Below are 128,187 nucleotides of genomic sequence, written 5' to 3'. Positions count from 1 at the left end.
GAAAGATTAGGCTTGTCAAATAAAGGGTGGTTGTAAAGAACTATGTGTGTGTGTGTAAGAAGAGATGTTCACAGAGCCATTAATCACCTAAGAAATAGTACAACTGAATACATTTGTTCTATGTATTGTTTTTTAACAGTCAATATCAGCTCTTTCTTACCTCTAAATTGTACATTTTTAGACAGTTGTTGTAATATTGGCGCAAAGGTTTCAGTCCTGTTTCAGGACGTCAGAGCTAGTTAACGGCTAAAGTGAAGAGATGCGTTTTTAGCTTTGTTTTGAAAATATTTAACAAGCTACTTCTCTGATATCTGTCGGTCGTGTGTTGCAGAGCTTTGGGGAGTAATGGACAAAGGCTGTATCCCTGATTTTCTTTCAGCTGTTGCTGGAAACCTCCGATAAACCAGCAGCAGATGATCGAAGTGTTCTTGAAGGCAAATAATAAACGAGGGAGTTAGCAATGTAGCTTGGTCCTAGTTCATTAAGGGCTTTGGAGGACCTTAAAATCAATTCTGAACGTTGCAGGAAGTCAGTGCAGAGCAGCTGAAACTGGAATAATGTGCTCTCTCCTCTTGGTTCTGGTTAATAGCCGAGCTGCAGAGTTTTAAGTGATCTGAAGTCTCTCTGTGTTTTCTTTGTCAGGAGATCAGTAAATAATGTGTTACAGGAATCAAATCAGTTTTTCAGCATCTCTTTGATTTAGAAATGGTGGTTAGTTGTGATAGAATGTGTGACTACTGTGGTCACGGGTTCATACGTTCTCTAACAAAACATATTAAAGCAAATTACCAAATGAGGTCTGCGGTCTAATTTAAGCCAGTTCAGGGCTCCTTGAAGTGAAAAAGTTTGAGAACTGCTGTGATAAAGTATAGATTCAGAGAGATGCTGTACATGCCTGTCACTTCCACTTCAGTGTGTGTGTCTGTAGCAGAGATACCACTGGGAGCAGGAGTGATGTGACCTTTGAACTGTCAGGCAGGAATGTGGTTGCTCCCGCTGAGGAATCCAGAAAATGCAAGACTGCAAAAGAGGTCTGCCAGCTGCCAACATAACAGATACACAGTGTTAGGAGGAGGCGCCTGACAGCGCAGCACAGAAGTTTAACAGCAACTCGCTGTTCAAAAACTGTCTTCATAGCAAACATCGCACATCTGATAGTAATATTTGACATTGTGTGCCATTTGTGGTGTGCTTTTAAGATGTTTTTGTATAATAGAGGTCTTTGAAACAAAAAGTTTATTATTATTATGAGGAAATATTATAATGTTTAACATATTAGTTGCTGTACCTTGCTTGGCCACTAGTAGAAATTGGCTGACCCTGCCATAATTATAATAATAATATATGCCATCAAATTCTAAAATGAATAATTTGTGCACAAAGTTGAATAACTCCTATAACTATATATACATGTCACTGGGACATGTGTGCAGCTAGCAGCTAAGGCTAGCTTTCAAAAGGTAATAAATATGAAGCACTGAAACAGCAGCGAGCCGCGTGTCATCAAAAAATGGTGATGGAGGCTTATTAAGCCTGATAGTTTAATGCTATTCATCTAAAGGGAGCTAACACTCACTGACCAGACCAACCACAATACTATAACTTGAGCTATTTGAAGACTGCTGTAATAATTTGGGAACACTAATTAATTTTTTTAGGGAACTAATTACTTAGGGAAAAAAAAGCTATCCCATGTTTAACCCAAACAACTAATTTTAACAGAAAAATATCCATCCATCCATCATCTATACACCACTTAATCCTCTGCAGGGTCACAGGGGGGCTGGAGCCTATCCCAGCCGTCTCGGTCGAAGGCAGTGGACACCCTGGGCAGGTCGCCAGCCTATCACAGGGCTACACATTGAGACAGACAAACCAAGCACACCAAGCAACTATGGACAATTTAGAATCATCAATTAACCTCAGCATGTACTTGGACTGTGGGAGGAAACCGGAGAAAACCCACGCTGCACAGGGAGAACATGCAAACTGCACACAGAAAGATCCCAGACGTCTTTACCGGGACGTGAACTGGGGATCTTCAGACTGCATTAGTTTTAGTTTGTGCATTAGTTTAGCTGGAGGTACCTAATAAACCACACAGCAGTTCACAGGAATCATGCAGCACATAGCTGGTTCCCAATTAATCCACAGTTTTTCCTTTAAAAAAAACATTTTGTAATTAAAAACCTAAAAAATGGTCAGAAGCATTTAAGCTGAGTTAGTTTGGGTTTGTGCAGTTCTAATGATCCCTCTGTATCCTCATGCTGCCTTGCTGGCTTCTTTCACTGCAGGCATTTGAAGTCACTTCTATTTCTGGTTGGCCAGGCTTACACACACCTGTCGAGTCTTCATGCACCACCAGCAGTGAGTGTAAATAAATAAAAACAATTCTGCACAACAGTGGGTATACACACATTTGTATGCACCACCATGTTTGTCCGTGTCTCTGCCTGAGGGTTTGTTTGTATACCTGCACCTCTGTGATGTTGCTTTGACTTGTCGTGGTCCAGACTCGGTGTTAGCTGACGGTGTTTTGCTTTATTGGGGTCTGAACGTTTGTTGTGGATTAGAAGAATTAACAAGTGATGGAAATGATCTGAGGTTGGTTGGCCAGGTTTAAATGAGTCCTCAGTTTTCTCTGGCTTTAAAATTCAGACTACAGGGTGGGTCGTTTAACCCCACCCTTCAGCATTTCTGGGCAGGCCTGAGCGCAACTCACTCAGCGATTGATTCAGTTAACATTTCAACCATTTAAGTTAACCTTTAGGGTCTGTTTCAGAGGACCGTCCCATAACAAATAAAACCATCCACCCCCTTCGTGTCCAAGCGTCTAAAGTTAGGCCAGCCCTCTCTTCAAGGCATCCCCAGCAACCACTGTAATTCAATCTCGGGGTGTTAGTGTGTGCCCTCAACCGCATCAGCATATGGAAAGTAGGTCTTTACTTAAGTAATCATGAGGCGTCTGTGCAGCCTCCTCGCGGGGACTCTGTTTTCATCACGCTCTGATGCCTGTTAAATGTTTAGACTTGCAGTGGCAGCTTCACCCTGAGACCAGGGTGACCTGTGACCTTTGAGGAATGGACAAGCCTGGAACCAAAAACAGAGGCCTTTTGTGCAGGTCAAAGGGAAAACATCTGCTGGGCTGAAGGCACAGAGAGAAGAGGGGGGATTAACTCTCAGGGACTCATCATCTGGTCTGTTCAGCCACCTCTGATGAGAGGTGCCTGATGGGAACATGCAGAAAGCCACTGTACGTCACATCATTAAGAATCAAATCCTCCGTATTTTACCTATTAATGCCCCAGCTGCCTCGAGGCCCAGCAGGAAGAAATTGATTTAAAAAAAAGCGGATAAATACAATGCGAGGGAGAATTTTGTTTTGATATGAATGCTGCAGGCGCTCTTATCACATCACCACAGGAGCCACTGGTCACAGCTCTCCTTTCATTTTTAAATTAAATTTGAGCCTGAATAAATCATCTGAGAGGATTGCACATCACAGTGCCTGTTGAGAAAATTCATCTGAACAATCCTGGCTTTGATATCATCATGCGTTGTCGTGATAAATGAGTGTCTGCATTTTTTAACCTGCAGTGGTGCAGTATCGCTGAAATTTGGCTGGTGGGATGTTGCCCACTCTCGATGTGAGCGTGGAGGACAAAAGAAAGCATTTCCACTCTCTTTCCCCACTTAACACAAACTCAGCAAGCGCAGTTATTTAACACCACGTTGTTTGTTTGTCTGCTCGGTGTGGTGGTCGACTCAGGTATTTACCACCTCCCCTCTGTCCCCTCAGTGTCTCTCAGTAACAGAGACCTCTTTCTTCAGGCCGGTCACTTGATATAGCACACGGCTGTGATATGGGTAACCAGACCCTTCAGAGCAAGTTACTAATTAGCCAAACATGTCTGGAGGGAAAGCTGGTAATGTGATTCTAGTCGTCATTCTGGGTTATCATTTGGGAAGCTTGGTGAGATGTAAGGGCAGGTAAAACAGCATGGCAGGTGGGTGGAGAGAGAAGTGCTGGAGTAAAAAGAAAACAGAGACATTGGATTGTTTTCCAAATACTTGTTCTCATTAAGTGATTCTTAGACATTTTTGGTAACACACTTATTGAGTAGTTGCCAGGCAACCTGCAGAGACTCCACTGCCTGGTTGCAGAAAACCACTTAGGCTAAGATCGCCCTTAAATTTTCATCTTAGGATGCCTCAGAGAAAAAATTAGTTGCATAAAATCACCATAAGGCTTCCCTAAGGATTTTGTAAGGAAAAAACCTTTGATCTGTAACTGTTTGCCCTCAAGTATTCCCATAACCATTGCTATAGAAGGCCCTCAGTATCACTCTCCTCAACGTGAAATAGTTTTTGGAACATGAGACAGTAGCTGAATTTATGGTAATTAAAGAGGAGGAGGAGATGCCAAGCTTCATTGTTCGACACAGGGAACACCCACTGAACACTGAGTGATGAATTAGAGAGTATAGACTTCATAAAGCTAATGTTATAATAACTTCATCTCATGTTAAGACATTAAGATATTAAGATAAGATACTTTATTGATCCCACACCAGGGAAATTATGTTGTTACAGACAGCAGTAATAGTAAGAATAAAGAAGGAGATGTAGAAAAAACAAATGGAAATAAAAAAAACACAAAATAAAAAACTATATTTCTGTACATTATATACAAAAAGTTGCCTTTAGAAGGATGGCTCAGTTTCTCAGTGGAGGGTTTTTGGATGTATGTTGGAGCTGCTGTAACCAGCTGCCACTCCTGCGCCGCATCTACATGTATTAGTCAAACTGTGTCCAAATCGGCCTCTAACAATGCTCATTCCAGCCAGTTTGTAGGGGTAGATTACATCTGTCATACTTGGAGACAAATTGTTAGTAAATTGTGCATTCAGGAGCATTGATTGTATGTGAGACTCAGTCCATCAAATACTAAATACAGATCATCAGATCAGTAACAGTAAAATCTGTGAATAAATAAAATACAGCTTTTTAACACGATGTATCCTGTACAGATGTTTGTCTCGTCCTCATCTATGTCCACATTTCACTGCTTTACTCAAGGACCATTTACTTCTGAAATCTGCTGCTCATTCGTTCATTGCCCACATTTATTGATAAACCAGCCAGGGAGGCGAATTCCAGCTGCAGTTATATTGATTCCCCACTAAGTGGCAGTGTTCCATGGCAATACTGTGTATGTGTCCTTAATGTTGCCTTGAGTCTGTCCTCTCACTGTGCCATCAGTCCAAATACCATTCCACCATTATCAGTATTATTACTGAAAACATGCCAGTCTTGTTTCAAATAGGACCATTGTGATTATTGACCAGCTGCATGTAAAGTGAGTGTTTCAGTAACCTGGTAACAGCAGACAACGTAGACACCACTTACTTGTCTTCCTCTAATAAAACAAAGTTTCTTGTTTATGTATACAAGTATGTATGTATAACAATTCAAAAACTTTTGTTTTTAAGTTTAAAGTTTGTATGTAGGCCTGTTGAGCCACCAAGGATTAATAGTGTCAATGAGAAATTCATCTCAGTGTTACCTCAGTGGAGGCTGGGTGGGTGCGTGTTGTGTTCATATTGAGGAAACATGATCATAATGGAGTGTGAGGTTCACTCGAGTGACTCTGGAGTCAGGTCTTCGAGTTTCTAAGAGAATAACAAACACACTCCAGTATCTTCTTTTAGCCTCCCCATCTGACAGCTTTGCAAAACCAGTTGGTTCAATTCTAAACATTTTGATTGTCAGTGAATTCTTGAAGGAACTGTCAGCGTCGGGGACATCTAGTTCATCAACAAAGAGCACAAAACCAGGGCAAGACAATCTCAACAGACTCTGGCATCTGACGGGAAACCATCCCTGTAAACACTTCAGCGTGCTTTGTGTCTACAGAACACTTCATATCTGACATACTGCCAACACAATGGAGCTCTGTTCCCTCACTGCCTGACCCAGTATGGGATGTCATCTGTGACACCCAGAGGCCCCTCCAAAAACTGGACCCCCTGATAAAACATGTAACCTCATCTACAGGAGCCACAGCTACAAGCCTTCAGTAGCTGGGTAGAGAGTGGGAGTGGTGCAGCTTTGGCTCATTCACCCACAAGCTGCTGCCAAATTAGGCTGTTTTACACCCACTTGAGCAGCTTTAAAAACAGCTCTTATAATAAATAAAATTATACAATTCTGATAAACACTTTTCAAGAGATCTTACCTTAATTTCTACCAAAGCTTCTGCTACTACTACTATTATTATTGCTATTATTGTTATTATTATTATTATTATTATTATTATTATTATCTCCATTCGCCTTTCATTTAACTGAGACATAGATATCTCATGATATCAAATATGACAGAACCTCAGCACATGAAATCTGTGTGCGTGGCTATGAGCAGTGAGCATGTGTTTTTGCCATTTGAGTGAACTGACCATTTAACACCATTTTCAAAAGAGTGTTTTAGTGTTTGAGCTCTCACAGTGTTAGGAGCAAGGAGCAGCAGGGCACAGTCGGTGCCATTCAGAATTAGGGTGCTGCTCACAGGATGCACTTATATCCTTTCTATACTGGACGTGTCCGCTGCAGACACACGCACCATCAAGCCTTTGACCGCACTCCCACTTGCTTTTGGAAGTAGCTCAACTACAGTGTTGTGCAAGTTTGTTGAGTTAATGAATGCCGGCTGTAGATTTACATTTTATTAGATTTTTTTATTATCAAGCCAGGAAGACGAAACACAGACGAAACCAACAAGAGGAAGACAAGAACCGTAAGAACATTAGAACATTAACATCATTACAATGGGATCACATTAGGTCTCGTGTGTTGTGTTGGTTTGATGTTGGTGTATGCGTGTTTGTGCGTGGACGTGTGTGTATGTGTGTGTTCTGAGCAGTCGCTCTATGGATCAGATGGATGAATGTAAAAGAAAAAAACAAAGGGAAAGATTTTAAAAAAGAGAAAAAATATTAAATTGGGGGAAAAAATAGAAATAGAAATGAATATTATAATAACAGAGATTTAAAAAAAAATGCACTGATGCTACTCCTAGTTTTTGCTGCTTGCAGTGCGGCTACTACTAATTACTACTAGAAATAATAGTAAGTGAGATGGAGGCCTCCCATCCACTAGTAGGGAGGCACCGTCAGGGACTCCAGAACAGGTTGGCAGGGTCAGTCCTGTAGCATCAACACAGGCTGTTGTTTCCTTCTATAAGCTTCACATTTAGCACACAGACATGACAGTGGTATCAAGAGTCTCATCTAACTTTCAGCAAGAAAGCAAAATTTATTTTATAAAATTTAAAATTTACCTGTTTCATAAAATTTTGAATAATAGAGGATTTGTAAATGTGTGCGTACAGTGAAGGTCTTTAACAGAAAGACCTCCTGTGTAAGTGATACAAGTCATGATATATAAATTATGCAACAAGCCTCTCTTACTGATTTAAGAGTGCTGCCCCCCCCCCCCCCCCAAAAAAAACAACCCCTTCCATACCCAGTGTTTAGAAGTAAAAATAAAAACAAGCCACTTCAGCCTAAATTAAATCAACACTGTGACTGTTTATGTCTCGCATTTGTCTCTGATATCCTGCGTTTGTTGGCGCCTACAAGTTGCTGCAGGTTTGGCCATCAACAGTTCCTCTATGAATTACTGCTTCCTGTCAAGATGAGGCCTGGCACGTCAACAACGCCCGGCAGGAAAAAGTTGTGACTGTTACTGTCAGCCTCTTGTATTTCATTTTAAATTGAGTTTCTGTGTGTGTCCTATGAGAGAGTAGGCTTACCCACGTCATCATGTTGGACTGAGACCTGAGGCATCAAAGGGTGCCTGAAGGATAGCGTCAGAAGAACGACATGAGCCATTGTCCTCCGGTGCACAGCACCGGAAAACACTGTTCATGATCCCATAAAAGTGTTTTTACCATGTTAATGGAGAAGCCGCACACACACCGGTCCTGTGATGTCTTTATGGCCTATAGGTTTCAACAGAAAACAAGTGTTAACAATATGAATGACACGTAATCAATAACACCAAACTGAGACTAAAAGCTTCATACTAGTTTGTGAAACACTAAATGCTCATTAAGTTAGATTTTATGGTGACAAAATGACAGCAATTCCAAAAAATCTAAAATGTTGTGAGTGGAAGCACAAACATTTGTGTGTGTGTGCGTGTGTGTGCGTGTGTGTGTGCGTGTGTGTGTGTGTGTGTGTGTGGCTCATACTGTACATGCATGCGCACTGACCGTGTGCGTGTGTGTGTGTGTGTGTTGGCAGCTGATGGAGTGGGGGGGGTGGCCTATGGAGGGAGGGGACTTAGACCTGGACATCATGGGAAGTGTGTGTGTGTGGGTGTGTGTGTGGCCAGAGGAGTTTATAAATTCCTGCCCGTGTTTACACCTCACCCACAATCTGATCAATTCTCATGCTATCAACACCACCCAGAGGAAACATCTGGCTCACGTCTGGTCGTGTTAGAGAAAGGGGGCACTGGCTTTACAAGAAATGGATTGTGAAATCCAGCGGCTGCTCTGAAACAATTCAGTTTTACTTGTTCGTTTGGCTCGCAGAGCGAGGAGGAGGAACGTGTCTGTTCTCTGATTTTGAGATGAACCCCGTTTGAACTCGGCTGGCCGCTCGTTGTTACCCTCAAGCCTCGGACTGTACAACATACTGCTTCTCTCAGACCCTCCTTTGGCCATCAGCACCTATGTACAGCAGTGGCTACTTGCAGGTCTCCAAACACAGCCCGCAGGCCCAAAAGAAGATGCAGTACCACTCAAAGGGCAAGAGCTGTGGCTACTACATGCGCATTGTCTTCTTCTTCTCTTCGCTCATTCAGTCTCTTATCATAGTCAGCCTGGTGCTCTTTCTGATATACGGTAAGAAGCAGGACTCAGCGTCCATGTCGCGCGTCCAGGACCTGGAGGAGAGCTTCAGCCGACTCTCCATAGAGAACGTGGCCCTGAGGCACCAGAGGAAGAACCTGACCACCTTACTCAACTCCACCCTGACTGAAAAGGCCCGCAACGACTGGGACCTGGTCAGGCTGCGCTACTTCACCAACATCTCAGCCCTCCTTATCCAAGATATGGACAAGAGGCTGGTGAGAGACTGAGCTAAGCCTTTGTATTATATCTAACATGCAAGGTCCTGTCTTTTGTGTGGCCGAATGTTTTCATGTTTAATTTAACTGTTGTATATCCTTTGGAATGGAACTTTAACCCTTTCAACAACAGTTGTTGGTGTAAATGAAGTCACAAATTAAAGGCAATACCTATCAATATCAACAACAACGTTGTAATCCAATTTAGCCTCAGCAGATTAAAAGTTGTTAAAGTTTGTGGTTCAATTATCTAATAAATATTATCTATTGAGCTTTATATATATTATTATGAGTCAAAGTTCCACTTGAGACCCACGTGTAAATGATTAATTGCTTTTCCTGTTTGTCTGCATTTCATAACTGGTTTAGAACAACTGACTAAAACACACTTTTCTTTTAATACAATATGAACAGCAACAGTGCAGTGCCGAGCTGTTCTTTTGCAAGGCCATGCCTACAGCTGGCCAATGCCCATCATGTAAGTATATTATTTCTGCAGTGCAAACCCAAAAATAAATCCAATGATGAAGTGAAACATTTGAGTTACTAATCCTCACCTGCAAGTCTAAGAGAAAGATTTATTCACCTACTTCTTTTCTCTTTTGCCTTTATAATTTAGTTCAACCAGGTATTTGCAACTGTGGGCTGTTGGGTGAACAGCTGAAAGCCAGGCTTGAGCTTGTTGAGTCCAACTTCACGCAAACGACACAGAGGATGAGGATGGAAATGGACCAGATTGCCAAAGAGAGGGACAACCTTAACTTGGAGGCCATCCGACTGAGGAGGGACAAATCCACACATGAAAAGACAGTGGAGTTCTATAGGCAGAAATGCAAAGATGACTTTGCCCAATCCTTGAGTGGTGTGTCCGATGTCACCAAGGCTTTCTTACAGAAGGTCGAGTCCCTCTTCTCTACACACATCGCCTTCCAGCTCACCTGTCCGAAACAGAGGGAACACCTGGAGCAGATCCGCACCAATTGCACCAGCCTGTCCAGAGAGGTGGAGGACAAGTTCCAGAATTATTTAAACAGTGTTGGAGAACAGGTGTCAGGTATTCAGGGTGAGAACAGCCGTTTGAAGGCAGAGAACTGGCGACTGTCTGAGGACTACCGCTGGTGCAGCCAGAACCGCACGAGCCTGATCCAGCAGCACAGGCAGAACTTAGACAAGCTTCAGCAGAAACATGATGAGGACAAGGAGAAACTCCTGATGGACAAGATGAGGCTGAATGGAGAGATAGAAGTCCTGGCCAACAATGTCAAATATAAAAGTAAAGAGGTTGAGCACCTTACACAGCAGCTCAAGCACCTCAACACGACCTGCATGTCTAAGGTAAGAAAACAGATGCCTGATTGCATGAATTGTAATAAGCTCTGCGGGTGTGTGAAGCGCAGCATGGCCTTAAGGGGACACAAGCTGGGTTTTTTTGAGCTCTTCTGTATTTTTCATTAAACCTTTAATTACCAAAGATACACTCAGACTAGTCAAGATTAGATATTTTAATGTGACTAAATTAAGAATTTGAAATGGGGCCCATTGTACTAAGAACAGTCTTATAAAACCTTCTGCATGTGGTTCAATGTTCTTTTTAGTGAAGCTGTCTGACAGTGAAAGAGAAAAGACAATTAATATCAAATACAGTGATTGATTTTGTGGAGTTTCACTCAGGGAACTTATTGCAAGCTGCAGACAGCAGCAGCAGATATTATGTGCAAGGAACACTGGTGGAGCTTCTCTGCTTTGGTATTATGTTATATGAGTCTATACAAGTTGTTATTACATTGCATAGCTGTTGACTTTTACAACAAAGCCCCTGTTCTGCGTAATGATCTTCATAAATCTGTGCAGGAATTACATCATTTTGCACACTAATTCTAACTTTGTTGTCAATAATACTCTCCTTCTCTGCAGTATCAAATGACATATTTGCTTATTTAACGCCTAGAATACTAACAGAGCTTATCCCACTGCTTGGTGATCTTAAGGCCTTACATAATACAAATGAGATCAAAGCAGCCTGACAGGTTGTTGGAAATGATCCAGCTTTCAGTGCAGAGGCGGTGGAGGAGGGAAATTGTCTGCCAGTAAAGTACAAGAGGGCAGAAGGGTGAGAACTGGAAAATACGTCTGCCAGTTGTTATGTTAAGTGTCCAGTGTTATTGTGGAATCAGCAGTTTCCATCTCAACATATAATTCATTATAACGATTTGAATTCAAACAGTTTGATTGCATCATACAGTGTTAACAAAATCCATTTTTAACAAGCAGAAATAATGTTGAATCTGTTTCCAATATAAACATTGCTCTCATTTGACTTCAGACAGGGCCTGGTGTATTTCCAGGAGCACCTCGGACAAGTCAGACTGGGTGGGGGTCCAGCTCTTCTGGTGTGGGTCAGGTTGGTAGGACAGGGTCAGGTTTGAGCTTTGGTTCATCTGGATCAACATTCAATAAGCCACTATCAACTGGGACGGGCTCTTCAAGCTCATCCCTCTTGCCTTCTGGGTCAAGTAGCTCCACTGGGATAGGATACAACAGGCAAGGCTCAACTGGGACGGGCTCTTCAAGCTCATCCCTCTTGCCTTCTGGGTCAAGTAGCTCCACTGGGATAGGATACAACAGGCAAGGCTCTACTGGGACGGGCTCTTCGAGCTCATCCCTCTTGCCTTCTGGGTCAAGTAGCTCCATTGGGTCAGGATACAACAGGCAAGGCTCAACTGGGACAGGCTCTTCAAGCTCATCCCTCTTGCCTTCTGGGTCAAGTAGCTCCACTGGAATAGGATACAACAGGCAAGGCTCAACTGGGACGGGCTCTTCGAGCTCATCCCTCTTGCCTTCTGGGTCAAGTAGCTCCGTTGGGTCGGGATACAACAGGCAAGGCTCAACTGGGACGGGCTCTTCGAGCTCATCCCTCTTGCCTTCTGGGTCAAGTAGCTCCGTTGGGTCGGGATATAACAGGCAAGGCTCAACTGGGACGGGCTCTTCAAGCTCTTCCCTCTTGCCTTCTGGGTCAAGTAGCTCAGCTGTATCGGGATACAACAGGCAAGGCTCAACTGGGACAGGCTCTTCGAGCTCATCCCTCTTGCCTTCTGGGTCAAGTAGCTCAGCTGGATCAGGATACAATAGGCAAGGCTCAACTGGGACGGGCTCTTCAAGCACGTCCCTCTTGTCACCTGGGTCTAGTAGCTCCATTGGGTCAGGGTACAATAAGCCAGGATCAACTGGGGGAGCTGTGTCAAGCTATGGATCCACAGGGTCAAATCCAAGTCTTCAAGGCTCCAGTGGGACAGGCTCGAATAAGCCAGCACTGAGTGGGAGAGGCTCATCAACCATTGGGTCATCCTCTGGGTCAACTGGGTCTACGAGTAAAACTGGGCAGAGCTCTGGACTTTCTTGGTTTGGGTTTGGGACCAGTAACTCAGGACAAAGTAAGACAGGAAGTGGAACAGGGAAAGGACCGTCAAGTGGGAATGGTTTTGGTGGATCGTCAGTTGGTGCAGGAAGGACAAGTGGAGTGGCAGGTGGCCCAGGTAAGAAAAAAAAAAAGGAAGTGGTTTGTGTGCACTTTATTTTCCCATTCTATGATATTTTCTAAGTAAAGTTATGGTTCACCCAGATTATATAAAAAAAAAAAAAAACATTTTCTCACATCTCACTTTCTGGTGGTATGAAGCCATGCAGAGCTTGTGTCCCTGTTACTTTGGTTAATCCATAGACCTCCATCCCTCAATGACAACTATGCAGCAAGACACTGTTTCTGGAAAAACATATTTCTGTAGAATGTTTTTATTACAATTTTTTATCCCTTTAAGCACCACAGACACATTTCCATTCACCTGTGTTGTTTTTGTGTGGGGACCGAATGGTTTCTCAAAACCTGGACAGATAGACAGATAATTTGGGTGAACTGATCCTTTAAAGAAACATCACAAGTTATGCAAGAGACATGCATAGACCAGGACAGTACATAGAGCACATATCACACACAACCGTCCATTTTTATCAAAAGCAAGTATTTGATTGGACCTCATTAAAATAATTTAGCAACTTTATCAAACTTTTCAATGAATGGCTCTGATGTTTGTAGCCTTTTTGAATCTCAGTAGAAATGCTAGCTGTAAGCAATTTTTTCAATACTGTGAAGCAAAAAGGAGCCTGGCTGATTATGTCACTGGTGAATTGTGACAAATCACTGTTTTCCTATGTTTAACCAACAGTCAGTGTTGCTCAGCACCTTCAAGATCTGCAACGCCTCATCAACCCCGCTGGCCCAGAGTGAGTAAGAAGTATCTGTAGCTGTAGGTTGAATGTGAACGTGTTACTGCTGTTTTTGTTGCAGTCTGAACAGTGTGTGCACAGAGGCAATAGCCGTAGAGTAATACACATTTGGTGCTCTAGTGAGTATTCACAGCAGCACACTGTGCATGCGAGATTAACCAAATAAACTGCAGTGCCCATGTTCATCACAGCAAAGGAACATGTCATCCAATGTAACAGTGATTGAGGTCTTTTTAATAGTTTTTGGACAAAAATTAAGCTATATGACACAAAACAATACAGTAAATCAGACTTTGACCACACGATATTGGTCTGATCAATTTATTGTTGGTCTTATTCATGGAGAATTCTTTCCTTCTTTCTTTGTTACTTACTTTCTTTCTTTCTTTCTTTCCTTCCTTCCCAGGGAGAAACAAGATCTCTCCAGAATGTTGGGTTAGTTCATCTTGATGAGAAAAAGATTTGTCTTCCATTGCATCTATTATGCACTACTAAATGCAAGCTTCTCATATTGAGTTCACATATTGTATATCAATATAAATGTACCATATATTACACACTGTTTGTGACAGTTTATATTTCAGTATGTATTTGGAAAAGTAATGCGAATAACTTTTGCACTTTGATTGTAAAATGTGAAGCTTGTGTGTCAGTGATTTTTATCCACACAGTATGCAACTTAGACCGAAGAAGCACATATTGTATTTTTACAGTGTAAATATAGAAAAATAAAAGCTTTGTTTGAACATAAGCACATCAACTGTGCCTGTCTCGTCTTTATAAACAAGGCTATTTAAGATATTACCCTATGCAGACCCGGAAATAACTGTTTGTCCCTATGTGCGTCACCTATTGTGTGGCTAATTGTCTACAAATGATTCCCCACCCCCTCCTGTGATGTTTCAGGCAAGATTTACTGGCAACGCGATTTAATCCCTCCAGCATGTTTATGTTTACCTGCCAACCTGTCAGCAGGCCGGCGGAGGCAGATGGGAGGAACCTTTGGAAATGCTCCTGTACACATGCTGTTGTTTAAAACAATGTACCATCACTTAACCAAGGAGAACACGGACATCCATAGCGTAAATAAATCATTGCGTACGACTTAGAAATAACACATGAGGCTTGAAAGGATGGGGGCCTGTCTTGGTATCCGATGAGTGTCCCAGAACACAACAAAAGCAGCCAGATTTTATTGCTACTCTTTAGTAATTCCTTTACAAAGCAAAGAGACAGAAATGAAGATAGAAAAACATAAACAGGTTTGTTTGAACACTTGTGAGATATGAATGGCACTTTACTTACATCTCTGTAATAGTTTAAGTATGTATATAAACTAAACTATTGTGTGTGTGTATATATACACACACACATAAAATTTATATTATTGACATTGATCATAGATTTATTACTATTACTTTGATTTGTAGATTACCATGAAGCCAAAGTGAAGCAGGGTAACAAACCATTATGAGAACAGACAAACATCCTGTTCGTTGCACTGGAACGTACTGTTAGTTCAAGAACCAAAAGTGTGGTGGCGCCAATTAATAAATACAGTACTTAGACTTGAGCGAATGGAGAGCTCTTTCCTGTCTAAAGGATATCCTTTGTTTAACATTAAGTGTTTTTCCACATTGGGGATGTGCGGCTTACTGTAGGAGTAGCTGTGAGGATATTAAAGGTCAACTGGTTGGATGCTTCTGGGAGCCACTTTATTGGACTGACTGAGACACAGGACATGTTAAAACTACTTCACTGGAAAATCATCATGATGATTCTGCTCTGTGCAAACATGTTTCCTGCCAGCTCATGTCATTTCTTTATTCCCTGTGCACGAATAACACAACTGACCACTGCCATTGTTTCAGCTGAAACACTGGACAATAGATTCATTTGTACTCACATTTTTTACACAATGGACAGCAGAATAAACTACTGATATATACAGTATACAGAGAGACTCACAATACAGATTATACAGTGAAGGAGGGAGGCACAGCTGAACCCAACCATCAGATTATTTGTGTTCTTAGAAAGGACCAGCTGTACTAGCTCAACTTATGGTGCAATACAAAAGTCCAAAGACATGTGTCTCACCACAGTTGGCTTTTAAAATTGCTGACACAACCATTTAGTACCATCACTGACAATGACAACAACACGTAATTAAGCAAACTGAACTTTTTTTAAACTTTGTGATGTTCTTTCATAATTCAACCAGCACTATCTTTAAGGCTTTGAATAAGGTGTGACCAGTCATTTGTTAGTCTGTCCATTATTCCGGGGTCATTATTTAGGCCATATGTGCCGCTGGAATCAGGATCATCCCGTCTGAGTGACTTCCACAGATTACTAGACTCGTCACAGTGCTTTCTTTGGGGATCTTGACCCTCAGCATTGTGAACAGCACTGAGACCGCTGACGCAGAGTTGGGACCATTGTGTCGCAGCCTGCCCGGCCACCTCCCTCCCCCTCCTGATGCAGGAAAGGGAACGGGTGCTTATGATTACGACCTCCTTCCTCACCTGGGGTTGCAGGGCTGTGACCTCTTTTGTCTGTGGCTGCTAATGTTCCCACTTTACTGTGACTTCTAATTGCATTTCCTATCTGCCTGGCATCCGTCAGGCCCGCGGCTGCTCAGGCCGGTAAAGACATCAGGGGGCAAAACCCACTCTGTTGTGCAGCTACTATAGTGTTGAGGGAGGTGGGGGTGAGGTAAACAGCTGGAAGGGGGAAATGGACCCTAGCACTGACGCCCTTCAGCTCAAGCATGACTTTCACCTTGACCTCTCTCCAAGAGTTCTGGAAAGGAAAACATCGGCCAGTTTAATTGCTTAAAGAGGATGGGTTTGACATCCTGTAACCTGTGTTTGAGCAGCTAGTCCGAATGTGGCCTCAATTTTACAGGCAATCCGGCAGTCCTCACGTTGCACATGTGTTGTCAACATAACAAAAGACGCAGCTTTTCTTATGTTTGCAGTAACACAAACAGCCCAACGACTCACAAGTAAAACTCTTCTATTGCATGAAACTCTCCTGGTTAAATAATCCATCCAAAATATCAACAACTGTGTTAGAAAATATCTCTCTCATTAATAAAAGCTGTGGTACAAGCTTGTGCATCTATAAAGTAGTTATCCACATCTCACAGGAGGCAAGAAGCATCCAATCACTGAGTCTGAACTTTTGTCACATGTGCAACTAACAGTGGGTGGAAGCTAAAGAGTTTGCTAATCTGCATTTTAAACCAGTTCACTTTTAATTCTGGGGTCAACTTTGGTTTAATTCAACAGCTCTGGCATGGCATCATCAGTGCCTCTGGCTGATTTCTTCTCCATGGCAACGGTAGCCGAGGCTCATGATTATTGCAGTATTGGAGCCGTCCACAACGCCAGAATGATGGATAATATATGATTTCTCAGATATAAAGCTACCATAATTGAAACTGATGGTCTCTAAACAAATGGTGACTATTACAGCATCTGGGGGAGTCCTGAGTTTCTCTTTTAAGCAACATCGAGGATATTGCTGAGAGAAGAAGTTGAATTGGGAACAAAGAATGGAGACAATCACTTCCAGAACCCGCGATTCTCACACTTTGCAGCCCTGCCAGATGTCTTTCTGCTCCACAGCTGGAGGGGATTACAAACAGTTATTGCATGTGTTGAGTATTTTCAACCAAACTGAGCAAACACTATTTGATAACAAATAAATAAATAAAAGTCAACACAGCACACAGCAGCAGCTTCAAGCTTAATGCTAACATTAGCTTGCTACCATGCTGGTATTTCGGTATATCAGGTGTAATGTACATATTCGCCATTTGATAGCATAGCATTTTAGCATGCTAACTTTTGCTAGTTAGCATGAAGCGCTCTTGGGGCTTATTCGTCATTAGTTTTGCGTTAGATCTGCTTGGTGGTGGGTGAATTATAATTCTGACTTGGTGACAGTGCTGGATTCAAAATCGGCATCAAATCAAAAGAAAATGAAAATTTTGGGGACCGGTGTTAATGTATGATAAACAAAATCCACAGTTATATCATGTTGTTATCCCTTGCTCTGTAAGTGAACCTGCCAAACTAAAACTAAGCACACTGCAAACAAGAAGCTTTACTGAGGAACAAATGACTATTTCCTAAGTGCCAGTTGTCGTTGTCATGAGCTGAGCTGCTGTGATCCCAGAGCAGCTGCAGCAGTGTCGTATTTATCTACGCCATTGATTATCCAGCATATACTGAGAGCCTTACGGCTGCAGCACCACCATAAATACACTTCTGTCTTATCTTAAGTGTATGTAAACACCCGCTGACAGCCCCTAAACTCAACAGGCTGGCTGAGCAGGATGTCCACTCTCTGACCGTGTCATTCCCGCTAATAAATATATTTGCTCAGAACGAATAAATCATATAATTTTGCGTCAGACTAAAAGTTATTGTTTCCATGTAGTTAACATATTGTTTAGAGGTTATCAGTTCTTTACTTTGAGTAAGACAGAAAGTGAAGCGAGTTCTCTGAAACAGCTCACTTCAAAAGTCTCTGATCGTTTCTAAAATTCATCAGAGGCCATCTGACTCAAGCGGTTTCGGGAATACACTATAAAAGTGTTGACAGAGGCAGGGCTGCACAAAGGCCGACCGCTCCAGTGATGTGACACAAGGCAAACAGTGGCATAATGTGTCCATGGATCATTTTTTAAGCCTCCACACGCTGATACAGTGACAGACCTTAATCTGTCTTTTTTGTCTTTGGCTCTAATCATGTTTTTCTTTGTCGTTTTATGGTCAAATGATTTGTTTCCATTATCTGTCTTTAACATCAAAACTGGAATGTGTGAAGTTCCCATCAGACTATTTTTACCATGTTTATCTCAATAATTTATGAGAAGCTAGAACCTCTACCTTTAACCTAAAACCTCTCTGCGCTTTATCAATTCCTGAGACCTCCCTTTTTTCCTGTTATTGTTGTTTTAGTGGAGTTTTCCCTCATTTGAATCAAAGGTGTCATATGTTGTGAATCGCAGGCAGATCTATGATTTTAAGCCATACAATAGAGCTAATTTGACTTGAAACTTGGGCAAGAGGGGGAGTCAGCCTATTTTTAACCTCAAGGCTTATAATAAAGTAAAAACTTGACTCATGTGCCTTTCCTGGTTGATTTAAGGCTTAAACTATCTACTGCCTCCATCTAGTGTCCACAACAGTGTATTGTCATGCTGGAACTGTAGGGAAGTTAATGTGTCATGGATGTGTAATTAAGTTTCCCTCAGGCTCTACTTCTTTTAGAGGTCTAAATGTTATGGGAATTTACAGAGCACCTCACCATAAATATTTTATTGAAAAGCTGAATTTATTGGATAATTGTGACCTGATGCTGTAAAAACATGCAGAATTGAGCAGAATGTGGGCTGATATTGTGTTTTCATCTTTGACCAGATGACATATTTACTTGCAAATTGCAGAGTAAATAAATCTTATCAGCTCTCAGTATACTGAAGGCTGTGATTCCTTCACTCTTCTCTCAGTCCTCATCTTACACCTGAATCCTGTCCACGGTCACTGTGGTCTACTCTTGTGTCCGCCTTCACTGTACTTAAAGCAGTGAAACACAGACACAAACCCTCTTCCAGCAGATAGAGCTGAGGGAGAATTTGACCTGACAGTGAGACCCTCTGACAGGCAGACAGACGGGCCTTGGGGTGACAGCCCCAGCAGAAGGTGCAGATGAATAATTGATCCCAAGAAATCAAGTGAGTGTCTCTCTGGCCCTGCTGGGCAGAACACCTCCACGCAGGAGTTTCTATCATATTGTTGGTGGTAAATGAGACATGAACATTTTAAATATGGCACCATACAATTACACTCTCGCTGAACTCTCCAAGATGTTCAGCCTTCAACATGTTTTTAAGACGCAGTTGGGAAAAAGGGCTGCCTGATGAATCACAGCTTGTTTAGAGTAATCTAGTTGCATGTCAGCTGACACGTTGCCTTATACACAGAAAATTTATATGAATCTTTAGTTCGTGTCCTGACTAAAACAGAGACAGTTCATGGAAACAGTGGCTTTACCACTTTACAAATATGGGCTACAGAAGGATTATTCTGTGAATTCTGAAAGGCTGGATTACCATTAAGGCATAACAGACAACTCCCTAACGGCCCCAGACCCCCACCACCTCTACAAGCTGCACCTAAACTGCATGTCAGCTGGTTTTGGTAGTTTAATTAGTTGTGCATTTGTGAGAGCTGCTATTTTTTTTTTTTTATTATCTAAATGAATAGTTTGACATTTTGGGAAATTCACTTTCTTTCCAAGACTTTGATGAGGAGACCAATACCACTCTGACATCTGTCTGTTAAATATTATGCTACAGCCAGCTGACGGTTAGCTTAGTTTAGCGCAAAGACTGCAAACAGGGGGAAACACCTAGCATGGCTCATTTTGACCAAAATCTGCCTCCCAGCACCTCTAAAGCGGACTTAACACATCATATCTCTGTAACCGTTTAATCTGCACACAGACCGAAGAGTACGAAAAACAACTTGTGGGTTTATGGGAGTTTGGGGAGTTCTGCGAGGAACACTTCCCGCAGGCGCAGTGACTTCCTGGAGTTTCTGTTGGCTTCCTGGCATCCTGCGTTTGTTTTTACACTTCTTCTTTTTTTTTTTTTAAAACACATTAAACAAGCAAGATACACAATGTTGATTAGTGAGCTTCACGTGCCTTGTTGGTCTGGCTGCCCATGGATGGAGCCAGGCTAGCTGTTTTCCCCTGTTTCCAGCCTTTATGCTAAGCTAAGATAACCACCTCCTGGCTGTACGTATATTTCTATTTACTAACCCTCAGCGGTAAATCCAATAAGTAATGGGTGCTGATATTTTTTAGGTTAATCTGAGACACTCCAAAGATTATTTCACATGTAAAGCAACATATGAGCCACTATAAAATAAAGCCTACAGTAAAACCCTATTGTAGTGTCATAAATACTGCACATACACAGAACATGTTGATGTTGTTCATAGAAGAAATTTCAAACACTGTCAAACTGGGCTGCATACTTTTGACCAATAACCAAAATATGTGAGAGCTCACAGTGGGACGCGCAGCCTAAAGCAGTGAACATCCATCCTGATCAATAAAATCAGAGACATGTGGGTGTGAACCACCTGCAGCTCTTCATGTGCAGTCGGACACACATGTACGTGTCTGCAGACCTGCAGCCTGCGCGGTGTCCCCCTAAACTCTGTCGTCACCACCCAGTCACGACTACAGCACGTAAAGTGTAGATGCCATGATCATGTTCCTCCTCCTCCTCTATCAGATACACTGAGGCTTTTCCCCTTCCATGCAACGGCCATGCAATGAAAGCACAGTCCTGCGTGCAGTGCGGTCTTCCAGCACCATCGCCACCTGGAGTAATCGTGCACACCACCATGCAAGCGGCGGGCACCGGAGCAGCTGACACCGACGCTACTGTAAACAGTAGCGGCAGCACCGCGGACGTCGACGACAGCGACGGGGCAGGGGAGAGGATGGAGAGGACGGTGCCAGGCGAGCAGCAGGACAGGACCAACCACCACCAGCAGCAGCAAACGTCCTCATCACCGTCCGGAGTGCTCGGTTAGTGTCAGAGAGACGGTAAAAAAAAAGAGAGAGGGAAGAAATAGTGCGTGCTGTGTGCGTGCAGCGGAGATCAAACGAAGCTGGGTATTTGTTCACTTGCAGAAAAAAAGATGGGGGTAAAAAGATTAGGCTAGTGTGCGTGGGCAATATGGTGCAGTCGAAGATGCTTCGCAGACTTCACCTCACTGAGTGACTCACGAGAGGCCGAAGGGGTCAATCGTCCGCGAAATTGGGTTTTGATGTCGGTGCGCCTTTCCTTCCCCCCCGCGACACGGTGAGGCAGGCCCGGGAAGAGCGAGCCTGTAGCGGTCCACAGGTGCATGCGGGAGTCATGTGCAGCCGAGGTGCGTGTCCCGGCGGGCCGTGCTGCACCGCACTTGGACCAGAGTGAAGGATCGCGTTGCGGGCTCAGGTGTCAGCCGCGTCCGCTTTGTCTCAGGTGTGAAAGACTCGGGGGTTGCACGGGGGAGATATTTGAGCGGTGAGTAAGCAAATGGCTGTTGTTTTGGTTCATTCTGCTAATGCATGATGAGGATAATTAAGCAGCGCTGGGTGCTTTGGTTACTTTACTGGGGGCTCTGAGATCATCCTCAGACCCCTGAATTGTTGAGCTTTCTGCTCATCCAGCAGCTCTGGCCAAGAGAAGAGACTCAGTTGGAGGTCTGAACATCCGGATATGATCATTTAACCTTTTACAATCTTTGTCTGAACAATGTCACTGCAGTCATTGATTTGATTTTCACACTGACCATGTTCATCATTTACATGGAGCAGGGCAGGTGGTGTAGGCTCACAGGAACTTAAAACATTCACAGGTTGATACACTCTAGCCTTTAAATTGAGAGTATTTCAGATTTCCTTAGAATGAGCCATCGTTTATGTGTGAAATGATTGAATATCGTGGGGCTCTTGGTTGATTGGCTGGTTGAACTTCTGGGTAGCTGTAGTTTATTGACATTCAGAGAACAGAACAAGTAGAACAAAAAGACAATAAAAAAGATACAAAATAAAATCAACTATGTTGCAAATGATGTATGACAATAAATGATGACGATGATGCATGTACAATACCAGGCTATCAAGTAATTGCCCAGCCAGCATTAGGAAGCTTCAAAGATGGTGTCCCAGTCTGTGGCTCTGGCCGCAACACAAAGTGTACAGTACACTCTGCTGCAGATGGACGTTAAGCCCCTCATCATGTATGGTAATGTGGCTCTGAATCTCAAATCTCCCTGCTGCCTGGCAGGGAGATTTGCATGTCAGAGACCTCAACATGTCTCGTGGCCTTAATGAGCAGTGACGTCTCTGACGGTCAGAGAGACAGTCGCTCTGAAGTGTTCGGAAACATCCAAGACACATGTTTGACAAAGAAAAGGAGCGTTCGGTGTCTGAGACTTGCGTCATTATGTCTCACACACGCTCCCGCTCAGTGCTGCTCTGCTGCACAAGAGTCAGTCACTGAGTTGGCATGTGGCTCTGAAGCATGATACTACAACAGAGGGACGCCAGCAGCAGCGGCGGCTCTCAGTGAGAGGGAGAAGTGGGTGATGTGGTAATGCAGTTACGCTGCAGAATGTCAAATCCTGATTGCACACGTCCTGAGAGAGCAATAAAGAGATGGGTCAGTCACTATTGGCCCGTTGTGCCTGCCGGAGGCTGAGAGTGTGACTTCAGAGGTGATGCGGCGCTGTGATGAAGCAAAACGCTGCTGGGAAGGCCTGTTGCTTTGCCTGCATTCACTGGTTTGAGAGCGAGACTGGAAAAGCTAGTTTGCTCATGGCCATTTACGCACCAGCCAGTGTACCTGTTTGTTCAGAGCGTGCAGCATTTGCTGAGAGTCCTTTGACCGACGAAGCACAGTCAACCTTCACGCTAGCTGAACAACTATTTTGGGCATGTCTGTCATTTTTTTGTTTTCCCTCCGTGCAAGAGCAACAGATAGAAAAGAACAAAAAAAAAAATGTTGAAGGAATAACGTCAGTGATGAGCACCAGAGTCTGACTAATGTCATCCATGTCCTTGATCACTCTGATGAGAAAATACCACCATCTGCCTGTCCCCCTTCTCTCTCACGCACACTCTGCCGAGCACTCTTTCTCACCTATTTTAAACTTCATTAACCCCAGTTTGCCTCACTCTCACCTTCTCACCCTGCTGCCCCGTTTCTCCTTCTAGATAAACTGTTCGGGAAGCGCCTTCTGCAGGCCAGGCACTACATTATGTCTCGGAAGTCCTGGCTCAAGATGGTGCCCACCGAAAACTGTGATATCCTGATGACATTCCCAGGTACGGTAAGCAGCAGCCTGTCCTCCCTGTTTGTCCTGTGATGGACGCCTCGCTGTAGAGAGAACAGCGCACCCTCATTAAATGCCTTTGGTGGTCAGCCAGCCACTCTGGATTCAAAGAGATCTCTGGGGACAATTAGATCTCATCCATTTACTGTACCTGAGCCGTCAGAACAGCTCTTTCTGCAGCACTTTTTATCTTCATACGCGCACACATTGTACAAAACAGGTGTGTGTATATTATTTGGCATGCACACGCAACACTTCAGTGGGCTTCATCTGCAGGGGGTGAGTGCTGCTCCTCTCTGGGATGCTGATACTGTGTTTGGCATAAATTTTCATGATTTTTGAGACATTCCTCTTGTTAAAGAGATGCACACTTTACAAAATAGCATCATGTTTTTGTGATGTTATATGTTCAATGCTAATAGAAACAAAGGGACAACTGATCATTCTGATTAATTGTAGTTAAATAGAAGCAGTGCAAAGCATCAGCATGGACTCCAGACGACAAATACACATTTTCACCAACATTCAAATGCAAAATTTAATTGTCTGTTAAACCAGTGTTCACTGCAGCCAAAGTGACATCAGACCAACTGACACTTCAGCTATATACAGTGCACACACTTAACCTATCTTTGGTGCTTCAGCTCACTTCTAACCCTTTCAGCATGTTAACTCCAGCTGGCTAATGTGCAGCTCCCACACATCTCACATGCAAACAATGGCATTTAAAGACTGTTAAGCTTGTTTACTGTGTTGTAGCTGCAGTTTTGTATCTGTCTATTAATGTAAAACAGTAGATATGTAGCCTAAATAACACAGTATGTGTTCATGATGATGAATATTAACCAGATACAAAACTGAAACTTGACAAATGCAATACACATCTGAAAAAAAAAAAAGAATTGCTGTGGTCCATTGCAATAGAAATTCAAATGTCATATTTCTCAGTCAGGCCTGGAAGTGTAATATTTTGTTCTGCATGCAAGGTCAGATAAGGTGTGTGAACTCAGCTGACCTCGATGTATTAGCCGTTCTACCTGAGGGACAACAGTGGAGCAACACAACACACTCACTTTCATTTTGTCTTTTTATTTTTATGTTTTTGCTCTTTTCACATTGACTGTGTACATTGTTATCTTCTTCTTTGTAACTACTATACAGATATAGTTTGCTATTGTTATTATTAAGTATCTCCACAACATATTTCATGTTTGTACAGATTTTTGACCCCTGGATCCTGCAGTGGTCCTGTTAAGCTTTGTTAGTTTGCCATGCTTTTGCTGATTTCCAGGCCTCTTACAGTAAACAGCTCACTTAACATTCATTAACTTCAACATTCAGCCCATATAGGTTCTATGTATGCAACGTAAAGGACTACAGAAATCATCTGTTTGTGCATGCTGGGGGGATCCAAAGTCAACGTCATTTGATGTCATTTCTCAGTAATGTCCAATATGATGTTAGTTTATTTTACATATAAAACCGTCTCAGTGTAGTCATACAAAAAACACAAAATAGCTTAATTAAGACACAATATGCTTCAGACAGTTGGCTGTAACAGCTTCAGTCTATACTATAGACTGATTCCATTCCATGATTTGTCCATAGGTTGCGAGGAGAGACTCTGTAGCCTCTCCTCGCAACCTATGGACAATGAATGATATATGTACGTAAATGCAGAGATTTAATTGGAGTGACCTCTCACTGTCACCCCACCCCCCCGCGCTGTTTCTCGGCCCCTCCGTCAGGGAGGTGAACGATGGGTTTGGTCCACATTCATTACGCCGCAGTAAAACCGTCATTTCCTGCCTTTGGCGCACATGCCTGCAAACGTGTGAGGAATCAGAGTGAACATCGACAAGAAACTGCAGAAATGATGCTGTCAGACTCAAAATAAATCTGTTTCTTCTGCCTCCAGATACAATAGATGACCACACTCTGCTGTGGCTCCTCAATCAGATTCGTGTCGGGATCCCACAAGTCAGCATTCAGGTTCGACAGCATAAACACACCCAGACACACGCCTTCTTCATCACGACAACATTTGAGAAGTAAGACTCCGCAACTCACCCTCTGCCTCACTATGTGTGTGTGTGTGTGTGTGTGTGTGTGTGTGTGTGTGTGTGTGTGTGTGTGTGCATGGATGAGTGGGCTGCTGCTGTCTTTGTTTGAACTGTTCTGAGTGAGGACATTTTGGCTGCTATGGGGAACATTTTACTTCATTATTAACACAAGGCTCAGCAAGATTGCTAGATTGAAGTCAAGGAGGACAAACAACACGAGCAGAGAGACAGGCTGTAAACAAACCCCCATTTTATCTGAACTGCCTATTGATGATTACATTTATTAGCCAAGCTTACAGCTCTAAATCTCCAATAGATTTTGCAGAAGAAGCCAATATTTCAAAGTTAAGGAAGAATCTATCTGTTATGTCAATTATGGTGAAGAAACATAAGCATGTGTGTGTTTGTATGCATGTATAACTGCACCACAGCAGATGCAACGTGACATTTTCCAGTCTGACCTGGAACTGTAATATTTTGTTAAGCCGGCAAAGTCAAATATGGTGTTGCTGCCAGAGTCTGAATCCAGCTAATCTCACTGTGGGGGGAGGAGAACATTAAATAACATCAAATTATTATGCTGCAAATGGTAAACTGCATGGTCGATCATCAGGTAACATGGTCAATACAGAGAGTGCGTATATTTTGTTTGGAACCAGGAGTCGCTTAGCTTAGCATAAAGACTGGAAGTGAGGGGAAAAGCTAGCCTGGCTTACAAGTGAAAGCCTGTTTGTTCACTGCGTACGAAAAATTGAAGTGTGAAAACGACTTGCTCTTATGCAAAATGTCAAATTATTCCCTTAAGCACACGTCAGTATATTCAGAATTTAGAAACCACACCAACAGTTATCAGCTACAGCTGTGTGTGTGTGTGTGTGTGTGTGTGTGTGTGTTTAGTTTGCTGTGTGCTTACCCTCGATGCACTAATCTGTCAGACATCTGCAGCCTCTACACGCAGGTTTAATCCCGCTGCTCATTCGCCCTCTCTTCTCACCCTCAGCTTGCTGCGGGGAGCCGAGCAGATGGGCATGTACAAGGCCGTGAAGCCGCAGTTTGGCGGCGGGATGCGGCGCTTTTCCTGTGAGGAAGACAACATCTATGAGAACATAGAGAGCGAGCTCTGCTTTTTCACCTCACAGGTTAGAGGTCGAAACGGTCGGCCGCGTGAGCCGCATGTCAAGGTTGTTGACACTCTGGATCTGTTAAAATGCATTTCTCTAATTATTTTTTAAATCTTTTTTTCTCCCCATAACTGTGATGGTTTTCAGGAGCGTCAGAGTATTATAAAGTACTGGCTGGACAATCTGCGAGCCAAACAGGGAGAGGTGCTTCACAACATTCACTTCCTGGAGGGACAGCCAATCAGTATGCTGCCATTTATTATGCTTGAATTTTTTTCCTTTTTCTCTTCCATATCTAAATAGCATCAGTTATTTGTGCAGTGGATTTTAGATGCAAAGTTACATTTGAACCATTTGAGAATAACGTAGGCCTACAGATAAACACTGCACTGATCCGATCTGACAAAGGTTTGTCAAACATGGACCAAACGTCGCCTTCGATACGTGCGTAAGGCTCATGATGTGTGCTCTTTAGTTCCAGAGCTGGTGGCTCGCGGGGTGATCCATCAAATGTTTCCCCTCCACGAGCAGAGGATCCTCAACCAGCTGATGACATCCTGGGTCCAGGCTGTGTGTGAAAGGCAGCCCCTGGGTAGGAAAATGTCCACATTTTATTTTGAAGAAAATTAGGCAGGACAGCAAACAGCCGGCCGGACCGTTCACATCAAGCTGCATTCATTTCTGTTATTTAAGAGAAAGAGCTTGTTGTTATGTAGATGCTTCTTCTTCTCCATGTCTTTGCAGATGATATCTGTGACTACTTTGGAGTGAAGATCAGCATGTACTTTGCCTGGCTGGGTTTCTACACCAACTCCATGCTTTACCCCGCTGTCATCGGCTTTCTGCTGTGGATCCTCGCAGAGGCTGACCAGGTACTTGAAGCGAGCCCATAGCAAGCTTTATTATGCAAGATCTGTCTATTCAAACATGCGGAATATCACTGATCGATCCTTCTACGTTTTGAATCACTTCCTTAGTCTGATTTGGAAAGATAAACAGATATGTTGAAGAAGTGCTCATAACCTACACTCAACTTCACGGCACAATCACACTTCCAAAGCTTACGTAAGCGTCTTTTGACTCTCGCTCACAGACCAGTCAGGACATCTGCTGCGTGGTTTTTGCCCTCTTCAATGTTGTGTGGGCGACGCTGTTTCTGGAGCGCTGGAAGAGGCGAGAGGCGGAGCTGGCCTACAGGTGGGGCACCCTGGACACCCCCGCCGAGTCCTTGGAGGAGCCCAGGCCACAGTTCAGGGTGAGGATTACTGCTGAGGTCGGAGCGTGCGTGGATGAAAAAGCAGTGTTGCTTTGTTTGTGGGTGTGCAGAAGGTTTCATTCACTTCCTGCAGCGTTTGCTCAGATTCACTCCCGAACCTTCACTTTCTTTTTATTCTATTTCAACGCACCAGCTCCACGTTCCTCAGGTGCAGTTTGCACTGTCAGTCTGGTTGAGTTGTTTATCAGTGAGCGCTTGTGCAACTCCGCAGCATTGGTGCACAATACCAGGAAATGTGATCATGCTCACAAGGAGTCCTCATAGCACGTGTGCTGTGAGAGAAGGGGGGGCAGGCAGCCCCTCTCCCGCCTCTTGGAATGAATAGAGGGTCTGGGGGAGGGGGACGCAGCTAGCCGCTCGAAAAAAAATGTGTTGGAAATAAGCAAAATAGGCCCGGCTAGCTCAGTCGGTAGAGCATGAGACTCTTAATCTCAGGGTCGTGGGTTCGAGCCCCACGTTGGGCGCAAATCCTTTTAGAGAGGCACCTCTGGCAACAGCAGCTTGGGTACACATCATAATATGAGCTACCGATAAGAAGACATAGCAGGGAATGTGTTGCAACTCAGTTACTGATGTGGAGATGGATTTTTTTTAAACATACAGTCTGAATTCTTGGCAGCTTGTGATCGAAAGATGTAAAAAGAGCAGCTTTGATCTAGTTAAGAATGTCGCCTCAGGATCTAAATCGGTGTTATTAAAGAACGAAATGCAATCAAGCAGGCAATCATATATTATGGAGCAATCATTTCCGTTCTATTTTCCAGCTAAGATGATTGCAATCATGAAGTCTCTGACACCCTGGCCGGCTGTTTTCTCTTCCTCTGCTGACTCTGCAGGGAGTGAAGCGCTGCAGTCCCATAACGGGCTGTGAGGAGTTCTACTACCCGCCCTGGAAGAGAGCTCTGTTCAGATGGCTGGTCAGCCTGCCCATCTGCCTCCTCTGTCTCTGTTTTGTCTTCCTCGCCATGCTCCTCTGCCTGGAACTGCAGGTTTGAACAGATAACACAGCATGCTAGTTGAGTGGATTGAAGTGGACTTGATGTAGTCTGGGGCTGATAAATCTATTTATTTGGAAGAGCTCGAACCCACCCTTACGGGACAGCGGTAAAGACGAGAAGAAAGAGCAGCAGCACAGTTCATTACATGCCAGACAGTTAAGATCCATAAAGTCTAGTCCATGAAGGATATCATCTTTACAAACAGGTTAAACAAAGCACATTCAAATATACCTCTCGCCAGCTCATATTCATTTAATAGACTTTTAAAAATAGCTGTGGGATTTGAGACATCAGAATGAATAGAGCTTATTAAATATTCATCATGCTTCTAATGCACCTTGCAGGAAGTGGTGATGGAGATTCAGGAGCTACCTGGTATCACAAGATTCATTCCTAAGATACTTCTGGCCCTTACTGTAACCGTATGTGATGAAGTGTATAAGAAGATTGCCTACTGGCTTAATGACATGGGTAAGAGACGCACATGAACTCTCTTGGCACAATAGTGAATTATTATCTCTGAGGAATTACTTGAATTAAAATGGACATGTTTGCTACTGATTTGGACAGGCACCCTCTCAGTATCTGTGAGTGTATTTTTATGCTTCCTGTGTACTGATATATAAAGCTTCCCGCTGTGAGGGTCTTGTCCTTTGCATTCTTAAGAAGAGATCTATGAGGCAGTTAAAGGTGAAGCCTTGTTACTGTCATTCAGCAGCACACTGACGAATGCTTCTCGTGCCTTTATTTCCTCACCCAGAGAACTACAGACTGCAGAGTGCCTATGAGAACAATCTCATCATCAAGATGGTTTTTGTAAGTCATGCTTCCTCCTCTTCTCTTTGGGGTAGAATGAGACAATTCATCTCGATCGAGAGCCTGTATGATTTCCTGTAATGTTTCCTTCCTGTCGTTGTTTCACAGTTTGAATTCATCAATTCTTACCTTAGCCTTTTCTACATCGGATTCTACCTCAAGGACATGGAGCGACTCAAGGAGGTAACATCACAAACAAGAACAACTGAAAGCTGAACTAAGCGACCCTGCCACCCCCCTGTACATATACACAAACTCTTTAAATGAGGAATATCACTGTAAGCCAGGCATGTCCAGACTACTCCATAAAGGGCCGTGTGGCTGCAGGTTTTTGTTCCAACCAATCAAGAGGTCACCTGATTATCAGGTGAAGCCTGAGATCAGCTGATTAAATGAGTCCAGCCTGGTGTGCTCCTCCTTGGTTGGAATGTAAACCTGTAGCCACACAGCCATTATGGAATAAATTGGACATGTCTGCTCTAAGCTATGACTGTACAGTCACTGTTTTGGGGAGTGCTATAGTGGAGGGTCAGTTACACAACCGAATTTAGCTACCATCAGATAATGGTCATAGCAGACCAGGTAAGGCTCTAGCAGCCTGTTTTCAGTGGAGCAATGGTGCATTTTACTGCTTGTGAATTCAACATTTCATTTTGGAAGATGAAGAATTTCTTCTTACAAATGTCATGTGGTCTGTCAAATGCTGTAAATATCGTGAGATGACGTCGCGAACTGCATTGGTACCTTCAGTCAGACTGATGATCTGCATCATATATGCTTTACAAGCTTTCCACCTTTGGATTGTGTGCATGCGTTGACTCTTCTGCACTGCCAACATGCAGCACAGTAACGGCTGTCGTCCTGCTCCTCACAGATGCTAGCCACTCTGCTGATCTTCCGCCAGTTCCTGCAGAACATCAAAGAGGTCCTGCAGCCTTATCTCTATGAGCAAAACAAGCTGGGTGTCTTTACCCCAAAGGTGCTGTGGGAGCTGCTGCAAGCCATCATGCTCAAGTATGGCCGCCTGGCTCTGGGAAAGGCTCAGGCCTCAATGACAGCCTATTCCTTCCTGGGTCCCAGAGGGATCCCCGTCAGCCACGCCGCTAACGATAACCCAGAGCCAAGGAGAAGAGGGGATCTGAAAGCCGGATTCAGGCTGACAGAGGAGGAGTGGGACATGAATGACAGCAATCTGAAGCAGCGCAAAGTCAGCTTCACCGAGAAGGTCGACTACCAGGATGTGACGACAGAAACGCAGACGGTGTATGACAGCTTCCTCGAGGACAGTCCCACACTGGTGGAGGAAGGGATGGATCCGTCCAGTATTTTTGACAGTTGTGATGAGGACAGTGATTGTGAATCGTTGGCTCAAGTATGTGGTCTGTTTACTAAGATTACTAAGATTTATCATGCTGTTTTTTTAGCTGTGTGGTTTTGGCTTCTTCCTCTGCAAAAATCTCCATCTCAAGCAGCGATTTTGTCTAAAGCTGTCATACCATTTCCACCGCCTTAAAGACACATGAATCTCATTATGTTAAGATAATTGCAGCTCTTTCCAGTATAGCTGAGCTTGTTTCATGTAGTTTTATGAATGAAATTATATCCCATGCATGCAGGCAGTACACTGACAAATCCAAATGAAACTATGCAAGATGTCTTAGTAGTCACTAGAGAAAGTATCGTAGTCTAATGTTTACATTAGCAGGAGACCAAGGAGAATGGCACTGTGTCCTCTCCCAAGGAATCTGACTCTCTCTGTCAGAGAAGAAAGAACGTAGGTGAGGGGAAGGAGGATAAGAAGTCCTGGATCGATCCACCAGAGGAGCCCAAAACTGTCACCCTGACCCAAGCTGAGATTGAGAGCTGTATGCAGACGTACGAGGTGGGACTCGTAAACTACCTTCCTTCATTCGACATCATCTGTGTCTAATTTCACAACAGCGTGCACCATGAAGAGATGAATATTGTTTCATGATGTTTTCACCCTGACAGGATACGCTTCAGGACTACCAGGAAATGTTCATTCAGTTCGGCTATGTGGTGCTCTTCTCCTCTGCGTTTCCCCTGGCGGCCATGTGCGCTCTTATCAACAACATCATCGAGATCCGCAGTGACGCCCTGAAGCTCTGCACCGGCCTGCAGAGACCCTTCGGACAGAGGGTGGAGAACATCGGACAATGGCAGGTCAGTGCGTTTCGTTTTGGAAAATGTCAGCGAAGCCTTCCGGGCTGCGTCGTACATCCGGGGGGCATCTGATCAGATCGGCCTGTGCATTTCTCCCTCTCTCGCTCTCTTTCTGTCCACATCAGACTGCAATGGAGGCCATGGGCTTGATAGCCATCATAGTAAACTGCTATCTGATTGGTCAGTGTGGGCAGCTCCAGCGTCTGTTCCCCTGGTTGAGTCCCGAGATGACCATCATCTCCATCGTCTTACTGGAGGTATGTGCTGTAATGTGTGCGGCAAATGCAGGTTTGTCCCTGAAGGGTTTTGTAGTTTTAAGAGAATGTAGTTTTGTTCCCCAGATGACCTTTTTTTTATATTAAAAAGAAGTATAAATGTGCATGGCCTGCTTTTTTTTGTTGTGACTTTGTAAAACCTCAAAATCAATGTTTTAATCCATTATTGAACACAAAACCCGCACAGGAGTTTTTGGTATGTGTATGAGCTGTGCTGTTTGCTCCGAGGTCAAATCAAAAATGCAGAATGTGATTGTGCCCTGATTGTAACTGTGTGTTGAGCCTGTCCCTTTGTGGTCTCGTGGTTCACAGCACTTTGCAATCCTCCTAAAGTACATCATCCATGTTGCCATCCCTGATATCCCTGGCTGGGTAGCAGAAGAAATGGCCAAGCTAGAGTACCGACGAAGGGAAGCTTTCAAGGTATAGTTGTACCATAGCTTGAAAGACCTTCGGCCAACGCAAGGCTTGCTGCTGGCTACACTTTGTCTGATTCCTGTCAAACTACTAGGCGTGTCCCTTGGTCTCTTGGTGTGCATTGTCCTGAAATGCACACGAGTGCAGCCTCACAACATAACTGTGTGTGTTGGACCGTTTGTCTGGAGAGTGTTGTATCTCATCAATGGCACTTGTGTTGCTGGTGTCTTAAATTTGTCTTACCAAGAGATGGAGAAGCACAACTCTGAGTCAGCATATTTAATGCAAACAAGTTCCAAACTGCTTGTTTGTGTGAACTAACTGCTGGATTGAATGACAACAGTGAAGATGCTAAATGAGAGAGGGCACACAGGCTGCGTTACTCCGATCTGAAGAAAGTTCAGTCTTGTAGTTGTTAGCGCTGCTGCCTCACCTGAATTTACTCTTCTTTATCCTCTCCTCTCCTCTCTTTCTCTGTTCTCTTTCATCTTTCTTTTTCATCCTCTGACTCTTTCTCCTCTTCCGTGTCTTCGTTTTAACACGCCTCGTCATTTAGAAGCACGAGCAGCAGGCCCAGCAGCACTTCCAACAGCAGCTCAGACGCCGTCGCGAAGAGGAGGAGCTTCATCGTCAGGCTGAGCTGCAGGCCGAGGCCCGTCAGGAAAGCGACTACCACAAGGCCGACGCCCAGCACCAGCACCACCACGACAAAGCACCGGGGGGGAAGCCAGGGGACAAGCCGAAGAGACCCAGCTCTCTGCTGGGAAACAACAACGTGATGAAGCTGAAGCAGATCATCCCTCTCCAGGGGAAGTTCTCCTCCGGCACCTCTCGCTCACCAGCCCAGTCCCCGACAGGGGGTGAGGCAAAGCTCCCGGGATTTCTGAAGTTCTTGAAGTCGCCCGAGGTGAAAAAAGAGCCAGCAGTTGCGGTTGGAGCAACTCCAGGGTCAACAGTGACCTCCTCGGTCCCCCCTAGTGGCCAGGAGAGGTCACAGTCCCCCAACAGGACATTCAGTCCTGGGAAGCTGTTCAGTTTTAGCAAATCAGAGGGGACTGTGGTGTGTGTGAATGGGACACAACCAGCAACACAGCTTGCTAATGCTCAACCCAACAGGGCTGACTTAAACACAACCCAAGAGGAATTACCCTCTAATGAGTCAGATAAAGGAGAATCAAGACAATTGACTGATTTAGAAAACTCTGGCTCAAAGAGTTAATAATTGTTCAACCGTCCCAATGTAATATTACGAGCGGAGAGTGATGTACAAATGTTCAGGCAACATTCAGAGACAGCGAGACGCCTGTTTGTGTAGGAGAACACGTTAGTCACAGGGACCACATGTAAGGTCAGCGAGCGTTAGACTTCAATCTAGATGCAACTTACTTCGCACAAAGTATTATCCTGTATCTATCAACACCTGATTATCTAGCTTCCATGTAAAATATGTACAGTAAGTGTAACTTCTTGAATGGGGCTTGAGTAACCTTGAGTTAATGTTCAAATACTGCATGACTGCCTGGTTTTCAATAGCACCAGAACAGATTATGCTGATGTGAAGGATCTTTTTCTCAGAAACCAGGACCTGATCATCAATGAGCCCTTTTGTCAACGGACATAAACAGCAGCTCCCCATTCCTGGTAGTTGCTCATTCTGATGCCTGTATTGAATGCATGTTACGTTGTGTGCATGCATCACATGTTCATCCTGTCTTTTCAGTTGTGAAGCACTTTCAAAGCCATTGTATTCTTCCGCAATAGGTCAGATTATACTCACTGTGACCATGAAAAAATATTCTATTTTTCTTAACTTTGATTTTCTATGAATTATTTTACTACATAAATTAGTGAATGTACTTCTATAATGCAAATAAATCTCACTTGAATAAACGTCCATCAAGAGATAAAGCATTGGCTGATTTTGTTAACAGTAAATATACTGATTTACTGTTACACAGGATGGTTTCATGGAAATAGGACGTGTATGCAAACCGGTTATTTAAGGAAAATTAAAACACTTAAATTCAGTACAGAACATACACACTATGAGGGACAACTTTACCAGAAGATAATTTCATACTACTTCCCAAAGCACAACTACACTACTAAGATGTACAATAAATGCAATAGGAAGGAGGGGATTCTGTTCAGTGTTGCTGTTTACTACGAGTTACAGCCTTTACTGTATGTCATAGTGTAATCTATACAAGAACGAGACCTGAATTGACAATACATTTATACAATGAACTCAAAGCAAAGCATTTGACAATAAACACATTTCAAACTCAATCAGGTGATGGAATACAAAACATATGACAAAACTCATGCTCTCTTCTATGAAGAGCTGGGAAAATAAAACACAGCATGTCCCTGGTTTAAAGTCATTCTTGGGAAAATTAAAGTGTGTACTCTACTTGTTTTGACTGACCAAAGCAGCCACTGAACACATACTGCGTAACCTTGGAACTCGAAAGTAAAAATGTACACCAACAGATTCAACTCTGTCATGCCAAACATCAAACATGTGATTAACACAATTTGCAGCAGATAACCCTTTGTATATGTATGTAAAACGTGATGTATCTAAAGGTGCAGAGCAGTAAAATGTTTTTGTCCAGTGTGAAAGGACAAACCAGTTAAACAAAATGAAATAACAATATGGTTGACTTGGGAGAAATCAGAATGAGTCAGTTTGTTACCTGATAAAGGGTCACAACAATCACAATATACACACTGTACAAATACACCAGCTGTGTGGAGCACTGTGATGAGCATCACAGACTTTATGCAGCAAACACAGATTGTGTTTATTTAGCTGTGCTGTCAAAAGCTTGTAGATCCAAACACAAATTCCCTCATTATGAGTCAAATGATGAACCTATTCCAGCAAATGTGAATGGCACATTTATAACAAGGACTGAAAGCAGTCCTTATGAGTAGCCTACACATCAGTACAGCTAAATACATGTGACCGTCGCCTATTCTACAAACGTTTGTGCTAACTTTGCAATTACAAAGACACAAGCACTGATCTCAAACTACAGGTCATCAACCTTAGAATATGGCTACAAAATCTGCAGGCTACACTGTACAAAAACAGCTTGCATTCTCTATTATGACTGTATTGGCTTGCACATGTCCCTATTAAAAAGACATACTAATATCCGTTCAACTCAACAGTGGTTCATTTCTTTTCCTGAAACAACAATGTAAAACAAAGGGGCACTCTAAGACACAGTGAAAACACATGCACTTCCATTTAAGGCAATAAATCATTCATCAGAAGAAAACACGCACATTTCTTTCAGCATTCGTGTCTTCATAACAAACCCTGAATGGATAAAGAAATCTAAGCAACCAACATAATGCAGTTTTATTTGCAATTACTGTTATGGCAGTAATCACATAAAGAATTAGTTAAAATAAAAATGGTAGGGTCATTGTTATTATATAATTCAAAACTAATGGATATCACATATAGACTTAACTCAAACCCTGCATATTTCAGAGATGGTAAGAATAACTACAGCTGTAAATCTCTAAATAGCAGCAGAGGACTTTTCTCCCTGCATATTTAGAAGAAAGCTGTATGAGCATACTTGGGAGGAAAACCAGGAGGTTGAGGAATAAGGAGGTAGATGTATATTATTTTCAGAATATAAAGACTAGAATCTGAGGCAGAGGTGTCTTGGAAGTAAAGAAAAAAAACTGGGAGAAAGTAGCAAATAAAGTTTTTGGTTAAGGAGGAACTCTGAAGTCAAATGCACACATTAAAACCAAACGGGATTAATGTTATGCCAGTTGTGGTGTGAAAGGTATTGATCCTTGTGTGCTTCAGTGTAAAGGCCTGGGTTTTAAAACATTTCCTGCATCTGTGTGTGCATTTTGTTTGTACGGATCAGTCTCTGCTGGGTGCGCATCAACAGCACAGCTATTTACGAATCCTCATTCAGCTCCCGACTGTCTGTTCTTGCGATTTTCCGTGGAGGTGCTGTGTTCTCCCCCTCTGTTTGGTCCTGCTCTCGCTTTTTGGCTGCATTCTGATAAAGTAAGAAAGAAACATGTTGAAAAAAAAAAAACATGACCCACGAAGCAGAAGATATCTACTGTCAAAAATACAATTTCCACCAGCTTTCACCTCCATCACATGCATTTTCATTAAAGCCCTTTACCTTCTTGTCCCACTGCTGATGAAGATATCGCAGTAGGATGTTTGTCTTCTCTGTGACGATGACTGAGACAACACAGACACTGATTAGATCATGAGACAAACAAAAGTTCAAAAGAGGCAGAAAGTGAGAATGCAGATGCAATCAGTTGTTCCCAAAGAAGTATATACATAGTATAATATTATCTTAATGGGTTGCACGATAACCACAGTGTAATTGAGGAATTGAATGTGATTTCCTCTGATGCAAGCCTGAAACTAAGACCATCACCAAAAACACAAGTTGTGTGCTTGGGATATGCTCTCATCCTCAGATGTAATTACAAGCTTTAATCAACGTACTTACTCTGCTCTGATGGATATTCCCGGGTTGGCAGATACACAGATGGTCGACGGTTCTGAAACAACATGGAGATCCAAGTTATGTCTTTAAATTGGCTAAAATTACCCAAAAACGAGACACAGGACTACCATGTGCTAACACAGGACTACCATGTGCTAACATGACATTGTGATTTCATCTCAGCACTGTGAGAAATAATAAAACGACTTACTGATGCTTTACATACAGAGTCTGCATGGAACCTGCTGAAGTTATTCTTGTTGTAGACAGGCAGTCCCTTCAGGAAATCTCCCTGTGAACACAACAGAAAAATCTGAATAAAAACACTTCCGCGCACGCACAGCTGCAACGAACGGAAAGTCCCGGGTGGTAAGGCTAACTAGCATAGCATAACTGCTTACCAGAGGACAACTTATTCCCCTGATATTTAAAAGCACACCGCAAAAATATAAACGCAACAAACGCTTTCGCTCCCATATTCCACGCGTTCAACATCTAAGACGAATCTGTCCTTTTAATGTGACCAGCACAAGGCACACCTTTGCAATAATTATGTTGTTTAATCAGCACCCTGATACGCCACACCTGTCAGGTGGATGGATTATCCTGGCAAAGGAGAAGAGAAGGCAAATAAGGCTTTTGAGTGCAGAGAATGTCTTAGATCTTTCACCTCAAGTCCCACCAACGACCCAACCTCATGAGAACAATAACAAAAGAGTTTATATTTTTGTTGAGCGTAAATAACGTGTTAGTAACGTGGTACTTACGTGAAATGGTACCATTTACACTGCGTCCTATTTGCCACCGCGTAAGCAACATGTCTATCGAAGCTGATAAGGACCAACCATTCAAGCTAACACCTACAGATATACATTAACGACAGAGCAAACAACCAGCTGTAAACTTACCTTCTCCATTTCCGTTCAAGTCAAGCCCAGTGAGAGTGAAAGTGAGGAGGCGCTACTGTTTTAGCTAACGTTAGCTAGCCACTAAGCCTTGTCGTCTTTGTCGTAGCCAAGATAACGGTTTGTTGATCCGTTCGACAGCTTCTTACGACTGTTATAAAAGATAAACAATGTATGACTATGATATTATCGCATCACGCCACTCCACATCAGTCGGGAACTTCCACTCGTGTAAAGGTAATTAGAAAAACTAAAACTGAACGTCCTGGAGAAGCTAAATGTTACTAGTTCACAACTCCATTTTTGTTATTCGTCTGTTCGAGGGCGGTTACCTTCCGAGATTCAACGTACCTCATTGGTTGAACGAAGGTAGACGCGTGAAGAGAAAGAAAGGCAAAGCGTTGATTGGTTAGAAAATGATTATGTAACAGACCAATCTCCCAATGAAAGAATGGTTGTGGCATGAAAACAGCACAGCCCCTTTCTGATGTATGTCGTCCTCAATGCACAGTGTTTTATGCCTCAGCAGCAGTTGTTGCTCTCAGTTGAGAGGTGAGCGATGGTAAAAAAAAAAAGATTTTTTTTTTAAACGAGGTTGAACAGCACCAGAACACACCCCATCCTAGAACTCTTAAGTATTTACATTCAAACTGTAACTAAATGTAACAACTAAAAGGTATAGGTACAACTCAACTACAACAAAAGCTACCTTTACTGTACCTATAGCTGTTTTAACTGTTTTCAAGTACTAGCAAGCAGTTCCAAAAAGGGAAATTAAGGTCCAATTGAGAATCTAAGAAAATGCTGCTTATGTAAAATATTCTCATTATAAATGTCTGTTATTCTGGCTTTATATCATTTAAATTAATTCCTCAATTTTATCTTCCTCTCTGATTTCTCATCTTCTCATTTTCAACAATTTCTTGGCTTGTACATGAACTACTGAATTTCTGGGTTACCTTGACAAATGTTGCACCGAGAACAAACCCTTTGTCCACAACTATCTTTAGGAAACCCTGATGTTTATTTCTTTTCAAAACACGAATGCAAATGCATGTAAATTCTGCAGGGATGGTTTTTATTTCCAGTCAAAAAGAACTGATGTTTTCATTTGAGAAAAAAATAAATGACATTGATTTTAAATACAAATTTTGTCTTTGAACAAAATTACAAGCAAAAAAAGAAAAAAAAAAACATTTAGTGATGATGAAGAAAACATTATGGACCAGAAATAACGGTGAAACTACCAGGCTTCTTTTTACCCATGGCAAATGCAACTTGTTTGTTGAAAGGCCAGTTTTCAATCTCCCGCCCATTTTGATTGTATTGGTCATGTCAAACCCAACCCACACCCAGTATTACCACTTAACCCAGCACACAAGCTCGTTTTCAGATCCAATGTCTCTTTCCTGAAAGTCTCTTGGTTTTCCAATAGGAACCTTCAGTGTGAGAGTGATTTCCGTCCCTTCAACATGCGACGTAGAATTATTTCAATGCCGCTTTTTGAGCTCATCCTTTTGATCCAGCCATGAGTTCTCTTGCGTTTGATGTTCTTGGGCTGATACTCTGTTCCTCTTTTCCGTGTCCGTACCTGCTGGTATTGCCAAGGAAGCTGTTGGAATACTCCTGAACCCTCAGCCTGTGAAGAAAGCGGCCCACATCTGGAAATCTGAAGTCCTGCAGCTGCTCTGGGCACAACCCAGTTGCTAAATAATCTAAGGTGAGAGGTGCCATTTACATGAGGGTTCCCTGCAGCGATGCTGTTGAATGAGAAAAGATTAAACTGTTATCAACAAGTGTTATTCTCTAATATACACATTGATGCTGTGATTGCACACAAGTAATAATACACGAATGGTGCTGCTCTTTACTTGCAGAGTAGTATAATTCACACACCGCACGCATGTGTTTCAAGATCAACGCAACAATGAAAATCATGAGTAGATTAAACACATTTTAATTACTACTTTAACTCACACCAACCTGTGACTCCGATTCCATATTTATAGTCACAGGTGTTAAGATTATACACGACATGTGCAGTCATTCATAAATATAGAATACAACTATGCATACACAAAAACTAGGGGTAAATGCTGAAGGCTGATGGTAGGCCACCGCCAACTGCAAGTTTCGATATGCCGCAGATGAGGCTACAACATGCTCCTCCTGGTACAATAGGAATACTGTAACTATTACAGTACATAACATCTACAAATGTGATTCAGTACCATCGTTCATGACTGATTAGCTATCATTAAGACACAATAGGATTACCCATCACCGTACTAAATCTTATTTCCAATCAGTAGGTAGTTAGCTCCATGATTACCTAGCCACGCTGCTAAGATACTGCTAAACTAGCTTGCCAATGTTAGCATCGTAAAAAGAAACTACTACTGCTCTGCCATATGTCTGAAAGTACGTCAACTCTGTTACCTGGTGAAATGAGTTATTCCACGCAGTCGGGAAAAAGACGACAGTATAATGTTCATATTTAGATATTTATATAGTCGACACAGACAGATGAACTGTGAATGTCACAGGTCTGCCAGTCTCCATGCGAATATGACGCAATCTGATTGGCTCAGTCATTTCAACCAATTGAAACGTTTGTTGCTAGAGTTGCTACAGTTGCACACCAGCCCCGAGTAAAGACTTTCAGGTTAAACGCTGGAGCAGATTCTCGACACTACCACTTCCACCGGCAGAACTGTTCATTGGCAAGAATCACGACTATAGCTTCAAGGGACATGGTTTGATGTTACTGTTTGCCAGTGGGTAGATACTAAACAATGTAAGCAGCTGCGTTGTATTCCAACTGAAGGGAAGCTTTGCCTGAGAGGTTGTACTCGGGGTATAATATTTAATTACAGTTTTGCGGTCATTGATTACACGCGTTTTTAAAACTCTTGTGACGACTCTCGATTTTTGAAAAAGTGTATTACAGTAGGTGCAGTAATTAGGAACCAGTGCAGCACAACACTTCGTTTAACTTGCAATAGGTCTCACTCAAATAAAGATGTGAAAATCGATGTATGAAGCAGGGCAAAACTGCCTCCAAAATGTAATTCCCACAGTATGAAGGCGAAATATTTATGTCAGTATGTAGGAGTCTACTAAAACAGTTTTTATTTATTTAATTTCTAATTTAGCGTTACATATACAGTAATCACCCAATAGTGGCAATATTGAGTAGTGTCAAATATTCGATTAAGCCTGCTGAAGAGTAATCCATCCAACGACAACAATGCCACACAGGCAGTGTAATCGAGAAAAGGGTTTTTCCAGTCCAGAACTGAAACTCCACCGCTGTGGGCACTCAAACAATCTGTGTATAATGTCATGTCATCTACCTTATTGCCTTTGTAATATGGTAATAATACGCTGTGGGACACTGTCTCCTTCACGCCTCAGCTGGGATGTCCTCACAGAAAAGGATATATTTGACTTCAGTGTTTTTAATGTGAGGATTTATGAGCATGTTGATAAGAGAAGAGAGATAAGAGAACATTAAAGCTTGTATCACTGGGTGGATTGAAGATATGTGCACTGATATATTTGGAATTGTTTGTGTGTTTGTGCATTGTGTATGAGGATGAGGAGTGATAAAATGTAGGTTGGGAATAATGATCTTCATTCTAGTATTCCGTTTTTCTCGTCTGGGCCCAATTTAATGTAAGATTTACAAACTGTAGCCTCTTTCTCACCGTGCCATTGAAGCGCTGACGAGGAAGGGGAAGAACCCCCTGTAGGATATCTTGCATTTTAATTTACATAACCGATTTTTGAACCGCTTCATCGAAGCACCAATGCGTACATTCACAAACATAAAGCAGTTATTGTCATTTACTCCGGCCAGCAGCAGAAAGTGCACAGTTGTTGGCTCACAGGCCCTCCGCCCCGTGCACGTCACAGCCGGCTGCTCCGTGACAGGCACCGGACTGTGCCAGCAGTGCCAATTTGTTGATGTGAGTTCAAGGGTAGCAGGGGGAGACAGGGCATCTTAATCTAATTGGTGAAAACTTAAAGGTCATTTCTCCCTTCAGTGAAGCAGCAACTGCAATAACACGTCTCCATGTGTCGGTTTGGGATGATTTAAACCCGGGTGCAGAATTTGAAATAGGATCACACATGTAGGCGCGATCATGACCATGATTTTGCCTGTTTAGATAATTAGCAGCACTATCTTAAAAAAAAAAAAAAAAAGAAAAAGCACTTTTGCTGCTCTGTCTGCCTTGGCAACAAGGAGACTAGCTTCTCCCATTGGCCTCTTCTCAGCGCTCCGCCGCCCTCTATTCGCCCCCCGCGCTGCCACTCAGCAGCGAAAATGCGCGAAGAGCGCTGTGGCTGCTGCGGATGCAGGGCAGCAGGGCTGGGTAGGGTCTGGCCTGAGTGCGCAGTGGATGCTGAGGGAAAGAGAAAAAAGGATAGGGTTTGTTATGGTAATGGATGTCTTATGGAAATGTAATTGGCACACTTTTACGGATGCGTGCTTTGCTATCATCATCAGTTCAAGCCCCTCCGTGCTCTGTGATAGCAGTCTAATGACGCTAATAAGAGGCTCGCACTGTTTTGCAGCATCACAAGCTTAGACAAATTGTTGCACCAGATGCACCGTTTTCCCCGGGTCAGGTCCGTCGGCCCTTCACCGTCATATCTCGCTGCAGATTTTTAATCACCCTTAATCATCAGTGATTCTGCAGGTAAGGAATCGATTTTTATTGCATCGTGTTATCTAATTAGCTCGTGTTTATCGTGGAGCACAAAGTCATCAGCATCAATAAAGAGCTGCACGATTATTGCATGCAATCGTCTCGCGACAGCGCAAAATAATAGATCTGTCAGTAATATCAATTATATGCGCATTGCTTTTATGGCCATCAGCACAAGGCAGCCGCGGCGTTTTAATTGTCTTTATTTGTGATGCGACGCTATTAAGCGGGCCTATGCAATGTCCTTCACTGTGCATTGTTATTATCGTGAAACACGATGATAAATTAATGATTTACGTGAAATGATTGCAACATGGAGCCTAATGCTGCGGTTTAAGGCTGATGTTTTGGAGTCGTAGGCTTGTAAACCAGCTAAACTCCAGGACATTTGTGCATCAGGCCTTTTTGACAGAAATTATCTTCAAATGGTGTCATTTTTGCATATATACGCATTCCATGTGCAGCAGCTGTCATGTCAGACTGCGCCGTACTGTACCGCGCTGCTGTGGAAATGGAGCAGCACACTGTGTACCAAATGTGTGTTACTGTAAGACTTGGCAGACACATCAACCTATATATTCTGCAATGCAGACAAAAAAATAACATGGTTGAGTAGTCTTCAGAATTTTTGACTTAGGGTTTGTGGATTTCAGATTGTGGTCCCCTCAGTCATACTCTATAGTCATACTGGTGGACTGGACTGATGGATAGTAGGTCAGGAGGAGAGTCCCTGATTTAAATGACAGGGCTGTTGTTGTGTCAGTGCAGATGCAGTTAGTGCTGTTTGTTTTTGAGGTGTGGTGGCATCTCTTCTCCAGGGTCAAACAAACTGTTAAAGAAGGTTAGGTGACGTCCTGCCATGCCGTCAGAACGTTCACCACTGCCAGGAGTGACCATCTCTTTCCTCAGTGGACACCTTTATCTCATCATGGCCTGCTTGTAGCTGATGTGGCACGACTGATAGCTTTAAAACAAAGTGACAGAATGGCTTCAAATACTGATACCGGTGTTGGCTGAACTATGAAACACACCTTTAGAATAAAATGAGACTCACTGCAGTTTTTAAGACTGACAGCTGAGCTGCAGCTTGGACTGTCTCCTCATCGTGTCGACGCTCCATTTTGATGCTTGTGGAGAGACAGCCCTTTCAGTCAACACTCACTTGGCTCCTGGTTGTAACTGGAGAGCAATTGATGCACTGACCTTCAGACCATCGTTCAGTCGCCAGCAACAACAACACATGGACGCACACAAACGTGCACATGTTAATCGTCTTGTGCATATGCAAACGCACACTAGATAAACCAGCTCCATGTTCCCCTCACTGTGGAGGCAGACCTCTGAAGCACTGTGCACTAAAAGTCTGTATCGTTACTCTGTCTTAATCAAGCTGGTGTGAAAGCCTCAACCTTGTTGACTTTGTGTTTTAGCAAAAGCGGATGGAACACAAAGAAACTATTACAAGAGGATTGTTTATCATGAATTTGAATTTCGGATACATGTGGAATAAGAATCTGCATTTGAAGGCGGTTGGAAGTATATTGTAATGAGATATGATTAGTATTAGTTTCATCTGTAGAAAATCTTTAATAAACAAAAACATGAAACCCCAGCATCCATGATAAAGGAAATCAATAAAAATGAATCCCCACTAGTCACAGTTATGTCTATATTTACCTTATTAAAGTTCATTTAAGATCATCCATTCATTTTATATTGTCTCTAAGCAACAAGATGCCTGGATGTTATCCTTTCTTATTATAACCCTGATTCCAAGAAAGTTGGGATGCTGTGATTAAATTAGATTAGACTTTATTGATCTCACAATGGAGAAATTCACTAACCTGTTACCAATCACCTGTTACTTGTTTACCTGTGGAATGTTCCAAAGTCTTTCCTAGTCTTTTGTTGCTTTGTTTATTTGAAACGTGTTGCTGGCTCACATTCAGAATAAGCAGATATTTACAAAAATCAATGAAGTGAGGTCAAGCATTGAATATATCGTCTTTGTACTGTTTTCATTGAGTACATGTTAAATAGGATCAGCAAATAATCACATTCTGTTTTACTTATGTTTTACACAGCGTCCCAACATTTTTGGAATTGGGGTTGTAAATATATTAAGTAGGAAACATGAAACAAACCACATTACATGATATGTCATGAGCAATAATATGCATACTGCTTTCTCTGTAACCAGGAAACAATAAAGTATGCAGACGTGACTCCTCCTGTTCTGTTTCCTAGAGATAACCAGCCTGTGTTTGGATGAAGTGAGGACTAATTATGCTTTATTTGCACAACTGCCAAATTGCAGTTTAGCTGTGACTGGACATTTGCAGGAGCACAAAGATTTTTCCCTTATCTCCACTGAAAGCAGTATAGCTTGAAAAAGTGCTATCATACTATTATGAGACATACAGTTCACAGGCGTGTACACAGTCATGCCCCATGAGTGTTGTTTTCTATTTATATACATCCTGATTCTGGCCATGTGGAAAGGAGCAGTTATTAACAGTAACGTCTGGTCAGCCAGTCACTGACACTGAAACTGTGGTACGACACAAGTATTGTTTTCATGTCGTGTGTTTGTGAACTTGGAATCCCTGAATGTTAAGCTGCTTACTCAGCCAGGTGAGTGTGTTTGTAGAGCTGCACTTAGACTGCCTATGGAGTTTAGAATTTGCATGGATTTGGAGACTATAAAATGAAAGCATCCTTGTTGGTGTGTTTCATTTCACTTGACACTGGCTGTGGTCTGATGGAAGGATAAAGAAGGCCATTTCATTGTAACTGCGTTGCTAGGAAACAGCTTGGTTCCATTATTATAGGAACCAAGCTAGGACGCAGCTTCATCCTGGTGAGCTGTTGACATTTGCAAACGCTGCGTCAGGAAATAGAGCTGGGAACAGTTATAATAAATATTGAACAGCTAGTCAGAGAATTGTGGTAAGCCTGACAAACCTACCCCTATACATAGTCTGTAGTTTTTAATAAACATACGTAATCTGCCTTTTACATTTCAAATTAAGCATCTGAGTGATGATCTGCTCTGTTCTGTATGTGATGCTGTTTGTGCAGGGAGGCACCATGCTGACCAGTATTACTGAAGGCATACTGTGCTGCCTCACTGGGAAGGCTGCCAGTCTGGTCTTGCCCCTGGAGTCATCAGAACCCTCTGATGGTTTTGAGTTTGTGGAGGTGAAACCTGGGAGAGTCCTGCGAGTGCGGCACATCATCCCAGAGCGTCAGCCTGTGGTAACGGAACAGCAAGTTGCAGGCGAGGAGAAGACGGATGCCGACTGTGACGATGGCAGCTCTCCTGAGGATTTTAATAAGGAGGGCAATACCGGCAGCAGCGTCCACTGCAAGAGGAAGATCACCGTCTACCGCAACGGCCAGCTGGTGATTGAGAATCTCGGTGATGTTTTGCACTCTGAGATCCTTCAGTGTCAGGATGGGGATCTGGAGCCTTGTAGCACTGTAGAGGTGGAGCTGGCTGACTACAAAGAAATGCCCTCTTCTCCAGACCCCAACCCAGTTCCTCCTCCAGTTCCTCCATCCCTTGGGGAACAGAAACCTGCACCGCCTCCTCGCCGCCGCCGTCGCAAGCCAAAGCGCACGGTGCTAATCGACTCAAAGAGGGTGGTCTCGAGCTGCAAAGGGACGCACTCGGACGTAGCTCTGTTCTTCGTTCATGGTGTTGGAGGTTCTCTGGACATTTGGAGCAGCCAGCTGGACTTCTTCTCTCGGCTGGGCTATGAGGTCATCGCGCCCGACCTAGCAGGACATGGGGCCAGCACTGCCCCACAGATTGCAGCAGCTTACACTTTTTATGCCCTTGCAGAGGACCTTCGTGCCATCTTTAAAAGATATGCTCGTAAACGCAACATTCTCATTGGCCACTCATATGGGTGAGGATTTCTGAGATGCTTTTGTTATGAATCAATTTTGCAGCTGATCAAAGTTCCTTTTCTAGTAGTTTATCTAGTAGTGATTAACATGCTCTACCCATCTCATTTTATCTCTCCCAGTGTGTCATTTTGCACCTTTCTGGCCCACGAATATCCTGATCTGGTCCATAAGGTGGTGATGATCAATGGAGGTGGTCCCACAGCTCTGGAGCCCAGCCTGTGCTCCATCTTCCAGCTGCCATCTTGTGTCCTGCACTGTCTGTCACCCTGTCTGGCCTGGAGCTTCCTCAAGTAAGATCGCCATTTGTATGGTGCTCAAATTGACACTAGAGACAGTGACACACCACAGTAACAAAGAACTTACAATCTTGCAGCACTCATGCAAAATATCCGATCATCAAATTGCAGACCTAACAGTTCCAAGTAACACTTGCTCTCTTTTTCTAACCTTCAGAGCTGGATTTGCCCGTCAGGGTGCCAAAGAAAAGCAGCTGCTGAAGCAGGGCAATGCCTTCAACGTGTCTCCGTTTGTCCTGCGAGCCATGATGAGTGGCCAGTACTGGCCTGAGGGGGATGAGGTCTACCATGCTGAGCTCACTGTGCCTATCCTTCTGGTTCATGGCATGTGTGACAAGTTTGTGCCCATGGATGAAGACCAGCGCATGGCAGAGGTACAGTACATCTTCGTATGGGAACAAGTGCTGAGTCACCATGTGAAATGTTGTGTTTTCGAGATGTAATGTTACCTATTGTAATGTTCTGCGTTCATCTTTTGCTCCCTCTCTAGATCCTCCTCTTTGCATTCTTAAAGGTTATTGAGGAAGGAAGTCACATGGTCATGATGGAGTGTCCTGACACCGTCAACACCCTCCTGCATGAGTTCTTTCTATGGGAGCCTGACATGTCTAGAAAAGACAGCAGTAAGACAGACACAGAGAAGACTGTTGCTCTCACTGACACTATCCACACACTGAAAATCAATAAGCCTATGGACAAATAACTAAGAAGGAGTCTAGTTTTATCACAGAACCAAGCAGAAGGCCTTTTTCGGCATGTGTTCTTAAGGCTGCTCCCAGGCTGAGAGCTGTTATAAACAGGGCCACGTCTTAAGGATGTGGACGGCCACTGGTGCTCAAAGATAAAGCAGGACTTAGGCATGGTGCCAACCAGAGAGCGATGGAACGAATATAAAGATGAGAAGAATGGATACAAATACAGTCAGTTTCTGCTTCACTTTTTGATACCAGTTTGTGCTCCATTGCGTCACGTTTGCAAAACGACACAACACCTGGAGATCAGAAGGACTATGTCCATTCGTGATTTGTGTGTGAAATCTTTCTGGTGAACTGACTACTGCAGAAAGCATAAAATCCATCAGATGGTGTGTGAATTTCCTCACCTTTATCTTAAATATTCTGTAAAGTGCTGCAGAGCTTCCGTTTTACCTTTACACAATGGTCTCACATCTGCTTGCAATGGGAAAAACAATATGAAGTGTATTCAGGAATTACAGATCTGATTTCCCAGTATTAAGGTGAAGGACAGCTGATAATAGTTTATTATCAAATACTGACTGGATGGTAGTGGAATATGGGTTAGACATAAATATATACCAATGTACATGCAAAGTGTATTTAATAATTGCACCACATGCATACATACATGACATTATGCCAGAAGGAGAAACACAAAAAATCATAGTTCATCTGCAATCCAGCCACATATTAACCACATCCATACAATGTGCAGTGTACACCATCTCACACAAAGGCTCAAAATTACAGCTATCGTCAATACAATTGGCTCATCTATTTCCAAATTACAGCAATTTATTTTGCATATATTGAACTCTAATATAAAATCTAATTCCAAAAAGCTATGTGTGTCTATGTTAAGCACAATGTAACCAATTCATAGTTGCATGAAAATTAAGTAATATCAATGAGAGTTGTATGTGAACTGGTTGCAAAAACAGATGTAAACAAACATGGATGCCAAAAGATTCTTCTCCTTTATTTTAGCAGCCATTTCTTCAATAGTATATATTATCCTAAGGATACAAAGTACAGAGGCCCTGCATGACTTCAGAACATGAAAAGATATGAGGGTTGTTTCAGATAGTTGCAATATATTCTCATATTGAAAAAGCCCCAGTGGACTCCTCTCTAATCAAATAAGTGTTCCTTTTAATGTATATGAAGTATTATTTTGCCTTTATTCTGAAATAACAGCAACTGCCATAACAAATTGTGGTTGTATTGACCGCTTTAAGCTGTTGTGTCTCTCGGCTGGTAAATGCAAGACAAGAGTATATTCCCCTACTCCTTTTCAGACCAACCTATTTGTCTAATAGTGTCAGACAGAGAGACTGAGCTAAACATTATGCTCACGGAAAGACATTCATTCATGGGTGCTGCTTCGTCTCATAGTGGGACAATAAAATGCAAGTAAAAGCACAGTCTATTATGTTCCCTGACAGTGCTTATCTGCTGACTGGATAGTTTATACTGTTTTGAGTAGCAGAAGGTGTAAATTGTTGGATTTGAGACTGAGTGTCCAAAACTTAAAATCAAACATGATTCAGCCAAAGGAGAAAGTCCCCTAAAAAGAGGGATATTTGTACTGACCATGCTGGTCTGTTATACAGTATATGCATTTTGACAGAATGCGGATGCAACACGACTGGTCTTATGCAACAACAACAAATAAAAAGGAATGGAGTGGAAATAAACTGACATGGCACTGACACCTCAAAATATCATATATTCTCTATGAACTTTCCAAAAACCAACAAGTGCTGCTGATGCAATGTACTGTATGTCTCCTTTGGTGTAAAAGGTCAGTAAAACTGTATGGACTACAGGGTGCACATGTACTTCCTCTTATGCTAGAAGTGTGCATATACAAACTGTCAGTGCTCATATGTGCTATATCTTTTTGTGGTTAACAAAATGTGTTAATGTTATTGTTGCATTTATTCATGGGAATCATAATATATGCACTGCCTGAATGTAGATGCATATAACGTTATATAGCCTATCAAAACAGTTGGACTCAGTGTATGAACATGCCTTTCCTGGCATGAAATAAAACAGATGTTCACAGTCTACAGAGGATTTTGCCTTGTTTGATTTGTTTGTGATCAGTCTGTTTTTTTCAGTGAGTAACAGCATTACAATTATTTCAGTACAGATTCGATATTTGAATATGACAGTAATGCAAGTTACACACACACACACACACACACACACACACAAATTGAAGCCATTTTTAGAAAAAAGTAGGTAGATGGGATTTTTTCTCCATTGTGAAAATTACACAAGCACTGTAGCTGAAGGAATACATGTTATGGTTTAATGCAGGATACAGTCACATGAGTACAACCAAATTATATTTCCTAATTATTTGAAATCAATGCATTTTCTTTGTCTATCATCATAGCATTCTAGCAAATGTAATCAATTCCACATAAATGTTGTTTATTTACATTTCTATTTATGTTTAATATTTATCATCTAAAGGTTTTTTATATCTCTTTCTGAAGTTTTTATTTCATTTCCAGTATCTTTAATTTTGTCTTTCAATGCCAAAATAAAACGGTATACTGATTACATTGTGATCAGTAAAAATAGATGGTTGAGTTGAAACATTACCATCATATTAACCTACTATATTTGAAACAACCAAAATGTATATTAAAACACAGCTCTCTGCAAAAATAATTGAAATCCAATGTAATAACAACATGCACAATATCACAGTCACTGAAAAAAGATTTTAAACTAACGTTTATGTCTATCATATGACGAGCCATCAAAGCCGCCCTCTCATTGGCTGAGCGTGTCCCATGCGTGTTGTGGTAAACAAAATCCGAGGTGCGTGTATCTGTGTGCGTGTGACTCTTTTTATACTTCCCTGGGTGCGTGTGCATGCGTAGAAGTGGTAATGGAGGATAGTGATCTACTCACAGGGGGCTTAGTTAGCAAGCTGTCTTCTTTCTCGTCCGTTCATAACTGCTGTTTCTGTTGATTACGAGACATTTGCAACGTAAAGGAACACCGTCTGAATCAATTGAGAGGAGGTGGTAAGTGTTTGCATGTCGAGTTATCTTGTGACCGTCCCAGAATGTTATCTTCTTAACTCACAATGCTAATCTGATAGCTAAACTAGCCGGAACTGCTCCACAGCTAATGTAGATGCTAAGTGTCGGGTGCCGTCTCTTTCCTGGATTAACCGTGAGGTATCACTGACTTTACGAACGATAGTTTCAGTTTTTGTGATATCTGTAAAACTTAACTCAAGTAATTGTTGAACGACGCTTATCAGAAAAAATGCCCTAATTTGATAACTTGCCAACACTTGTGAGAACGTTAAAGCTAGCTGTACCCAAGTTTGCTAACGGCAGACTATACGAATGAACCGGATAGGATGTAACCAAGCTATGGTGATATCTGTAATACAGGAAATAGTCCTATCCCATCACGGTGTTAACGTGAACTAGCCAACGCTAGCTGTTTTGTGATTATTACTTTCTCCTTTGGGACACCGTGTAAACAAGCTGACGAGTTCACAGTCAGTAATAGACGTTAATTTGCATGTACATGATCAGTACTACATGCGACTTGAAATCCAGGAAAAACATCTAGCTACGCTGTTAGACTAGCTAATGCAATGCTATATGTTATTGTATGTTGGTTACATGGATTAGCTCATGTTTCTTTAGCAAGTTAGCAAATGAGCTAATGTTAGCTGACAGTGGGGCCGAATTAAAGAGACGCTGGTTTAACCAATCAGGGGCGGTTATAGCTTTTCCCAGCCCTGTGCAGGCTAGCTTCTGCCCCGCCATAGTGAGGAAACGTACGAACATACAACAGTGACACATAACAAGAGGCATTTAAGCAACGCCATGCTTTCTCTACTATTCATAACCAGCGATATTAAGAGAGTAAAATAGTTAGAGTAATCTAATTTGCATTGTCAAAAATGAAAGATCAAATGTATTGAATAGTCATCACTCTGGTAGCCAAGCAGTATTCATATGCATATGTATGTTGAAATGGTAATACTGTCTACAGCCACTTTGGGACGTCCTAAAAAATTAATGTGCTAAAATATACTATATGATATTCTTGTTACTTGCTGCTAGATATTCTTTTAATTCTTTAACTGTACATAAATGTTCGCAATCATTCAATTAAGCTTTACGAATGCAGGGCAAATGTACAGGATCCAGTTAAAATCTATGGCTGTGGGTAGAAGAACCATACTGAATCAAAATATCAAATCGTAAAATCACCATTTCCCCTTTTGCAATCTACAGGAGGTGCCACTGAGTTTTGGGATGGCGTCAGACGTGGTTTCCCAAAACCATGCTTCCAAGAGGATCATGACTTTTTACCCCGCTGCTGAGGAATTTAAGAACTTCAGTCGCTACATTGCATATATGGAGTCGCAGGGAGCACACAAAGCAGGCCTGGCAAAGGTAAGTACTGATACACTTTTCCACAGACCACATTCATAGCCCTTGTAGTGTTTATGGGATTGTAATTACTAAAAGCAAAAAAAAAAAAAAAAAAAGAGCAATTGTATGATTTTTATGATGCATTTTTCTCGGAAATTATTTAGACGAACATGAGGTCATCTGCTGTTTTAATTCCATCACTCCATTTGTTGCATGCATGTTTACATCAGCTTGTCAGACAAAGAAATGCATTCATACCTCCAAGGGTTTGTTGGTGAGTGATCGAACATAACGAACATTGTTAAGAAAACAAAATAACTCACTGTCCACTTTCCTTCTCCAAGATTGTCCCACCGAAGGACTGGAAGCCTAGAGGCTCTTACGATGATATTGACGATTTGGTGATACCTGCACCCATTCAGCAGGTTGTGACAGGCCAGTCGGGCCTTTTCACACAGTACAACATTCAGAAGAAGGCCATGACCGTCAGAGAGTTCCGCAAGATTGCCAACAGTGACAAGTGAGAAGTGCAGAAATAAGGGACATTTAAACTTTCCATTTTTTCTCCTGTTCAGTCTAACTGCTGTTAATGTCTTTTATAGGTTCTGTAGTCCACATTATGATGACTTTGAGGAGCTGGAAAGGAAGTACTGGAAGAATGTGACATTTAACCCTCCCATATATGGGGCAGATGTGAATGGAACTCTTTATGACCCTGTGAGTTGACACTTCTTGGATGTCGCTGCTGTATTGAATTTTTATCTGTGTATCTCTTGACCTTATACATAAGGAAGCTGATGCTGATCATAGTGGCTTTTCTCACCCATTGGAATCTCATCTGTTGATCTTGTGTTATCTGCTCTACTCCTGCAGGAAGTCAAAGAGTGGAACATTTGCCATCTGGACACTATTTTGGATACCGTTGAACGTGAAAGTGGCATCACTATTGAGGGTGTTAATACGCCTTATTTGTACTTTGGCATGTGGAAGACCACGTTTGCTTGGCACACTGAGGACATGGACCTCTACAGTATCAACTACTTGCACTTTGGAGAGCCCAAATCATGGTAACGATTCAAACTATTCTTTCTTGAATAGATATGGAAATATAGCTTTGGATTGCTACACATTCTTATTTAATTGTAATATTAATTTTAAAATTTTGTGATGTTAATTTCCCACTGCTCAAACCCAGAGGAATTGCAGTTGGGGATATGTGCTGTGATGTGATCTGGATGTTGATATAAAATCTACATAAGAAAGGGCCCTTTCACACAGAAAAGGGAGGCTTTCTATTTCATGTTAGTGGCACTATGGCATTGATGGACCAGGGGATCCTATATCCGAGTGCTTAGTTTAAAAAAATGTTGCATAGTGAGTTGAAAAATTCTATGGAGTAATGCAACATCATCTGACAACACATCAAATAATATACATATAAATGCATAATACTGTGAGTAACAAGACTTCTTTGAATATGTGCAGGTACTGTGTTCCTCCAGAGCACGGGAAAAGATTGGAGCGTTTGGCTAAAGGTGAGAGAGACCAGTGGAATATTCGTCTGTAAATGTATAAGGCCATTTACTATCATCGACTATTAACATCTATCTACTCTCTCTTCTCTTCTACTCTTCTAGGGTTCTTTCCTGGTAGCTCCCAGAATTGTGAGGCCTTTTTGAGGCACAAGATGACACTCATCTCTCCGTCTATACTGAAGAAGTATGGTATTCCATTTGACAAGGTATGAGTAGAGTATTTGTTTATTCATAGTTAAAACCGAGGAATTCTACTTTATACCCACTACACAGGCCAAATCTATACACTGCACTTACTAATTCTTTCATTACCTCTCCTTAAGGTTACTCAGGAGGCTGGTGAGTTTATGGTAACTTTCCCCTATGCCTATCATGCTGGTTTCAACCACGGTTTCAACTGTGCAGAATCCACCAACTTTGCCACAGAAAGATGGATTGAGTATGGCAAGCAAGCAGTTTTGGTGAGGACTTCTAAATATCAGCATTTACCAGCACTTAACCTAAGTTTTGTCTTTCAGAGAAGATTGTAAACATACACATTCATACAATCAATTGTATGTTTATATATGAACATGTAACAATATTATGTGTAACGTTTGTCATTTGAATCAAGGTTTTTGTGCTTTTCTTTCCTGCAGTGCTCATGCCGTAAAGACATGGTGAAGATTTCCATGGATGTATTTGTGAATAAATTCCAGCCAGATCGCTATGAATCGTGGCTGGCGGGGCGAGATGTGGCACCCATTGATCACTCACGGCCCACCCCAGAAGCTAAGGAGTTCCTGGGGGAGTCCTTTAATGACCTCACCAGCAACAGTAACAATAACTCCATGGAGAGTTGTGGGGAGGACGGAGAGCGGAGGAGGTGGGTCATTTACCACAGAAAAGAATGTCCTAGTCAGTGATGTGGATTAGTTTTCAATGTACTGAGTCCCCGGAACACGTAGTTGGTCATTTGAGTCAGTCCCCAATAAATATTTGATAGAAGATGACACAAATGCAATTTATGACTACTTTTTTGTAGTGTTAGATTTGTGTTTGATGCTATATGGTTACATTCTTATGGTTGTATGCATGCGTATTAAAACTGTACCTGAAATTTAAACGAGAGGAATTAGAAGTGGACCCATAAAGCTGCCATTAGCTGTCACTGCTTGGTTAATTGATGAGACGAGCTGAAACCTGAGGTGGAGTAGTTGGTGAACACGTTTCAGTTCTTGTTTTTTAGTTGTCAGCAAGGTTTGTTGTTCAAACCTCTTTGTTGTTGTTGTTCAACACAGATTTGTTGTTTTCAGTGTAACATTATCAGGGGTAAAAACAGGGTATGTCCTTTCAATAGTGGTTTTACTGCATCCTTTCAGATTTTGATACATCAGAGACACAGGATGCACATCTAGTAACATCACTGCCTATTATATATTTGTTTTTGCTAAAATGGTTTACAATTTAAGCTGATTTAGCACTCCCAACTATTTTGCTCTCTACAGTATGTTGGAAACACCTTTGAGGATGCCATCCCTATGACCTTGTATGTCTTGTTGTTGCCTTGCATCAATGTAATTGGATTTGAAATTTCTGTATCCCTCATGTTTGCTATGTTTACAACATTTAGCAGATGCTCTTTTTCCAAAGCAAGTCAGAGTATTGATCAGTATTCATAATTAAGTTAAAAAAGGTCAATTACAGCAGAGCTAATCAGTCCTAATGACTCTAGACAAAACAATAATGACAGGCTTAATAAATATTGAGAAGTACTGGAGATGCACTTTTCCAGTAATGGCCAGCTCCACACAACAGTTAGACACGATTGGACCTGAAGGCTACTCACTACACATTCTTCTGTGTTAAGTTTAAGTGCCTTGCGAAAGGACTCTCAGATGATTCAGAACTATTTTTTTCAAAGCTGTAGTTTTTGTGTTGTGTTGAATTCTCGTGCACAGGTTGAAGCTGTGATGTGAATCTGTCCTTGACACACTCCTGATGTCCATGGTGCTTTCATAGTTAACACATCCAGAGGCGTTCCCCCTGAAGCAAAACAGTTCCTTTCATAAACATATGAAAGATACTTTTGTAATCGTACTGTACAGTTTCCTGAACATCAGATCAGATCAGAAACCAAAAGGAAATGGAATGAAAGTCTTCTGTTCTCATCTGTCGTGTTTCTGTTTGATAAACCCTCAGCACTACACAGAGGATAGAGACCAAGAGACACAGAGTGTGTCTGGAGGTGCCCGAGGAGGTTGTTCCTAAGGATGAAGATGAGGAAGATGTGGAGCAGTATGGAAAGCGTCCCAGGCTAAGCCTTATACCGCCACGTACTGTGTCACAAGATGGCAAGAGAAATAAAGGTATTATCACATGTGCATTATCTTACTTGTGTCCTGTAGGGCTGCTAAGCCTCTGGTAACATTTTTTTTGTGGTGAAAGAAAATTAAATGGAATGAAAGTGCATTTTTCATTCGCACTTCCTAAACAGTGACCTCTGATTTAATTTGCAGGTCCACCAAAGTTGGTTGTCACACCAACCAAGCTCACTTTATTGGATCCATTTCACAGGGGCTTGACCCAAAGTAACAGCGATGTCAGCCGCCCCCCTCATTATACCAAGACTCGTGCCCCTGCGATCTCGTCTCAGTCCCAGACCAGAAATGGACACCTGTCAGTTTCAACCGCACCAACATGGACAGAAGCCACCGCTCAGCCTGCCCGCAAAATGGGGGTTGCCAGCCTGCTCTTCCACAGGACTCTGAGCCCAAAAGACACTCTACAAGTACACAACTACACTCTAGAGAAGCAGCAGCAGCCTCACACACAGCTGCAGGTGCACAGCTATGCCAGAGAGCACCAACCCCGTCATCTCCAGCACAAAACCTGCACACCATTACGCATGCCGGTTCAGTCCTTGCCTCAGACACCAGGGAGTGAAAGAACAGAGCCACTGCCAGAAACCAAGACCGTTCTTACCAAAGTAGTGTGTGTTGTGGAGCAGGACCAAAAGAAGGACAGACCTGAAATGCCATTGCCAGTTGAGGCTCAGGTGGAAGTTGAGAAGCCTGAAGTTGAGTCAACCAGCAAGTCTGTCTCCTCTAGGACTCAAACACAACTGAGAGAGTCAATCAACATGGAGGTGGAGGCCCCGAAGAACAACCGGCGAAAGGTCTGGTAGTTTTTTGTTTGTTTGTTTTGTTCTTTGTTTTTTATTTTATTTTATTATTTTTTTTTTGGTGGTTCTCTGTCCACTGTGGCATTTGTATGTTTGAGCACATGCTTTATGCTGCATGTATTGTCTTTCAGTCAACTTGATACACCTTGATTGAACTTCTTAAGTTCATTTTTAGTGCTCATAGATACATGTGTCTTTGCTTCATAATATTATTGTACATGTCGACACTAAAGAAAACACAGCAACAAGACTTTTGGTGGCTCTGTACTGGTGCATTTTCCTTGCATGATGTTTGCATAATAATATTTTTTAGCTTGGCGTTATTAGTACTTCTACTAACAGAACAATCCTTAAAAGATCTCTCTGGTGACAGAATGCATTTTATTAGGCATTATTCTGCCATGAATGTTCAATGTTATTCATGCTGTCCAAACTACAGAGTAAACAATGCCCCCTTGCGGATAGTGGCATTGTCATCCTGAAAGACACCGTTCCTGTCAGGAAACCAATACCTGATGCGATGAAGGTGATCGCTCAGAGTCATCATGTAAGTAGTTACTAGTTGTGACCAAATCCTCAGAGGGATCAAAAGACCCAGTGTTTATCTGGAAATGTATGCATACCAGTACAGAGCTCCCAATATGCCTCAGAATTGCAAGACTTTGTGGCAACCGGTATGTCCATTATTGAAAGTTTTCTTGCAATACACTTCTTGCTCCAGCAGGTGTCAGAAGAGCAATCATACTGCAAGTCGGTTGTGAAGAAGCAGCAGCAACAGGCAGAGCTCCATAAGCTGCCCCGTCATCACCCTCTAATCAGAGAGGTGTATAGTGACGATGGTACGCAGTTGTTTAGTTCTGCATGATGTACAAATATTTTGTGTGGTGGCAGTTTACCAAGCACTGTACTAAATGTCCTTCATCTCATCATCCCGGCTGCAGACGTGTATGTAGATATGGAGGTTGAGCAAGAGGAGAAAGAGGAGTGGGCCAAGCCGATAACCCGGCTGTGGCAGTGTCGGCCATATAACCCTCAGGCAGAGAGGGAGTACAACAAGAGCATGGGCCAGCAGGCCCCCTACTGCTGCATCTGCCTGCTCTTCCACACTTATCATCAGGTGACAACTATGAGTATTTTCTACTTTTATGAATTTCTCTTATTTAATATTACATTATCATTAATCTAGAGAAAATGTCATGATTTTTTTCTTTTTAAAAACAATTTCTATATTTATAATCTGGTTAATATTTATTTTTATTTTATTTCTTAAGGAATAACTTGTCAGTGCAGTTTCTAAGTGAAACAAATGTCCCGCAAATTTTAATTTGCCTAAGGAATTAAGATGAAGTTAATATAGTTGTGCATTTACTTAACAGCCAGTTTTAACTGAGGATTGGATCCATCAGATTTTCATGTAAGGGATGTCTGAAATAATGTACTAACAAGACTTTGGACCCCCCCCACCCCCAGTCGGAGTCCAGTAATGGAAGTTCCTGTGTGACGTTGGTGAACCGTCCAGGGGGCCACCAGTGGTCCAAGCCACTCATCCCTGAAATGTGTTTCAACACCCAAAGTAACAAGACGAATGACAGCGGGGAGGGACAACTGTCTAACCCTCATGTAGCAGAGGACGGGACCAGCCGGCTGGTCAGCTGTACTCAGTGCTGTGTCCGCGTACATACCAGTAAGTGATGAACAGGTATCTTAAGTATGTATAGGGAGGAACACTTCAGGGAGTCTCTGAGAGTCTGTTATGTCTGTTATAGAACTGTTATGCTGGTTGAAATGCTATTAATTAAAATGTTTTTGCAATATTACCTTATTTTAATTTCTGTATCTAAAATGTTTTACTTGGCTGTAGCCTGCTGATCAGTTCTGTTCCATTTTGGAATCATGAAATTCTTTCCAAGAGGCACACACACACACACACACACACACACACACACACACACACACACACACACACACACACACACACACACACACACACACATCCACAAATACTTTGCAGGTGTTGGGTCACAATTAAGCACCAAAAAAAAGTAAAAATCCCTGATCCTGTTTTTACTTTATGTAGGCAGGACAATGTTGTGACCACAGACGGTCTTTCTTATCTTTGATCCAAATGTTCAGCGATAACATTCATGTTCTTGTTCTTATAAAATAACAAGTACGGGCATGCCATTTTATTTATTTATTTTTCACTGTGTCTGTTAAATAACCAGCCAGGCATCACTACTAACCATGCCGTGAAATGAAGCCTGTGAGAAGTGAAGGTGTGACAAGTGAATGTGTTCTTTTCACTTCCTGTTCAGGCTGCTACGGTGTTTCTGGAGATGAAGCCGAGCTAGACGACTGGCTGTGCGCCCGCTGTGAGGCCGATGCCATTACAGAGGTTTGTTAATTGGGTTGGCTATAGGGATAGGCATTATTCCAATAAAGATCATTTAAATTGCTCATCGTACCGATAACAAACCAAACATTGCTACAGCAAAAATGTTGTATTCCTGTACCTGGTCAAGAAAATTGGCTGTCGTGAAATAGTGAAACGGTTGGTCTACGAACAACTTAGAGTGAAGAGCACTTGTTGTGACACTGAGGGTTTAATATTGAAGACACAGGTGTATTCACAGCTCATTTCCTGAGGTTACAGACCAGTTCCAGTCACTGACAGCCTTTTTCATCGGTATGTAATAACACAAACTCCATTGCTGCATGCAGGGACGTTGAAGAACGTTTTTTTTTTTAAAGTCATTTGCAGCTGCTGCAGCTAAAATTACTGTTCCACCATTGTGAATATCACGATGGCTTCTTGACTGCAGTTCTGTTTTGCCTTTACATCAAACACATATATGCATCTGCACCTTGTCATGCCCTTATTTAACCTCAGGTAAATATAAACCATGATGTACCTCACCAGCACCACAAATGTAGCTTGTGCTGGACTTGTAGTTCTAATAGTTTAGTAAACTGGACAACCACAGCAGCCCCGCTTTTGTCACACTTAAATTAACTTGGCTCTCCATGCTACCGCTTCCTTTGTTCTGAGACAGTGTGAGTGTTCCCGTCCTTTGTCTGTTATCGTTTGAGGGATTTGTTTTTCTGACTTTGTAAAATTTATCTTTCAGTTTCCTTTGCTTTCAGCATTCCTGTCTGCTCAGAACAATAGATTGTTGTGAAATATTCTGAGAATATCGTCCAGTGTTGGCACAGACACCCTGTGACCACCAGTGGGCAATGCTTCACTCTATAGTTCATTGTGACACCTCAATGGACTTTAGCTTCACACTGTTTTTGTTTCAAATTGTTTGCATTTTTAGTGCCTTTGAGCTAGAGGAGTCTCATTTTCCTGATTTAAGTATATTAAATTGTAGTTATTTGTTCAGTAGAAATATTAAAACACGTAATGCCACAGATTTTCTCACAGGAGTTGTAGGCATTCCTCGTGTTATTAACATTGTTGCTACTTATGTACTCAGCATGTCCCCATCAAGTTGCTTTTTCCTTCTGTAGCACACTGAGTCGACTTTCTTTTCAGGGTTTCCTGTGATATTTTGTATTTGTTTTTATAGTGTTACGTGTAATATCTGGGAAACGCAAGGTGTGTTGCACTGTACTGTTGTGATAGGAAGCTTTGAACAAAACTTCTGAATGACATATGGAAGTGTAAATGCTCTTGTCAATTAACAGCAGCACTTGAGAGGTGAGGTGAACTTGAAAAATGTGATGGATATAGGGGCAAAGCGACTGATCTTTGAATTCAGACCAGCTCTCTTAATTTCCTGCCAGTTCCTGCATTGTTGTGTAGAACAGGTTTTAAGAAGGTGCAGTGAGGCGTTTCTGACAGCTGCCATACCAGGTGTGCAGTGGGTTAAAAAGATAAGCAATAGATTTAGCTGAAATTGCTAGCACCTATCCATATGATCCAGTAGGGGAGATGTGGTTATCCCCAGTATGAATAATACACAGATGAACATTTACCCAAACATCAGGCTTTAGATGTGATAAAGATAAAGGAGGCAGTTGCCAGAGCTGGTATTTTGAAAAACTTTGTTGTGTGTTTCTTCTTTCAGGACTGCTGTCTGTGTTCATTAAGAGGTGGAGCTTTGCAGAGAGCCAACAATGACAAGTAAGTGATTCCAGCAGATAATAGTGCTGCCAACGCTGGAGCTGTAAAATCTAAATCAGGGACCAGCTCAAATGTTCGGCACATTCAAATGTAAGAATACTCATTTAAATGTGCAGTGAGATTAGACAGTGAAGGGTCAGTCTTAGGTGGAAACCAATGAGATATTATTTATAGGCAGAATGAGTTTGATTTTATAGGACAGACAGCAAAGTGCTTATTGGATGGACCTTTTTTTTTCCACTAGTGCACCACGAGGACAACACTGAAGATGTAGTGTTTTCCACAAAGTTAAAGTGCCCTAACACCTGCTTAAAGATCATGGCAATCTTAAAGAGGAATGTACAAAGTCCTTTGTTGTTGTTGTTTTTAAGGAAAATCATCCTGAGCCATGATGTTTACAAAACAGCTGAGACACAGTGAGTCTGACTGGTTGGTACACAGCAGCGACTCTCTCTGTTTTGACTACATTAGGTCTGTTACTTCAGCCCTTAAGATAAATGCGCACATCCACCCAGACACAGTAGATGTGGGTGCATGTGCAGTTTACACTTATCACTTTATCAGTCAGCGTAGGAGGCAGCAAGTGAATGTCAGTTGATATAACAGGAAATGCCTGTAGATTGAAGCAACCGTCCATGTTGAATGGCTTATAACAGAGGAGGTGTTCACCCTTGGTTGTTGCTTCTTCTTATTGTTCAGAATAATGCAACATATCCCATAATTTCTCAGTATCTTGATGTCATCTTCTGTGCATATGTTTCTACAGAAAGTTATTTTATTTTTTACCTTTTTTGAAGTTTTGGATTTGGGCTGGGGCCCCTACTGTGGATGTCAGTTACAACATGTAATGCTATGAAATGAATAATTTTTTTCCCCTTCATATGGTTTTAAATCACCAGCGGCTGGTTATTTTAAACCTTTCAGCTTTCAGGGTTTCAGCTCTAGTCAACTACAAGTCCACTTACTAGCTTTTTCTGAGCTTTCGCTCCATTTTCTCAGCAAATACAGTTTGCTCAGATATCATAGAGAGAGCTCTCCCCATGACAACTAAGCAAACACAAACTGCTGAGCAAGACTCTGCGATGCAGATGCATGAGCAATAAATTAAGATTATTCTTTTGTCAAACTACTTTGTCCAAGGTAAAGAATTACCATTTGACTCTCAAGTTAAACAACATACTCTACATATGGATATTTTTCCATTGAAATTATTAAATATTTATCAATAATTTCATCCCTAAGTACAGTATGTATTTGACAGTTTGATGTATCAGTATCAGTCCTGAATTGTATGTTCTATTTAACAATGCACATTACGAGCAGTGGTGGCAGTAGTGGAAACAGAAGTAATAGTAGTTTCTTTTGGATCACATGCAGTCATTAAATTATAGTCCAAACATTAGATTGGAGCGCACAGACTGTTTGATTGAGATAGTGTAACCGCATTGCTGTATTTCTAGAAACATTGCACTCGAACAGATATTGAACTGTTTGTCCCAAATCAACTTGTTTGCCTTTCACACAGATGGGTTCATGTGCTGTGCGCCATCACTGTGCTGGAAGCTCGTTTTGTGAACATCACCGAGCGGGGGCCCGTTGACCTCTCTGCAATCCCGCTGCCACGGTTCAAACTGGTAAGATTCTGTTCGGTTACAGCGGTCTGCTATGCATTTGGTCCAGCTGCATTGATGTAGGTTAACTGACCTGTTTTCTTGCTCGCATGCTTGTTAATTTGATGCATCAGAAACCTGAAACACAATTGTTCATGTACTTAACTATTAATATTCATTGACGTATAGTAAATGCTACATTGCTTTATTGTGGTTGTCAGCAACTTTTGTTGGTTTGCTCACTCTTTTTGTGATGCCTATCTTCTTATTCATAAGTCAGGTGTGTCTTTCCACTGCCAAACACTTTTGCCCTCCAAACAGAATGGATTCTTGGTAAACAGAGCCGTAATCTGGTGGCATCTGTCTTCACTGAGGACAGACATGTCAGCGCAGTGAAACTGATGTGGCGCCTGTTGGCCGTCCTTACAGTTTCACTTCTCATTCTGGCCCCAGATGTTTCTGAATAATAGCTGCTGTTTCAGATGGGTAATGGAGCTGTAGCATTCTGATCACATCTGATTTAAAACAAAGTTCATGATACGCATTAGCTAACCGCGGTTTTTACTTACCTTCTGCCTTGTGTATGAGTCAAGTATGAACTTGGTTCACAATAGTTGGCCTTGTCTCCATTGTTACAGGTCTTGATCTCAAAGGGACCTTTCTCAATGGATCTACTTCTAAATAAGCCTTCATGATGTCAGAACCCATTAAATTATCCAAAGGAAGTTGTGTAATTTCCCTCTAACTTATCTGTGTTCCAGTTTGTGTCTGGGTCTGCCGTCTTTTACTCCCTTTGATAACTTTTTTTAATCTTCCTCCCTCTCATCCTCCCCACTTGGCTTGTTTCCTTTCTCCTCCTTTCCTTCCCTTGTTCTTCCTTCCTACTTTCCTCTTGACCCCTATTCCCCCTCCACGCTTGTGCCTTTGTCACTCTGGTAGAAGTGTGTGTACTGCAGGAAACGGATGAAGAGGGAGGTGACGGGCTGCTGCGTCCAGTGCTCCCACGGACGCTGCTCCACAGCGTTTCACCCCACCTGCGCTCAGGCAGCTGGCATCCACATGCACCCAGATGACTGGCCGTTCATTGTCTTCATCACCTGCCACAGACACAGAGCGCCCCTCATACCTGAGGTAACATAGTGGAAACCCGGCCAGGCCCATAGTAACGAATAGGTGGAAAAGGTCATATATTTTTTTAGATATTTTATCTTGTCAAGCGGTGGGGTTTTATCGAGAAAAAGGGGTCAACTAAAGCGTCAGAAGAAACAAAAAGCCAATTATATGATGCACGCTCACTTGTTCCTCTGTCTAATCTCAGTACTTGAATTGATTAGCTGAAAAATCTATTGGTCTCTGTTTTGTGAACTGGAATCCATATTCTGGGAAAAAGCCAAGCTGACTTTGTTTGAACTTTGAGTGTTTTTGTCTGCTAAAAAAATCTTTTGTGAGAGCACCTCCCTCTTACTTGCCTCTGGATGACTGTATTCTATTCCTCAAATGGCACTAATGTTGAAAATAATGCTCCACCTAAAACACAACCTTGCTCAGTTCCTCATTGTAACAGTTGTTTCCTTCCATGGAACTGGAGATGGGTGATTTCTTCACCAGGAAGGTGTCATGATCTGCAGGCCCAAACACGCTCGGTCAGACACCAGATTACATTAAGATAAGCATTAATCCTTTAGTGTGTGCCATGTTGTAAGGATCAGATTCCAGATACATTTGAAAGTTTCAGTGGAACTGAAGTGTCAGAGGTTTTGTTGATTGTGTCCTAAGGTTACAGTACCAACAATTACTCGTATTGCTTAGTTCATGTCATTTTTCCAGCTCTTTGTATGAAATATTTTTTACTGTTTCGTAAGATGGATAAATGCCCCTTGGTGCTATCAAAGATGTCTCTGTGTTCTTGTAGATAATTGACAAAGAGGACCTTTACGGAGACTCGCATCTTAGCTTCCAGCACTGCTTTAGTGAGCCGTGCAGCACAGAAATCGTTCTTTGTGAGCTCTCAAAACTACCTGAGGGATCCTTTCTTTAGTACATGTTCATGCTGCGTTGATTCACTAATTGGGGGAGACAGACATCTGTTTGGTCCTGTCAGGAGATTCGCAGCGACAAAATTAATGCTCACTGAATCTAAATAAACTTGCTGTGAAGGTTTCTTTTGCTGTTGTGACATTGAGCTATGTGAAGACAAGCCAGAGCTTGTCTAAGTCATCTGGTGTAGCTGTCCAATGTATTTCATACTAGGAAGCAGAGAGCAGTCTGTGAAAACTCTCAGCTGGGTCATAGTTATCCAAGGACGGCTGAGCAATTGGACGTAGAAAGTTGTAATTGTCCTTGATTCAACCCTCCCTGGAGACCAGAGAGAAGTATAATTTCTAGGGTGCACACTGCTGTTCAAATGTTGTTTTTGTCATTACAGTAGACTAATGCTCACTGAGTTATCATTATAGACTTGTGTTTATGGCACTACAACCGCTTTTCTTCCACGTGACAGCACCGAGTCTTCTGCTTTTGAGTAACGCTCGGTTTCTGTCCCCCAGCGCAACAAGGCGTCCTTGCGGGAGGTGACAGTGGGGCAGAGGGTGATATGTAAACACAAAAACAGCCGTTACTACCACAGCGAGGTGTTGGAACTGACCACAGCCACCTTCTACGAGGTTGTGTTTGACGACGGGTCCTACAGCGACAACCTCTTCCCTGAGGACATCGAGGTGAAAAGAATTCCTTCCAATCACTTACTCTGTTACGTGAAAAGATATTTGTTGGAGTGTAGTAACACACACAGATAAACGTAATTCAATCCAGTTTTTGACAATTTTACAGTTGATTATTGGATTTTTATTATCTCGTTCCAGGATTCCATCCGTGTTTTTTGATCAAATCATAGGCCCCGACAGATACAAGCAAATATAATGAAGGTTTCCTGTTTAGTTTCCTTTCTTGATATTTTTCCTAATACATAGCCTGAATTTGCCATTCACTGTCTTTTTAGAACCGTGACTGTGTGCGGCTTGGTCCACCCGCCAAAGGCGATGCTGTTCAAGTGCGATGGACAGATGGTTTGATATATGGAGCCAAGTTTGTAGCGTCACACTCCATCCTTATGTACCTGGTAAACCTCCTCTCATCTGTCCCTGTCTCTCTTTCTGTCTCTTGCACCGACAGTTTGTTCAGACCACATCAGAGGATGTTGGGTTATATTCCTCACCCTCAAAATGTGGGTGGTCTGCGTGGTTAAAAGGAAAAAATGCTTGGACATGTTAATAATCGATGGCTCATCAATTTGAGGAACATTATAGCGTAGTGCTTTTACGTGGTTGGCCTAGTTGTGTAGTTTGTATCAGAGAGAAATGATGATGTGACACAACAGCCTGCATAATATTGTTGTAGTACTACCCAGTCCAACGCTCATACTGCAGCATGTGACTAAAATGCTTAAATTGTCTATAATTATAACTATTTAAAGGCAGTGACTGGAATTTTCATGCAGATTATGTGAATATTAATGGTTTCACTCACTGTGTGTGCATGTGTGTCTGTGTACACTACCAGGTGGAGTTTGAGGATGGATCACAAATCTCAGCCAAGCGAGAGGACATCTACACTCTAGATGAGGATCTGCCCAAACGAGTCAAGTCACGAATGGTAACTACAACCCCCTTTTGATCAGAAAGGTGTCTGAACCTTATATTGAAGAACCTGAAGAAGTTATTGTGTGTTTGAGATCTGTAACACCAGCAAGCACTAACGACTTTTTCCCCTTGCTGCGTTTGTTCCTCAGTCGGTGGCATCAGACATGCGTTTTGAGCTCTTCGCGCAGAACGACGTCAAACAGAACTCCAAAAGACAACGGGTCATCAACTCTCGGTACAGAGAGGACTACATCGAGCCGGTCATTTACCGAGCCATCATGGAGTGACGTCCATTTCTTTTTCCTCCTGCTTTCCACCTGTCCTTCTCCAAGTCATCAGCTCACCACAGTGAGATGCAGCTCCAGGTCCTGCCCCCCCCCCCCTCCTTTTTCTTCCACAGCCTGTCGGGCTACACATTTATACTACGGCTGGGACTTTAAATGACTTTTGTGTTCATGAATGATATTCTTAGACCTCAGTTTCCCATCACACTCTGATTTTTCTTCCTCCATTTCATCTTTTTTTTCGTTTTCTCAGGAAGAAGCCATCACTGAATTATTAAATATGGAAAAGGTTGGACTATCTAACTGGGGCAAGATGTTGTTTTTTTTCTTCTACCACCATATTTAGCAGCTGTAAAGTAAACACATCTTTACACGTTGCACAGTAGACAGTTTTTCTACTTTAGTACTATTTCTTCTATAGTTGAGCTTATCTTCAGGTCAGGTTTTTTAATCATGTAGGTAAACAAAGGCAGAACTATGAACTTTGAGCCAGTCAGCGGTTGATTACAATAACTATTTGATGACTCAATTGGATTCTTGGAGAACTGTTATGTTATAACCCCAAAGAAATGGAATAATGTGTCATGATCATTTTTTGAGACATCTTCAGATTGTACTTCATACATTTTTGTTCTCATAGGTATGTCTACGTGCATCTACTGTGAACATAGGAGAAAACTAGACGTGTTTTAAAGGCCCAAGCCTTACATTTCAAAGGGCCAAGCGTACTTTGGTTTTTATAAAGCTTAAGGTTTATTATAACTATTGTAATTAATGTTATTATTACACTTAATTTATGCGAGTGCATTGAGTTTGAGAACAAAGCTATTTTTGTCATGTCCTTTTCACAATCTGTAGAAAACCTCAGATGTATTTATATTTATTATATTGATAGGTTTTCAGACATCCTGTTTTAAATTATGAGGCTCACTCTTCTTGTATTGGCATTGGAGGGTGTGAGTGCCAATCTGGCAAGCCCCTCTCCCAGCAAAAAGCACTTATTGTTCCTTCCTGCCACAGGACATTCACTATTTTGTAGACACGTGGCCTCCACTAATTTAGTTTTTCTGTGTGTTTTTCCGATAAAAGCTAGCTCTAGAGATGAACATTGTAACCATGTTATAGTTTGAGCCCAAATAAAAAAGTGATCAGACATTTTCACATGTGGGCAAGCTTATTTTCATTCTGAGTCCTTTGTAGATGCTTTAAAACGATCTTCTGTGTAGAGAGTTGTGAAGAGTTACTCACTTCTCGTTAGGTCAGTGTTTATACCGTTGAGACCTAGTTCATGGCTGTTGTTGTCCATTTAGTTTTATTTGGGGCACTGTCCAAGGCAGCATTAAATCTGTTCACTCTTGATCAACATCAGCTGTTGATCACACACACAATACCACTAAGGCAACCAAAATTTGTGCCAGAACAGGCATCAGATGAAGACGTATTCGTCACAGAGCAACTCAGCATGCCTCTGTCGCTGTCCATTTCTCGAAACTGATTACGTATACTTGTTGTGAAAGGTCTCGATCATTGCACTGCTGAGCTAAGCAGGTTTGCGTGTGATCAAAACGCCTTGGGTGAAATATGTTGATAATGGCTTGTCCAGAATCAGATATGTAAATGTCCCAGCCTCGATGCCAGGAATACGGCTACCCTGCCCCCGGATGCAGTGTTGCTACGCCCACATGAGGCAGGAACTATAAGTTCCCTCTTGTACAGGGTTGGACTATCCATCGGCAAGATATCAGGGTTTTTTTTCTTTCCTCTACCACCACATTTAGCATTTTGAATGCTCCAGCCAGCAAAAATATACAGGTAAAATAATAATTAATAATAAACAGTATAATTTAGTAGCGAGCAGATACAAAAAAAAAGAAAGAAAAAAAGCACTTGTGAATTCCCCTGTGGAAACTGGTGCACAACCACAGGCCCAACATCACTCTGATCATATTTAGTGATATAAAAGCGAAAGCAAAAGCGAATTCTCATGGCCTCCATTAATTAATCGAGTTGCTTACTTGACGTGAGAGTGAAGAAGTATTTTATAAAGAGAATGAATAAATAGAATTAAAACATTTCTGTTGAATATATGTATTTAAAACTACACATGTTGCAACTGTTAATCATGATCTACTACATGCTTCACATGAAGAGTTATAAGTCATTGATATACATTATTGATAATAATAAACACTTATAACTGCTCACAACTACATTATAGTGTGCTAGAAACTGGTTACTAAGTGTTTATGTTCAGCTTATAAATAAATGGTTTTAATGGCTTGTTTGTGCTTTTGAAAATGTTTCAGATATATTGCTTTGTGTATGTACATACGTTTTTTTCATATCTGCACCGGAGATTTGATTGTGGAATTCGAGGTTGACAGTTTGATAACCTAATCCCCATCTGGTATATCTATGTCTGCAGGCTGCCTGCCTGTTATCTGTCACACACACACACTCACGCAGGTTTACCCCGGGTACATTGTGTATACGGGTAATGAGCTTGATTAATGCTTTGTGTGGCCTGAGGAAGTTAACACTTCTTGGAAATGTATTGATGGACTTTCAATGAAATTCCTCTGGGGAGTTTTTGGACTGCCTCAGTTTCAATTTACGGAAAGGCCGCAGATGTGCCATTTCAGGTCTCTTGGCGTTGCATTATTGTAACCTTAAAATTCTGCTTCAGGTTCAATGAAATTGTGAACACTGGTTGGATGTGGTCGCTGACTTGTGGGCAGGAGTGAGAAATGAGGACCAACATCCTGCCATAACCGTGGCACTTCAGCTTTCAAACCCACTAATGATGAAAGAAAAGCCTCTGTGACGTCTCGGCGCAGGGAATCCCCTGCATTGATTTCTAGCTAATGTTGGTTGGCACATTCTGGTTTGGTTCTTCTTGTATCTCAGTCTTAGATGTGGTCACAGGATCTGCTTCTGTGGTCCTTGCTTCAATGCTAATCTAATCTGGATTAAGACAAAATCACCACATTTTTCTGTCTGTTTTCAGGCAGTGTTTGTTTTCTCACCTGGGGAAGTAGAGTAAACACTGCCTAAGCATGCATGACTTCAACATGTGATGAATGTTACGGTAGTTCATTCCAGGAAAAGAAAAAGAGACTTAAGTATTAGCAAAATTAATCAAAAGTTAGCACTTACTATCTGAATTATTCTTCACATTTTATCATTTATCATTCTATTATTGTTTCATCATATCTAACTGTATAGCATTTATTTGTCTTTTGCTGGCAGAAATGAGCTTCCATATTAATCTGACATATGTCAGATTTATACAGACAGGCGGCAGGTAGGCACAGACTGTGTTGCGGGAGCAAACACACACACACCTCAGTAACCCACTTACAGCAGACACCTTTTCTGAGCATCACAGCACCCCCCCCCCCCCCCCCCCCCCCCCCCCCCCCATCCCCCCCCACCCCTCCCACAATCACACAACCTCCACATCCACAAGATCATAACATCTGCTGACAGATGGGCGACGGTGCCAGATAAAGCTGCTCGGCTTGCCTCCACCCCCGGAGCGTCTGCCACGTGTGGGGAAGTCAATGGTACAAAGTATAAAGTTATAAAAAGCAACTATAGGATCCAGATATAGATTTAGATGTGGTACAAATGTTACACGTTTTCCATATCTGAATCATGCATCATGTGAAATGCAGTGACTTCAGAGATACGCCTGAACACACATCTCGTTGGTGTTTCTTTAATAAAGTATTTACAGCAAAGTAAGTGCTGCTTGGCGTGAAAGCACAAGAGCTTCCCGAACAAATAAAGGGTGGAGATTTGACTGTACAGCTGTTTTCAAAATATGGATGCGGAGAAAATGATCACTCCGTCGTCTTTGTTTGGGATTATCACAGTTTCAGTTTACTTCACGAAATGACGTCAGTGAAAGAGCGGTTTCCCAATCGATGTGCAAGTCAGTTGCAACAATCACCAAAAGCTTCCAGTGTTCCAGTATTTTGTTTCCATGCTTTGGATAAAAAGCATCTTTTCAGATGAAAAGTGTGTCGCAGAGGATGCTTTCTCAGTTGGGCTATGAAGCAGAAATCCAGAACTGAATGCTGAATGCTGAAATGTTTAATGATCTGCTTCGCTCTGCTATTGTTTTCTATCACCAGAGGCTGTTTTCAGTGAGTCTGTGCGCCCTAAAATGAACTGAAAGGGCGACTGTGTGGTTAATTACTGCTCAACAAATCTGATACGCTGAAGTGGATCATCGCAAAGAACAGAGTGGTTTTTATGTGGAGCAATAGATGGCTGAACACACCCAGGTCATGTGAAGTCCTCTGAAAGTTGTGCTGGCTTTAGATTGCAGAATAAAAAAAACATAAATCAGTGGGGGAGGGGTAATGTATGGGGGTACAGTGCATTTTACAAAGCTAAAGAGCAAGATGTTTGCCTCAGGAGCTGGCGGAGACCAAAACAGAGCTAAAAGTATAGTGAATATAGGACTTCGATTCCCCGGGAGGCCAGAAACCCAACTCTAAATGAAAGCTGATGTTGCATTGCATCTGCCGGATGCGTAGATAAGCAACTTCTTGCTAGCATGTTCCCCATGAGCCTATAAAGTGGGAACGTGTCAGTGGCATGCTTACAGCTTGTTTCCGTTTCCCCGAAGTGGCCGAAAAAAAATCAATTAACGCAGGCCTTAACACTGATGCAAAAGAAATCGTTGTCATGCAGACATGGAGACAGAGCAGGAACGTGAAACCAAAGAGCTCGCTTATTGTTTTCACACCGGCGCTCTACCTCTCAGCACGCCTCCACATCTAAACTCTCGCACCATCTCTCACCCCGTCTGTGACCCGGCAGCTGTGGCTCCCTCAGGTCCCTCGGTTAGTAGGGTATTATTGTCTGCAGCCGCCTCAGACCGGTCACATGCTGGTCAAGTGACAGAGCTCAGGTTTCTTTGTGCTGTTGATGACTGACATGGAAGTTAACCAGTAGTTTACTGAGCTTGTTTCCCTAAAACAACTATGGTAAAAAAAAATAAAATAATAATTCCGGTGTTATGGACCAGTGTGCAGAATCAGTCAACAGGACGGAAAGCGTTTAAATCTCAAGGATCACTTAAAGTACAGGCTTTCCTCCGGAGCTTTCAGCTGCATCACATGGCCTGCATGTGATGCATCATTTAGCAGCTCGGTTCAGTTTCTATATGATCACAGCTGTTGAATGTCTGCCACAGGTTCAAGACCTGTTATGGATATTCGATACTAATGCTAAAAAAGGGGAGATAAAATGCCCCCACCAACTCAGCACATTTTTGTTTTAAAGCTGGAACGGTGCAAAGACGTAAAGCACATCATTTGGTTTTGCATGTGTGTAACTGTATGTATTTCAATTTGACTGAGCTCGACAAACTGCTTACGTGTGCACCTGAGAACATCACCACATCCTCTCACTCACATAACCCTCAAGCGTGAAGCATTCTTCTATGCATTCTTCTATGTACTGGCAGATATACAGCAGTTGTCCTATAAGGAACCATTATTCATGAAGTCCAGTCACAGTGCACTCCTGAGCTCAACACGCTCACCATGCAATGTCCTCCATCTTTACGATGAAGAGATGCTCTCCCTCAGTGGCTACGTCACAGCAAATGATCCGCCGTGTGCAGCTGTCACGGGTGCACGGCGTTTGCATCCCACAGTAAAGAGATCTGGCTCATTATTGATCTCAGCCTCTCTGTAAAGATGTCTCTGCACGGCGCTCATCATGACAGTCCCAGCTGCACGTGGTGCTGGTGAGAGCGTACACCTCCACCTCCTGTTTCACGCTTCCTCAGCAACACACCTTTTTAATGTGTGAGTGTGTCAGCCGTCATGAATCTTACTTCCTTCATAAACTTTCACTCATCCTCACAAGATTAATTTCTAGCCTTTATCAAGAAAGCTGTGTGGCCCTTTGTGATCCTGTTCACACTGTATGATTGCTTGTCCACTAATACCGTGCTGTCTTCAGTCTTTGTTTTTGGCACTAAAAGACTGGGGGAGAGTAGGAAATGGTGTGTGTGTGTGGGGAAAACAGGGGTAAGATCAATGATTGCATGTGTGCAAGACCAAAAGAAGGGAAAAAAGGATCTGAAAAATAAAAAGAGCTAAATAAAACAGATATAGAGGTGTAAGTTTTAATTATTTGTATCAACAAAATAATGATAAAGGGGCAAGTTAGAAGGTTTTGTCTAGTTTTACCATCTGATCGAATATTAAAGGAAAAGTGTTAAACTTGTTAGTTTAATACATTTTATTCCTGAGTATGATATTTATCTGAAGTGTGTGAAATGTGTGTGTGCACAGGAAGATGTTGTCGCACGCTATATATGGTGATTTGTGGCTTCCTGTAAGCTTTCCTGTCAAAACATGTGGGTGAGATTGAGCCCTCCTGACAGCAACAAATTTCTGCCACTGTCCTGTATTCGTATGGATCATCCTTGACCCGATGAAGGCCTTTTTCTGCGTAGATACAGGGCGTGGTTTCTGGTGATGCTGCACTGTCATTGAGCCCATTGCTTGCAAAACAGGAAGCAGTATCCTTCCTCAGTGAAACTTGTTTAAAGGAGAGATGCATGATAAGTATTAACAGACAGCAGAAACCAGCAGTGTAGCTTGCACTTTCAAAACATTGACTTTCTGGTCTTTGCTGTCATTACTGGGGAACAGCAAATTTAGTGTAAATTATCTGAACTTTGGCTGGCTTCCCAGTATCACATACTTAACGCATACTTTCTTTTTACTATCAATTTCACATCCTGATTTACCTGGTGAATGTTTGCCAGTGTGGATATTATTTCATCTTTCAGAATTTGGATCTGTTCTCTTGCTGCTAAAAGTTACTTACATTAATCATTACCTTGTCAGACTTTTCCACCCTAATCCCCTCAATAAAGTCAGACTTAAGCCACTTGTCCATTAATAGGGGCATACTCTGTCCACACTTCAGGGTTTAAGGCTGTTGACAGCTGAATTTGATTGAGGGCTCCGAGGCCACTGCCATGGTTACGCAGCCCACATCAGCCCACATTCTGAGCACAGGTGAACGGCAGGTCAGAGCGAATGGGGAACACTGTCAAGCACAGTGAGTAAACGTATGACTTAACTTCTTCCTGCCATCATGGGCTGATGTTTGCTTTCCGTCTGGCTCGGATTGTATTAAAATGAATGGCTCATTCTGATCAAAAAAAGGTCAATCCCATTTAATCTCTGCCTTATTGCAGTCTTGCACAATTGAAGCGTTTTAGGGAAGCTGAGCTCAGTTTTTCCAATTTTCACAGGAAAACAAAAAGCAACAAAGCTTCTATGCGGCTTTAAGTGAACAAGACTGCAAAGTAATTTATTTGCCAAGCACAATACCTCACACTGGATTTTCCGTGACAGCTACAGCACCGAGAAGACTAGTATAGTATCTTGCTCCAATGACAAATCAGGTTGACTGCATGATCATGAAGGTCAGTGGCGGAGATCTTAACCTGACCACACAAGCTAAGCACTTATTTTATCACAGTTACACATTACTTGCTACAGCCTGCCTGCTGCTTCTCCACTTTGTCTGATATATGTGAAAAGCCTATCTGCAGATGTGCAGAGCAGCCCGGAGCAGAAAACAGCATGCAGCATGTGCGTGTTGCACACAGACAAATAAGGATGTGAAAGAGATTTTTTTTCTGTGTGTGTGTGTGTGTGTGTGTGTGTGTGTGTGTGTTAGTGCGACAGAAAGTCTAAATGAGTCTTGAAGGTGTGAAAACATGAGTTGAGAAACGGATCAAGACATCGAAAGCAGACTGGGTGACGACTAGTTTTGTGCAAGTAGGCTAACTGTTTTTACATTAAATGTTATTTGCTACTGTTGTTATTAACTATTTATTGTCCATATTTCAAAATGCACTATATGTTTCAAGCATATTCTGCTGTGTTATTTATTCATCTTATTCTTTTAGCTTTATTGCTTCATGTTATTTTTTCTTTAGCCCACATTGCTTATGATGCTGATGTCAGGTTAATGAATAAATGATCGTATCCTCTATATGCCAAACATAAACAATGTGTCTTTATTCCCCATTTTCTATAACTATACATACTGTAGTGCTATTGAGATCATGTACAGCTCTGTTTCAACCTAATGGGACTTCCTGTTGTTGCCACCTCATTAAGCAGCAGACGGCAGCAATTTAAGCCTACAGGTTTCCCTAAGGCTCTACTTTATCACATGATGGATCGAGCCCATAATCGTCTGAGCAGTCTTGTGTCTGGGATCATGCAGTCTTTCCAGAGCACCCAGCTGTGGTGTAGCACAGCAGTTAATATACCATGTGGTACGGTTTCTACCTTGTTAGAAATGCCGAATTTTACCAAATTTTCAAGCTCCTGGTGGAAGGCTGATCAAGGCAGTATTCATTCAGGGGGGACTGGTCCTTAGTTGACTTAGAAACCTGCTATGGTTGAAATGTTGTATGCATGACCCAGATCTTAGCTAAGATGTTATGCTTTCTTCTGTGGTTTGTGGTTTGTTGGGTCATGGTTTTAAAAGTAAAATATTTATAATTTTTCAGTGTCATGATGATCAGTATGTCCAATTTGGACTGAAACAACATGTTCTCACACCTCATGCTCACTTTCAGGACTGAATATTGTGACTGATGGAAACTGACTTTTGAAAGAAAATATGTCGATACATTCAGCAGCTCATATTACAAATCTGTTCAAATCATGACTCAGTGAGGGATGGGGGCACGGACCCATCTCTTAGGGCCAGAGGTAGCAGTACTCAGGTGACAGGGAAGGCAACTAAGGAGAGCAAAAGTTGTGCAGCAGAGGATAAGAAGCTTCAAGTTTGCCCATGTGGCTGGCAGAAAATAACATCAATCCGAGGCCTTAGAACTCATCAGGGAAGGAGGAAGTGTTTAGCGGTGGAAGGGCAGAGTGGCCGCATCGACCAGTATTTCTTGAGAAGTCAGTCGAATCAGTCGGATGAAGTCCAGCGACAGGTAGAAAACCACAGTTCGCAGGATATCAGTAACACTATCCCTGGAGAGGAGGAGGTACGGAGAGGGGATGCAGTTGGTGTTGAGGGCAACAGGCCAGCCAAGGAGAGAAGCATGGAGCAGAAAGCTAGAGTTAGGTGGCCGAGGGCTAATGATAGCAAAGAGTGGGAGGCAGTTGATAGAGATTTATCAGTCATATTAAGCAGGCTTAGAGGAGATGTAGTGGAGAAATTGGATAAAATTGGAGATGTGATCTACTCCTATGGTCGAGAGAGATTTGGGGTGCTTGTCAAAAGGAAAGGCGAGAGGGTGCAGGTCGGCAAGTCTAGGCGGCAAAGAGAAATAGAGAAGTTAGTAAAGGAAAGGAGGCAGTTAAGAAAGCAGTGGAGGAAGGCGACAGAAGAAGAAAGGGAGGGAATTAAGGTGTTGCAGGAGGAACTGAGAAGCAGGTTAGCAGTACTCAGAAGGGCAGAACACCTTAGGGAGAAGAGAAAGAAGAAGGAACGTGCAAGGTCAGCATTTTTTAGGAACCCCTTTAATTTTGTGAAAGGCTTGTTTAATCAAGAAAAAGGAGGGCAACTTAAGGCAATGAAATCAGAGATTGAACAGTATTTGAAGTCGACGTATTCAGATTCAAAGGAGAATAGGAACATAGGTCTTCCACCTGACATGCCACCGTTAGGGGAAGTGGAGCAGGAGATGGATGTGAGCCCACCTAGGTGGAGAGAAGTGGTGGAGGTGGTTAGGCGTGCAAAGGCTTCTTCGGCCCCAGGGCCTAATGGAGTCCCCTACCGTGTCTATAAGAGTGCACCTGGCATCTTGAGGACACTATGGAGATACCTGAGAATAGTTTGGGAGAAACAAAGTATTCCAAGAGCATGGCGCAGGGCAGGAGGTGTCTTCATCCCTAAGGAGAAGGAGTCATCGGACCTTAGCCAGTTTCGGATGATTTCTCTCCTAAATGTTGAGGGAAAGATTTTCTTCAGTATCGTAGCACAGAGGCTGGCTAAATACTTAGAAAGGAATGGTATGATAGATACGACAGTGCAAAAAGCAGGGATACCAGGATTTGCGGGATGCTTAGAGCATACTAGCATGATTTGGCATCAGATTCAGACAGCTAAGAGGGAGAAAAGAGACTTGAATGTTGTATTTTTAGATCTGGCTAATGCGTTTGGGTCAGTGCCACATAACCTTATTTGGAGTTCCTTTGACTACTTTAAAGTGCCGGAGATAGTTGTTAACTTGGTGAAAGCATATTTCCAAGACATCAGACTGTGTGCAAGTATCGCAGAGCTCACAACAGGCTGGCAAAGATTGGAGGTTGGTATTATGGCAGGATGTACAGTGTCCCCGCTAGCTTTCACAATGGCTATGGAGGTAATTATTAGGGCTTCCAAGTGGGTCGTAGGTGGAGAGAGACGGCAGAATGGAATGCGTCTTCCACCAATTAGAGCTTATATGGATGATATGACACTGCTAACTTCAACAGGGCCATGTACAAGGAGGTTGTTAGATAAAGTCAATCAGAATCTCAAGTGGGCTAGTATGAAGATTAAGCCTAGTAAGTCAAGGAGTATTTCAATATACAGAGGGAAAGTAAGTGATAGAAAGTTTGCTATAGATGGTGAGGAAATCCCAACAATTAGGGAGAAATCAGTTAAGAGTCTAGGACGGTGGTACAATGTGGACCTGAATGATGCTGAACAGGTTGTGCAATTTAGAAAGGATGTTGCAGAAGGGCTGGAGAGAATAGATAAATCAGGGCTCCCAGGAAAACTGAGGTTGTGGTGCTTGCAGTTTGGCTTGTATCCTAGGTTAATGTGGCCAATGTCAGTATATGAAGTCCCATTATCTGTAGCAGAGAGAATGGAAAGGCTAGTTAGCTCTTATATTAGAAAATGGTTGGGTGCTCCCAGGTGCTTAAGCAATGTAGCTTTGTATGGGAAAGGAATGCTTCAGCTGCCAGTATCCAGTCTAACAGAGGAGTTTAAATGCACTAAGGTTAGGACAGAACTTTTATTATCTGGGAGTAAGGACATGTTAGTTAGCAATGTGGTTCCGAATCCTTCTGGGGGGAGGAAATGGAACCCAAGGGCAGCAGTGCAGGAGGCAGAGGCAGCTCTTAGGCATGCAGAAATAGTAGGAAATGTTCAATTTGGCCGGGGAGGCTTGGGGCTTGGCCCAGGCAAACCAGTGTGGAATAAAGCAGGTCTAAAGGAGAAAAGAAAGCTTGTAGTGGAACAGGTGCGTAGGCAGGAGGAGTTGTTAAGAGGGGCAAAAGCAGTTGGTCAAGCCAAACTAATTTCACAAAACCTTGTTGTTAAGACAAATAAGCCAGTAATTGTACAGAAGATCCAAATCACAATATTACATGATTTAACAAGTTGCAGTGTGTTTGCTCTCCTCTGGAACAAAGGGCACACCAGAGTTCTCCTTTCATCACTTTCTGCCAGATCTGATCCCGAGTTATGAAATGATTCTCTCAATGTCTTTATGTCAGACATGTCAGAAAAACGTATCGCACTCTCAAAGTGTAACAGGCCAAATGGATTTTCCCACCATCTGTGTCATGAGCTAAACTGTAGTGTGCTGCCTGTATTTCGCTCTTCACTTTTGTTCGAATGCCCCTGTTATTGGTTAACTAATGTTTGCAGAGAGTGCTTAAAGGACGGTGACCAGATCAAATTGTTCTTTCTGTGTTTATTCTGTCTTTAGGAAATACTGCTCCATGTGAGAGGTTGATAACTTCTTCTGGCATTCAGCGGGACGTGTCTGTTTGATACTAACACTGGATTAAGGACTTGACAGGGGCAGCTGAAAAGGTAATGTCCGTCTCTGCTTTGAGGAATTCTCAGGTCATAAACCACAGATATGTATTTAGTTTGAATGACTTTTGTAGTTTTTCCGCACACAAACAAAATCTCTTACACAATCTCATATGCAAAAATGCAGCAAGCCTTATCTTCACCCCTGGGGCAGCTCATCTGATCATATACTGAAAGAGTCATACAAAATGCAAAAGGTGAACACATGTTAAATGATGCACGTTACACTATTTTAAAAATTATTTCCAGCGTGGGAATGTTTGTTCCACATAATTTATCTACTAAGATACAGTATCTGCACGATAAAGACTTGAAACCAAAACAGGAATTATTTGTAGGCCAAGGATAAATCCATGACCTTGGCCTATAGTGGGGCTTAAAATAAGCTGCGTGGTGCACTCCAGGAGGGAAAAAAGTGACCGAGTAAATGGAGCAGCCACTAAGAACTCCATGCATAGTCCTCCTTCCACTGATTGTAGGATTGTACAACTTGCACACGTCTTAGATTTTTATTTATTTATAGTTTTGTTTAATAAACTTAACATACAGACTTTTTTGCAGGAGTTTTAACGGTGAAATTGATTTTGAACGCTTTAATGCTCAGCTTTGGCTGTAAATTTGTTACTGTATTATCATTAAAGACAGTCTCAGTCGGGCAGCAGCTTGGCCTAAAAACAGATAAAGCACATGACTCACCAACACTCAACATGAGATGATGTCTTCTTTATTGTGGGCAATAGAGGAGCTGCTACTAGATTACATAGGACTTTACCAAAAACAATAAAGGTGCACATAAAAACAAAAGGAACAATAAAGGTGCAAATAAGAACAAAAGGAGATTTACAGATATGCAGAACAGAGCCAGACTAGCTGTTTCCCATGAGAGCGGTGTTAAACCCCTGATCATCTCAAGAAAACAAGCAAGTTGATGCACATCACCTCACAAGCTCATCTCTTTGAGTGCCAGTTACAGGTCTCTTGGCTTATTTATTGGATGTATCTTTAGTCCAGAGACACCGGGACACACACGCCGTGTGTATGAGTTGCTGCTGACTCAGTCAATGCCACTAATACAATGTTGCAAGAAGGGATGCCCTTCTTCTCTTATTGTGCTTAATTGCCACATTTTTCCCCTCTGCAGAGTCCTCCTGTTATTCTAAAGAGGAAGTTAGCAGCAGCTGGTTAGTTGTGTTGCGAGTTGCGACTATATGTTTTTAGGTTTTAGGTGGTTTTAATGTTTGTGCTTGTGTTGTTTGGAACACTGAACTTGAGCGCCCTCAAAAAAAGAGATTTTTTCTCAATGGGACTCACCTGGTTAAATAAAGGCTTCATAATGATAATGATAATAATAATGTAAAAAAGCTTATCATCAAGACTGTAAGCGGCTTCATATTTAGCACACTTGTCCTGGGGTGATATCAGTCTCCTCTTTGCACTGTTGGCAAGAAAGCAAATACGTGTTTCTCAAAATGTCCAGTGTAGCACCAGCCTGCGTGGCTAAATTAGCTTAATTTGCAGTTACATTCAGTCCTAGACATGATGACCACTGAGTAGGCTACATAATGAGCGGTTGTGTCAGACGGCCATTAAAGAAATTTGAAACAAATGTTTTTGTTTTTTCCTCCGAGAGGGCTTGACCTAAATTCTGGCAACATTAAGAGAGAATTTTGTTCCTTCTGATTGAGGAAGACAATGTGTCTCACTGGGTGTTGTCTTTTAAAGAAGTGGCTGCAAGTCAAGATGGTGTTGATCGCAGTAAAGCACTGGAATAAAGGGGAACCGAAAGTGTAGTCAAATAGTCTGGCCCTGCACACATGGCAACAACTTGTTTATGTCCTGCTGCCTGCTCGGTAGAGCAAAAGCCACAGCACTGAGCAGATAGTTCATCTATGATTCAGATGATGCAGGAATCAATTATTTATTTTGCCACAGTCAAGTCTGGCTGGAGGTACGTCAGAGAGGTGATGTGATCAAACATAGAAACGTCTGTTTAAAGATTAGTTACTCTGTTCAGTAGTGAGTACATTCTAGATGCTATTTCCAGCGCACTGTACTGTGAATGGTATGGTTCTAGAGTTTAATTGCATGCTAAGATGCGCTGTAGCTTGCAACAGTGGTGGAAGGCAGGAATCCAGATTAAGTTCCCTTAAAGAGGGACTCGCTGTTCAGCCTTTGTGGGTAGTGGGCACAGATTTTATCAAGCGGTTTACAGTCTCTGGTGATCTTCTCTCCTGATGTCAAGCTTTTGCACAGCTGTTCTCTCCTAGTATTATCACTTGAATGTAAATGCAGCGTTTTCAAAGCCTGACAGACAGAAATCGCCTGGGAAAAAAAGCCACCATTAATACAAGCACATGAAAAGCATTACATTTCCCTAACCATCATTTCACTGTTTCCACCACCCACTGATCTGTTGTACCTTTAAGCCTCTAGAGTGGGTTTAAGTGGGAGCTTGTGCACAGCGAACCCTGTCTGACTACACTCGAAGAAGAAATCAAATGCTAATTCCATTGGCGGACCTGATGCTATCTCTGCTAGTGGACCAATTCCACAACCCACACTGGATGAAGGGTTTCATTTTCCTCTGAGTGTGTATTTCTGTTATCATGACAGACCTGTCACTCAAAACTGGTCTGTTATTTATACCCTTGCCAGTGTAAAAATAATTACAGAGGAATGGAGCATGATGGAGGAAAAGCAGGAAAACCACAGCCTTAACATGACTGAGTCACGTTTCCAACCCCCGAAGGATCAGATGGATTCAGATGTGGCTTCATGTTAGCAGCTCCACTTAGGATGCACAGTGAAGCGAATGCATGCAAACTGCGGACGTGCAAAACAAACAGTGCTTTTCCCTTCAGGAACACAGCTCCTTACTGGCAGACAAACAAATAACAGCGCCCTTCCCAGGCTTGGTTGGAGAATGGAAACTGTCAGCTCCTTGCGTTGTTTTCTGTGGACATTCATGGAGTCCCATCCCAGCTTTGACAAACCGTAGATCCAGGGACTCTTCCACAGGCTTGTGTGTGTGTGTCCTAATTCCCATTTAGCTGGATAGCGTGGGACAATGCTCTGTCGCAAGAAATTTAAAAATGGGAAATGAATAGTGGGAAATTCACCCTATTTTTTTGCTGAACTCCTGAACTGCTGAACAGGTGCGGGTAGCTGCATGCTTGTGTGTATGTGGACAGACTCACCTGTAATCTTGAATCTTTTTAAATTGTATTTTATTGCTTTTCTTATTTTTTTCTTAAACTCTGTTTGTTTTTATGATGTAAGTTGACCTTGAGTGTCCAGAAAGGCACCTTAAAATAAAATGCATTATTATTATTATTATCATCATTATTATTATCATTAAGTGCTGTTGAAAGTATTCCAGTGTCCTTTTTTAAGATGTTTTTTGAACCTCGTCAGTAGGCTTCATCAATCTGACCATATGGCAGTTTGTCAGGTAAAGTTAAGTTTTACAAAATTAACAATATTATATTAAGTTTTATATTTGACCGAGCAGATAGCATCTTGAAGTAGATCCAGGAACTCTTCAACAGGCTTGTGTGTGTGTGTGTGTATTTTATTTGCCATTTCATTGCCTAATCTCCTGACCCCAGATGGAGAGCGGTCAGTGAGCAGATTGTATTTCCTGCTTGATTTAATATTAATAGATCAGTATGCTACTCTGCACTTTGCACGGCAAAAAAATGGACGGCAGCTCCCTGCCACCCACCCACCCTCTACTTTGGCTCTCAGCCCAACGACTGCTTATGCAGGATACGAGGCCTCGTGAATGTCAGGGCACAAATAGGACGCAAGATCCGAGAGGAAAAGTGAATTAACAGAGTAACCCGAGCAGGTGTGAAGGACGGGACTATGGATCCGCTGCCACACAATGTGCCGTGAGCAGCCAGACACCAGGTCTGCCAAGCCGGCCCTGAGGATCAGTCATTCCATTATTTATATCATATCCCTATTCTTAGCAGTTTGATAAACATAGTCTGTTCACATTTGTGGGAACACCAGCGTGTTCAGAAAAAAACAAACAAAAATGAAAAGTGTTTATATTTTGTGCTTTACGAATTATGACTGAAGTGTCTAAAAACCGGAACGGTTGCCAAGAGAGCAAATATTGTGCTATTACAAGCCTGAAAGTGGCTGTAAAAACACAAGAAGTCCCTGTCACGTCGTCCACATGAAAGTGTTTTTTGTTTTCTTTGTGCCTGTGTGGCTGATAAGTAGTTTTCTTCAATGAATGATAAGCCAGCCCTCAGTGACTGTGGCTCCTGTGGGGGTGTGCTGCCTCTCCAACATGATCTCAGACCAGTCCTACTTAATACATTATTGATTTTTCTTTCTTTTTTGAAACCTTTCATTCAGACAAAATATCCAGCTTTCACAACATTTACACTTGAAGTGAATAGGAGGAACATTCAGAACCTTTCATACTTTCAGCTGGAAACTTGAGCTCTTCTAATGAATTCCAGTGTAAGTGTCATGTTTGCAGTCCGTATGTGGACTCAGGCTGTTCACCTGGCCTCTCTGACATCAGATGACAGCAGAAACCATGTCCTTGGACACAATACGCAAATACGATACCCAAAACAGCCTGTGACCAACAGCTCGGTGACTGCTTGTGGCTTGTGGGTAGGAGCATTATCATCATCATGGAGCAAAAGACTTTACACTGGAGCAAGTAATGATTATTTGTAGTCCTTTAATGGATAACTGGAGCCAAGCAAACCAGTTCAGAGCCACCAAGCATGCTCAGTGCTGGATGACTGGATGGTGGGCTGTTGATGCTGTCCTAGATATGGATGTAGATAAATACTAACCATGGGAAACGAGTCTGAATAAGACAGGAAGAGAGGAGAAAAGGGTTAACCTCAAAGACAATGTGCAAAGGCATTCAAAATCAACAACAGGCTGTTTTGCTGGGAATTAATCTACAGACCACTTTTACCCCACTAACAACCTGTTAAGTGTTTGGATTTCAGCAAATTCAACCATGACTGTAGGATAAAAACCTGTCTCACACCTGTACAGTCAATCAGAAAAATAGTGCTGAGCATGCACATACCATTACAGTTTGGGGCAGAAATTCAACAAGCCCTGGCCTTTACATTACTGCACCTCTCCCACCGCTGCCGAGCAGGGACCGTTACATCTGGGTGGGGGCTGATGTGTGTGTTTGTGTGTGTGTGTGTGTGTGTGTGTGCAACAGCAAACCCAGAGCCACTGCGAAGTGAACAGCTGAGGACCAGCACGTGAAGAACCAGATGAGTAGGCGCGTTCAGCTCAGCTCTGCTAACACCGGAGGGGGCATCGCGATCCGGAGGAGCCTCATGTGACTCGCTGACAAACTGTAGCCGTACACCCGCGGGCTGCTCTCGCCGCCGCCGCCGCCGCCGCCGCTCGTGGTGGTCATGTTGATGGAGGGGGCTGCTTCTTCATCGCGCCAGCCTTGACGCGAAGTCGAGCCGGTGAGACGGCAGGGGAAACGCGCAGTCAACAGTGGTCGTCTTGTGTTTACAGAGCAGGGGTACTTTCACGGATTTCATCACGATGACTTGGAGAGGAGGGCGAACGCGGTCGTTTTATCGACCAGTCCACTCTTTACACTAAAGCCGATATTGTGTGTGACCTGCGGACTCGGAGGAGAAGCAAAGGTAATGTCTGCATTTCTCCAGATAAGCTGGAAAAGGCAATGAGACGCTGCTGCGCCGCGTTTTACTCGACAGTGATGGTGGTGGTTACTTCAGGCGAACCGGTGGTCCAGGGTCCTCCTAACCTCAGCCGGATTATACCTCATCATTGTTCTCTTGTCAGGCTTTTCTTCTTTCGTTGCAGTTAACATACCATTACTTATCCTACATATGTGGACTGTTTCAGCTACTGATTGCGCTCGCTGCTGTACATGAGCCCATGTCTGGCCGCAAAATTCTCCAGCCAGTGGTGTGTTGTTACGGTGCAGGCCTGCCGACAGGATCAAGGCAAATTTCCCACTATGCCAACGTAGCGTTGTTAGCATAGCGAATGGCTAACCTAAGCTAACGGTAACGGTTAGCCGCTCCATATTCCCTGTCGTCTTTTGTACAGCGCTCGCTTCCCCTGTATGTTAATGTCTGGTGACCGTTAGTTATATCTGGAGTTCACTTTTCACAGGTTGAGCGGACCTTTTAAAGTAAAAGCAAAGCAGACGTTGTATGTGGAGACACCGAGGTATGGCGTTGAATTACGGGACCGCAAAGTTCCGTTATGTTTGCTTTGCTAGCTCCCGAACTTCCTTCGTCGCCAGCGACTCGCATAGCTAGCTTGGTAACGTTAAACCACACGACTTAGAAGTGAAAGTAGAGATGCAACCCTCGACATGGCCTGAAACTCGAGGGTTTTGCAACCGTTCGTGAGACATGAGTGGAATGAGGTGCCATCACCGCTCCTACTGAAACCCGTTGACATTAGCGGTGTGGTGAGTTAGTTAAACCGGCGCACTGTGGGACGGCTGAGTAGTTCATCCTTTCTCTGTGTGGACACACTCACCTGTACTCTTTAATCTTTTTAAATGATATTTTATTGCTTTTCTTATTTTTCTTTCTTAAACTCTGGTTGTTTTTATGATGTAAGTTGACCTTGAGTGTCCAGAAAGGCACCTATAAATAAAATGCATTATTATTATTATCATTATTATTATGATTATGATGATTATTATTATTGTTATAGTGCAGTTGAGAGTATTCCAGCATCCTTTTTTAGGATGTTTTCTGAATCTGACCATATGGCATTTTTTCAGCTAAAGTTAAGTTTTACAATATTAACAATTTGATATTAAGTTTTATATTTAACCTGGCAGATAGCATCTTGCCTCATGTGAATCATGAGCATGCTGGAACTGCTCTTTTGAAATGCGTGGTTTTGCAGAGGTATTACAGTCTTATCTGAGCTCAGCTCTGCTAAGACACCTCTGTTTCATTTTCACTCACCTCTGGCTGTTCTCACAGAAAGAATTTGATAGATATTTACTAAACCTGTCACATCTGAGAGATTCTGCGCAGCAGGATCTGTTTTTAATGAAAGCCGTAGATGATTGTAAGACAAAGATAGGCTGACACTGAAAACAATTGCACTGTGCTGGGGTTATAGTCCGTACATGACTCAACCCAATTAGTAGAATTTGTTGAAAACAGAAATCAGACCACACAGGCACAGAGATGAGTAATGTGTTTTTTGTTGTTTGCTGTCATGTGACTTTTGCTATAGACTGGACATGATTTATTACATGGAGTGTGCCACATGTTGCTGTTTTCCTATATATAGTATAGCATTGGCAATCAATGTTACGGTCTTGTGTACCTGGGTCAGGTCATTTAAGGTTTGTTGAGAGGTAAGATAAGGTAAGGTTAACTGAGTGGTGCAATAAGTTTTTATTACTGTGAAATAACCAATCTAAGAACAATGACTGAATGACACTGACATCCCTTTATCATATAGCTGTCATTCTTCTTGAGTCAGCAGGGTGGTTTCCTAGTATGCACTTGTATGAACATTGCAGTTTTTTGAAGAAGGGTGTTAACAGATGCTTAGATGACCTATAAGTAGGAGTGTGTTGCTGTCATCGCCACTTAGAGTCATGTCCACTGTTTCATCAAAACAAAATCACCACAAAGCCTGACTTTCTGCTTCTCTCTTCTGCTTCTTGTGCTGAAACAAGTTTATCAAATGTCCCCACAAAGGTAATCAAAGAAAAAACACCAAAAAGCTAGTTTATTGTATTTCTATTCTATCTCTACCGAGATACTGCCCTCCAGACATGATTGAATATTTCTCAAGGACAGAGGCTTGTGCATGTAGCCAGGGAAAGGGATGTCAGATTCAGCCTTGATGGAGTCAGACTAAAAACAGTCTTTGCCTACATTATATTTTCTGCTGTTTCTGAACCTCTCAATCATCCGTCTACCTCCAACCTGTCTTCAGTTTTGACTCCACCTTTTCCCTCCATGCCCACTCCCTCCCTGTACACGTATGCTTTCTTTCCTCTCACAGTATGTTATTGTTTTGCTGCTTCGGGCAGTTGTGTTTCCTTGCTGCTGACAGATTTCTCTCTTGGGGATCCTAAATGCCATGTCCCTGTTCCCTCTTGTCATTTCAGGTGATGACCTGGATGGTGCCATGTGAATGACTGAAGACCATGAAGCCCACACACAAGCTGCTGTTCGTCCTTTGCCCCATGCTGGTCCTGGGCTTTATTTACTACTCCTCCGGGAAGCTACATCTCCACGTATGGGGCCAGAAGCCTCGTAAGTAACATCACCAGTCTAACTGTTTGTAGCATTTATTCATCACCTGATCATCCATCTGTCATAGCCCATAGTCCTACACATATATTTTTAATTCTGTTTTCTTGAGGAAATCTGTTTGACACCTGTCTCTGTTTTGCTGTCTGCCGCTCTGTGCTGCCAGTTAACTGTCTGTCTATTTCAGTATGTTTTTTTTTTTTTTTTTTTTCCTTTCTGCTGAACCGGTTAGTATGTCAAGCTGTGTGTTGGCGTCTGAAAGCCTGTCTTTCTCTGATATTAGATTAGTTTGTCTATCACTTCACCAGAGTACTGGATGTTGTGGGGAGAGTTTAATGAGATTTTCTTGTACATCCAGTGTTAGCTGCTCCATTTCTGCTATTGACTCGGGTACATTAAGAACATGTTTGTGTTAACCAAATGGATCAAAGCCTTTTTTGACTCCCTCATCTGCCGTTTTAGATGGGAGGAAATGGCACTTTGATATTTTCACTGGAAGATGATGAAACCCTAATTCACAAAATGTAAAATTCACTTTCGCAATGCGCCTTGTAATGTGCTGAGAAGGCACTTGTTCCATTTTCTACTTAAAAAATACCCCTGGTACATTTGGATGTTGGTTATGACTCAGTTTGATTTCCTTTTAATGTTAGATAACCTGAGTTTTTGAGTCCATATTCAGAAAACTAATGATGGCAGACCTGAATGTTTACATATGGCTCACTAAGAGTTATTTCTTTAGGCAAAGTATGTGGTCAAAATGCAAACTGATGATGGGGGGGTGGGGTGGATGTCATACTGTGTGGGTGCCCTGAGACAGCTGTCAAAATCCAGCAGAGGGGGCTAGAAGATTTCTCTTTAACAAACTTGAAACTTTCTTGTCTGTACCCCCTACAGAGTATATTTTGTAGGAAAACATTCTCATGGAACAGCCTTTGGCACAGAAAACACAAATGTCAGTGTTTTGAACCAGATTGAGAGCCTAGATAGAGGGACAGCATGTTATCTAAAGTGTAACATCTTTGAAATGTTTAACACCCTTGTGTTATGTCCTTGATATCTTCACACTAGCTGTAATGTTAAGTTTTTGCTGTGGAACTGGAGCTCTTTTCCTGACTGCTGCCTGTATGATGTAAAGATATGGTCATGTGCAACACTGATCTTTGAAGTATTATGCTTCTGCTCGGTATTCAGGATAGCACCTTGAGGCCAGGCCTGAGGCTTGTGTGTAGGCCCATGAATTCACACCACTCTAGCGTCTGTGCCAATTATCAGCAGCTGACTCTTCTTGTGCTATTGTCAACAGGAATATTTGCCATTAGCTCAGTTCAGACATGTGTCTCACTTCCTTAGCTGCTCTGGCGATTTGCCTTAACAGGACAGAGTAATATTCCTGTAAAGCGGTCAAGCCATGGAGACAAACATTACACTTCAAAATAACTTCAATCTCTTAGGAAGCCTGTGAGAGAACTGGGAGTGCTCTTCTTCCTGGGTGTCATTACATTCGTTTCACTGTTCTCCAACATTGCTCTCACTGTGAGAGAAAATAGGATTTCAAAGTTCCCTTGTCTTATGTGCCAGGCGCCAGTGGTGCAAGCATTGATTTTCTGCCCGTAAAAGTATTCTGCTATATTTGAACATGAAACTTTACCGTAACAGAACCGCGTGACCGTCAGACCTAATCAGATAGAAGAATTCAGCAATGCTACTGCATGAAAGGAATATTGAGCCAGTGCTGAATAAGCTTTAAATGTTTCTGATAAGTCTTCGTTATTTCATAGTGAAATAAGTAAGTCTTTAGTAAGAAACCTCTCCAGAGTTGCTCATGTTCTCCATAAACCACAAATTGTCCTGTCTGATGTGCGCAAACCACTATCGACATTTCAAACTGTCGTGTTGTTGACCTTGACAGCTTGGTCTGCCCCTCTACCTAGTCCACATCTTGGTGGCCGTAGAAAACTGCCCCATATAACTAAGTCCAAATTTCACTGTAAGTTTCTATAGGTGACCTCATTTTCCCACATAACTGGTGTACTAAGCAAAGCATTTCTTTCCAATATAGCTAAAAAACAAACTCTTTTTGAGTGTTGCGTCACTGACAGTGTTCCTGATGAACAGATGACCTTTGCTGTGGTCCATATCGCAGCGATTTCTCAAGCTGTGTACTGTGCAGCTCAAAGCAAAAGGAGGCGAGCTTTGATTGCAGTGAGAAATATTGGCTTTCTGCATTACTGTGGTGCCAGATGTCTGGCTTAAAGATGGCCAGAGGAGAAAGATGAGCATGCGGATGGTCTCTGCTGCCCTTCAACCCGATCAGCTCAGCTATGCTGTCACACTGAGAGGATCAAATCTGGATAATCTCTCTTCCTCATTCTTGATTTACAGTGTTAGAGACTCGGTCACAGCTATAGGGACATCATTAAAAGCCTCTCTGTAGTTATTATGTACCTTTTTTCTCCACCATGTATTCATTGCTTGGAAGCAGTAGTGTATGTTTATTTAAAGGAAGTGTGACTTCTTGCGGCAGAAAACACAGGTTTGAGATGCACTGGGATATAAAATCCAGGTGAAATATCACTTGCTATTGAAAACTGTGTGCGTGCATGCATGCGTGTGTGTGTGTGTGTGTGTGTGTGTGTGTGTGTGTATGGTGCTTGTCAGTGTGGGCTGTGACAGGAGCTGGGTTTAACCAGCTGCTGTATGCAGATCCACCAGATGGTCACCACATTCAGAAGTTTTGTGCCCTGTCCTGTACTTCTTCTTTAGCCCCTGATTTATGTATGTTTATCTAAAATTGTGTAAGTAATAATGCTTGTAGTCACAGAGAGTAGTCTTAATTCTGCTCATGTTTTGTTCATTTCTTTCTTTTTTTGTGTTGAATTTTTGTCAGGTTTTTTAAACAATAGCCAGAGGCTGCATTTCCTGTGGCCATTTGTTTTATCTTATGACTCAGCCTTGCTAGCTTGGAGTGTCAGTTTCAAAGTAGGGTCATGTGACTGTCGATTCTCTGTCAGCTGGAGTGGATGTTTGACTCTGGTGAGGCTGGAGTGATGAGGGGGCCCTGTCCACTTTACCTGTGTTCTTTCAACTATAGAGTCTTCTTTTTTTCCCTTCTTTTCTCCACTTGTTAGCTGTGCTCACTGTAGCTGCTCCAGTAGGGTTCTCAGTCAACATGATGAAGAATGCTGTGTCTGACAAACAAGGGCCTGTTAGCTGCTATTTCTATCTATAGCTGTTGGGTTAGTGTGTTGTTAATAAAGTTTGAAAAAAGAAAAAAAAAATGGTGGCCCATACGTACGTCTAAAAGGGTGGGTGGGGGATCACCGGCTCTGGAGGTTGATGATAACAGGAAAGCTGTAAGCAGCAATACTGGAGGCCAAGCAACCGTCCCCTTCCGAACAGGCACGCTTTGAACAGACACTGCACTCATATATAGACCTGTCAACCCTCCCCTATTTTACATTCTCTCCTCTTTATATATCTCCTGTATTTTTAACCTTTGTAAAAAAAAAAAAAGAAAAAGATTTGCTGTAACGTTGTCGTGTGGCATTGCCACCTATTTGTTGTGTTTGCTACGTTCCCACAGCAGATGGCAGTATGTAGAATGTTAGCTGTAGTGTTTAGTGCCTGAAAGCACCTGCCAATAAAACAGGAAGAAGAGTTTGTGACAGTATCTCACCAAATGGGTGGAGGCTCGCCTGAACTTAAGTTAAAGTCATGCTTTGCGTGATATATGCCACACTGAAGCTAGCCGCACATCTGCCAAGCGTAGGTGCCCCCAAGAGGCGCAGAAATATGCTCCACCAATGACTGCATTTATACTATCCCTCACATTGGTTTATGTCATATTGCCCTGTTTGTGTTGTTCCTATAACATTATGATTAATTTTGCTCCAGGACCTTCACTGCAACTGAGCAAAAAGCGCTTAAGGATGCGGAGAGCAGGTCGTGGTGGATGAATGGCTCAAGCACAGGGCATTGTGTCCCATGTAGACCTTATTATATTGTTGACTTGTTATTTTTAGACTTCTTCACACATTATTTTCAGTTCCTTTTTTATTTTCAGTTTTCTGTAGCTGTTTGGTTAGGTTTAGGCACCAAAACTACTCGATTACAGATTGCAGGAGACCCTTTCTCGTGTTAGAAAGGCTAACTCTTTCTCACCAAGTTGCAAAGATCTGACATCAAAACGGGGTCAAGATCAATTGCAATGATGGAGCTGGAGCAACGTGATAATGACGTTGAGGGAACAACACCAACATGGCGATATCAGATCGTGCCTCTCCCGTCCATTTTCATAATCACACTCTCCTACCAATCGTCTCACTTGCCTATAGCCTCTCTTAAAATCACAAGTGAAAATAGTGTGAAAGTGATGTGTATGTATCCTTCAAGACATACGCAATTAAACTGTGTGTACCCATGTCAACATGTAAAGGGTATGTGGACGGTGGTAAGGGCAGGGAGTTGGAAAATTTCCCTTTTTTTCAAACCTAATGTTGATAGGTATGCTCATGAAGCCAATTACAATACAGCTGTTCCCAGTGCAGCAGGGCAGAAACTGGCCTTGTATGATAAATAGTGTTTATTATCATAGCACTTAATTAGAACTGTTCAGGTGTTTGACAAAAGAAACAAAGATATGTTAGTGAGAACAGCTGAATATTGTACGCACTATAAGTGATGGAGAATAGAAGACTATGGCAAAATAAGGTTTACAACTACTGAAATCAAGTAATCAGTCTTACCAAATAAAGGCTGCAATGAACAATTCTGAACAAGAGCCACTGACTGGACACTTTTCAGAACTCTCAGCCACATCTGGTGGCTTTCATCAGCAGATAGTTTGCTCAGTCGTCATGGAAATATCAAGGAATGATGGACATTTTTGCACATTGTTTTTGCCTTCTAGTGCTGTGTGGATGGAGAACTTTTATCTACAAAGATTAGTTGAAAGGTTGTTTTCACATCTAAATGGTCCTTTTCAGATGTATCCACTGCAGTGTGGACGTGGCCTATCATGCTCGTTGTCTAACCCCTTTTCCAAACAGATCCCACATCACTTTTTCAAGTGTTTCGAGTCCCCCGACGACACAGCCGTTCCAAATAGATTGACCAGCACTTGTGTGAGACTGTCATCTTTCATTTCTGTCAAAAGTTGTGCCGTATGATGCAGTTGTAGCCAAATGTCTTTTTGAATTCAGAGCCTCCAAACAGCACAGTCACTTCTAAGGGTTTGCTTTGCTTATAGTAACAGGGACACCACCTCAGGGTGTTAAATCACACTTGAAATTAACACCTGCAGGGTGAAAAAAAATGTGTTCCACAAGCCAAGCTGCTAACACTGTGGCAGTAGTCAACAAGCCACAGCTCTCAACCCCATTTATTTCACCCCAAACTGCTTTTCTAAAATAAAACACTGACATAGATCATGTTGTTGTATTGAGTAATCCAGTTGTTTGCTAATAGTGATTCTCTGTGCATGTCTTTACAAAAAGAAAAACATTTTGAACATATAAAAATACGTTATCTTTCGAAGTGGGAGTCCTCAATTAGCCGTGAGGTCAGCAGCTGCTCAGGAGCGTGCCCTAAATATTCCCCTGCTCGATTTTCAACATGAGGGATAGTCTTCTCTTGTCTCAGAGCTGAAGTGGTCATACGCATATACAGTTTCAGCTGGAACACAGTTTGAGGTTTGGGGAATTAGATTTGCCAGAAGCCCTCACATGAAGAGGTTGTGTTGTGCTTGCAGCCTATTGTAAAAGAACACATTTTTCTACATTTGCAGACTGTTATACTGACTTTTTGTCACAAAGAGCACTTTTATCATGCTTAATCATCGCCATTTGGAAACCTGTGTGTTTTTTTGTTTTGTTTTAAGTTAACATTCTTTTAAATTAAAGGTGCTCAGTTTTTATCTATTTGGTAAAACAAATGATAATGATTAATCTGAATGGGGACGTAGAATGGTTGTGCGTTGTTGCCAAAATCTTAGCATAATAAACACAGCTTTAAGCACTTTCAGAGTAAGTCACAGTCATTTACCGTCGGTCTGTCACAGCTGTTCGCACATCTGTTTAAAGAAACAGTGAGAATCTTTCACACTGCTCTGTAAATCTGTAAAAAGGCAGCGTGTGTAGTTAGTCATTCTTTTAGACTCTTAAACATTTATACTCTACTGTTACTATACTCTATGAGTGGCACACTGTGATGGTTGATGCACACTGGAGGATCAGCATTAAACCTTTGATGTTTTGTTTCTTTCTGTGTCTGTGTCTGCCTTTTGTGTGCATCTGTTTCTGTGCGTAGCCACGGTTTGTGTTTTGCTGCAGGTGAAAACGTGCTTTTTCATATTCTGAGTACTGTGGTCTTGGTTAATAGTTGCTTCCACAGCTCCACAGTGATGACCTTGTTTCAGTGTCTTAACCCCCTTTTGTTTTCAGAGGGTGATGCAGAAGAGACAACTGTAGTCCTGACTAAAGGGACTGAAGTGAAAAGAATTCCAGGTAGAGGCACTGAGATTCTGCCCATTTATACTGGGTGACTGTCAGTCTGTTGTGAAGCGGGGGATTTAAAGCTGGGCTGTTGAGGTTTTTTTGTTTTTTCATGGAATATAAATCTCTGCTAACTCAATGTATGCTCTCCACTTTACCACTTTCATCTACCAGTCATCATTTTTGTTTGTGTTTATTATCTAATATGTTTAATGTTTATGTTTAATATGTTCTAATCAGTTTTTATGGGTAACTTTAAATGTACCACTGCCATAACACTCACAATATACAATGGTGGCTTTCTGCACTTAATTTTCCACTTCATTGGACTGTCCATCTTTGAATAAAGACTGAGACTCAGAAATATAATTCAACCTACTGGGATTAAAGCTATTAACTCCTCCTCCTCCTCCTCCTCCTCTTCCTCTTCCTCCTCTGTAATGTCTGACACTTGCAGTTGGCTTTATTTTCAAGTCCATTTCTACCATAACAGTCTGTCCTCAAACCAAGCAAACTGACCATTTTGTGTTTCAGAGTTGGATACGGACATCGCCGTGGGACGAATAGTAGGCTCAGGTACATCAGCAGCCCCATCAACCGAATCCTGACCCATCCTTGTTGTCCGTCAACCATTTAAAAGACAATGATTTTAAAACCCTGCAATACTTCAGCAGCCACATTTGGGCTGGGACGTTAGGAATATTTTCAAAAAAAATAGTCAGCCAACTTCAGACCAGATCTGTTACCCACATGAGCGGCAAGTTCCATTTTTCAGAGTAAATTCAAGTTGTTGTAGTAATATAATACTGAATTTGGTACCCATGACAAAAATGAGGAGTTGAACATCTGCCCAGTCATTGACTCTCAATGAAGCTGCAGCGTGATACAACACTGCCCCCTGTTGTCTGGGCTCAGTAACAAATGATTGGCAAGTGAAGGAGTCTGCAGGAGTTTTGGTGCATTACACTGTAAGGTTCCCCAGTCTTACTGGTAGGACCCCGCCGCTTTAATTTCTCCCAAGCTCTTGCCTCGACTCGGCCCTCTGGCTGCTTTATGCTTCTCAACGGAAACAAACTCACACACACTTTCTCATCTTGGCTGCAATGGCAAAGTCCCCATCTTCCAGGGCAGTGCTTGGATCCTTCCCTAGTCTGCTGTCACGCATTCCCATTATCCTTTTTCTTTATCTTTCTCCTCCAGCTTCTCTGTGACGACAAGATCTGCAACCACAGGAGTAATACCACGCTCTTCCCACTTTCAACTAATGCTCTGTCATGCTAGACAGCTGTGACTGTATTTTAAAGACAGAAATTAATTTAATGTGTTGGATGTTTTATAGGCCCTGTAAACATCATTATAAAATATAAGATTACACGAGATGCTCAAATGACAGCATTCAGAGAAAAGTTCTCATGTCTCCATATCCTAGTTTTCTGTGCTGCTGCCTCAACGCTTCACCAGGCACCTACTGGCTGCCTCTTTGGTTGTCCATAGGTGATCTCTAACTTCTTTTCTAACTTTATTTTAAAGTCAACAGATTGTTTTGGCTGGCTTGTCCCTAACCTTGCTTGTTTGTCATGAATCCTTAATTCTAATGCTTATTTTCTTTTACATTCACCATATTGTTTTCCCTGTGAAAGTTGCACAGGTTGTTCACACCTACAACTATTGAGCTGATAGTTGAAATTATGTAGATTGGATGTCCAGAGCAAATGATCCAACTATATAAAGTTTCAACCTCAAAGATGCCATACTTTTATCGATGTGCATTGTTACCTGTGTGGTAATGGGTCATTTCCATCTGTGCTTTTGTCTTCTCCAGTGTATGATAAGCAGGGCTTTCTGCTGCAGCTGGACACAAAACTGTGAGTACATCTCTTTCTAGTAAACATTTCTGTCATTTAATGTAACACATTTAGCCATTCTCCATCATGTGCTGCGTGGGATATTTCTAACTTGTAATATTTAGAACAGCTGAATTGCCAGTTACACTTTGACTCCATTAGTTTAGATGTGTTTTACAGCTTGTTCCACTGAACACTTAATCATACAGGTTTCGCATGATCAATGGGGGAACACTAAACATGAAAATGTAAACCTTCAGCCGATTAATCTCACTTGATTTTTTTCAAATAAACACATAGCATCTCATTGGAGACCTAACCAAAACCTGGTGACAAATGCACAGATTTAATTGGCGGTCTGAGTAATACATGAAGAGATTTGTGTGAACTGAGGTGTAGTTGGTCTTTTCCTGTGTGTTCCAGAGCAGCTGTGGTTTGTCAGGGTGAGAGCATGCAACGTTGAGTCATTATGCAGCCGTCATTGTGTCAGCGTGTCTGTTGATATGTGTATAATTCCCTGAATTGGTTTGACACTCTCGCTCTAAACTGCCACGATAAGGCCCTTTCTCTGGCCCTCCCATTACCATGCAGGCCGTAATCATATGCTGCCATCACTACCAGAGCTCTTGCAGGGCACATCTATCCTCACTCTGCACATATACTGTAAGCACCATGTCAGCACGCAATGGAAGGTGGTTCTCACACAGGTTCAGTTTATCTAATGCATCTCCTTACATTACATCTGCGGTGTCATTATTTACTCCATCAGAGCACATGCATACAATAGTGTGATTCATCTTTAAACTAGTAATTAATTTTGTGTTTTTGGTAATCTACTCCCGCTGGTGGTCTGAGTGATTGAAAAATGCCACAGAGATTTTATTCTCACCAAATCAAGTGATTTAAGCTTGAGGCCAATGAAGGCCAAGCCACAAGCGAACAGCTTTCTAGCATACTGAAACACATTATATTAGTATAGAAGAGCTTCAGATTGTGCACAAACAGGCTGTGGTCAAGCCCCTTCATCCGCCAACTGATTTCACGTAGTGCTAAGACTTTGGCCTCTCTCCCTTTTCCCTGTTTATTTGAACTAGATTCATGGCATACATCAGGTTATTAATGATCATGCTAGTAATCGTGAGGTTTCTAGTTTTAGCACTGCCAGTGTGATTATTTGAACAAGGCCCCTCTGCTTTGTCTTACCACACACAAGGTGATTCGCTGAGCTGTTGCTGAGTTCTCCAACTTCCTAAGCGACCCTGTTTTTTTCCCTATCTCTCAAGCAGATTGTTTGACAAGCTCAGTTTTCGAGGCTTAGAAATGAGTCGGCATAATCGATGATCCGCTATCATGATGCGTCTGATTAATCGTTCCCTCTGTTCTTTTAATGTACAGGCCACCAGAGTTGGCATACAAGTATGGCAACCTCAGCGAAGGAGTGTGCAAGCCAGGATACGCAGCAGCCAAGATGACCGCCATCTATCCTAAGTGAGAAGGATTACTTTTTGTTTTACACATATTTTCATGGAATAGTGAGGAGATGCATTGTGTGCAGGCCGACTCCTTTGAACGTTGCTCCAAGAACTTCACATGCACAACTGGCAGCTTCACAAACAAATCATTTTAATTGGATGTCCGCAGGAAAAAGCTAAAACTGTTACTCAAGCATACCAAGATGCATGATGTCACTCCTCAAGCCAGCTTGGCCTTGAGGGTTTTGAGTCAGAAACAGAGAAGCCCCCACATTCCTGGCCAATCTTCCAGTTTCAATCATGGTTCTATCATCTTCTCCTCCACCACAAAACCCAGACTGTGTCCTTGTGATCCCCATGTTACACAAAAGGACCTTTGTCACACGAGTACAAGGTCTCCCATCTTTCTCCTATCTCATCCTTGAGTCTTAGAGAGACTTAGAGCCTTTCTCTATGAATGAAACCAACCAACTTCCTGTCCTGACTCATCACGAGCTTCATGGTACCCAGCCCACACAGTCTGCACAATCCTCCACGGCCCTCTCTGATGTCATTGGCTCTTTTGGTTTTTCTCTTTGCCTCTATTTGCTTCCCATCTCGGCTCAATCTATAGGGCATTGTCCCATCAGCATTCTTGGAGCTAAGCTAATAGAGGGGCAATTTAGTGCATTGCTGAACAATAGCCAGTGGCACTTCAGTGCAGTCCTTGACCTAGTTATACGCCCACCCATTTCCAAGTATTGAACACAATATATGTTTTGCCTGAAGATGCAAAATTATGTTCAAAGCTTTCGTTGGGGAAAAAAAACAGCACACCAGTTCAACAACAAATTCCAGTACTTTTATAAAGATATGTTTTTACTTTATTTTTTATATACTACTATAGTACTGTACTTTACATTTTAAAATCCACCAAACAACCAACCTTCTATGAAAATAAAATGCTTGTTCTTTCCCTGCCTGTGTGATATTTTGCCCCAATATCCTGTTTAAAAGGGAAACCTATAAAAATACGATGCTCTCAGTGTGTTTGAGTGCGTCCAAAGCACATGGCATAATGTATCCAGTATGTGTTGAATGAATTGACAAACCCCCTCTAAACAGCACCATCAGCCACACTGTCAGCTGTAAAGTGCTGCGCTGGTTAACAAGACAGACAAAGGAGTTTTGTGGGACTGCCCGGTACCTATCTGAGAGGCTACGTGTTAACAGTGTCCTCCCTCGTAATGACTTCCTCTAATCAGCCGCACGTGTCCGATCAAAGTTCTGTACAACTCAGAACCCCCACCTGGGGCTCACTGATTACTACCACCTTCAACCCAGTCACTCGCAGGTCAACTAGCCCAATTAATGTGGCACTTTTGTGGAAGTTTGTGTGTACGCGTGTGTTTGTGCGCATGAGTGCATGGTTGAACCGACACGATCGTGCAGTGTGTGAGTTTGAATGTCATTTATCGTGTCCTGGGTGAAAGGGAGTCGGCAAATGAACATCTTGTTTGTGAACTTGTGTGTGTCTTTTCTTAATCGCTGTCTGCTTTGTATGTTTACCAGGCAAAAACGAATGAATTTAAAAGTCCTTGTTAGCATTTTGGCCTGCAGTTCAGCTGTTAAAGAAAACCTACTTAACCTCTCGCAGTGAGGTCCTGTGGCTCTCCCTCTAATCATCTCCTGCTTCCTCCATGTTTGTCTTCTCTGAAGCCCCTGCCCTGGAGAATCCAATTTATTTTCCTCACCTCCCCTCCCCTCTGCTTTACCCAAAACTGTTTGTATTGGAGCCCTAAATCAAGTGTTGGCAGTGAACTTGAAGCGGCACGGTTATGAAAATATTTCCCGTGAGAGATGGACCCTAGCAAAGGAAATGAGCACAATGCGTCCCCGCGCATTGGCTGTTTTGGGGGCCCTCACTTTTTATTTAACAACAAGCAGCCCCCTGTCTCTCTGCTTTGTCAGGATGTCAGTGACTGACTGTCGGTCAGGGCTCAGTGACTTGCAATGGTCCTGTGTTATTTATAGCCTCTTTTGGCCTCAGAAGTCTTGGGTTTAATGAATCTCCATTTGTTTTGGCAGGACAGAAGTCTATGAGTGTGTGTGCCCCTGTCAGGTGATGTGAGGAGGAAAGCAAGTCATACATAACTGCCTCTCTTTCTCTCTCTCTCTCTTGCTTTAAAACTGGAGGATAATGAGGGTATCAAAGACCGATTAGGGTGCTTGGAAGGGGTTTAAGCTAACTGGAAGGCCTCCCAATAATGTCGGCCATGTTTGGTCATTGCGCCTCAGAGCTCCACATATTTCTTGTGAACCCCATGGCAGTGTTGGTAACTAGCCAAGATTTCTGCTGAGAAACACAAGGCGTGTGACGGTGCTTATGTGTCCTCTTGATTCCAGTTTAAAATGCCTTTGCCAGTTAGTGCGGTCTGTCGCCGGTGGGAGACATAATTTATGATTGGTGAGAAGATACAGCAGTTATGCCTCTGGTGGTCTGGTTTCCGGTAATGAGACAGTGTAGCCGAGTCTGTAACTGGCTTCTATCATAAACAAAATAATACACACCGGCTCAATAGATCTCTCCAAGGCGCCTACTGCTGACTTTTCTGTGTGTGTGTGTGCGTGTGTGTGTGTGTCCTGATTGATCATTTAGGTCTGACATGGAAACGCATGGATGGATCCATGCACCTTAACGTCTCTCCCTCTCATCTCGCGTCCGCCCAGCTTGACAGCGGGTCATAAAAACACACATCCATCCTGATGCTGCACTCGGGTCGCAGGCGTGACTAAGAGGAAATGGCTTCTTTTGATTTTAGGGCTGCAGTTAATCAGAGGGAGACACACGCACACACTTATACAGACACACAGGATAAGGAAGAGGCGATGCTGGAAGTAGCAGTTCATGGGGCATTAAAAACATCAAATTCAATTTGTTGTTTTTAATGTGGCAGCAGGACTTGCTTTCTCACTGGAGTAGTTCAGCCTGTCTGTTGTCAGTCATGGGCAAACGCAAATATTTCACATTTTAGGCTCAAACCTCGGAATTTTCCAGATGCTTGTTTTACGGTATGTTTTTCTTTAAACTGGGACAAAGGTGAGAACGACGTCCTCCACTCCTGTTCAGTTTGTCGAAACTGTCGCGCCCCATATTGTTTTAGAAAACACATTTTGGCACAGGTATATTGTCTCGGCATATTTATCAAAAGCGTGTGTCATCTGTGATGTAGGCCTGGGTGGAGAAGTTATGTTGGTGGGTTATGCCTTGGTGTCTCCCCCTGCCTCTCGGCTTTTATTACTTGCTTGGTTTTCTAGCTACCTTGTTAATGTGTGTGCACGCTTTGCTTGTTTTGGGAGGCTTTAGCAGGGGAGGTGGGGGTGCTGTTAGGTTAATGACAGCGGAACAAGTGAATTCGTTTATCACTTTGAGGCTTACTGTCCCAGGTGGAGCAGGGATTATGGGAAGCCACAGGGTCTCTGTATTAAGAGGAGAATAGGTGTGGTGGGGATATGCACAACAAAAGAAGTAATTCTTAATCATAGGCGTTTGATTACAGCAGTGGCCAAAGTAAGAAAAGTTATCATTACAACATGGTGCATTTTTTAACTTGTTCTTTGAGCTCAGCTAATGGAAAAATGTTTCTCTCTTCTTCCTCCTTCTGTTCTTTCCTGCCTCTCACTGCAGGTTCATGAAACCAGCCCCCATGTTTCTTGATCGGAACTTCAAACGTCTAGCAAAAGTCAACAGTTACTTACCTCCATTTGGATTCAAAACGCAAGGTAAGAAAGGTCCAGCAACAGTTTTGATTCCAGTGTGTAGACACGCGTGTAGCTGCTGTGTGGGAGCTTGACAGTATAGTGTGGTATCTCAGAGTAATTACCTTTCCGGCGGAGTTGGTGTCAAGCTCAGATTTGTGTGTTTTCAATAATGCCCAGATGATTTACAGTTTTGTTCTATGTTGCCAACATCACACTTGGTTCAAAAGAGGTGATGAAATGAAAAGTAAAGGCTGTCAGCCTTCTTCCGTAACCATCAGGCATCAATCGGCTTCTTGTGCTGTATCTACCTCTGGCATCAATGATCTAACTTGTCAGACTGATCTAACTTGTCAGACTGATCAAGAAACTGTCAACATCTCTTTTAGGACAAGTTAGTCTGTAGCCTAATATTCAGACTGAGTTGTCATTCTGTTCTGAAATTACTGAAAACAATCAGGATTGTGGGCAGCAATTCACAAGTATGAGACCAAGCTAGTTATTATGTCCTCCTCTTTTTAACTCTTGTTATCATAAAGGTTTCACCCGGATGGTTCAGCTGTGGAGAATGCCAACGTTCTGCCACTCTGCACTTTTCATCATTTGTCATTGTTGAGTTTTTGGCAGAATATGTTCTGCCTCAGGTCTGTTACTCTGCCTCGTCCTGAGTTGAGACAAAGTGAGATAGGTAATCACTCACAGTGTATATTTACAGTAGTCAGCTGTAGTCTTTGCCAGAGTTGTGCTATCATGACACGGTAATGCAGGCAGGGACTGTTTTTGAAAACTGATGCCAACAAATCTCACATCAAACCATTTGTCTCTCCTCACTCCTTTTTATGAGCATAGAGCGATGGAAAACACACAGGGAGTAGGCCTCTCATTTTTAGCTGACTTTCGCTGGTTCAGATGACAGACATCAGCGGCAAACATGATCAACTGTAGCTAATTAACAATATTTCTGCAATGGAATGGTTTGAGTGAAAAGTTTGGCTGTTCTTTGGTGAATGTTCTGTCTGCAGCTGGTGTCTGTATTCAGCCAAAGATTGTACCAATACTTAATAATACCATCGCTTTCCTAACGTGCTCAACACACACACACTTTTGCATCGAGTACAGTGGGATTTTCGTGTCAGTGAAGCATCTTCTGACGACTGCAGCTAAGGTTCCCTTTATCATTTTGATGCAATGGTCCTTATCTGTGTCTTTGGTCAAAAGTCTCTGGACTGATCGAAGAGGACGAGATCCAATATTATCTTCAACTGACAATGGCTGGTCATTAAGAGCAATGTACATTTTGTTTTGTGTTTTGTTGGTTCTGTAGCTATCAAACAAGCTAACAAATTGCTTGTCAATGGAGCTACTTTTCACCCCACGTCTTGACAGTTTAGCAAAGCATAGATTGCAGTTTGTTCTACTTTTGTCATCATTGCTTATCCTGAATTATCTCCAAACTGCTGACATTTCTCCTCCTCCACCCGCCTGCTCAACTGATAAAAGGTTAACGCTGTGTTGCTATAAAGCGGTATCGGGTGTGTTTGTATCAGAGTAGTTTTACAATTACAGTTTCGAGTGCACAAGCACAGTATTGGACCTGATACTGGTATCTGTATCAGTGCATCCCTATTTTTTGACGGTTGATTCCTAAACATGAATATTGGAGGATATTTCAGAAAAAGAGGATTTGTGAGTGCATGTGTTAAGTCAAAGTAATCCTGTATTTTTTATTTGTAAACATTTTGGCTCAAAGAAAAGCGCATGACTGCAAGTCTGCATGTTTTATTGTGGCAAAATGCCACACAACTAACCAGCTATGGGGCATATTGAATAGATTTTTACCCCTGGTCAGTTTTCAGCCCTGAACTCTGGCTCAGCCAGTGTTAAAACCCTCTGACCAGGCTGAAACAAGACAAAACAAAGATTTTCCAGAACATTCTCGTTGTACTCTGTACTTGAGTCAGAATATATGAATATTTTGCAGTCATTCATTTAAGCTTCTGCGTTTGTCATGATAATAGCCTCATAAGTAATTTACATTTGTTTGCAAAGTGAATTCTATCTTTGGACCAGTGAACTCATGTCTCCCCACACTCTGACTTTAATGCCTCCACACACACTTGTACTTGTTCCCTGACCTTAACACACACTCCAGCACTTCAGATACCAAACCAGTACACAGTGCCATGGGAACTGGAGAGATAACATTAACCTGGCTTCAGTGACATGCTCTGTCACATATTTTCCAATACTTACAAGCAGAAGGTACAGTGAATGTTACCTTTGTGCCCTGGCAAGTTCTCCTCTGTCATACGAACACACACACAGTCACACACACACCGTCTCAGTCACCATCAAAAGAACACTCCCTGCTTGAGTGTTACACCTGGTTTCTGTTTTCTCCACGGGCTGCGATGGCAGTGGGGTTTCCCTTTTAGTTGTACTCATGTGGAGAGATGATACGTGTGGATGTTGAATAGAACACCACAAAGGATTCCAAATTGGGAACATGGAGTGGTGGTGCTGGGTGGGAGTTTTATTTTTACTTTTCATTCTGCCAAGAGGTATCTTTGGCACACATCAGCCATAGCCTGAGAACAGTAAAGCTGTGCTGATTCGGTCTCAGAGGAAAACCATGCTTGTGAGCACTGGGGGATGCCAGGCAGCCACTGAATGGTCAATTTGAGTAATAGGCTATATTTTGCTTCATGTTATTCTCTTTAAATGATATCTTCCTGCAGTCCAAAGTGAATCTAGCTGTTACATAATGTCCATCAGCCAGATGCTTACACAGTTAAAGAGTTTTTTTTTTTCTATGATATTGTATGATATGAGACAAGATCGTAGAAGTATCCTTGCTAAAAATAATGTTGGCTCTTCAAATAATCTGTGCACATCAAAGAACCCACATTACATTACAAGTTTCCAGAACTGCACATGCTTTGAAACTGCCCATCACAGCCCTGAAATTGTTGGCTGAAGGGCTTTAGTTGCAGTGTTTCCCCCCCAGCTGCTCCTACTAGTGACATATTCACTGGAATCAGCTCAATTTAGCTGATTATGATTGCATTAACATAATCAGGGTATGATGTTTACACACGCTTCAGTCACATGATGAGATTTTGGAGGTAATGCGCTGCTTTATCTTCTTTGTAACATGAATTGAGAGCAGGTGCACAATCGTTTGAGTACATTCTTATTTACTTTTTTATGCAGACTGAAGTGTAATCTGTTGTTCTATTTGCAGCAAAACAGTGAAGTTGTGTCTTCATCATCTCATTAAGGAGATTGGTAAATGCTATTACTGGGTCATTGAGATTTCACTGTGGTTGTATTTGTGTGTGCTAATTGCAAACTGATACCAGAAAGTTGAACACACCTCAGATTTGCAGTGTACAGCATTGAAATAAAGGTGGCACCACCTTGGTCTGTTCAGTTATCCATATCCTTGATAAAACATTTTTTCTTTCTTACCATTGCAGTTGATGTTGAGTCAAGTGCAGGCCTAACAAATACTGCTCTCTCATCACATGAGTCTTTCATATTGTTTAGGCTACGCTCTTCCCAACAATGTGTCTGTGTTTATGTGTTGCATGATGCTTCCGACCTTTCTCTATGTTGCCAGCAAAGATTTTTGTCATTTCAAGAGTTCCATGTTGGACTAATGTCTGAACCTACAGCCATTTGTCTTCGGCTCCACCACGAGACATACTTGGCTGAAATGTTTACCCCGGGTACTTATAACAATTAGCTTCCATGTCGTCCTCTTGAAGCGAGTCCTGCCCATTGTGATTTTTCACTTTCCACCCGCTTGGATCCAGGTGTGGTCCTCAGCCTTGTGTTTATGCTGCTCCGGGTGATGCTTGACGCCAGACATCGACACCACATCCAAACAATGGGCTCTTGCTTTGCTTGCCTCTCCTCAGCAGGTTAATCATTAGCATCGTTAGCCAGGGTGAATGGGGCTTTAATATGTCTTACAAACTGCTTTGAGGCCTCAGTCTAAACTGTCTTGTTCACACTCTTCTGTTACTCTTTCTTTTTCTGTTTCTCTTGGCCACCCTTTGCAGACTATGTGCTATATGGTGATTACATTAAGTAGGCAGGGCAATTAAAATTCCCCCTATTTTTTAACATTGTGACGCAGGTAGTCTCCTTTTTTCCCATGGTGGATGCAAATAGAAGAAAGAACTGCAATAAATAACTGCCATCGTAGTAGTTAAATCCAAGTAGTCCTTCTGCTGTGCTTCCGAATTACTGCAAATATAACGTGGATTAAAAATAGTATTAGTATTAATAGTATAACTGTAATGGAATCAGCTCATCTGGGTTGTTATGATAGGTGAATTACAAGTATGAGAGGCCTAAAAATGGTCAGGAGAAGAGAGAAATATATGCCACATCTAATGCTGGAAGCATGACTCGAGCAGAATGCCCCTCAGAACACGGCAGGAATGCGTGCTATGGCTAAACATCGCAGTTTCTCACTCCTGCGATCAGAGGGGTGCTAGCCACGCAGGGAGACGAGCTCAACGTCGCCCACTTAACAAGGAGAATGTGCTTGTTTGAAAACAGCATTCCTCTCTGAGTGCTTTTATGGGAGAGTTTCTACATACACACGCATACCATCCTGAACCCTGTATGTCCGTCTCTCCGAGATACGCTCCTCTCAGGAGCACAACAGCTTTTTTCCCTCCATAATCCCATCACCACCGTTCTTGAGGGCTGATTGGTCACTCCTTATCTGTGACTGAATAAACGGAGAGAGGTGTTCTCTCCTCCGACTGTCTTTAAGACCACCTAGATTGCTATATCTCTGGTGGTATGTTGAAATCCGTGGCAGTTTGTTAATCTTTTAAAGGAGCAGTCCCCTCAGTCCTGGCTTTTCAAATACTTCATTTTCATTATTAGAGAGCATCACCTCATCTGTGATGTTTAAACTGATGCACTGAGGGGACGCTTAAGGTGACTGACCCTGCTGATAGTGGTACATTTTTCTGTGTCATATTACAAAATACAGTATCTTTGATGAAGAGAATTTGAAACTATTTGTGTGTATCCTGTCTTCCATCCATTGCCAAGAAAGCAATTATCCACCAGTGTATTTATACACAAACTGCTCTGGGCAGTAAAATTAGCTATATAAGTATTTACATTCAGTCCGCTCATGTAAGAAGAACATTTTTGATATTGCGTCAACTTAATATATCCTTAATTGTCCTCTCTTTGTAGTTATTCCTTGTTTTTCTTCCGCAGAGAGAATCATAGACAGCATTTTAACTACCACGAAAAATTATGGACTCGGAGAGGAGCTAGACAGGTAATTTATGCTGCTCACCACCAACAACAGGAAGTCCAGCTTTGGTCTATCGATCAGTTGTTAATTTTAACAATTTTAACTTTTGACCCTCCCACCTTACAGTCTCAGCTGTAAAAGATGTATCATCGTGGGCAACGGCGGCATCCTGTCCAACAAGTCTCTGGGCTCCCGTATAGATGACTACGATGTTGTAGTGAGGTAAGATGACTTCATAGTAAAATCAAATGCTATGAATGTCAGTGTATGAGAAATTTTTATGTCTAAACAACAGTATTGTGTGTAAAACAGTACAAACGGGATGGAAACAGTGCCATTTGTGATATTTGATATGTCCTAATTTAAAGAACATCTTATTAGAGTGTATATGCAGTATTTGATGAAGTGCAAATAGTCATTGATTGATGACATTGATTTGTGCCGGCAGGTTAAATGAAGCCCCAGTAACTGGTTATGGCAAAGATGTTGGGACCAAAACCACCATGAGGATAACCTATCCAGAGGGAGCGATCCAGAAGCCTGAAAACTACGAAAAAGACTCACTTTTTGTTTTTTCTGCTTTTAAACCGCTGGATTTCAAGTGGCTCAGACAGATGGTCTTCAAGGAGAAACTGGTAAGGATATTTTTAAATCATCAAGGGATGAAAGTGAAAATCCTGAGCATATTATACACACACACACACACACACACACAACCCTGAAAGTTATTCATTTCAGTTTCTACTGAATGAGCAAAGGTGTTTGATCACGCTTGCTTTCTCGCTTAGGATTCCTGCACCCACTGAATTGTACTGCAGACAATTTCCTCTTCGGTGGATGTCTAAATGTTTCTGAATGTCTGAGTTATGGTGTGTGTGTGTGTGTGTGGGGGGGGGGGGGGGTGGGGGGGGGGGGTGGTGGTGGTCCAGTGGTCCGCAACATAGCAGTCTAACGTCTGATCACATTCTGTACATTCCTGTAAAGGGGTAAAGACAACATGAATCTCTAACATATAAAAGAGATGTTTTAGATGGTTTGAATGCTTATTGTGGAAAGGGCAGTTGAGAAAAACCAATGACTCGCACACAAGTATGTTTTTTCTTCTTCCTGTGGCAACACAGTGAATCTTCTCATGCTACATGACATTTGGATATCAGCGTACTAAACTAACTTTTGAGTGTCCTCATGACTGCCATGGTTAAATGACAGACTGTAAATTGGCCTCTTAATCACAAGGGTCAGACTAAATGGCTGAACTGGCTTTCCTTTATCTTTTGATGTATGACAGAAGGCAGAAGACATTTTTAATGGCTTGTGTGGCCTTTTATATCCATTGTCACTGAAAAAGCTCTCATAAGCACTTTCATTTTATTCTTGTTAAACAGTCTCTAGTATCTCTGTGAGATTATTTTGAGTCCATTCAGCTCCAGGACAGTGGGAGCACTAAATCTCTTCATAGAGTCATTCAATTAGAAGCAGTTGTACTTTAAATGATCACACCAGTGTTTTTACATGTTTTAGCCCATTCACCTCCAACCTTTATATTATACTACTTTGCATCATGTAGCATGTTGATTTTCCAAAGCTGGAGTGTTTAAGATTTGTAAAAAAAAAAAAATTCTAAATATTGTAAATGAACAAAATAAGGTTGGAAATAGCAAATTAATTAAGTATTTAAAAGATACTGTATACAAGTTGAAGCAAGTGGGCTAAATCATGCAAAAACACTTGTACAGTGCTTAAAGGCGCAGGTTGTACCCAGGCTAAATAGCTTCTGTAAACCCAGAACTGGGAAAACCCTTTTTATATTCCTGCACAGCGGTGTGCCAGCTGGATTTTCTCTACAAGGTGACATTTGTCAAAATAGTACAGTCACAAGTGAGGGAGGGGTGAAAAAATAAAGAGAAAAGGACAATACTGTTATAATAGAGTATGGAAAGGGCATACAATGGTAATATGAAACTAAGCAATGGTGTGATGTTGGATTAAGGGTTGAGAGAGCAACAGAAAGATAGAGGAAAGGAAAGAAAGGAGAGAGATAATAGCTGGGGAAAAGAAAATGAGCAGTGGAAGGTAACGGTAAAGTGAAATGAAGGAAAATAGCTTGCTTGGCTCATGGCCCCTTCAGCCTTTGATAGGGCCCAGATTTTTCTGGTGTGTCAGAAGGAGAGGACAGTGGAAATGGCTGCCCGGGATAATTGATCTGGCCCCTGGCGTCCGACTCAGCCCCCTTTGATCTGCTGAGGAAGGAAGAATGTTTCTCATGGGTTAAAAATCAGGGAACAAAAAAGCGTCTTTTGGCCGTAGCCTTGATGATAATATGGATGAAGAGAACTGACAGATGTGCAAAGACCCATGTATGACCTGTGGACCTAATCTGTGTGTGTGTTTTTTTATTTTTTTTTTTTAAATACATCTGCAGTAGCTGACTTACTATCACATAAATACAGTATATCACCCTATGTTTAATGATCACATGACCAGGGTCAATGGAGTTCTTTTTGGTACAGCATCATAGGTAAGTGTCAAAAATCGTACCTATAGGTACAGTACATACATACACACACACTGGTGCCATCGATGAGGAGTGGGGGCATTAGGTTTTATGCCCCCACCAAATTTAAAGATGTCCCTTTCTTTATTTTGTTACAGTTATAAATACATATTATGTAGCAGGTGTTAATCCTAATAATTTAAACAACCATTTAAATATCTCTGCACATCTGCCAATTTATATAATCAATTAAATGAGCACATTTAAATTGCTGTAGCACTTAAAATGTGCTGATATAAATTTTCCTTATTATACACATGCCCATTACGCTTTTGAAACCTTGCTGACTGAAAATGATCTCATATGGATAAAACGCACAAACATGAGTGGCACGTAGATTTTAGCACATGAGCAGCTACATAAGCAGCCTAAAAGCACTTACAAATGTGGAAATGATAACCTTTTTCAAAAGCCACACTTTACCAGGGCAACAGTATCTGATTACTATGAAAAGTGGATTTTAAGTCTTAGCAACAACATGAAAGGGGCTGAAGTGCTGCTAAAAAGCTGTTTTCCTACGTTAATTGTATCTGACTCACACCCAGCGTATACTAATGTTGTGGAAACATAAACATTTACAGGTGTTTATGTGTGTACGTAGATGTGCCTCCTGTGAACTCAGGACACTTTTCCAACCATGACTCATAAAGGTCTTATGTTTTTTACTTTTTTTTCACTAATAACCAGATGAGACATATCCAAATCAAGGAAAGGTATCTATCAGAGGTTTTGTGCAGAGAGTGATATCTCATACTTTAGGACATGCAGCAAGAAATTCTCACCAAGTAGCACCAAGCGTTCCTCCCTTAGCTTTATCCACTTAGTCCATCCCAGAGGGAGAGTAGTGTCACTTGGGACGGCTGTCCTTTGGGAGCTTTTACGTCCGTTGGTCCAGCAGCCGATTTCTTTGTGCGACCTCCACACTCACAGCTGGAAGGGATGCGCAACCTTTTCACTCCCCTTCTGTGGTTATGAAAGCAAGTGTATTTCTTCCTCTTTTTCTTTTTTGAAAGGTTAGTTGGTGGTGCACAGTTGTTGTGCAGCCGCAAGTGACTCACTCAGTCAGTTGTCAGCATGCTTGACTCTCCTGCGCTATTGTGGCTTTTTAAATGCCTACAGCGCTGTCTTGGATGGCTGAACAGAATACAAATTAGTGAGCGAGGCAATTTCCCAATCTGTTATTTAGTGTTTTGTACACGGTCACAAAGACACACTTAAACTCCCACATGCTTACATGCGCATAGGCTCATGAACGTCAGATCAAAATTCAGATTTGAGTCTGAATTTGTGAACTTGACCTTGGTCCTGATCAGATTTTAGTCTTCCAGACACAGCTCTCTCTGAATGTGTCTCCCATTTTACATCTACTACAATTATGGTACTGCAGCATCTCAAGGCTTCCAGCTTTCTCCCTCATTATCGCAGGACCTACATGATTACGACTCTTTCACTGTGATTTAAAGTCTGACCCCACATACGCAGCAGCCTGGTTGATTGTCCAGTTACATACTGTTTACAAATGTGCTCAAACATGATTTTCACAATCGCTGATATATTCTTTTTTCCTATTTATCTAGTTTCAGTTTTTCCCCTTGTGCACACAGCGCGCACTCACGGTTCATGCACACACAGCCGCAATTGTTTGTATATGTGGGGATATTTTCAAACAGAGCCAGTGAAGGATATACAGCCGGTGGTAAACACGGGGTTCGAAGGTGGAGTGTCGGTGTTCTATCTCTCCTGTTTGTTTACAGGAGCTCCCCCCGCTCTCTGCGGGCCAGAGAGATAAATGATGGATGGAGACAATTTGAGGAAGAGAGTACTTCTCCTTTAATAGAAATACAGCCAGGGGTTCTTAATCAAAAGTATCAAAATATAGTAGCCAAGCCAATATTTTTAAAACACTGCACATCTCGTAGGCAGTGCCAGATATCGAGTGTCCAAGGAATTACCAAAATAGCCTGCTGCTTCACATCACCGACAATTTCCAAATGAACTCCTTCCTGCTAGAATATTGTCATGAAGCATTTCCTATTGTTAATCTCTGTGTAACGCCCAGATTTTTCAGTTTGTCATTTTAGCCCAAAGAGTTTATTGTAACTGTATAACTGAGGACGCACTGTGGGCCAGAAATAACAGCAATATGGCTCATTTTTAAGTCCAAACATGTGTGCAGAAGCCCAAAGTAGCATGCATACATGCATTCATAAACATTTGCGTACTTGTAAACATGGATTTTGAACATGAACCAAGTGACTAACATAGGGTCCGGATGTCACTGATTACCATGAGTGTTGTGTTTCAAAAGTGAGTCACCTACCTAGCCTGCTATGATTAACACTCAGACCAGCACTCTTGATTCCGTTAGTGGCAGCTGATGCAGTGGATGTTGGGTAATTAAGGCCTAATCCACATGTACAAAGGTACTTTCTCGCTCTTAAAAAAAAAACTGTATGTTTCCTGCAACTAAAGGTCTGATCAGGTCTCCTCAAAAACCAGCGATGTCAGTGGGTTCTGTGTCGTAGGTGTGTTGGATTATGTAGCAGTGGCCTCAGTGCATTCAGACACCTCTGTTGCTCATTATACTGGAAGAGTCACTGTGCATTTATGTGTAAACATGTAAAAAGTCCTGTTAAGAAGATTAGCACCGGCACTGCTCTGCCCACCTCCACCATTGCACAAAATTGCTGCATGTGCACAAAGGAGATAATGGAGCACACTTTGTGGTCTCAAGCCAAAAACTCAGCACAAGTTTTCCCTGTCTACACATTAACACTGCAAAGCTGAGTTCTGAATATCTTCACCATGGAAGGAGTTTTCTAAAAGGTTCTTTTTCTGTAGCCTAAAACTGCCTGGCCTTGTATATGTGGACGAGGCCTAAGTATTTATGCAGGTTTAAGGCTAATTTTGACATGCCATAATAGGTCACCAGAAGGACTAATTTGTTAAGAGAACAGATACCAACAGGGTCCTGCCAGTGGGCCAAAGGTGCAACCTGTTTTTACCCCTGTTTTTACCATGTTACGAGTCTTCAGGGTCACAATGCTGTGATGTGTTGGCACCGTTTTCACGCTTGCCGTCATGGGAGTGTGGAGATGACGGTTTCACACACTGGATAACTTAGGAGAGGCCAGGGAAAGAGAAACCACCATGACCTCAAAGAGGGCAGAGGTCTTGGTATGTGTCAAGAAAAGCAAAGGCGAATTGGTGAATGCTTCAGATTCCTGGCTAACAAAAGGGAATAAAATAGCCAAAGCTTTAGCTCTCTGTTAGAAATCGTGATCCCCCTACCGTACACTTCAGCTTTTACCACCTATTTTGGAAAACCTCTCTCCTTTCAAACATTCTCTCTCAAATGGTTCCTCTTGTATGTGGCGAGACACTGCAACTTGTAAACTGAAAGGTCCAACATGTACACAGTGCTAATGACCTCCAGACAACCTTAATTGTGATTGTTAGCAGTTCGAAGCCGCTGTTTTTGTTTCTTAATTGCTTTAAGTCAACCTTCCGGAACCCAGTCCAACTCATTTGAGTCGTCCTCTTCTTAAACATCAAACACAACCACATCCTCAGACAGTCGTTTACAGGACTGAAAAACCCAGATAGAGCCAAATTGTATGACAGCTGGATGTCAAGGAGGGTAGGGCATCTTTGTCATTCTGGAGAATACACAGGAATAGGTGAAAACATTGAAATCGGACATACACTGTTTCTGGTTACTACTTGTGGCTGAGGGAAAGCTAAGGTTTGTTTGTATTTGTTTACATTGAAGGGCTTTAAAGTCACCCTTAGTAACCCAGCAGATGTGAAACTTTTTCGTTCTTCCCTTTCCCCTCATATCATACCTCGGTTCAGTGCTCCACATTTCTACACTCTGTCCCCCGGGAACTATAAACAAAGCTATCTGCTCCATTCAGTACAGAGGAGTGTTTTAGTTTAAAGGTGAGTTAAGTTTCATTGGCCACACTGAAACCAAACCACACTGAAAACCATAAACGCAAGGTTGGATAAGTCCAGGCTCTAAAGCAAGCTGTTTCTTATTTTTGGGAGTTTTACATTTGTGGAGCAAAGTGCTGTGTTTTGAGATATATTTTTTTAGTTTTATGCAACAGGAAAAGGATGCATGTCCTCATGTTTTTGCCCAGCCTAATTTAAGTCTTTCACCACGACTAGCCCATATTTACTTCTGATATTTTTAGTGGTTTTGTAATTGACCTAGAAGTTTTGAGTACAAGTACATGAGGGAAATCTGCATTTTCGGGAAGTTTTCCTTTTTCAACTCTCATTTTATGATTGTTGTTAACCCTCTGTATCTCTCAGCACACCATCACTTTTTCCATCTGCTTGATCTCTCGCTAGTCTCGGCTTACAGGAGGTCTTCTCCTCACCCTCTGACATTGTCCTGCTCTAATCCTGCGCTTTAAACTCCTTTGCAGATGGTTTGTATGGCTGTGATTTTTCCTACAGCTGTGAAATTACAAGACAAATACGCTTAGCCTTTGCAAAGCTTCTGTTGCAGTTGACAGCACTGACATAAAGAAACGGAGTGCTTTCATGGTATTAGCCAACTCTCAGTGATGCATTAATGGTGCCTCCCTTTGCATCAATAGCAATTAGGAAGCAAATCAAGGAAATTGAAATTTGACCCGCTCTTCAACATCATCATATCCAGCACACATGTTGTGTATACTTTTCAAAGTAGCCTCTTTCAGACTAAACTAGTGTTGGAGATTTCACAAATCTCAACACACTTTTGTACATATGCAACTCGTTGCTTTGTGTAGGAAAGCATGTTTACTTCACTTACTTCTCAGCAAATGTTGTTATTGTAGCAGATGGCCACTCAGGTATGAAGTAGTTTTACTGCAGATTTTACAAATTTGGCTTTCATTCAACTTTTTAAAGCCCTTCAAACAGTCTTAAGCAACCAGTTTTAACCTCAGCTTCTCAGAGACTCTTTCTGTTTTAAACATGTGAACTGTAGGTTGTGCAGTGCTGATGGGACCTTTGTTTTGTTTTTTTGTTCATTCAGTATGGTCACTTGTATGAGTATGCACAAGTATGAGCCTCTCCTCATTTTGCCCTTCCAATGGCTTGTTAAATGTAAAGCATTCTTACATTTTCTTGTGTCATTCATTAAAACTTTTTTTCCTCATAGAATCTCATAAACAAGTTATAAACGTCATAAATGTGCTAAAAAGTGCAACGTCTCAGCCTGGTGCATATAAAGGGTCAGCAGCTACAGCTAGAACCATGATGAGAACAATAGACTTTATAAAGTATAATAAGTTATTTTCTCCAAGAAATATTTACCTTTACCTAAGATACATATAACTTTGTGTTTGCCTGGGGCTTCTGAATACTTAGCAACAATCAAGATGCCTCTAAAGATACCCAATAAGTTTCCATCTGTTTTTATGTGCATTTCTGTTTGTGCGTAAAACAACCTGATTGGAAACACAGGAAATTTGGAAAAAGCAGAACATGACAAAGTGCAATGGGAACAGAAATAGGGAATAAATCATAACATATGAGAAGTCACTTAAATGTCACTGAAACAAAAAATATCTGCAGACGGAAACATCAGATCTGTGAGCAATAACCATCTTCAAATTAATACTAAACATAAATGCCATACTTCCCCCACTTTTTCCAATGGTTTCCTTTGTTTGAGGTTTGACTGGCACTTTTTTAATTACATAATGCTGTTGCGCCCTCTTGCCGATTTTCTGGAAATTTGCATAAAATTTGCGCTAAACTTGGGCGGAAATGTGACTAATGTCAATACAAGTGGAATTGTAATTTAACAGTTTACCTTCTTCTGGCTGAGCGATGTCGTCTTCTCTAAAGTCTCCTTGCATTATAAACAATTAACTCTCCCAGTTCAAGATTGTTTTAACAGGTGCTTTATTGGAGCACACAGCCTTGTGCACACACTTAAATCTAATAATCCAGACCAATTTAGCCATAAAGCTGTCGCAGGAGAAGGGAACCAGCCATTTCCTCTCTGACCACAGCCCGGCGACAGGCCCCAAACACCCAAGCTGCACACTTCTGTTCACCTTTTGAGCATGTGTATGTCAGGGCTTGATGAGCACGTGGCGTAGGACCACTCTGCAGTTTCCTGTTCTGCCCCGCGATCAAATGCCGTAGGCTCAAAACACGGGCTGACAAACGAATACACGCTTGCATGGAGGTTAGCGGTCAGTCCACAGTGAAAGCCACATCCTGTTCCCTGGAGGCTATTTGCTGTGAGTCTTCACGACTACTCTGCAGTGCAGTTGTTAAACAATCTTTGAGAACTGTTGCTCATAATTTACAAGTTTGTTTTAACCACTATTTAACCAGATGAGGCTGAACTGAACTCACCCAGCATCACCGTTGTACTTTTTAGTATTCATTAGTCGTAGCAACCCACAAACAGAGTCCTCATTGCTGTCATTTTACAGCTCCTCAAGAGTAGTTTGAGAGCTAAATGAGTGTTAAACTGGTGGAGGTTTTAGTTGGTGACCTTTACTGTTAGCAAATTCCCACATACCTAAACTCCTACCAGTTCCTGAATCCTTACATACTAATTGCTCTTACATTTCTCAACGCCACCTGTACTTTGCCAGTTGTCTGAACATCTTCAAAGAGATCCCCACCCCGTGACATTTGTGTCTATGTACATGTCAGGTCATTGCCGTTTAAAGCGAGGGGTGTGTGTTGTGTGTCATTAGCTTCTCTCCTTCCTAGAATAAAGGGGGAAAAAAATGCATCACTCTCTTTATTCAGCGTACACAGACGCGCACACATCCAAACAGCGCTGCTAAATAGATTCCTGGCAAACACAAGCTGTGTTGACAGGAGAGATGAGCTGCTGTTCCTGTTGCAGCTTGCCGAAGGCACAGAGCCGGGCCCGCGTTCAAAAAGAGCCGCCACTGTTGAAGCCACAAAGCCAGCAGACTTGTTGCTACTGCCTCTGCCAACACACACAAACACACACACACAAACACACACACACACAGAGTCATGCATTGCTGTATCAAAGGCGGCCGGGCTGGTGGTTCACTATTTGAACAGGTGATACCCATTTACATCTGCTGACCCTATTGGCTTCATGCCTTTTAGGAAGTTGTTTAGTTGCACGTTCATTTAGTTTATCATTTGAAAAAAATGCTGCACATGTCGAGTTGTAATCTTGTCAATTAGATTTTGCATGATGATCGACTTTACTTTTCAAGGGTACCTTTTTGTGAGTTTGTCTCTCAGTTTCTTGGTATTCAGTGTCTGTTCTGGTGGGACAGAGTAGAATAGATCCATTTCATCAGTTACATAATGTTATTCAGGTGGCTCTGCCAGCCTGTCAGACAGGTTGACCCTAGCGACTGATGATGATTGCCTGGGTTGGACAATATGATGGTATACCATACAACAGTAGACATGGGTCCACTGTGGAAGCTATCCCTTAGTGCCACTGCAATATATTCACGGTATGATCACAGCTAGATTCTCGCAGGATCTCATGAATCCAGCTGTCTCATATGGTGACAAGATGTGGCCAGCAGGACTGCTGGATCCTGAAAGCTTCCATTTTGAAAGAAAGTTAGTTTTACTGTTTTGAGTCTTTTGTTGTAACTCAGGTGTTGCCTCATTTGAAACAGCTGTTTTTGTTTGTAAGAAAGTTCCAAATAAAAGCAGAAAATAATCAAATGTGATAAAGTATGGTATGCTTATTTTAAACCATTTCCTAATTGATTTTACAGAACCAACACTATATGAACATATATACCATTACCGTGATATCAGATGACACATACCATAATAGAAGATTTTGACCATATCTCCCACCCCTAATGATTGCATTGTGGAAAACCAATCGGCACTCTTATCTGTCATTTTTCTCTCTGTAGCCTGGTTTTCAGTCACATTGTTAAGGCCCGATGAAATAATAAAACAGTTTTTTAGGCTTTTGTTTTTACTAGAAGTAGTTTGGATCTGCTGTTACTTTGAGAACTACTACACTAAAATAATAAATAAAATAAAATGTGTGTTAAATGTTTTTGGAATAACAGTTCGCTAAAATGCAGACAAATAAATTTAATATTGATATTTTGCTAAAGTAGTAAGAATTGTCCCTCACCTTTTCCTCTATAACGAATGCAACCTTTTTGAGGGGGACTGTAAAGCTCTCTGAGGGCAGCTGCGCCCCTCACCCACCGCTCGATTCTGCTCCTACCACGAGTCGTAATTACTGATGTCCTGCGAGCCCCTCACCCTGACTTCATCCATTAAAAGCCCAAAAGCCATTTCCCTAATCAGTGCTGGTAAGAGGTCTGGCTTCTGGTTGGCTTCTGTGTTTTATGTCAGCGTTGCAGAAGATAATCTCACTTTGATGTTTGGCTGGTAAATTACAGTTGGCTGTCCACCGTGGAGGTATCATTGTGTGAATGTCAGTTTTGTGTTTTATGCACGTGACCCTGACCTTGTGGAGACGAACATACTCCAGTTTTTGTGAGGAAAACTACTAATGCACACGTTTCTGTTTTTCCTTCCCCTCTTCTTGTCTGTGCTCCTGTCGATTTCTTTGCCAATATCTCAGAGGGGCACAGAGGGTTTTTGGAAGTCGGTGGCTCACTATGTGCCTCGGGAGCCGACGGAGATAAGAATCCTCAATCCCTACTTCATCCAGGAGGCTGCCTTCCAGTTCATAGGCCTGCCCTTCAACAATGGCCTAATGGGCAAAGGGGTAAGACACATGCACACACCAACAGCGTCTTTTGTTTTTGTTTTTTTTTGCACATCCAGCAATTAGATTGTGTTTTTGAAGGGAAATGAACTGAGAAATCTGGATGCTACTTGAGTCGATCCAGACACTGTGCTGTCACTGTATCACAGGAGAGACTAAAATGATCATTATCAGTACTGATACACTGAAGCCGAGGTGAGACGATGACAGCACTGTGCCCTGAATTGCTCTAATGTCTTTTTACATAGATAGAAGAAAGAAATACAAATGTTACATGATCTACTGTTTCTTCAGTAATTTCAGGCCTTACTTTCATGAGTAGTATTTGTCACTCAAGTGACACAGAGCTCTGATCAGGGAACAGTTGTACCAAAGCTATGGAACTGAAATGTACTTTTTCACCAGCTTGCTAAAGATCTGCTCTTTAGTTGTATGTAACTTTAATATTTTTGTGCTTTAATCTTTGTTTTAAAGGCTTTCTTGGTTGATCTTTACCTCAGAATTTCAGTATAGCTTTTCCATATTCAAAATACAAAGAGGGAAGGAAAGTAGATCGAAATGAAATACCAAACAGTTTCTCATGGTTGACGTTGCCAAAAATATTGAATACCTGCAGCAAACCTGGTCCAGTCTGAATTCTACAGCACCCCGTTGTTTTTATTCAGACTTAGAAGTTGATGTATGTGCTTTGCTCATGAATCATGCTTTAGACTGCTGTATCTTGACCAGAGAACATTTTGTTGGAAGTAGAGGAAACACATTTCAGCTGGTGAGCGCAGAAGAATCTAAAGTATTGATCATGGAGCATCGGAAATCAAATACTGCTGCGTATGTGTACATAGCTGAGTATAAACAAGACAGTGTTATTGAGTTGTGTGTGTTTTAGTACAGGGGGTATTGTTGGAGAATTGGGGAGGACATGAGGAGTGTATCACCGTAGCTTTGCCCTCTGGGGCCACCAGAACACCCCTGCATGAACTCCACTCTGCAACATGTGTTCAACATGTGGGCATCTGGCCTGTGTGTGTGAGAGAGAGAGTGCGTTGGTCATTTGTGTGTGCACATTATGTTTGTGTCTGGGTGTTTGCAGTGCTGTCTCATACAATACAGGCTGCAGAGTTGTATGATTTGGCACATTCTTTCCCTACAACACTCGCCTGGCTATCTCCTGACCAGCGTAGGTTATGTTTATGTTTGTGGAAATTAATGAGGAGGTCTATTTGTTACACTGGTGTTTATGTGAGTGTGTGTGTAAATTAATCTGTATTAGAACACGCAGTAGGGGGTTGTCCAGCTGCTGGTTCAGCTCCACCAACCCCGAGGGCTGCAAATCAGGGTAATGATTTAAATGGGGCCTCCCTCCACTCTTTCTTCTGCACCCTTTTTTTCCAACACACACACACACAGCCCCTGTACCCCCCAGATCTCCGGCAGCCCAAGGTGGTTAGGAAGCACAGTTCAACCCTGTAGATCACTGTGTCGTTGCAGGGGTCTGCAGGGGTCGCGTCTTAAAGGTAATAGTTAATCACCAAGTGCTCAAAGTCAGTTAGCAGCAGTGGAGCAGAACAAAGACAGAGGTTTGAAGGAGGGAGGGAGGCAGATACATGAGAGAGAGTGGACATCTGTGTCTGAGCTAGAGTCAGAAACCATCATCAGTTTCAAAATTGGCTGAAAATGATAATGCTGCATATGTTTTTGTCCATATTAATCCCTGTGTAAGCTTAAATAAATAAAGAGCGTGTGTGCTGCGATGTTCTGACAGCCTGCCTCTCTGTTTTTACTACAGAACATTCCAACGTTGGGAACAGTTGCTATAACGATGGCTCTGCATAACTGTGATGAGGTGGCGGTGGCTGGTTTCGGCTATGACATGAACATGCCCCACGCACCTCTGCACTACTACGAGACTGTCAAGATGTCCGCCATAAAAGAGGTGAGTTCTTGAGCATCTGAGCACAGCACTTATTTCTCTGCAAAAAGATCATTGTTGTATTTTGTTGAGAGCCCATAAAGAGGTAAAAAAAATAAAGTGTGTTTTTTCAAACTGGCACATTTTGTAAATGATCAAGGCACCCTTAAATGACCAGATTTTTAAATGACATCTGGTGTGATTTGTCTTCATGCTAAATATTTTCTGGCTTCTCCCTCTGCCCACTGAAGAACAACTGAAACAAAAACTTGGAGCCAAAGTACATTCACAACAAAGCATTCACTACGTGGTCTGATGGTAATATTCGTCTTACAATTGTGCATGAATTGAACTTTTCTCTGCTTTTGTGTTGATATGACAAAGACATGACAGTTTTGAGCTGGATGAACACTGCTGCAGAATGTGTGCAGTTGGACTAATGGGATCTGTCGTTCAGTCGTTCTGTCTGTCAGATAAAGTGCCATAAAATGCATGTTCTTTGTATGATAATTGTACATCACTAGGAATATGCTTGTTTGGCTTGGATGCCGGTCTTTCGGTGGTCTGAATATGCACATTAACTCAGGAGATGAAATACAGATTCATATACACTTTATTTCCTTGTAGGATTTTTTTTATATGGCCTGCTATAGATTTACATCTGAAACCTTTCAATACATTTGACTGAAACTTCTGTTAATGTAAACATGCAAACAAAAATGAACTTTATTCATTACTCAGACCAGAGCAAAAATCATAAAACAGACAAAATGGTAATTAAAATAAGATTATGGCTAAAATGACTTTTTTATCTGTTAATGCAAATATACAGGTATTCATTTTATACCAAAAGCTGTAGGTGGTGAAGGTATGAAGTACATGATTATAATAAATTCAGCACTATTTATTTATATCTGTGGTCATTAGTGTGTTTTAATGAAGCACACTGTTTATATTAAAATGCATATATGAACTTCTTTTGTATCCTCTTACCTTATAAGTAAATACAAACAGAATTGATTTCATCAGTAAAGGTTGTGCTTTCAGTTGATGAGTACAGCCTCTGGACAGTCTCTGTTGTCTTATCAGTGTATTTAATGAAAAATACAGGTATCTGGAAACAGCCCACACACATGGGGGAATGGAGTTCACAAACAAACCTTCTCATAGCAAAGTTATGCTCAAGAAAATAGGAAACAGTCTTCTGCTCTAAACATGAAAATCACATCCATCTCTAGAAATTGAGACACCCAGAGGGTTTATAATCTTTCTGTCTGGACAGTCTCAGTCATGTTAAAGAGTGCGTAGAGGTTGCAGTAACCCTTTGGAATTACTCAGCAGACCATGTACATGTACGCGTGCAGTCATTTTCTACCACAATATAATAACTTAAGAAAATAAGAACTACAGTTGAAGAATATAAACATCAAAAGTTTAAATCTGTAATTCCCCCAGATTGAAGTGTCACTGGTCTTTCACCAGTCACTGTATCAACACGCTAACTGTTAGCGCCTTGTTTGAACAGTCACTTTCTAAACGGCCTCATGACAGATCTCTCCCCTCCATCAGTCAAGTCTTCAGCTCACTGTTTACACTGAAGCCCTCTGGAATCAAAGATGTCACCCGTCTGCTGACGTGTGTAAACCATGAGCTCAGTCTGATGATAACCTTTGTCTAAACTCCCAGTGAACCTTTGGCATTTATTATCATCATCTTCATCAACATTGTCATCGTCAGCCACACGTGCCTAATTAATGGGAATACTTCTGGCTTATTTGTTTGGAACACTTCCCCGCCGTCGTGCTCCATGGTTTTTTCATTATCTGGAACCACGCGGATGCTGAGCCATGAAATTATCAACGTTTTACTCCACTGCTTTGGAGAAAGAGCAGGTTTCCTGTCGGGATGGATGCTTTAAAGGTCCATTGACATCATCAGATCAGACAAAAAGTGATCATAATGAAATGTCACACACGTCTCTTTAAGCAGCGTGGTGCTACTGAGGTCCCCTGCTGTGGTGTATGAGGTGCTCCATTTTAATCATATCCTTAATTCTGTTATGTCATAGCTAATCAAACTTGTTGCCAAAGATTTATTTAAAGCTGCTTTGGTTAATATTTTTATATCAACACTAGACCAAATGACTACTTGTCTGTGAAAGGGGTCGCTCGTAGTGACAAACACACAGAGGTTTACGCTGACACCGGTCTGCCCATGTATTTGAAGCTTTGGCTTTGGTGGGCAACCTTTTTCCTATCAAGGGCTTTTTCAGTTTGACAGTTTCACATTTGAAAGCAACTGAGAAGCTGCTGGAGCTTTAGGCTCAGTGCTGAGAGGTACTTAATGTCCACCATGAAGGTCAAATAACACACACACTTTTTATCACTGAGTTTATACGTCAGGTTTTTTCTCCTGAATTATTCCAGACACACTGACACTATATGTTAGCAGCTCTGCAAGGCTTTCCTTCAGAATTTCTCCTTCTGAATGAAATGTTAGTAGCTCGCTCACTGCAAACATCACCTGCATAAAGTCATCAAACTCCGCTGAAGAGCGTTAACTTTGTCCAGCCGTATTTGTCCCTACAGCTCAGCCAGTTTATCATGTTTCAAGGTGCACCGATGCTTGAGATTAGTCTTTCTCATCACTTGCGTACCCAAAAACTAACTCAGGCGCACTGGCCTGTCTATTACTTCAGTACAGGAAGAATACACTTGAAGATCATTTGTCATCTCTAAAAAACTAATTTCAGTTAGACTTAAAACATCACAGTGCTGTTTCTTATGTTAATTTCCAATAATAAAAGTGTAGCTTATTGTTCCTTGTGGTCCTACTGTGACGCATCACACAATGGTAGGAGGTCCAGCCCAGACAGACCTAGAGTCTGTAGGAGAGTGTTGAACCAGCAGCGTAGACCAGAGGCAGCTGCAGGGCCCAACCTCCCTCCTATTCCCTCCTGTCAGTTTCTTCCTCCACCCTTTGCCTCCTTCATCTGCTCTCTGGCTGTTCTTTGGTCTCTGCATCCCAAAGCACCACACAGGAACCGCCGGCTCTGGTTACAGGTCGGCCCACTGCGCTGAATCATCATAGCACAGCAGGGAGGAAAGCTGACCCAGTGTGGCTTTACTCGTATATATTGGCTCATGAACACCCACACATATGGACACTGGGATTACAAAAGTCCTAAACTAATCCACAGGTTTCAGTGCTTTTAGTACAAGTGCTCTCCAATGCTGATGTCCGCTCACAATGATCAGGGCTATGTCTCGTGTCACTCTGAATGTGTTTTTGCTTCTGATTCTTCCACAGTCATGGACACACAACATATCCAAGGAGAAGGAGTTCCTCCGCAAGCTGGTGAAGGCCAACGTCATCACAGACCTGACCAACGGTATCTGAGTTTACACCCAATCACAGTCTCCTTCTGCCTTTTCCAAAAGACTACTCAACAGGAAGCGGGGAAACCGTGACAATCCGGGTGGCCTGCACACCGTCTGGGTTTTCATATCAAAGGAGATGATTTAAAAAAAACAAACAAAAAAGAGATACCAGAGGGTTTCTGTGGAGAGATGCACACATGTGCCTTCTGAACCAAAGACTCCTGCTGACTGAAGCAGGGAGGGGGGGGACATGGGGTGGACTGGATCTGCCCGCTTCCTGTCTCACCAGGAGACAGTCGCAGGAAAGGTCTGCCGGCCCCACGCTTCAACACCCCCACCCCGCCCCTCACCCCACACACCCCACGTCACCGAAGAGCAGAGGTGACACGTTGACATGCGGATGTCAGTATTCCTCCGGACTGACTGACAAACTTGAAGAGGGGGCGAGCAGAGAGGAATGAGACGAGGACTGCGAGAGAGCGTGTGCGTGGATGGGTTGGGTATTAGCAGTGCCAAACGTACCTCGTACAGGGGGAGAGGTCACCCTCCTCTCCTTTTGCTGCCTGAATGTATTCACTTTCATCAGTGTAAATATCAAAGATTTTTACTGTGCTTTTTAACAAGCTGCAGCAGACCCCCCCCACCCCCATCCCGCACCGGCCATTTGTCCATTCATTCGTTCGCTTTTTTACTATCTGTCCACGGGCCCAAACTAACACTTGCCAACCCAGATGACGCAAATACGTCGGCGAGGGTCACCCTCCACACAGACTGTTATCACCTCGAGACGCTAACGTTAGAGTGTTTTTAGTAAAATACAGACTTGAGTTTTTGCAGCTTCCTCTGTGAAGTCCTCCGTCTGTGAGGGAATACGATTAGTATCAGCCAGACGGTTCTACACAGAGGTTGTGTGTGTTCTTCTGACCTCTGGATGGTTAGTTACTCCCATGTGGCTGAAAGGTCATCAAAAAGATAACAAATTAAATATAAATACAGATAGATTATTTAAAAGTGTTTGTATGTTTTGAGTTAAAAGTCTAAATCTGTTACTTTTAAATAATCATTTTAGTTATGAAAGATTCTCTTCACTAAATGCCATCGAAATCATGTATCTGGAAAACATGTATTTTTGTACCAGCTCTGGCAGGTGAGCCCAAAAGTGAAACATCTCTCTTTCTCTCTTCCCGTGTCTTCGTCCGCCCTTCGTCTTCATCAGCTGTGAGCCTCCAGGCTGCGGCGCAGACACAGCAGCGTGTCCTGCCTGGCGACGGAGAGCGCGTTCTGTATGTTGCATCACCTTTTCCAACCTCGTGTCGCTGCAGATTTTCTTGTTCTTCAGTAAATGGTGAAATCTCGGATTGTAGAATATAAATATATATATTTTTGTTCTTAGGTTAATTTTAATTATTTATTTTGTTATAAAGTCCCAGCGTGTAGGCCACAGGCGAGCCTACTTCCTGTTGTTTTTGTTCAGAGAAAACGCAGAAGTTTTGAATTTGTGTTTCTTTCGAACCCCCCGCCACGTGCTTCCTCAGAGGCTGCGTCGTCCTTCCAGTTTGCCGCAGAAGCTGCGTTGTGCTTGAACCCATCGATGAATCTGTTTTGAATTGGAGGTTTTGAATGTTGTTTGCTTTATGCAGTTTATGTTAAGACAATACACGTGCTCTTCTGCGACAATGGACACGTAATAGAAATTTCTAAAAGTTGGGGGAATCTAATGAGACGATTATTGCTCAATCTCAGATGCACGGTCCATGTGCTGCTCAGGCCTTTGCAGATGAAGGTTCTGCCACATGCTTTTCAGTATTTCAACACTGCATTAACATAAAGTCCTCAGTATTACACAACCACACCCTTTGCTTCTCCCTCTGCTTCTCTGATGTGAGAATGTCAGGATGTCACATCTGTTTGCTTTTTGTCATTTTATCAAATGAATGCGATAATCAGCTTTATATAGTGATGGTGCATTTAAATACTGCTTTACCAAAGCAGGCTTCTGTTGTTTTACTCTGTTTTTTTTTTTTAACTTCATCAGATGACAGTTGAGTGAGGTTGTCAGTTATTTTCTGTTTCTGCTTCTTCTTTGAAACGCTCATATTTACTTTACATTGTACACACACACACACACACACACACACACACACACACACAGGTTCACTACCATGACTCTCAATCAGCGTTTCTTGATTAGTTTTCACAAACCTTGCTGGAATCGTGCAGCAGCGTGTCCTACCCGATCCCTTCAGAGCGGTTCCACTGGGTTTGAAGGAATGGATGACTTTTTGGAAACTAGGCCCTGTTTGGGAGCAAAGGTACAGGGAACAGCTGACCATTGCACTATCATGAGGCGCTCTCAGTGCCTTACACCTCATCACCTGGAAACTGTAGCGAGGAGTTTGACATGGGAAAGTAACTGCAGCTTGATCCAGCATGTAAGATGAGCTCCAGGTCAGGACGGGTCACTCCTCCGTGTCTGTGATTTGGGACCAGTCCATTTCATGTCTGTACTCTATATACAATCTTAGAAGACTTGAAGCTCCGTACTGGTGCTGGTGTATGTTTTAGCCCATAAAAGTGTTTTAATGCAAGAAATGACCAAATTGACTTTTTCTTCATCTGTGGTTGCTAATTGTTTGTCTGTGACATTACTCATCAATACTGCGGTTTTTGGCAGCTTACTATGAAAGGGGCACTCCACCAACTTCACACATGAAGTTCAGTGTACTTCTCATGGGGGGTACAACTCAGCCTCTGATAACAGTTATATAATGCGTCCTATTGCTCTGGAGGAGCTTTCGTAAGTCTGAGAAAATGTAGAATCTGGGGTTTGTTTGAGCGTGACCCTTACTGGGGACTAACAGTCAGGATATCTTCCTCTCCGCTGCTACGATACTAATCAACTCCTTTAAAATCTGCCTCGTCAAACCCCCAACTTCATGGAAGTGCAATGCTAAATCACTGGAGAACCGCTGTAATGCTTGACTGCTTGAGCATCCTTGAATGACCGCCACAGGAGCATGTTATTATAATGGCATTTGTGAAAAATAAAGGAAAGTGTTGAAGATTATGAATAAGAAACAGGTTTGATTTTGCTGGAGGAAGATTGTCAAAGTGTACTGAAATCATTTGAAACCAGCAGCTGCTTCGAAGGTAGAAGATCATTTAAAATCTTATTGTATATTTTGGAAAATGGTCATTGATAACGATAAATGTGTGCAATCTGTTGTGAGCGGGCTAAAATCGACCACGCCAAAGCACCAGTATGGTCTTTAAAGCTTTGAGACTGAGCAGATGCTTAGTTGGAGTGAATTCTTTTTCTGTTGTGTTTTTTTTTTCTCGAGGTTTAATATCTTTACGAATGCTGGAGGAGTTCAAATGGATTGGACCCAAATCGCCTCTTCTGATAACCTGTTCATATTAAAGCCGAATGTATTCGCTTCTATCATTTATCATATTTATAAACCTTTTATTTTATTTTTTTACATTTCACCATCATCAGTGGGAAGTCAACGTGATCAAACGTGTTGCTTTCGTTTTTATATACAGTCGTAAATGGCTTTCTGCAACTCAATAAATAAGTTTGTAATTTGCCTGTGCATGTCGTTTGTCTGTGGAGCATACTTTCCCCAAACAGCTCAACAGTGTTTTCTCTTTTTGCATGTGTCTTTTTTTTGTATATACTGTACATATTTCTGTGCACTGTGAATTTTCAGTATATATAGTAAATATTTTTGATGTATGTAGTCTACTTTCTGTTTTATCTCAGCAGACATACTTTTCATACTTTCTCAGAATGTGACAGCGGGTGGCCTGAAGGTCTTTGCTGATGGCTTGTCAAAGCCCAGTATGGCCTTCAGTGCTGCAGTCCACCATGCCCACAGTTGAGAGGGCCTCTTGTTATGCAGCGTACTTAAGGTATTCTACTGTCTGTGTGTCTTTTAGGACGTTTCAGAGGTTACAAACTGCAGCAAGCTCACAGTGCAGATGAAGGAGGGATGGACGGAGGAGCGTAGAGAAGGGGATTTCCTCTCCTGCTCTTTACTCTCTATCTCCTACCTGCAGAGCCAGAGGAAATCATTTCTCAATCCTCCATCCAGCGGACTTCCTCCCTAATGTACTCTTCTCCTCTGTGTTTATGTCTGTCCCGCTCTGTCCCTCTCCGGCTCTCACTTCTCTGTCTGTTCCCATCTCTGCGCCGTGTATTTCTTTCCCCTCACCTGCTCAGCTCCGAGGCGGATCTCGTTTCATTGCTGTAGCCACGAGGGACCCATTCGAGACCTGCTGCACACCCACAATGAACACAGACTATTCAGCTGCAGCCGCGAAGCTCTCGCTCTCACTTTCACGCACCGCGGCATCACCATAAAGCGGAGCGTTGCTGAGAACGAGCGAGAACAGGCCGTCCAGCTGTGGCTGCTGTAAGTCAGTACTGGTGTGAGGTGAAAGAGGACAGGACGCTGAGGGCCCTTAAAGTGCCGCTGGACCATCCCATCCTGCTGTTAATGGGGTGCCAGAACACCCCCCCCCCCCCCCCCCCCCCCCCCCAACCCAACGAGTCACGCCTCACCGGTTTCCAAACCCACCTCACTGTGGCTACTCTTGACTCAACAGATTTGCCGACCTCCATCGAATGCTCCCTCCCCACGGCAGGGAGGATATCTGCCACCTGGGATCTCCCCCAGGCAGCTGGCTGGCCCGGCCGGCTGGAGGCGGTCATTCCTGTTCGTCCAGCAGACGGGGGAATGAGCACGCCTGCACCTCCTCAGCCGACGGGCCTTTTATTCTCGGCGACAGGTTCCCCGCCCCGCCTCCTCTCAGTAGGATTGGAACGGAGGGGCCGCGACCCCCGGGCCTGAAATTTAAACTCCTCGTAAAAAGAGTTGGAATGGGGAGAGAAAACACCCACTGAGACACCCGTGTTGTTGTTGTTGTTTTTTTTTTTGCTCTGTTTACTTAATTTCGGGTCAGCTGAGAGGAGGGAAAACAACATTCCCCTCTTCAGTGTGTCCCACATTCTGTCAGTTTACCTTTGTCTGTGCATGTGGCACACCTACAGGCCTGTCGTGTATCACTGACGGGAACCGACCCTTTCCTCTTGTCCTGTCAGCCTCCAAATACAATTTCACAACGATACAAAACATTTCAAACGTGACACTGAATTATTAAAAGATGGCAGGATCTGATTTGCACTGTTTCTGGTCGTCTACTCCGCTGCGATGGAAACAAAACGAACAAACAAGTGCTCAGAGGCAAGAAGCAAGTCAGAAACATCTGTAACTTTGAACATCTGGACACAAAACACTTCGCTCAGTCAGCTGCACGGCCGAGGAGGAGGAAGTACAAAGCCAGTTTTACACACTTTAAGCATAAAATATATTATTGTAATTGTTTTTATCATATTGGCCGTCCTGAATAGTCCTGAATGGCTCTTGGCTATTGTGTTCATTCATGCTAACACCGTCTTTATTTGTAGCCACCTGACAACAATTTTAATGTCTGCTTCTTACTTTTATATTTATTGTAGATTAATCTGTCAGGTTTTCTTATAGTTAATCTAAACATTCAATCATTACATCAAAAAATGTCAGTAAATAATAAAACATCAGACATCAAAAATGGCTTCAGATTTATCTAAGACAATAATCCAAAACCCCCAAATACTGGATTGACAAATAATATCACCTCAAGGTCCATTTAGTTCAGTTTGAGATCTCAGGTTCACATGTGGTTTTGAGTCAAGTGATGTCTTCGAATAAATAAATAACTTCATTCTCATCCACCTTAACTGTACTTTGTGTTTTGTCTTAGCGAGCAAACATTGCCGCGCTAACACACTGCATTAACCGGGTGACCACAGTGAACATCATGTTACCACGGTGATTGTGCACATGTTAGCATATTAACATTAGCATTCAGCTCAAAGTAGCTCAGCAGATCCTCACAGAGCTGCGATGGCTGTAACTCAGACTCCTGGGCTTGATAGATAACTTGAATGATTAATTGATTATTAGAATTGTTGCTGATTAATTCCCATTTAAGCTGTAGGACATACTGAAGTTTCACCAGTTGCACACAGCTGTAGCTCCTGTGTTGCGTGCTCTGCTCGGCCTCCATCCATCCACATAATAACGCCTCTAATCAAGCCAGATGCTGACACTTTGCTTTATGATTTGTTTATATGAACAGTGATACAACAAATCTGGAGGACGCCTGCAGGAATGCAGCTCTGAAATGGTCTGATGAAGTGTCAATGACTGTAGATTTATCTGCGCTGTAGTCACTTTGAGTTAATGTGGAAACACATTGCAGTGCAC

General features: G+C 42.3%; 7 protein-coding genes and 1 non-coding gene across 16 annotated transcripts; 6 read left to right on the top strand and 2 right to left on the bottom strand.

Annotated features, from left to right (window-relative positions):
- Positions 1-8,445: 8,445 nt before the first annotated feature.
- On the top strand, positions 8,446-14,165 carry plvapa (plasmalemma vesicle associated protein a). 2 transcript variants are annotated; one of them, XM_041949184.1, is made up of 7 exons: positions 8,446-9,134; positions 9,549-9,612; positions 9,754-10,469; positions 11,458-11,642; positions 11,727-12,667; positions 13,355-13,412; positions 13,822-14,165. In XM_041949184.1, exons 1-7 carry the CDS (start codon positions 8,739-8,741, stop codon positions 13,853-13,855), a joined length of 2,394 nt encoding a protein of 797 aa, XP_041805118.1. In that variant the 5' UTR covers positions 8,446-8,738; the 3' UTR covers positions 13,856-14,165. The 2 variants fall into 2 exon arrangements, with proteins under 2 accessions (XP_041805118.1, XP_041805117.1); XM_041949183.1 differs by having other exon boundaries at positions 11,458-12,667.
- A 6,686-nt stretch (positions 14,166-20,851) lies between these two features.
- ano8a (anoctamin 8a) lies at positions 20,852-34,358 on the top strand. Its single transcript, XM_041949502.1, has 18 exons — positions 20,852-21,038; positions 23,217-23,327; positions 25,254-25,386; positions 26,399-26,537; positions 26,667-26,763; positions 26,995-27,111; positions 27,264-27,391; positions 27,613-27,774; positions 28,632-28,784; positions 29,138-29,264; positions 29,554-29,609; positions 29,718-29,792; positions 30,484-30,981; positions 31,312-31,491; positions 31,602-31,793; positions 31,919-32,050; positions 32,381-32,491; positions 33,042-34,358. The coding sequence occupies exons 1-18, from the start codon at positions 20,852-20,854 to the stop codon at positions 33,702-33,704; spliced, it is 3,261 nt and encodes a 1,086-aa protein (XP_041805436.1). The 3' UTR covers positions 33,705-34,358.
- Positions 28,187-28,259, top strand: trnak-cuu. The gene has a single exon. It is a non-coding gene; the product is annotated as a tRNA-Lys (tRNA).
- Positions 34,359-35,723: 1,365 nt separating the features above from the next.
- LOC121615179 (DET1- and DDB1-associated protein 1-like) lies at positions 35,724-38,218 on the bottom strand. Its single transcript, XM_041949416.1, has 5 exons — positions 37,905-38,218; positions 37,208-37,288; positions 37,000-37,051; positions 36,658-36,719; positions 35,724-36,525 (listed from the first exon to the last, which is right to left on the bottom strand). The coding sequence occupies exons 1-5, from the start codon at positions 37,911-37,913 to the stop codon at positions 36,421-36,423; spliced, it is 309 nt and encodes a 102-aa protein (XP_041805350.1). The 5' UTR covers positions 37,914-38,218; the 3' UTR covers positions 35,724-36,420.
- Positions 38,219-38,964: 746 nt separating this feature from the next.
- On the bottom strand, positions 38,965-40,469 carry mrpl34 (mitochondrial ribosomal protein L34). Its single transcript, XM_041949841.1, has 2 exons — positions 40,341-40,469; positions 38,965-39,661 (listed from the first exon to the last, which is right to left on the bottom strand). Exons 1-2 carry the CDS (start codon positions 40,394-40,396, stop codon positions 39,343-39,345), a joined length of 375 nt encoding a protein of 124 aa, XP_041805775.1. The 5' UTR covers positions 40,397-40,469; the 3' UTR covers positions 38,965-39,342.
- A 2,028-nt stretch (positions 40,470-42,497) lies between these two features.
- Positions 42,498-49,532, top strand: LOC121615367 (protein ABHD8-like). Its single transcript, XM_041949701.1, has 5 exons — positions 42,498-42,607; positions 45,698-46,530; positions 46,651-46,821; positions 46,985-47,201; positions 47,318-49,532. The coding sequence occupies exons 2-5, from the start codon at positions 45,707-45,709 to the stop codon at positions 47,528-47,530; spliced, it is 1,425 nt and encodes a 474-aa protein (XP_041805635.1). The 5' UTR covers positions 42,498-42,607; positions 45,698-45,706; the 3' UTR covers positions 47,531-49,532.
- Positions 49,533-50,457: 925 nt separating this feature from the next.
- LOC121614799 (lysine-specific demethylase 4A-like) lies at positions 50,458-68,520 on the top strand. 4 transcript variants are annotated; one of them, XM_041948881.1, is made up of 23 exons: positions 50,458-50,614; positions 51,851-52,012; positions 52,336-52,511; positions 52,594-52,708; positions 52,865-53,058; positions 53,477-53,526; positions 53,629-53,732; positions 53,850-53,987; positions 54,165-54,391; positions 55,708-55,874; positions 56,025-56,683; positions 57,129-57,236; positions 57,414-57,528; positions 57,631-57,806; positions 58,160-58,373; positions 59,005-59,084; positions 60,763-60,818; positions 62,344-62,452; positions 63,368-63,559; positions 64,975-65,145; positions 65,427-65,546; positions 65,987-66,079; positions 66,216-68,520. In XM_041948881.1, exons 2-23 carry the CDS (start codon positions 51,872-51,874, stop codon positions 66,351-66,353), a joined length of 3,543 nt encoding a protein of 1,180 aa, XP_041804815.1. In that variant the 5' UTR covers positions 50,458-50,614; positions 51,851-51,871; the 3' UTR covers positions 66,354-68,520. The 4 variants fall into 4 exon arrangements, with proteins under 4 accessions (XP_041804815.1, XP_041804814.1, XP_041804817.1 ...); XM_041948880.1 differs by having other exon boundaries at positions 57,411-57,528; XM_041948883.1 differs by lacking the exon at positions 57,129-57,236 and having other exon boundaries at positions 66,216-68,519.
- A 5,607-nt stretch (positions 68,521-74,127) lies between these two features.
- st3gal3b (ST3 beta-galactoside alpha-2,3-sialyltransferase 3b) lies at positions 74,128-125,469 on the top strand. Of its 5 annotated transcripts, none has more exons than XM_041948439.1 (15): positions 74,129-74,176; positions 78,070-78,176; positions 83,395-83,653; positions 86,317-86,464; positions 92,905-92,967; positions 93,490-93,531; positions 94,778-94,820; positions 96,195-96,287; positions 99,939-100,033; positions 105,263-105,326; positions 105,429-105,524; positions 105,751-105,937; positions 116,438-116,584; positions 118,371-118,517; positions 121,803-125,469. In XM_041948439.1, the coding sequence occupies exons 4-15, from the start codon at positions 86,356-86,358 to the stop codon at positions 121,890-121,892; spliced, it is 1,176 nt and encodes a 391-aa protein (XP_041804373.1). In that variant the 5' UTR covers positions 74,129-74,176; positions 78,070-78,176; positions 83,395-83,653; positions 86,317-86,355; the 3' UTR covers positions 121,893-125,469. The 5 variants fall into 5 exon arrangements, with proteins under 5 accessions (XP_041804372.1, XP_041804373.1, XP_041804371.1 ...); XM_041948437.1 differs by having other exon boundaries at positions 83,395-83,839; XM_041948438.1 differs by lacking the exon at positions 83,395-83,653 and having other exon boundaries at positions 74,128-74,176.
- Positions 125,470-128,187: the final 2,718 nt, after the last annotated feature.

Source organism: Chelmon rostratus, chromosome 12 (assembly GCF_017976325.1).
Source record: "Chelmon rostratus isolate fCheRos1 chromosome 12, fCheRos1.pri, whole genome shotgun sequence".
Lineage (NCBI taxonomy): Eukaryota > Metazoa > Chordata > Actinopteri > Chaetodontiformes > Chaetodontidae > Chelmon > Chelmon rostratus.
Note: the sequence above shows the minus strand (reverse complement) of the source record. Positions and strands in the feature narration are given on the sequence as shown.

Coding starts and splice junctions, on each gene's coding strand:
- plvapa (XM_041949183.1), top strand. CDS start 8,739: ATGTACAGCAGTGGCTACTTGCAGGTCTCCAAACACAGCCCGCAGGCC. Junction 9,135..9,548: donor AAGATATGGACAAGAGGCTG/GTGAGAGACTGA, acceptor CAATATGAACAG/CAACAGTGCAGTGCCGAGCT. Junction 10,470..11,457: donor ACACGACCTGCATGTCTAAG/GTAAGAAAACAG, acceptor ATTTGACTTCAG/ACAGGGCCTGGTGTATTTCC.
- st3gal3b (XM_041948438.1), top strand. CDS start 86,356: ATGAAGCCCACACACAAGCTGCTGTTCGTCCTTTGCCCCATGCTGGTC. Junction 86,465..92,904: donor CGTATGGGGCCAGAAGCCTC/GTAAGTAACATC, acceptor TTTTGTTTTCAG/AGGGTGATGCAGAAGAGACA. Junction 116,585..118,370: donor ATGGCCTAATGGGCAAAGGG/GTAAGACACATG, acceptor TTTTTACTACAG/AACATTCCAACGTTGGGAAC.
- LOC121615179 (XM_041949416.1), bottom strand. Junction 37,052..37,207: donor ACTCTGTATGTAAAGCATCA/GTAAGTCGTTTT, acceptor ATGTTGTTTCAG/AACCGTCGACCATCTGTGTA. Junction 36,720..36,999: donor GGAATATCCATCAGAGCAGA/GTAAGTACGTTG, acceptor GTGTTGTCTCAG/TCATCGTCACAGAGAAGACA.
- mrpl34 (XM_041949841.1), bottom strand. CDS start 40,396: ATGAACATTATACTGTCGTCTTTTTCCCGACTGCGTGGAATAACTCAT. Junction 39,662..40,340: donor GGAATAACTCATTTCACCAG/GTAACAGAGTTG, acceptor CTCATTCAACAG/CATCGCTGCAGGGAACCCTC.
- ano8a (XM_041949502.1), top strand. CDS start 20,852: ATGCAAGCGGCGGGCACCGGAGCAGCTGACACCGACGCTACTGTAAAC. Junction 23,328..25,253: donor TATCCTGATGACATTCCCAG/GTACGGTAAGCA, acceptor TTCTGCCTCCAG/ATACAATAGATGACCACACT. Junction 27,775..28,631: donor AGCCCAGGCCACAGTTCAGG/GTGAGGATTACT, acceptor CTGACTCTGCAG/GGAGTGAAGCGCTGCAGTCC.
- LOC121615367 (XM_041949701.1), top strand. CDS start 45,707: ATGCTGACCAGTATTACTGAAGGCATACTGTGCTGCCTCACTGGGAAG. Junction 46,531..46,650: donor CTCATTGGCCACTCATATGG/GTGAGGATTTCT, acceptor TATCTCTCCCAG/TGTGTCATTTTGCACCTTTC. Junction 46,822..46,984: donor CTGGCCTGGAGCTTCCTCAA/GTAAGATCGCCA, acceptor TCTAACCTTCAG/AGCTGGATTTGCCCGTCAGG.
- LOC121614799 (XM_041948880.1), top strand. CDS start 51,872: ATGGCGTCAGACGTGGTTTCCCAAAACCATGCTTCCAAGAGGATCATG. Junction 59,085..60,762: donor AGGCCGATGCCATTACAGAG/GTTTGTTAATTG, acceptor TTCTTCTTTCAG/GACTGCTGTCTGTGTTCATT. Junction 65,146..65,426: donor TCTTCCCTGAGGACATCGAG/GTGAAAAGAATT, acceptor CTGTCTTTTTAG/AACCGTGACTGTGTGCGGCT.